Source organism: Salmo salar, chromosome 23 (genome assembly GCF_965601325.2).
Source record: "Salmo salar chromosome 23, fSalSal1, whole genome shotgun sequence".
In the NCBI taxonomy this organism is placed as follows: domain Eukaryota; kingdom Metazoa; phylum Chordata; class Actinopteri; order Salmoniformes; family Salmonidae; genus Salmo; species Salmo salar.
The window spans coordinates 48405658-48541913 of NC_138313.1; the positions used below are offsets into that span (position 1 = coordinate 48405658).

The window sequence follows — 136256 nt, forward strand, 5'->3', positions numbered from 1 at the left end:
AGGCGGACAATTGCATTGTCTTACTAAATGTTTCGGAACGAAAGGGTACCCACGGGCGCCCGCGTCATAGTAGTAAGGGCCCTCCCCCTATGACCACATTTCCAGGCCTCTCGTTTGGTCAGTTTTTACCGAAGAAGACTCAAACCACTTTGTAAAGACTGTTGACATCTAGTGGAAGCCTTAGGAAGTGCTAAATGAATCCTAACTCATGGTGTGTTTCATAGGCAAAGTGTTGAACGTGATTCCACAAATCAGATTTCCACTTCCTGCATGGAATCTTCTCAGGTTTTTGCCTGCCATATGAGTTCTGTTATACTCACAGACACCATTCAAACAGTTTTAGAAACTTTAGAGTGTTTTCCATCCAAATCTACTAATTATATGCATATTCTAGTTACTGGGCAGGAGTAGTAACCAGATTAAATCGGGTACGTTTTTTATCCGGCCGTGCAAATACTGCCCCCTAGCCCCAACAGGTTAAATACAACCATTTACATGCAAGTCCCATAGCTGAGGCTATTATATAAACCTTAGTATGGTAATATGGTACTATTGTCTCCAATGGGTATCACAAAATTGTACCAAGCGGACCAGTTCGTAGATGGATTCTTCACCGATCTTTTATACCTTCTCCAGAACATAAATGTCGTTCAGTTCCCCAATTCTGTGAGTTGGAAGAATTTCCTTTGTCTCTCTATGAAACCCCTCTCTGTCTCAACTGGGTCATGCGGCAGGACATTCTCCTTTAGAATTTTACGACCGCCTACACAGGGCCTGGGTAGGGAGAGGTAGGTAGGGGGATGGTGCAAGGGGGAGGGGGTCAACTGTGCTCCCTGTTCCCAGAGCGAGGGCAATGTCATGACACTGGGAACAATGGGTTAACTGCCTTGTTCAGGGGCAGAGCGACAGATTTTTACCTTGTCAGCTTGGGGATTCAATTCAGCAACCTTTCGGTTACTGGCCCAGCGCTCTAACCACTAGGCTACCTGCTGCCCGGCCCAATGCTCTAACCAGTAGGCTACCTGTCGCCCGGCCAAACGCTCTAACCACTAGACTACCTGCTGCCCTTTCACAGAGGTCTAGTTTACATTTACATGTGAGTCATTTAGCAGACACTCTTATCCAGAGCCACCAGGGTTAAGAGCCCAAATCTGCCAAAAAAGGCGTTTTACAGATTTTCACCTAGTCTGCTCGGGGATTCGAACCAGCCACCTTTCAGTTACTGCCCAACATTCTTAACCACTAGATTACAAACCACTAAATGTTAAACACAAAGTCAAATGGTCGTAGATAAATGGTAAGCTGGTTAAATAAAAGACTGCTGTTATAACTTTCAGACTGCCATTGTTTTGGGGAAATAGGGACATGTCTATTTCTCCAATTACCTCTAATAGATGTATTTATTTTAATGGTTTGTAGTTCTACACCATTTTAATCAGGATAACTTATTGTTTCTAATGATGTAAGTTTGAGCAGCTTAGTTATGGTATGTCTGTTTATTTCACTAAATATCTCACAATGTGTAAACTTAGATGTATTCATGTCTGACACCATTTTAATCAGGATAATCTTATCTTTCTAATGACATAAGGTTGGGCAGCGTCCTCTGCTGTCATCGATCGCTGACCAGAAATAGTCAGAAGTTGCCCGTTTTTTCCTACTTCCTGGTAATGCAGACATAAACACACTTGACACCATCGAGGTGCAGATGTTTACTTTCTATACCAGTTGTTATTTTTCAGTTTGGTCCTAAGAACAGGTTTTAGTGGTAAAATAAAGAGGTAGACATTTTTTGGTGCCATTTAGGTGAAATGGAATTGGGTTTGTGGCTGGATCAGCAGAACTTCATCATGTGGCCGGAGAGACTGAATACAGTAGGGATTTCTATGCTGCAGTACTGAGGGCCTGGCAGCTGCTGAGACCCACACAAGAGGGGGGTATGGGAAGAGCCCATCTTCCACAATCCACTGATCACTCGGGTTTGGTGGACCTGGAGAGCAGGGTGGCAGCGTTCTGACTCAAAGCAGCACAGCGGCTACTGTACCGTACGGAGGTGGGCTTAGCGGGAGTGAAGGGGCATCAGTGGCGGAGGGTTGTGGGGGCTGAGAGCATGGCAGGGTATAGGTGGAGGGTGCTCTATAAGCTCCCAGTGCTGGAAAGGTCAGGGGTCATCCAGTGGGGGTATTACATGGAGCCCTGGACACCAATAGCTGGTTGGCTCAGGTTGACCTGGGAGTTGGGGAGGGGTGTCCGTTTTCTACAATGACAGACTGTTCATCAGGTTTTTTCTGTGTTGCCAGGGTAATGCTATTACTGTTGACACCTTAGGGTTGCGTTTGAGTTTTACAAAATGATCAACATTGTAGAGATGTTTCAGGAGGTATGGGGGCTCAGGGGGGCTGTCTGTACGGCTGTAGAGGAGGGGCTGTCTGTACGGCTGGAGAGGAGGGGCTGTCTGTACGGCTTGAGAGGAGGGGCTGTCTGTACGGCTTGAGAGGAGGGGTTGGCTGTTCGGTTGGAATGTGGTGCTGGATGGTGTATTGTACTGTGATGTTGAGTACTGTATAATGTGATTGTGTGGAGGTTGTGGTGGCACCCAATGTGTTTTTAGGAGGGGGGGGGGGGGGTGTTAGTGTAATGAGGATGACAAGTAAGTGTCTCTGTCTCTCTCTCTCTGTGTCTCTCTCTCTATCTCTCTTAACAGCGCTCTGCACAGGCAGCAGTGGAGGACAGTGATCAGATCTTTACTGAGCTGATCCGCTCCATTGAGAGAAGGAGCTCTGAGGTGAAGGAGCTGATCAGAGCCCAAGAGAAGGCTCAAGTGAGTCAAGCTGAAGGACTCCTGGAGCAACTGAAGCAGGAGATGAGGAAGAGAAGCACTGAGCTGGAGCAGCTCTCACACACAGAGGATCACATCCATTTCCTCCAGGTAACTAAACTGCCTTGTTACATGTGATATGAAATTAACTTAATGTGAAACTATTTATCTGAATCATTATGTTGTCCTGTCTGTCTCTCTTTCCCTCTCTCCCTCTCTCTGTCTGCACCCTCTCTCTGTCCCTCTCTCTCCCTCTGTCCCTCTCTCTCTCTCTCTCTGTGTCCCTCTTTCTCTCTCTGTGTCCCTCTTTCTCTCTCTGTGTCCCTTTTTCTATCTCTGTCCCTCTCTCTCTCTGTCCCTCTCTCTGTCCCTCTCTCTCTCTGTCCCTCTCTCTCTCTGTCCCTCTCTCTCTCTGTCCCTCTCTCTCTGTCTCTCTCACACTCTCTCTCTCTCTGTCCCTCTCCCTCTCTCTCTCTCTCTCTCCAGAGTTATCAGTCTCTCTCCAGTATCAGTGTATCTTCAGACTTACCCAGCATCGTTGTCAGTCCTCTTCAGTACTTTGGAGATGTGAGTAAGACTGTGTCTGAACTGAGAGAGAAACTAGAAGACTTCCTTAAAGGAGAATGGACCAAGATCTCCACTACAGGTGTGTTGAAAACAATAAGAACATCAACTTTAGACCATTGAAAGTTCCCTACTAGTCATATACATGTGGAATATGGTATGATGATAACATTCCCTCTCTCTGTCAATGTGTTTGTGTGTCTGTAGTGAATATAGTGGATGTTTTACTGCCTCCAGAGCCCAAGACCAGAGAACAGTTGTTACAATGTGAGTCTCTTTATTGTGAAGTAACTAACAGTCTCTTTTTACTGACACTCCTAACAATCCCTCTAGAAATATATAGCATTAGTAGATCTAATCAAAGACCGGGTATCTCTCTGACTCCTCATATTTCGCTAATTTGATCTCTGCTGTGCTCTAATCAAAGACAGGGTAGATACAGTATCTGACTTAACTTATTGTGCTGACTCCCCTCATTGGTCTCTGCTCTGCTCTTCTCCCAGATTCCTGTCAGCTCACACTGGACCCAAACACAGCAAACACACTCCTCTCTCTGTCTGAAGGGAACAGAAAGGTGACCTGTACAGACAAAGACCGAACATATCCTGACCATGGAGACAGATTCACCAAACAGAGGCAGGTTCTGTGTAGAGAGGGTCTGTCTGGTCGCTGTTACTGGGAGGTGAAGTGGACTGGTGATGTTTATACAGCAGTCTCATATAAAGACATCAGCAGAACAGGGTCAGGTGGTGGATTTGGACACAATAACAAGTCCTGGAGTTTACAGTACGATAGAGGTAGTTATTGTTTCAGACACAATAATGTTTTGACTAAAGTATCAGGCCCTCAGTCCTCCAGAGTAGGAGTGTACCTGGATCACAAGGCAGGTACTCTGTCCTTCTACAGTGTCTCTGACACAATGACCCTCCTCCACAGTGTCCAGACCACATTCACTCAGCCCCTCTATCCTGGGTTTAGGCTCTATGGTACTGCTGAGCTGGTTAACCTCTTAGTGACCCCTTGGAGATAGTATCCCGTTAACGGACAAAATAGCAGGGCGAGGAATTCAAAACTACAAAAATCTCATAATTCAAATTTCTCACACATACAAGATTTATACACCATTTTAAAGATAAGATTCTCGTTAATCCAACCACAGTGTCTGATTTCAAAAAGGCTTTATGGCGAAAGCAAAACATTAGATTATGTTAGGACATCACCTTGACAAGAATAACCACACAGCCATTTTCCTAGCAAGGAGATGCGTCACAAATACATGATAGATAGCTAAAATTAGGCACTAACCTTTGACGATCTTCATCAGATGACACTCATAGGACATCATGTTACACAATACATGTATGTTTTGTTCGATCAAGTTCATATTTATATCTAAAAACCCCATTTTACATTGGCGCGTAATGTTCAGAAATATTTTGCCTCCAAAACTTCCGGTGAATGAGCACAATGAGCACACATATTACAGAAATACTCATCATAAACGTTGACAAAATATATAACAATTACTTAAAGAATTATAGATACACTTCTCCTTAATGCTACCGCTGTGTCAGATTTCAAAATAACTTTACGGAGAAAGCACATTGTTCAATATTCTGAGTACAGAGTTCAGCCATCAATGCAAGCTATACAGCTAGCCGCCAAGTCATGGCATCAACAAAACTCTAAATTAGTGTTATAAATCTTTCCTTACCTTTGCTGATCTTCGGCGGAATGCACTCGCAGGACTCCCACTTCCACAAGAAATGTTCATTTGTTCGATAAAGTCCCAAATTTATGTCCAAATACCTCAGTTTTATTGGCGCGTCCAGAACACTATTCCAAAGGCACTATGCGGGAGCGCCAAACAATAGACGAAAAGTCGAAAAGTTCCATTACCGTTTGTAGAAACATGTCAAACGATGTTTACAATCAATCCTTTTAACATACATAATCGATAATATTCCAACCGGACAATAGCGTATTCCTTACAGAAGAAAAAAAAAATGCTAGCCATGCGTGAATGCGCATGAAGTAACTACATGACCTGAGACAGTCCACTGCTTGAACCGGCTGTTATTACCTCAAAATTCACCATAGAATCCTCAAACAACTTTCTAAAGACTGTTGACATCTAGTGGAAGCCTTAGGAAGTGCAATATGACCAAGTTAACACTACAAATTCAATAATAAATCATTAAAAAAACTACAACCTCAGATTTCCCACTTCCTGGTTGGATTTGTCTCAGGTTTTTGCCTGCCATATGAGTTCTGTTATACTCACAGACATCATTCAAACAGTTTTAGAAACTTCAGAGTGTTTTCTATCCAAATCTACTAATAATATGCATATCCTACCTTCTGAGTCTGAGTAGGAGGCAGTTTAATTTGGGCACCGTTTTCATCCGAATGTGAAAATACTGCCCCCTATCCTTAACATGTTTTAAACTGCAGTAGGGTCCACATAGATACTAGTCATGCTGGTGTAGTCTATAGCTGAGCTGGTTAAACTGTAGTAGGGTCCACATAGATACTAGTCATGCTGGTGTAGTCTATAGCTGAGCTGGTTAAACTGTAGTAGGGTCCACATAGATACTAGTCATGCTGGTGTAGTCTATAGCTGAGCTGGTTAAACTGTAGTAGGATCCACATAGATACTAGTCATGCTGGTGTAGTCTATAGCTGAGCTGGTTAAACTGTAGTAGGGTCCACATAGATACTAGTCATGCTGGTGTAGTCTATAGCTGAGCTGGTTAAACTGTAGTAGGGTCCACATAGATACTAGTCATGCTGGTGTAGTCTATAGCTGAGCTGGTTAAACTGTAGTAGGGTCCACATAGATACTAGTCATGCTGGTGTAGACTATAGCTGAGCTGGTTAAACTGTAGTAGGGTCCACATAGATACTAGTCATGCTGGTGTAGTCTATAGCTGAGCTGGTTAAACTGTAGTAGGGTCCACATAGATACTAGTCATGCTGGTGTAGTCTATAGCTGATCTGGTTAAACTGTAGTAGGGTCCACATAGATACTAGTCATGCTGGTGTAGTCTATAGCTGAGCTGGTTAAACTGTAGTAGGGTCCACATAGATACTAGTCATGCTGGTGTAGTCTATAGCTGAGCTGGTTAAACTGTAGTAGGGTCCACATAGATACTAGTCATGCTGTGTAGTCTATAGCTGAGCTGGTTAAACTGTAGTAGGGTCCACATAGATACTAGTCATGCTGGTGTAGTCTATAGCTGAGCTGGTTAAACTGTAGTAGGGTCCACATAGATACTAGTCATGCTGGTGTAGTCTATAGCTGAGCTGGTTAAACTGTAGTAGGGTCCACATAGATACTAGTCATGCTGGTGTAGTCTATAGCTGAGCTGGTTAAACTGTAGTAGGGTCCACATAGATACTAGTCATGCTGGTGTAGTCTATAGCTGAGCTGGTTAAACTGTAGTAGGGTCCACATAGTTACTAGTCATGCTGGTGTAGTCTATAGCTGAGCTGGTTAAACTGTAGTAGGGTCCACATAGATACTAGTCATGCTGGTGTAGTCTATAGCTGATCTGGTTAAACTGTAGTAGGGTCCACATAGATACTAGTCATGCTGGTGTAGTCTATAGCTGAGCTGGTTAAACTGTAGTAGGGTCCACATAGATACTAGTCATGCTGGTGTAGTCTATAGCTGAGCTGGTTAAACTGTAGTAGGGTCCACATAGATACTAGTCATGCTGGTGGTGATGGTCCCCAGATGTGATGATTCATTCTACTCTGTTTTATGTACAATGATTTAACTGATTTGATCTTCAGATGTTCTGAATTAAAATAAACATTCAATGTATTCATATTTATTATAGTGCAATGTTTTAATCTTGTACATTTCCATGAATCATGATGTATGATGTTGATGTATATTGATTGTCATTCAGAACCATTGATATGTTTTCTCAATTGGTCAAGTTTTCCATAGTGGCGTTGAACAGATAGAAACTAAACTACATGGACTGGTTTCCTGGACATGGAACAGATAGTAACTAAACTATATGGACTGGTTTCCTGGACATGGATCAGATAGTAACTAAACTATATGGACTGGTTTCCTGGACATGGAACAGATAGTAACTAAACTATATGGACTGGTTTCCTGGACATGGATCAGATAGTAACTAAACTATATGGACTGGTTTCCTGGACATGGAACAGATAGTAACTAAACTATATGGACTGGTTTCCTGGACATGGAACAGATAGTAACTAAACTATATGGACTGGTTTCCTGGACATGGAACAGATAGTAACTAAACTATATGGACTGGTTTCCTGGACATGGAACAGATTAAGTGTGAAAAAAGAATGTTCAATGTAGATGTCCAGGAAACCGGCCCTAAATTTGTCATCTTTCATCCTCCCATACTGCTCAGTCCAGCACCATTAAACCTGTCCAGCAGGTGGTGCTATTGACCAAACAATAAAACCAGCAGATATCTTGACTTGCCACTCAGTATATCAGTAATGTTCAGAATAGTACTTTAATATCATTGGAGATTGATGGTCTTTTTAATCCACTATCCAGAGTCAGGAACAGATGAAGTTAGGTCTGCTACTGTTCAGTGATTAAATATGATTTATGGTGATGGGAAATAAAAAATCCAACACTAAACTTAATCTAGTAATAGTTTTCCTTTGTTATTTATTCCAAGGTGTGTCTTTAACTTGTAAACGGATTGTGTGGAGGTGAGCTAGTGGTGTGGCTGATAGAATAGAATTTAAAGGGAGGCGGGAGGAAGAGGGGAGGAGTGAAGGGCTGTTCAAGAAACCAGATGAGGAAGAGTAAGATGTTCAGCGGAATTACTGTCTCTGTTCCAAATGGTTCCCTATTCCCTACGTAGTACACTATGGTGCTTCTGACCAGATTTGACCTGATTTACCATTTCGGATAGTTTCTGGAACGCACGAACAAAACGCCGCTATTCGGATATAACGATGGATTATTTTGGACCAAACCAACATTTGTTATTGAAGTAGCAGTCCTGGGAGTGCATTCTGATGAAGACAACAAAAGGTAATCAAACTTTTATAATAGTAAATCTGATTTTGGTGAAGGCTAAACTTGCCGGGTGTCTAAATAGCTAGCCCGTGATGGCTGGGCTATGTACTTAGAATATTGCAAAATGTGGTTTCACCAAAAAGCTATTTTAAAATCGGACATATCGGGTGCATAGAGGAGTTCTGTATCTATAATTCTTAAAATAATTGTTATGCTTTTTGTGAACGTATATCGTGAGTAATTTAGTAAATTGTTAGTAAATTCCCCGGAAGTTTGCGGGGGTATGCTAGTTCTGAACGTCACATGCTAATGTAAAAAGCTGTTTTTTGATATAAATATGAACTGGATTGAACAAAACATGCATGTATTGTATAACATAATGTCCTAGGTGTGTCATCTGATGAAGATCATCAAAGGTTAGTGCTGCATTTAGCTGTCTTCTGGGTTTTTGTGACATTATATGCTAGCTTGAAAAATGGGTGTCTGATTATTTCTGGCTGGGTACTCTGCTGACATAATCTAATGTTTTGCTTTCGCTGTAAAGCCTTTTTGAAATCGGACAGTGTGGTTAGATTAACGAGAGTCTTGTCTTTAAAATGCTGTGAAATAGTCATATGTTTGAAAAATTGAAGTATTTCGCGCCACGCCCATCATTGGATATTGGAGCAGGTGTTCCGCTAGCGGAACGTCTAGATGTAGAGGTTAACTGAAGAGGAAACGTTTATATTAACTTGAATTATTATTCTAATAGTCTGTTGATCAAAACATCATGAACATCCTCTGTTGTCTGTCTAGAAACGGTGCTGTTAAAGATACTGCTTTGTGTTTTGTCATCAGAGAAAAGTTCAAACCAGGTTTATTCAGCCCACTGGATGCTGCATCTGCATAGCTTGTAAATAACCAATAAGCATTTATACAGTACCAGTCAAACGCTTGGACACAAGGAAATTCTAATCAAGTAAGGGAGAAGAGACTTTCAATTTCCTCAAACAATCAACCTTTAATATTGATTCATTATTGCAATAATGGAGCTGGTCAACGACCTCCCGTAGGTGATCATTGAGAGCCCAATAATACAGAAAATACAAAACAGCTTAGTCGTGGTTGGTTCCACCCTCCCCGGCAGATCGGAGCATCATGAGCTACGTTGTTTTCTTCTTGTGGTTATGTGTATCAGGTCTGTGAGGTCATAGCGCAAAAACAAGTGATAATGTCAGATCCGTTAGTCCTTTCTCTACCAAGCTAGCCTCTGTTCTCTTCATATCTCCACACAGATGTGCCACCTGTAAAATACGATAATAACAGGATGGGCTGAAGAACTGTGGTCACTCTCAGAGGCTCTTTGTCTTATGCAGTGTGACCAAGTTACTCAGAAGCAAACATGATTGAAAACAATACAGGTCTATTCTGTTCCTCAAGTTTATCTCTATTCGATGTACTTGACCACACGCCTAGACCAGCTCCGGGGAGTGAACGTGGAAGAGAGGAACCAACCCCAGTCGGGGGAAGTGGTTAAACTATAGTTTCACTCCTCCATATGTGCACAGCAATATGCCTTATTTATTCCTATAAGCAGAGATTTCTTTACCATCTCTAAGCCCCTATACTAAAGTCCTATTATCAAACTACACATAGTCTATAGCATCTAATAGATCAAGGCGTAGGGTGGCTACTTTGAAGAATCTAAAAGAAAGTTTGATTTGTTTAACACTTTTTTGGTTACTACATGATTCCATATGTGTTATTTCATTGTTTTGATGTCTTCACTATTATTCTACAATGTGGAAAACAGTTTTTTTTTAAAACTTGAATGAGTATGTGTTCAAACTTTTCACGGGTAGTGTACACTACTATCGTACACTACACTACCGTTCAAACGTTTGGGGTCACGTAGAAATGTCAAATTGGCCTTCTAGGCAGAGTTGCAAAGAAAAAGCCATATCTCAGACTGGCCAATAAAAAGAAAAGATTAAGATATGCAAAATAACACAGACACTGGACAGAGGAACTCTGTACCTTGACTAATCAAATTATTCCATGTATATAATTGTCTTTTTTTCCCCTTCTGTGTAGCCAGATGAAACTTCCTGCTGACCAACCAATCACATCAAAGCACTCCCTGCTGCCTGGTGTGCTCTCTCGGGAGACCATCCCTACGAGCAAAAGACGTTGAAAAAACACATCTTTGTTTACTTTGCTCAATGGGATCCTTCCAAATGTCCTTTTGTTGATCTTGAGTGAAGCCTGGGTGTCCAAGGCTACCGATGTGGAGCCTGGGTTGGTGGTGATCACAGGTCAAATCAAATCAAATCAAATCAAATCAAATGTATTTATATAGCCCTTCGTACATCAGCTGATATCTCAAAGTGCTGTACGGAAACCCAGCCTAAAACCCCAAACAGCAAGCAATGCATGTGAAAGAAGCACGGTGGCTAGGAAAAACTCCCTAGGAAAAACTCCCTAGAAAGGCAAAAACCTAAGAAGAAACCTAGAGAGGAACCAGGCTATGAGGGGTGGCCAGTCCTCTTCTGGCTGTGCCGGGTGGCTATTATAACAGAACATGGTCAAGATGTTAAAATGTTCATAAATGACCAGCATGGTCAAATAATAATACTCATAGTAGTTGTCGAGGGTGCAACAAGCACGTCCGGTGAACAGGTCAGGGTTCCATAGCCGAGGGCAGAACAGTTGAAACTGGAGCAGCAGCACGGCCAGGTGGACTGGGGACAGCAAGGAGTCATCATGCCAGGTAGTCCTGAGGCATGGTCCTAGGGCTCAGGTCCTCCGAGAGAAAGACAGAAAGAGAGAATCAGAGAGAGCATATTTAAATTCACACAGGACACCGGATAAGACAAGAGAAATACTCCAGATGTAACAGACTGACCCTAGCCCCCCGACACATAAACTACTGCAGCATAAATACTGGAGGCTGAGACAGGAGAGATCAGAAGACACTGTGGCCGCATCCGATGATACCCCCGGACAGGGCCAAACAGGCAGGATATAACCCCACCCACTTTGCCAAAGCACAGCCCCCACACCACTAGAGGGATGTCTACAACCACCAACTTACCGTCCTAGGACAAGGCCGAGTATAGCCCACAAAGATCTCCGCCATGGCACAACCCAAGGGGGGGCGCCAACCCAGACAGGAAGACCACGTCAGTGACTCAACCCACTCAAGTGACACACCCCTCCCATGGACGGCATGGAAGAACACCAGTAAGCCAGGTGAGTGCTGTTTCACAATGTTTCACAATGAGGTTGCAACAGGAAGCTGGATGGTACATCCTGAATAAAAGAGCTGCAGTTAGTTTCAGAGCGGGTGGCAAGGAATAAGTTAGTCCAAAATATTTCTAAAACTTAAAGCATTGTATTTGGGACAAATCATTCACTAAACCCTAAACCTCAACTAAATCTTGTAATAGATAATGTGGATATTGAACAAGTTGATCAACAAAGCAGGTCCTACAGGCTCTAGTTTTGTTGCACCTGGACTACTGTTCAGTCGTGTGGTCTGGTGCTACAAAGAGGGACTTAGGAAAATTACAATTGGCTCAGAACAGGGCAGCACGGCTGGCCCTTGGATGTACACAGAGACATAACATTAACTATATGCATGTCAATCTCTCTTGGCTCAAAGTGAAGGAGAGATTCACTTCATCACTACTTGTATTTATGAGAGGTATTGACATGTTGAATGCACCAAGCTGTCTGTATACCCCACAAGACATGTCACCAGTGGTCTCTTCACAGTCCCCAAGTCCATAACAGACTATGGGAAGCAACACAAACACATACACATGGATTTTGTGTTATAGATATATGGTAGTAGAGTAGAGGCCTGAGGGCACACACTTAATATGTTGTGAAATCTGTTGTGAATGTATTGCAATGTTTTTAAAATGTGTAACTGCCTTAATTTTGCTGGACCCCAGGAAGAGTGGCTGCTGCCTCGGCAGGAACTAATGGGGATCCATAATAATCCCCAGGAAGAGTAGCTGTTGCCTTGGCAGGAACTAATGGGGATCCATAATAAACCCCAGGAAGAGTAGCTGCAGCCTTGGCAGGAACTAATGGGGATCCTTAATAAACCCCAGGAAGAGTAGCTGCTGCCTTGGTAGGAACTAATGGGGATCCATAATAAACCCCAGGAAGAGTAGCTGTTGCCTTGGCAGGAACTAATGGGGATCCATAATAAACCCCAGGAAGAGTAGCTGCTGCCTTGGCAGGAACTAATGGGGATCCATAATAAACCCCAGGAAGAGTAGCTGCTGCCTTGGCAGGAACTAATGGGGATCCATAATAAACCCCAGGAAGAGAAAGATGTTCAGGGGAATTACTGTCTCTGTTCCAAATGCTTCCCTATTCCCTACGTAGTACACTATGGTGCTTCTGACCAGGTCTAAAGTAGTGTTCTACATAGGGAATAGAGTGTAGATGTATTACAATATCATGCTTTAGTGTTTGGCACAACAATACATTTGCTCTCCACCCTCCCACTTCATGTCTGTCATCCCCCAGTTCTGTTAAGACTTCCTCTCATTGAACTGGGCCTCGTTCTAAATGGTCACTTTGTATTGATAGTCCATAATGGGCTTTACTATGGTTCTACATACAGTATCTGTATAGATAGTCCATACTGGGCTTTACTATGGTTCTACGTACAGTATCTGTATTGATAGTCCATACTGGGCTTTACTATGGTTCTACATACAGTATCTGTATTGATAGTCCATACTGGGCTTTACTATGGTTCTACATACAGTATCTGTATTGATAGTCCATACTGGACTTTACTATGGTTCTACATACAGTATCTGTATTGATAGTCCATACTGGGCTTTACTATGGTTCTACATACAGTATCTGTATTGATAGTCCATACTGGGCTTTACTATGGTTCTACATACAGTATCTGTATTGATAGTCAATACTGGTCTTTACTATGGTTCTACATACAGTATCTGTATTGATAGTCCATACTTGTCTTTACTATGGTTCTTCATACAGTATCTGTGTTGATAGTCCATACTGGTCTTTACTATGGTTCTACATACAGTATCTGTATTGATAGTCCATACTGGACTTTACTATGGTTCTACATACAGTATCTGTATTGATAGTCCATACTGGGCTTTATTATGGTTCTACATACAGTATCTGTATTGATAGTCCATACTGGGCTTTACTATGGTTCTACATACAGTATCTGTACCTGGAGGGTTTCTGCTCACATATTCCTTTATCTCCACAACTTTATCTGATTCTCTCTCTCCCACTTCCCTTCATGTATTTAAAAGGAAATGACTGGTATATGTAAACTCCCTCTACTCCATGTCAACACCAATCCAATGCTTTTACATTTGTGAGGAGTAGAGAAGGAAATCTACACTTCAGGAGGAAGGAGAGATTATTGGGACGTCCCATGGAGAGATGATAGAGGGATGTGAAAGAGGAGAGAGGTAATGGTTGTACTCCCCCATGGAGAGATGATAGATGGATGTGAAAGAGGAGAGAGGTAATGGTTGTACTCCCCCATGGAGAGATGATAGAGGGATGTGAAAGAGGAGAGAGGTAATGGTTGTACTCCCCCATGGAGAGATGATAGAGGGATGTGAAAGAGGAGAGAGGTAATGGTTGTACTCCCTCATGGAGAGATCATAGAGGGATGTGAAAGAGGAGAGAGGTAATGGTTGTACTCCCCCATGGAGAGATGATAGAGGGATGTGAAAGAGGAGAGAGGTAATGGTTGTACTCCTCCATGGAGAGATGATAGAGGGATGTGAAAGAGGAGAGAGGTAATGGTTGTACTCCCTCATGGAGAGATGATAGAGGGATGTGAAAGAGGAGAGAGGTAATGGTTGTCTCACAGAGTCTATTCACTCCTTCCCATGATGGCCATTTCTATAGACCAGGAAGAGTTGTGTTAAGACAGTGAAATCAGAGCTACAAACAATATGGGATATAAACTATGAAGTGATTTGTAAACTTTCAATGTATTCCTCTGGGTGGCCTGTTGAGTTCTGTTGCTAGATGGAGTTCTATCAGCCTGGTGAGTTCTGTTCCTAGATGGAGTTCTATCAGCCTGGTGAGTTCTGTTGCTAGATGGAGTTCTATCAGCCTGGTGAGTTCTGTTCCTAGATGGAGTTCTATCAGCCTGGTGAGTTCTGTTCCTAGATGGAGTTCTATCAGCCTGGTGAGTTCTGTTCCTAGATGGAGTTCTATCAGCCTGGTGAGTTCTGTTCCTAGATGGAGTTCTATCAGCCTGGTGAGTTCTGTTCCTAGATGGAGTTCTATCAGCCTGGTGAGTTCTGTTCCTAGATGGAGTTCTATCAGCCTGTTGAGTTCTGTTCCTAGATGGAGTTCTATCAGCCTGGTGAGTTCTGTTCCTAGATGGAGTTCTATCAGCCTGGTGAGTTCTGTTGCTAGATGGAGTTCTATCAGCCTGGTGAGTTCTGTTGCTAGATGGAGTTCTATCAGCCTGGTGAGTTCTGTTCCTAGATGGAGTTCTATCAGCCTGGTGAGTTCTGTTCCTAGATGGAGTTCTATCAGCCTGGTGAGTTCTGTTGCTAGATGGAGTTCTATCAGCCTGGTGAGTTCTGTTCCTAGATGGAGTTCTATCAGCCTGGTGAGTTCTCTTCCTAGATGGAGTTCTATCAGAGTGGATGAACTCTGTATATGGGTCACAGTGAGGTCAATCACTTTGTACCTGAACACTTATAGCAACAACAACCACAGCAGAGAATTTGGCTGAGTCTACAGCTGTTGCAATAGGCAGGCAGGCAGGCAGGCAGATGTTGTTTACTATGACAGTAATAACCACACTGTAATGTAAAGTATTACCTCATTCTCAATGATCAGTCAATACATACAGTATTCATTTCAACTACAGAACATTGTATCACTATCAAATCAATAATTATAATATGTACTTCATAGAAACTGTTAACCTTTATATATTCTAACAACTCACATTTGTTAGATTTATTCCATATTAAGGGCCCTAACCTAGGAACTAAAATATTAGTCTCCTTCTCGATGTTGCATGCAGTTCTCTCTCTCCCTCCCTCTAACCCCTCCCTCTCTCACTCCCTTCCTCTAACCCCACCCCTCTGGCAGAACCAGGAAGTCCCTCCCCTTCGCAAACTATTTTCTGAGGAAACGAAACTGATCTGAGTCTCTGTGTTGTCTGTCTGTGTGAGAGTGAACAACTGTCCAAATGGCTCAGCAGGGAGTTCTGCAGGACCAGGACCAGTTCTGTTGTTCTGTCTGTCTGGATCTACTGAAGGAGCCGGTCACTACTGCCTGTGGACACAATTACTGTAGAATCTGTATTGAGGGCTGCTGGGATCAGGATGTTCTGAAAGGGGTCTATAGCTGTCCTCAGTGCAGAGAGACCTTCACTCCAAGGCCTAATCTGAGGAAAAATAACATGTTGGCTGATATGGTGGAGAAACTGAAGAAGACAGGACTCCAGGCTGCTCCCCCTCCTGCTCTATGCTATGCTGGACCTGGAGATGTGGCGTGTGATGTCTGTACTGGGACCAGAAAGCAGAAAGCCCTCATGTCCTGTCTGGCGTGTCTGGCCTCTTACTGTGAGACTCACCTCCAACCTCACTACGAATCTCCTGCTTTCAAGAAGCACAAGCTGGTCAAAGCCACCGCACAACTACAGGAGAAGATCTGCTCTCATCATGACAAACTGCTGGAGGTTTACTGTCGTACCGATCAGCAGTGTATCTGTTATCTGTGTACAATGGATGAACATAAAGGCCATGATACAGTATCAGCTGCAGCAGAGAGGACTGAGAAACAGGTAAGACCAGAACAACTTGTTTGTGACTGTCTGACAAAGAATTAAAGATACAGTAGGAACTAAGGCTGTTTGAATATGAGATCATTCAAATGAAATGGATCCACAAATATGAACACAAACCTTGAGTATATAGATATGTTAACCCAGATTCTCCAAATGTATCACCATTTTCTAATGTCAAACACTATTATCATTCTGAATCCTCTTTTATGAGTCCAAAGTTCAGTCTCAACCCCTTGATACATGTAGGCCTACCATAAAAATTATAATAATTCACATAGCAACATAATATAATATTGTAAAAGGACTTCCTCAGGATTGTAGACCTTCCTCTCTATGGGTCCTATATCACATTACTATACATTGATCTGCTGGACAAATAAAGCTTGATAGGTCATTGAAGAGTGATTCTCCACAGAGGCAGCTGGGGATGAGTCAGCAGAAGGTCCAGCAGAGATTCCAGAAGAGAGAGAAGGAGCTGAAGGAGCTCCAACAGGCTGTGGAGTCTCTCAAGGTGAGTATTGTTGACCAGAGGAGACACACCATTTCACATCTCTCCTCCAGTCAGAGAGAGGGAGAGAGGTAGAGAGGTCCCTATCCAATCCCACTGACCCCACCGTTGAGAACAGGCTGTCTTGACCCCTTTAAGAGAATAGACTGCTTAATGTAACTGACGGGATATGAACCCAGGTCTACCGTGGGATAAACCAACATCCTGACCATTACACCAAGAGGACATTCCCTATTGGGCCGACACTGATTTAGAAGTCGCAGGCGGGGCTACCTCATCACATAACCATGACTAACCATGACTGACTCATGTCCCCTATACATTAACATGGATCTCTCTCTCTCTCTCAATACAATTCAAAGGGCTTTATTGGCATGGGAAACATATGTTTACATATGAACAGAAATGAACAGTGAACATTACACTCACAAAAGTTTCAAAGGAAGAGACATTTCAAATGTTATAATTCAATTGGAAAACAGAGTTTTTTTGTGGTTTCACGGTGGGTGGGACTATCAATATTTGTTTGTGTTTCTTCTGACCAGAGAGAGTGGGCGCTCCGTGTCACGCAACTTGGGTCAAGATCTGTTTCTTGTTTTGCTCTTAGGAACAGGGCACCATTGAAAGGAGTGATTTCTGGGGTAGCGTTAGTGTGGAGGTGGAGCAATTGAAGTTGAAGGCTCTTGGTGTTTGTGATGCCCACCGTTTGGTGTGAAGCAGACCAGGTGGGGAGCGTGGTGAAACAGAGGAGTCACTGTCAGCGTTTGAGTCTTTACTCGACAAAGTCATGTTAGGATATATCAGTTATCCTGTTAGAGTCTTTGTGTTGAATCCACTGAGCTGTTTCAGGTGCAACGTTTATGGTCATGTTGCAGCACTTTGTAGGAGGGAGATTCCAGGATGTGGGAAGTGTGCAGGAGGTCATGGGATAGAGGACTGTGTAGTTTCGGTGGATAAAGTTGTGTCAACTGTAGGGGTACACATGTTGCTGGGGATCAGAGGTGTCTGGTGAGAGAGAGGCAGGTTGAGGTGGCTAGAGTCAGAGTAGTGCAGAAGGTGTCGTATGCTGAGGCAGTGAAGAAAGTAGAGGAGGATGGGTCAAGGGTGATGATCCTGAGAGGATCCCTGTGAGTAGTAGATCTGTTCCAGCACAGAGGAATTGGCCAACGAGTGATATATGCTTCAGTAAGGTTGGCTTCTTAGAGTTCAAAGCAATGGTTATCAACTGTACCTCAGAAATGGAATGTAAATCACAGACAATATATGTTGTGGTGGCAGCTGCAGAGAAGTATTTGGTCATATGAGATTTGACTTCAGAAGAGTTCCAGGGTGTGTTGAGTGGTGGTGTCCCGTCCTCCCAGGTAATTGGCATGGTGCAGGAGCAGATAGGGTCAAAGTAGTGGAATGGGGTAGTGGGTTTTTAATGAGTGTAGGGTTAGTTGGCATGGTGCAGGAGCAGATAGGGTCAAAGTAGTGGAATGGGGTAGTGGGTTTTTAATGAGTGTAGGGTTAGTTGGCATGGTGCAGGAGCAGATAGGGTCAAAGTAATGGAATGGGGTAGTGGGTTTTTAATGAGTGTAGGGTTAGTTGGCATGGTGCAGGAGCAGATAGGGTCAAAGTAGTGGAATGGGGTAGTGGGTTTTTAATGAGTGTAGGGTTAGTTGTCATGATGCAGGAGCGGATAGGGTCAAAGTAGTGGAATGGGGTAGTGGGTTTTTAATGAGTGTAGGGTTAGTTGGCATGGTGCAGGAGCAGATAGGGTCAAAGTAGTGGAATGGGGTAGTGGGTTTTTAATGAGTGTAGGGTTAGTTGGAAGGGTGTTGTTTTACTTGAAAAAATATGAAATGTTCCTTTTCCCATTTTGTATCACAAAGTAAAATAGATTTATATTATAGTCCAGTTGGGGGCGATAATACAACATATTGGATGCCAACCGCCGTTAAACTCCAAAGAAGAAGAAACGTTATATTATGTCTATGTACAGTGTTGTAACGATGTCTCTCTCTCTCATTCCATCACTTTCGTGGTAGTTGGTTGTGTGGGTCTCTGGTTATGAATGGGGTGCTGACAGACAATCGTTGATGGATATTTATTGAGCTCTGATCAGGACGACAATTGATTACGGGTGTATAGTTTATGGAACAGCGGCAAACACTTAAGCTGGACAGAATCCAGTATATAGCTTTAAGGATATGTATTGGTGCATTTAAATCAACATCTGTATGTGTCTTACTAGTGGAGGCAGGTGAGATGCCTTTGGGTATACGGCGTAATAAATTGTCATTAGCATCCCACTGCTACTGTTCTAGATGACTGTTGGGAATATACTAGTAGACAAGGCAGTGGTTTTGGTTGGACAGTTGTAGGTATCAATGTTATTATGGAGAAATGAGAGAATGGGTGTAGTAGTGCGATTCTTGCTGGGTCCCAGCACATTCAGGTGTGGAAGGGAATGAAATTGTAGACCAGTTAGCTAAAAGAGCTTTAAAACAAGATATAATATATATTAATGTTCCACAGGGTAGAGGTGAGGACAAATGTAAGATCAGAGACATTTTGATAGATGTGTGGCAGAAGAGATGGGACTCTGAGCACAAGGGACGGCATTTATATGTCCTCTAAAGGTTGGTGGACCAAGGTTCAAAGGTCAGATTAGGAAGGAAGAGGTGGTGTTTACTCAATTGTGTTTAGGACATTGTATATTGAACTGGTCCTTACATCTGGTTGGCAGCATGTGAATGGTTTGTGTCTGGAGGGTATTGTCAATGAAGAGGTGGAGCATGTGTTGTTATATTGTTGTAAGGATGTTGAAGAGAGGGAAAGATTGAAGTGTAGGGTCATTGAGGTTGGATGGGGTTGGGGGGTTTGGAAGGGATTTGGGGGATGGGGGAGGGTCTATTAGAAGTTAGTAGGACTCTTTTTTATTTTCTCAGAAGTACTGAGTTAGATAGGAGGATTTAGAAATGGTGTAAACCGTGATTGAACACACTCCAGCACAGTAGGTGGCGCCATGCACCTTTAACGTTGATTTGCGGACCGCCATTATATCATAGAAGAAGAAGGTGTTGTGGTTCCTGAGGAGGGCTACTATTCTTTTTGCGTATTTTCCAAATGTATTTTGTAGTTGTTAAGGGTTTATTTGTTAGTTTCCACTGTTTATCGGTTAGAGTTGAGGGGGGAGTAGGGTAGTTTGTTTGGGAGGTGTGATGTCCTCAACCGAGTGGAGAAGAAACGCTGTCTCTTCAGGTGCGTTCTGGAGAATGGTGTGGAGGAATTATTGATCATGGTCGGTGAACAGGTGGGAGAGGAACATATACACTCTGTATCCAGAATGAACAAGGCGGTGGTTGTGGTAATGTAAAAGGTGAGTCTTGTTGCCAGGCTAGTTACCAGTATGATTTATGTGAGGGGTGTGTTGGTGCTGATTTCAACAAGAGTAGTGGTGTCTAATCTGCCTCCGTTTATTACGGACGAACAGATCCGTAAAGAGTTGGTTCGTTTTGGTCCATTTCCAAGTGGTTTTCTGAACTAAATTCAAGGTTAAACAGGGGAGGGGTGGTACACAGGGTTTGTTAGCACAGATAGTGTGGACATTTTTTACAAATAATTTCTGATGAAACTATCCGCCAAGGAGCCCAGTGATATAATATTAGCATATGTCCCAGCTGTTTGCTGTGGTTTTGAAGTAATTCTCTTCCAGCCCACGTTAACCTTGTAGGTTTACCTCAGGTAACTTATTGTTAACTAGGTTACAGCTACTTGGTGAGGAAGCTCACTGTTCACCTGGTTACATGTTGTAGTGACCTACAGTGTTAGTGAGTAGAACAGATGGTTGGTGCAAAGACATCAAACGTTAAACATGTTTAAACAGATTTTATTTCAGAAAAAGGTTTAAAACCTAAACAAAACGTATGTCCCTGTCCTCTTTTTCAAGATGTGTCCGATTTAAACAGATTTGTTGTTTCTAAATGGCTGCTGGGTAATATGATAATCGTTGAAATCTGTTGGTTCGTAGGCATCAAATAGAGAGATTGCTGCGCAGGTTCACTGAGTTGTAAACCAAATGGATAGGTGGAGCTCATTGATTTGTAGCTCTGACTCAGTTGCTACCTCAGATTATGAGCCTATCAAGTGTGGTGAATGAGGTATGTAGTACCCACAGAAGACCACAGGGAGGAGCAAGAGAGATATAAACCCATACAGTTTTTCTCTTTAAATACCCTGAACCTAACAATCAATCAAATGTATTTATGAAGCCCTTTTTACATCAGCAGATGTCACAAAGTGCTGTACAGAAACTCTAACCCTACGTATAACCTATTTTAGCCTGAACCCTAATTCTAGGGTAGGGTAGCCTACAACTATTTTAGTAATAATATTATGTTAGTAAATACCGTTTTAGTACTAAATAACATTTGTTATTTTTTAAATAAAACCTATGTAAGCATTTGCTTTTTATTAGTTATTTTATTATATTTATTATTGCAAGGCAGAACACTTGATAAACAAGACTCATTTGTTTTATATGTTAAATGTGGTTTGAACTGGGTGACATAGTAACCTCTATGTGAAAGTCCAACAATTGGCGTGGGACAGGTGGGGCAGGTTTGAGACTGATCTCTCTAATTAAATACACTTTATTTCTCAGCTGCCTCACCAATGTCTTTACGTGAATTAATAACTTTTAATTGGTAAATATTTCCAATAGATGGCAGCATAAGACCACGTAGCATCAGTTATAGGCTACAAGGAGCAATATGATTGACATAAAATAGCATGCAACCAAAGACAATGTCCCATGATTTTCTAAAATGGTCACTCATTACTTTACAGTTAGCTATATATCTGTCTGTCTCTCGCTCTGTCTCTCTCTCTCTGTCTCGCTCTGTCTCTCTCTCTCTCTGTCTCTCTGTCTCTCTCTCTCTCTCTTAACAGCGCTCTGCACAGGCAGCAGTGGAGGACAGTGATCAGATCTTTACTGAGCTGATCCGCTCCATTGAGAGAAGGAGCTCTGAGGTGAAGGAGCTGATCAGAGCCCAAGAGAAGGCTCAAGTGAGTGAAGCTGAAGGACTCCTGGAGCAACTGAAGCAGGAGATAGCTGAGCTGAGGAAGAGAAGCACTGAGCTGGAGCAGCTCTCACACACAGAGGATCACATCCATTTCCTCCAGGTAACTAAACTGTCTTGTTACATGTGATATGAAATTAACTTAATGTGAAACTATTCATCTCAATCATTATGTTGTCCTGTCTGTCTCTCTGTCCCTCTCTCTTTCTGTCCCTCTTTGTCCCTCTGTCCCTCTCTCTCTCTGTCCCTCTCTCTCTCTGTCCCTCTCTCTCTCTGTCCCTCTCTCTCTCTGTCCCTCTCTCTCTCTGTCCCTCTCTGTCCCTCTGTCCCCTCTCTGTCTGTCCCTCTCTGTCTGTGTCCCTCTCTCTGTCTGTGTCCCTCTCTCTGTCTGTGTCCCTCTCTCTGTCTGTGTCCCTCTCTCTGTCTGTGTCCCTCTCTCTGTCTGTGTCCCTCTCTCTGTCTGTGTCCCTCTCTCTGTCTGTGTCCCTCTCTCTGTCTGTGTCCCTCTCTCTGTCTGTGTCCCTCTCTCTGTCTGTGTCCCTCGCTCTGTCTGTGTCCCTCGCTCTGTCTGTGTCCCTCGCTCTGTCTCTGTCCCTCACTCTGTCTCTGTCCCTTTCTGTCCCTCTTTGTCCCTCTTTGTCCGTCTCTCTCTTTGTCGCTCTTTGTCCCCTCTCTCTCTCTGTCCCTCTCTCTCTGTCCCCCTCTCTCTGTCCCTCTCTCTGTCCCTCTCTCTCTCTCTGTGTCCCCCTCTCTCTCTCTGTGTCCCCCTCTCTCTCTCTGTGTCCCCCTCTCTCTCTCTCTGTGTCCCCCTCTCTCTCTCTCTGTGTCCCCCTCTCTCTCTCTGTGTCCCCCTCTCTCTCTCTGTGTCCCCCTCTCTCTCTCTGTGTCCCCCTCTCTCTCTCTGTGTCCCCCTCTCTCTCTCTGTGTCCCCCCTCTCTCTCTCTGTGTCCCCCCTCTCTCTCTCTCTGTCCCTCTCTCTCTTTGTCCCTATTTGTCCCTCTCTTTGTCCCTCTTTGTCCCTCTCTCTGTGTCTCTCTGTGTCCCTCTCTCTGTGTCCCTCTCTCTGTGTCCCTCTCTCTGTGTCCCTCTCTCTGTGTCCCTCTCTCTCTGTCCCTCTCTCTCTGTCCCTCTTTGTCCCTCTCTCTCTTTGTCCCTCTTTGTCCCTCTCTCTCTTTGTCCCTCTTTGTCCCTCTCTCTCTTTGTCCATCTTTGTCCCTCTCTTTGTTTGTCCGTCTTTGTCCCTCTCTCTGTCCCTCTCTCTCTGTGTACCTGTCTCTGTCACCTCTCTTTGTGTCCCCCTGTCTCTCTGTGTCCCCCTGTCTCTCTGTGTCCCCCTCTCTCTCTGTGCCCCCCTCTCTCTCTGTCCCTCTCTCTGTCCCCATCTCTCTCCCTCTCTCTGTCCCCATCTCTGTCCCCATGTCTCTCCCTATCTCTGTCCCCATCTCTGTCCCCATGTCTCTCCCTATCTCTGTCCCCATGTCTCTCCCTATCTCTGTCCCCATGTCTCTCCCTATCTCTGTCCCCATCTCTCTCCCTCTCTCTGTCCCCATCTCTTCCCTCTCTGTCCCCATCTCTCTTTGTCCCTCTCTCTGTCCCCATCTCTCTCCCTCTCTCTGTCCCCATCTCTCCCTCTCTGTCCCTCTCCCTCTTTGTCCCTCTTTGTCCCTCCCTCTTTGTCCCTCTCTGTCTCTCTCCCTCTCTCTGTCCCCATCTCTCCCTCTCTGTCCCTCTCTCTCTTTGTCCCTCTCTCATTGTCCCTCTTTGTCTCTCTTTGTCCCTCTCTCATTGTCCCTCTTTGTCCCTCTCTCTCTTTGTCCCTCTCTCTCTTTGTCCCTCTCTCTCTTTGTCCCTCTTTGTCCCTCTCCCTCTGTCCCCCTCCGTGTCCCTTTCTCTCTGTGTCCCTCTCTGTCTCTCTCTGTCCCTTTCTCTCTCTCTGTGTCCCCCTCTCTCTCTGTGTCCCTCTCTGTCTCTCTCTCTCTCTCTCTCTCTGTGTCCCCCTCTCTCTCTGTGTCCCCCTCTCTCTCTGTGTCCCTCTCTGTCTCTCTCTCTGTGTCCCCCTCTCTCTCTGTCCCTCTCTTTCTGTGTCCCTCTCTCTCTCTGTGTCCCCCTCTCTCTCTGTGTCCCCCTCTCTCTCTGTGTCCCCTCTCTCTCTGTGTCCCCCTCTTTCTGTGTCCCTCTCTTTCTGTGTCCCTCTCTCTCTCTGTGTCCCCCTCTCTCTCTGTGTCCCCCTCTCTCTCTGTGTCTCCCCCTCTCTCTCTGTCCGTCCCTCTCGCTGTCCCTCTCGCTGTCCATCTCTCTTTTTGTCCCTCTTTGTCCCTCTCTCTCTCTCTCTCTCTCTCTCTCTCTCTCTTTCTCTCTCTCTCTCTCTCTCTGAAGAGTTATCAGTCTCTCTCCAGTATCAGTGTATCTTCAGACTTACCCAGCATCGTTGTCCGTCCTCTTCAGTATTTTGGAGATGTGAGTAAGACTGTGTCTGAACTGAGAGAGAAACTAGAAGACTTCCTTAAAGGAGAATGGACCAAGATCTCCACTACAGGTGTGTTGAAAACAATAAGAACATCAACTTTAGACCATTGAAAGTTCCCTACTAGTCATATACATGTGGAATATGGTATGATGATAACATTCCCTCTCTCTGTCAATGTGTTTGTGTGTCTGTAGTGAATATAGTGGATGTTGTACTGCCTCCAGAGCCCAAGACCAGAGAACAGTTGTTACAATGTGAGTCTCTTTATTGTGAAGTAACTAACAGTCTCTTTTTACTGACACTCCTAACAATCCCTCTAGAAATATATAGCAATAGTAGATCTAATCAAAGACTGGGTATCTATCTGACTCCTCATATTTCTCTGATTTGATCTCTGCTGTGCTCTAATCAAAGACAGGGTAGATACAGTATCTGACTTAACTTATTGTGCTGACTCCCCTCATTGGTCTCTGCTCTGCTCTTCTCCCAGATTCCTGTCAGCTCACACTGGACCCAAACACAGCACGCACACACCTCTCTCTGTCTAAGGGGAACAGAAAGGTGACCTATACACGCCAAGTCCAACCATATCCTGACCATCCAGACAGATTCACCAACTGGTACCAGGTTCTGTGTAGAGAGGGTCTGTCTGGACGCTGTTACTGGGAGGTGGAGTGGACTAGGGACAGGGTTGAAACAGCAGTCTCATATAAAGACATCAGCAGAACAGGGTCAGATAGTGCATTTGGAAACAATAACAAGTCCTGGAGTTTACAGTGCTCTAGAGGTGATTATTGTTTCATACACAATAATGTTGAGACTAAAGTATCAGGCCCTCAGTCCTCCAGAGTAGGAGTGTACCTGGATCACAAGGCAGGTACTCTGTCCTTCTACAGTGTCTCTGACACAATGACCCTCCTCCACAGAGTCCAGACCACATTCACTCAGCCCCTCTATCCTGGGTTTATCTCTGTATGGTACTGCTGAGCTGGTTAAACTGTAGTAGGGTCCACATAGATACTAGTCATGCTGGTGTAGTCTATAGCTGAGCTGGTTAAACTGTAGTAGGGTCCACATAGATACTAGTCATGCTGGTGTAGTCTATAGCTGAGCTGGTTAAACTGTAGTAGGGTCCACATAGATACTAGTCATGCTGGTGTAGTCTATAGCTGAGCTGGTTAAACTGTAGTAGGGTCCACATAGATACTAGTCATGCTGGTGTAGTCTATAGCTGAGCTGGTTAAACTGTAGTAGGGTCCACATAGATACTAGTCATGCTGGTGTAGTCTATAGCTGAGCTGGTTAAACTGTAGTAGGGTCCACATAGATACTAGTCATGCTGGTGTAGTCTATAGCTGAGCTGGTTAAACTGTAGTAGGGTCCACATAGATACTAGTCATGCTGGTGTAGTCTATAGCTGAGCTGGTTAAACTGTAGTAGGGTCCACATAGATACTAGTCATGCTGGTGTAGTCTATAGCTGAGCTGGTTAAACTGTAGTAGGGTCCACATAGATACTAGTCATGCTGGTGTAGTCTATAGCTGATCTGGTTAAACTGTAGTAGGGTCCACATAGATACTAGTCATGCTGGTGTAGTCTATAGCTGAGCTGGTTAAACTGTAGTAGGGTCCACATAGATACTAGTCATGCTGGTGTAGTCTATAGCTGAGCTGGTTAAACTGTAGTAGGGTCCACATAGATACTAGTCATGCTGGTGTAGTCTATAGCTGAGCTGGTTAAACTGTAGTAGGGTCCACATAGATACTAGTCATGCTGGTGTAGTCTATAGCTGAGCTGGTTAAACTGTAGTAGGGTCCACATAGATACTAGTCATGCTGGTGTAGTCTATAGCTGAGCTGGTTAAACTGTAGTAGGGTCCACATAGATACTAGTCATGCTGGTGTAGTCTATAGCTGAGCTGGTTAAACTGTAGTAGGGTCCACATAGATACTAGTCATGCTGGTGTAGTCTATAGCTGAGCTGGTTAAACTGTAGTAGGGTCCACATAGATACTAGTCATGCTGGTGTAGTCTATAGCTGAGCTGGTTAAACTGTAGTAGGGTCCACATAGATACTAGTCATGCTGGTGTAGTCTATAGCTGAGCTGGTTAAACTGTAGTAGGGTCCACATAGATACTAGTCATGCTGGTGTAGTCTATAGCTGAGCTGGTTAAACTGTAGTAGGGTCCACATAGATACTAGTCATGCTGGTGTAGTCTATAGCTGAGCTGGTTAAACTGTAGTAGGGTGCACATAGATACTAGTCATGCTGGTGTAGTCTATAGCTGAGCTGGTTAAACTGTAGTAGGGTCCACATAGATACTAGTCATGCTGGTGTAGTCTATAGCTGAGCTGGTTAAACTGTAGTAGGGTCCACATAGATACTAGTCATGCTGGTGTAGTCTATAGCTGAGCTGGTTAAACTGTAGTAGGGTCCACATAGATACTAGTCATGCAGGTGTAGTCTATAGCTGAGCTGGTTAAACTGTAGTAGGGTCCACATAGATACTAGTCATGCTGGTGTAGTCTATAGCTGAGCTGGTTAAACTGTAGTAGGGTCCACATAGATACTAGTCATGCTGGTGTAGTCTATAGCTGAGCTGGTTAAACTGTAGTAGGGTCCACATAGATACTAGTCATGCTGGTGTAGTCTATAGCTGAGCTGGTTAAACTGTAGTATGGTCCACATAGATACTAGTCATGCTGCTGTAGTCTATAGCTGAGCTGGTTAAACTGTAGTAGGGTCCACATAGATACTAGTCATGCTGGTGTAGTCTATAGCTGAGCTGGTTAAACTGTAGTAGGGTCCACATAGATACTAGTCATGCTGGTGTAGTCTATAGCTGAGCTGGTTAAACTGTAGTAGGGTCCACATAGATACTAGTCATGCTGGTGTAGTCTATAGCTGAGCTGGTTAAACTGTAGTAGGGTCCACATAGATACTAGTCATGCTGGTGTAGTCTATAGCTGAGCTGGTTAAACTGTAGTAGGGTCCACATAGATACTAGTCATGCTGGTGGTGATGGTCCCCAGATGTGATGATTCATTCTACTCTGTTTTATGTACAATAATTTAACTGATTTGATCTTCAGATGTTCTGAATTAAAATAAACATTAAAATTCAATGTATTCATATCTATTTAAATACAATGTTTTAATCTTGTACATTTCCATGAATCATGATGTATGGTGTTGATGTATATTGGTTGTCATTCAGAACCATTGATATGTTTTCTCAGTTGGTTCTCTGTCTCTATGTAATTCTCCTCAGTATCATTGATCAGCTTGTAGGCTCGGCCCTAATTGATGTGTTCTCTGTCACCTGGAGCTGCATGGAAAATGGTCCAGGAACAAAAGGACAATTCAGGACTAGTCAGCCCACTACAAGCTGGAATCTCTTACTTTCTACTAAAGTATATGGTCTGGTTTCCCAGACACAGATTAATCCTAGTCCTGGACTAAAAAGCATGTTCAATGTAGATGTCCAGGAAACCGGCCCTAAATGTGTCATCTTTCATCCTCCCATACTGCTCAGTCCAGCAACATTAAACCTGTCCAGCAGGTGGTGGTATTGACCAAACAATAAAACCAGCAGATATCTTGACTTGCCACTCAGTATATCAGTAATGTTCAGAATAGTACTTTAATATCATTGGAGATTGATGGTCTTTTTAATCCACTATCCAGAGTCAGGAACAGATGAAGTTAGGTCTGCTACTGTTCAGTGATTAAATATGATTTATGGTGATGGGAAATAAAAAATACAACACTAAACTTCATCTAGTAATAGTTTTCCTTTGTTATTTATTCCAAGGTGTGTCTTTAACTTGTAAATGGATTGTGTGGAGGTGAGCTAGTGGTGTGGCTGATAGCATAGAATGAAAAGGGAGGATGGGAGGAAGAGGGGAGGAGTGAAGGGCTGTTCAAGAAACCAGATGAGGAAGAGAAAGATGTTCAGGGGAATTACTGGCTCTGTTCCAAATGGTTCCCTATTCCCTACGTAGTGCACTACGGTGCTTCTGACCAGGTCTGAAGTAGTGTTCTACATAGGGAATAGGGTGTAGATTTATTACAATATCATGCTTTAGTGTTTGGCACCAAAAAATATTAGATCTCCACCCTCCCACTTCATGTCTGTCATCCCCCAGTTCTGTTAAGACTTCCTCTCATTGAACTGGGCCTCATTCTAAATGGTCACTTTGTATTGATAGTCTATACTGGGCTTTACTATGGTTCTATATACAGTATCTGTATTGATAGTCTATACTGGGCTTTACTATGGTTCTACATACAGTACCTGTATTGATAGTCCATACTGGGCTTTACTATGGTTCTACATACAGTATCTGTATTGATAGTCCATACTGGACTTTACTATGGTTCTACATACAGTATCTGTATTGATAGTCCATACTGGACTTTACTATGGTTCTACATACAGTATCTGTATTGATAGTCCATACTGGACTTTACTATGGTTCTACATACAGTACCTGTATTGATGGTCCATACTGGGCTTTACTATGGTTCTACATACAGTACCTGTATTGATAGTCCATACTGGGCTTTACTATGGTTCTACATACAGTATCTGTATTGATAGTCCATACTGGACTTTACTATGGTTCTACATACAGTACCTGTATTGATGGTCCATACTGGGCTTTACTATGGTTCTACATACAGTACCTGTATTGATAGTCCATACTGGGCTTTACTATGGTTCTACATACAGTATCTGTATTGATAGTCCATACTGGGCTTTACTATGGTTCTACATACAGTATCTGTATTGATAGTCCATACTGGGCTTTACTATGGTTCTACATACAGTATCTGTATTGATAGTCCATACTGGGCTTTACTACGGTTCTACATACAGTATCTGTATTGGTAGTCTATAACTAACTTGTCCACTTCACATGGGGTGTGTCCCAATTATATCTCCTTTCTAAGTGTGAACTTGTCCACTTCCCTTCATGGATTTAAAGGAAATGACTGGTATATGTAAACTCCCTCTACCCCATGCCAACACCAATCCAATGCTTTTACATTTGTGAGGAGTAGAGAAGGAAAGCTACACTTCAGGAGGAAGGAAAGATTATTGGGACGCCCCCATGGAGAGATGATAGAGGGATGTGAAATAGGACGAGAGGTAATGGTTGTACTCCCCCATGGAGAGATGATAGAGGGATGTGAAAGAGGAGAGAGGTAATGGTTGTACTCCCCCATGGAGAGATGATAGAGGGATGTGAAAGAGGAGAGAGGTAATGGTTGTACTCCCCCATGGAGAGATGATAGAGGGATGTGAAAGAGGAGAGAGGTAATGGTTGGACTCCCCAAGGAGAGATGATAGAGGGACGTGAAAGAGGAGAGAGGTAATGGTTGTACTCCCCCATGGAGAGATGATAGAGGGATGTGAAAGAGGAGAGAGGTAATGGTTGTACTCCCCCATGGAGAGATGATAGAGGGATGTGAAAGAGGAGAGAGGTAATGGTTGTACTCCCCCATGGAGAGATGATAGAGGGATGTGAAAGAGGAGAGAGGTAATGGTTGTACTCCCCCATGGAGAGATGATAGAGGGATGTGAAAGAGGAGAGAGGTAATGGTTGATCTCCCCCATGGAGAGATGATAGAGGGATGTGAAAGAGGAGAGAGGTAATGGTTGTACTCCCCCATGGAGAGATGATAGAGGGATGTGAAAGAGGAGAGAGGTAATGGTTGTACTCCCCCATGGAGAGATGATAGAGGGATGTGAAAGAGGAGAGAGGTAATGGTTGGACTCCCCCATGGAGAGATGATAGAGGGATGTGAAAGAGGAGAGAGGTAATGGTTGTACTCCCCCATGGAGAGATGATAGAGGGATGTGAAAGAGGAGAGAGGTAATGGTTGGACTCCCCCATGGAGAGATGATAGAGGGATGTGAAAGAGGAGAGAGGTAATGGTTGGACTGGACTTATTTATTCTCTCATTAATGACTTATTCTGTTTCAATAACATAATTACAATACACAAACTAATTACATTCAAGGAATGATGGATGAGATAGGACCCTGCCTTCACCTGGGGATATTTGTTGGACCCATCACAACAGGTGATGAGTACCTCATCCTTCAGCTGCACAAAGAAAGCCAGGGACTGCAGTGTGCTCCAGTCTCCAGCAGGGGGCAGTAAAACCCTATGGACCTGAAAGGGAAAGTGAGGAGTAAAAATCAAAGGTGAATTTACATTGATGTTTCCACAGAGATCTGAGTCATATTCACTAGGCACCAAACTGAAGAAAATCAACTGAAACAGGGAGGTACTAACTGAACTTAAGAAAATAAATGTTTTCGTTTTCTGTTGCTAAATATTTTTCTCTAACGAATCCTTTAGTCCTCCAGGTGGGAGGGGTTTGTTTGTACTTTTAAGATGTTTCTATTGGTTCCATTCCAACCAACTCAATCAACCACTGCTTATTAAGTATTCAACATTATTTTAAATAGTAATTGAACGCAGGTCTGTTTCCACATGCAATAAGCCTGTAACGTCTTGTACCATCTCAGGTAAAGGTGTTTCAAATGGAAGGGCAAGTCTCACCACTGAGAGGAAAACATCACTGGTCCACCTCTGCATCAGGTCAGCTATGTTGATCAGTACTGTCCCAGGGATGCTGGGAGCAGAGATGAACTCCCCTGACCTGGTACCACCTATGGAGTTGTCATTTTAATATCAGTTTAACCCCATTACTGCTATAACACACATCAACCATGATAATAGAATGAAATGGATCCAGGTTCCATTTATTCTACAATAGATTTCATCACAGGTCACTTGCTAAGTTTGTTAATATCTCCAAAGTGGTCTGAAATCAAGATGACTGCAGGTCTGAATCCCAAACTAATGGGGGGAAGTGGCTCCATCTAATAAGATGGTATTTAGAGGTATGAACCTTTGCTATTGGGGTGGACAATCTTTAACATAAAGTACTAGTCAAAAGTTTGGAAAACCTTTGAATGAGTAGGTGTTTTCGGAGAAACCACACGCTTGCTCTGTGAATGAGGAAATATATTACTATTTCTCCATCGAGTTTTGGGAGAAACCACACGCTTGCTCCGTAAATGCACGTGAGATCTATGCACATTTCTCTCAAACAATTTGAGAGAAATGGCACTCTTGCTCTTACATGTCAGGACTGTTTTCTTGGTACATATCCATGTCTCTGGACTTTACACATCTCCTGTAATATGTAGTGTTAAAGACTCTGGTGACTATGGATTGTCCTTCAAGTGCTGTCTGCAAATCCACATGTTGTAACCCCCGATCTAGACTGGCCATTATCTTGCTGCTTCTTTTGTCTGCAATCTGACCCAGGTCCTGACATTCTTCCCCCTGCCCAATTAAGTAGGCAAAGTGGCCTGAAGTTTCTGCATATGGATGTAAGAAGTCTTCTGCCGAAGCTTGATTTTGTGGATATATGGATAAAAACTGCAGACCCTGATGTATTTATGTTTTCTGAAACCTGGCTCAAAAAATCTATTACAGACAAAAATATTGTCATAAATGGTTAGAATGTTTTTATTGCAGATGGTAAATCCAAGGGTGGTGGTGTTGCTGTATACGTAAAACACAAATTCTCAGCGGTCATTCTGACTTCTACTAAACCTCAGCAATTTGAATATCTGTGTTTGAACCTAAACCTTGGCTCCTGTTTAAATATTGTTGTATCTTGTTGTTATAGACCATCTGCTACTGTTGGCTCTCTGGATTGTATTTTCAGATTGTTATCACAGCATGTCACCTCTGAGTTTGTCCTGATGGGTGATCTGAATCAGGATTGGTTAACATCTAACTCTGATCAACTCTAAATTCTATGCAATAACTATAATCTCACTCAGATTGTCAACAGTGTAACGGGGTTGAATATAAAGGATCCTCTGAAATCCTCTTTGATTGATTTGATCTTAACCAATACTCCTCATCGTTTTAATGCTTCTGGTGTTTTTGCAAATGACATAAGTGGTCACTGTACTATTGCCTGTGTGAGAGATGGTCAAATTCCTTAGCATTCTCCACGTGTCATTACGAAACGAAACCAGAAGCTGTTTGATATTCCAGGTTTTTTACATGATGTATCTAGCATTGAATGGAATAGAATGGAATGAATTACTGATGTTGAATTAGCCTTTTCTTACTTCCACAGTGCATTCCAGGATGTATGCAATAGGCCCCTTTAAATAAATTCAGGATTAAGGGCAGAGAGAACCCTTGGTTTACTGAGGAACGTACTAAAATCATAAGGGAACTAAATGCTATGTGGGCTAAAGCAAGAGGGTTCTGGTTCGGCGGATGATTGGATGGCTTTTAAATGTCTTCGAAATATGGGTGTGGCTATGATCCGAAAAGTGAAAGCAGACCACTACCTGAAATCTACTTCAGATCTTTTAAATAATTCCTCCACATTTTGACAAGTAGTGAAAGGTTTGGAGTGAAAAGAAGAATCACAGCTTCCCAAACTATTGTTTTTCGACACACAGGTAGTAATTGAGAGAACCTCCATTCTGAAAGCCTTGAATCAGAATTTTAGACGCAGGCAGTTTATGTGAAAAGGTCAAAAGGTCTAAATTATCCCCCTATGAATTTACCTGACACCCCTGTGCACTCCTTCACCAGGTTCTCCTTCTCATCCCTGACACCCCTGTGTACTCCTTCACCAGGTTCTCCTTCTCATCCCTGACACCCCTGTGCACTCCTTCACCAGGTTCTCCTTCTCATCCCTGACACCCCTGTGCACCTCTTCACCAGGTTCTCCTTCTCATCCTTCTCTGTTTCAGAAGTGAGTAAAGCCCTGAAAGAAATTGATAGAAAAAAATCCCCTGGCCCTGATGAACTAGACCCCTGCTTCCTACACCTAGCTGCTGACATCATTGCTCCCCCCCTATATTTGTAACCTCACGCTTGTCGTTAAGGAAATCCCCAAGTTAAACCTGTTTGGGAAAGGCGTTTCGCTAGAGGCACACCTGGCCAACATCCTGTGAAATTGCAGAGCGCCAAATTCAAAAACAGAAATACTCATAATAAAAATTCATAAAACATACAAGTGTTATACAGTGAGCAAAAAAAGTATTTGATCCCCTGCTGATTTTGTACGTTTGCCCACTGACAAAGAAATGATCAGTCTATAATTTTAATGGTAGGTTTATTTCAACAGTGAGAGACAGAATAACCAGAAAAAAATCCAGAAAAACGCATGTCAAAAATGTTATAAATTGATTTGCATTTTAATGAGCGAACAAAGTATTGGACCCCCTATTTAATCAGAAAGATTTCTGGCTCCCAGGTGTCTTTTATACAGGTAACGAGATGAGATTAGGAGCACACTCTTAAAGGGAGTGCTCCTAATCTCAACTTGTTACCTGTAAAAAAGACACCTGTCCACAGAAGCAATCAATCAATCAGATTCCAAACTCTCCACCATGGCCAAGATCAAAGAGCTCTCCAAGGATGTCAGGGACAAGATTGTAGACCTACACAAGGCTGGAATGGGCTACAAGACCATCGCCAAGCAGCTTGGTGAGAAGGTGACAACAGTTGTTGAGATTACTCGCAAATGGAAGAAACACAAAAGAACTGTCAATCTCCCTCGGCCTGGGGCTCCATGCAAGATCTCACCTCGTGGAGTTGCAATGATCATGAGAACGGTGAGGAATCAGCCCAGAACTACACAGGAGGATCTTGTCAATGATCTCAAGGCAGCTGGGACCATAGTCACCAAGAAAACAATTGGTAACACACTACGCCGTGAAGGACTGAAATCCTGCAGTGCCTGCAAGGTCCCCCTGCTCAAGAAAGCACATATACATGCCCGTCTGAAGTTTGCCAATGAACATCTGAATGATTCAGAGCACAACTGGGTGAAAGTGTTGTGGTCAGATGAGACCAAAATGGAGTTCTTTGGTATCAACTCAACTCGCCCTGTTTGGAGGAGGAGGAATGCTGCCTATGACCCCAAGAACACCATCCCCACCGTCAAACATGGAGGTGGAAACATTATGCTTTGGGGGTGTTTTTCTGCTAAGGGGACAGGACAACTTCATTGCACCAAAGGGACGATGCATGCCATGTACCGTCAAATATTGGGTGAGAACCTCCTTCCCTCAGCCAGGGCATTGAAAATGGGTCGTGGATGGGTATTCCAGCATGACAATGACCCAAAACACACGGCCAAGGCAACAAAGGAGTAGCTCAAGAAGAAGCACATTAACTTATTTCATGTAGGGGGCAGTATTTTCACTTCCGTATGAAATATGTGCCCATATTAAACTGCCTCCTACTCAAACCTAGAAGCTAGGATATGCATATTATTAGTAGGTTTGGATAGAAAACACTCTGAAGTTTCTAAAACTGTTTGAATGATGTCTGTGAGTATAACAGAACTCATATGGCAGGCACAAACCTGAGAAAAATCCAACCAGGCAGTGGAAATCTGATGTGTGGAATCTTTCCAAGTCATTGCCTATCTAACACACAGTGACTTAGGTTTCATTTAGCACTTCCTAAGGCTTCCACTAGATGTCAACAGTCTTTAGAACCTTGTTTCAGGCTTTTGCAGTGAACAGAGAGCGAACAAGAAGGTGGGGAAGTTGGTGACCCAGAAAATGACATGAGTTCATTGGCGCGCATTCACATGAGGAGGTAGCTGTGTTCCAAAATGTTTTTCAAAAAAGTTGTACGTTAAAAAGGCCCTAAAGATTGATGCTTTACAACGTTTGACATGTTTGAACGAACGTAAATAAAACTTTTTTTTAACTTTTTTCGTGAAATTTTCCACGTGCTTCCCACATTTGGAGTAGCTTACTGAACGCGCAAACAACAAGGAGGTATTTGGACATAAATGATGGACTTTATCGAACAAAAAAACATTTATTGTGGACCTGGGATTCCTGGAAGTGCCTTCTGATGAATATCATCAAAGGTAAGTGAATATTTCTAATGCTATTTATGATTTTAGATGACTCCAAAATGGCGGGTAACTGTATTGCCTAGTGTATTTTTCTGAGCGCCGTACTCAGATTATTGCAAAGTGTGCTTTCCCCGTGAAGCTTTTTGATATCTGTCACAGCGGTTGCATAAAGGAGATGTTTACTCTATAATTCTTTGAATAACAGTTTAATATTTTATCAACGTTTATGATGAGTATTTTTGTAAATTGTTGTGCTGGTTCACCAACAGTATTGGAGGGAAAATATTATCTGAACATCATGCGCCTATGTAAAAGGCTGTTTTTGGATATAAATATCAACTTGATCGAACAAAAAATGCATGTATTGTGTAACATGATGTCCTAGGAGTGTCATCTGATGAAGATCGTCAAAGTTTAGTGCATAGTTTTAGCTAGTTTTCTGTTTTTTGTGACACATCTCCTTGCTTGGAAAATGGCTGTGGTTATTTTTGTATATGTACTGTCCTAACATAGTCTAATGTTTTGCTTTCACTGTAAAGCCTTTTTTTTAAATCAAGGCTGTAAAGCCTTGATTTTTTACTGGCTATTGTCAAAGTCAATCCGTCGTAAGAAGTTTTTAAGGTCCTGGAGTGGCCTAGCCAGTCTCCAGACCTTAATCCCATAGAGAATCTGTGGAGGGAGCTGAAGGTTCGAGTTGCCAAATGTCAGCCTCGAAACCTTAACCTCTCTAGGGTAAAGGGCAGTATTTTCACGGCCGGATAAAAAACGTACCCGATTTAAACTGGTTACTACTCTTTTCCAGAAACGAGAATATGCATTTGATAGAAAACAATCTAAAGTTTATAAAACTGTTTGAATGGTGTCTGTGAGTATAACAGAACTCATATGGCAGGCCAAAACCTGAGAAGATTCCATACAGGAAGTGCCCTCTCTGAACATTGCTTGTGCTTCTGTGGCATCTCTGTCGAAAATACAGGATCTCTGCTGTAACGTGACAATTTCTAAGGCTCCCATGGGCTCTCTGAAGGCGACAGAAAGTGGAATGAGATCTCTGCTGTTTCTGGGCTAGGTACAGGGGCGCTGTTTGTGAGTGGTCAGGCTGGTGGCTCAGAGACAGGAGATGCGCGGCCCCGAGAAGTGGCCATGTTTCTCTTTCAGCCTTTGAACGAAAACAACGTTGCCCGTTTGGAATATTATCGCTATTTTACGAGAAAAATAGCATAAAAATTTATTTTAAACAGCGTTTGACATGCTTCTAAGTACGGTAATGGAATATTTAGAATTTGTTTGTCACGACATGTGTCCGCGCATCACCCTTCGGATAGGGACCTGAACGCACGAACAAAACGGAGGATATTTGAACATAACTTTGGATTATTTTGAACCAAAACAACATTTGTGGTTGAAGTAGAAGTCCTGGGAGTGCATTCTGATGAAGAACAGCAAAGGCAATCCAATTTTTCTACTAGTAATTCTGAGTTTACTGAGTCTCGACGTTGGCGAGTGTCTGTTTAGCTAGCCTTGATGGCCGAGCTATCTACTCAGAATATTGCAAAATGTGCTTTTGCCGAAAAGCTATTTTAAAATCTGACACACGATTGCATAAAGGAGATCTATATCTATAATTCTTTAAATAATTGTTGTGTATTTTGTAAACGATTATCAAGAGTTTTCGGTGTGTTTGCTAGTTCTGAACGTCACATGCTAATGTAAAAAGCTGTTTTTTGATATAAATATGAACTTGATTGAACAAAACATGCATGTATTGTATAACATAATGTCCTAGGCGTGTCATCTGATGAAGATCATCAAAGGTTAGTGCTGCATTTAGCTGTGGTTTTGGTTTTTGTGACATATATTTTAGCTTGAAAAATGACTGTGTGATTATTTCTGGCTGGGTACTCTCCTGACATAATCTAATGTTTTGCTTTCGCTGTAAAGCCTTTTTGAAATCGGACAATGTGGTTAGATTGACGAGAGTCTTGTCTTTAAAATGGTGTAAAATAGTCATATGTTTGAGAAATTGAAGTTATAGCATTTTTAAGGTTTTTGTATTTCGCGCCACTCGATTCCACTGGCTGTTGACTAGGTGGGACAATCCCACATACCCGAGAGAGGTTAATGACTTGGAGAAGATCTGCATAGAGGAGTGGGACAAATCCCTCCTGAGATGTGTGCAAACCTGGTGGCCAACTACAAGAAATGTCTGACCTCTGTGATTGCCAACAAGGGTTTTGCCACCAAGTATTAAGTCATGTTTTGCAGAGGGGTCAAATACTTATTTCCCTCATTAAAATGCAAATCAATTCATAAGATTTTTTACATGCGTTTTTCAGGATTTTTTTGTTGTTATTCTGTCTCTCACTGTTCAAATAAACCTACCATTAAAATTATAGACCGATAAATTCTTTGTCAGTGGGCAAACGTACAAAATCAGCAGGGGATCAAATACTTTTTTCCCTCAATGTATTGTATCTATGTATGTATTCTATGTATTTTAAAAGTTTAAAATTATGATGTGCCAAATGTTCATAATATCTGAAAGTTTTAGAATGAGTTGTTTTCTATCTGTCAGGTATCAGCCACAGATGTGGATCAATTCCCCTGAGGGGTGGCAGGTAGCCTAGTGGTTAGAGTGTAGATGTGGCAGGTAGCCTAGTGGTTAGAGTGTAGATGTGGCAGGTAGCCTAGTGGTTAGAGCCTTGGGTCAGTAACCTAAAAGGTTGCTCGATCGAATCCCCGAGCTGACAAGATGAAAATCTGTCGTTCTGCTCCTGAACAAGACAGTTAACCCACTGTTCCTAGACTGTCATTGTAAATAAGAATTTGTTCTTAACTGACTTGCCTAGTTAAATAAGAATAAAATAAATGAATGTCTGTACTCTGCTCAGGAAGATAATCGACTTAGAACAGCTATAGTCTAGTTCCTCCTGGACAGATGTTTATTTTAGTCAGATGTGACCTGATCGAGTAAGTTCGGTTTGTCACTGGGGTTGACTCTTGGTCTTCTTGAACCAAGAGGGTGCCCTGCAGGTAAACAAGACACCACTGAATCCTTCGGTCCTGCAGAACCAAGTGGGTGTCCTGCAGGTAAACAATTCAATTTGTTTTTGAGACCTGCAGTCATCTTGATTTCAGACCACTTTGGAGATATTAACAAACTTACCAAATGACCTGTGATGAAATCTATTGTAGAATAAATGGAACCTGGATCCATTTCATTCTATTAACATGGTTGATGTGTGTTATAGCAGTAATGGGGTTAAACTGATATTAAAATGACAACTCCATAGGTGGTACCAGGTCAGGGGAGTTCATCTCTGCACCCAGCATCCCTGGGACAGTACTGATCAACGTAGCTGACCTGATGCAGAGGTGGACCTGTGATGGTTTCCTCTCAGTGGTGAGACTTGCCCTTCCATTTGAAACACCTTTACCTGAGATGGTACAAGACGTTACAGGCTTATTGCATGTGGAAACAGACCTGCGTTCAATTACTATTTAAAATAATGTTGGAATACTTAATAAGCAGTGGTTGATTGAGATTATTGAAATGGAATCAATAGAAAAGTCCTAAAAGTACAAACATCAAAATAATTTCTTGCTCAGTTAGTACCTCCCTGTTTCAGGTGATTTTCTTCAGTTTGGTGCCTAGTGAATATGACTCAGGTCTCTGTGGAAACATCAATGTAAATTCACCTTTGATTTTTACTCCTCACTTTCCCTTTCAGGTCCATAGGGTTTTACTGCCCCCTGCTGGAGACTCGAGCACACTGCAGTCCCTGGCTTTCTTTGTGCAGATGGACGTTGAGGCCCTCATCACCTGTTGTGATGGGTCCAACAAATATCCCCAGGTGAAGGCAGGGTCCTATCTCATCCAACACGTCAATGACTTTTATAGGAGTGAGGGAGATTTACTTTAATACAATAATAATTCCTTGAATGTAACTATCATCTCTCCATGGGGGAGTACAACCATTACCTCTCTCCTCTTTCACATCCCTCTATCATCTCTCCATGGGGGAGTACAACCATTACCTCTCTCCTCTTTCACATCCCTCTATCATCTCCATTGGAGAGTACAACCATTACCTCTCTCCTCTTTCACATCCCTCTATCATCCCCCCAATGGCAGAGTACAACCATTACCTCTCTCCTCTTTCACATCCCTCTATCATCTCTCCATGGGGGCGTCCCAATAATCTCTCCTTCCTCCTGAAGTGTAGCTTTCCTTCTCTACTCCTCACAAATGTAAAATCATTGGATTGGTGTTGGCATGGGGTAGAGGGAGTTTATATACCAGTCATTTCCTTTGAATACATGAAGGGAAGTGGACAAGTTCACACTTAGAGAGAAAGGAGATAATTGTTACACACCCCATGTGTTCTGATAACTACAGGAATTAAACTATATTGAGTTTGTCTGCTTTCAATGCACACAGACAGACAGACAGACAGACAGACAGACAGACAGAGAACATCAGGTAAAGTTGTGGAGATGAGGGAATATGTGATCAGAACCCCTCCAGTCTGGTTAACCACAGTTAGGTCCAGTATGGACTATCAATACAAGTCACCATTTAGAATGTGACCCAGTTCAATGGGTCTGAACAGAACTGGGGGATGTCAGACATGAAGATGCCTAAACACAACTGGAATATTCACCCACACCACTAGCTCACCTCCACACAATCCATTTACAAGTTAAAGACACACCTTGGAATAAATACAAAGGAAAACTATTACTAGATGAAGTTTAGTGTTGTATTTTTTATTTCCCATCACCATAAATCATATTTAATCACTGAACAGTAGCAGACCTAACTTCATCTGTTCCTGACTCTGGATAGTGGATTAAAAAGACCATCAATCTCCAATGATATTAAAGTACTATTCTGAACATTACTGATATACTGAGTGGCAAGTCAAGATATCTGCTGGTTTTATTGTTTGGTCAATAGCACCTCCTGCTGGACAGGTTTAATGTTGCTGGACTGAGCAGTATGGGAGGATGAAAGATGACACATTTAGGGACGGTTTCCTGGACATCTACATTGAACATTGTTTTTTCACACTTAATCTGTTCCATGTCCAGGAAACCAGTCCATATAGTTTAGTTACTATCTGTTCCATGTCCAGGAAACCAGTCCATATAGTTTAGTTACTATCTGTTCCATGTCCAGGAAACCAGTCCATATAGTTTAGTTACTATCTGTTCCATGTCCAGGAAACCAGTCCATATAGTTTAGTTACTATCTGTTCCATGTCCAGGAAACCAGTCCACATAGTTTAGTTACTATCTGTTCCATGTCCAGGAAACCAGTCCATATAGTTTAGTTACTATGTGTTTAATGCCACTACGGAAAACTTGACCAATTGAGAAAATATATCAATGGTTCTGAATGACAACCAATATACATCCACACCATACATCATGATTCATGGAAACGTACAAGATTAAAACATTGTACTATAATAAATATGAATATATTGAATGTTTATTTTAATTCAGAACATCTGAAGATCAAATCAGTTAAATCATTGTACATAAAACAGAGAAGAATTAATCATCACATCTGGGGACCATCACCACCAGCATGACTAGTATCTATGTGGACCCTACTACAGTTTAACCAGCTCAGCTATAGACTACACCAGCATGACTAGTATCTATGTGGACCCTACTACAGTTTAACCAGCTCAGCTATAGACTACACCAGCATGACTAGTATCTATGTGGACCCTACTACAGTTTAACCAGCTCAGCTATAGACTACACCAGCATGACTAGTATCTATGTGGACCCTACTACAGTCTAACCAGCTCAGCAGTACCTCCTACATAGAGCCAAAACCCAGGATTGAGGGGCTGAGTGAATGTGGTCTGGACTCTGTGGAGGAGGGTCATTGTGTCAGAGACCCTGTAGAAGGACAGAGTACCTGCCTTGTGATCCAGGTACACTCCTACTCTGGAGGACTGAGGGCCTGATACTTTAGTCTCAACATTATTGTGTCTGAAACAATAACCACCTCTATAGCACAGTAAACTCCAGGACTTGTTATTGTATCCAAATACACCATCGGTTCCTCTCTCCGTTCTGCTGATGTCTTTATATGAGACTGCTGTTTCAACCCTGTCCCCACTCCACTCCACCTCCCAGTAACAGCGTCCAGACAGACCCTCTCTACACAGAACCTGACAGTAGTTGGATGGTCAGGATATGGTTGGACTTGGTCTGTATAGGTCACCTTTCTGTTCCCTTCAGACAGAGAGAGGAGTGTCTGTGCTGTGTTTGGGTCCAGTGTGAGCTGACAGGAATCTGGGAGAAGAGCAGAGCAGAGACCAATGAGGGGAGTCAGAACAATAAGTTATGTCAGATACTGTATCTACCCTGTCTTTGATTAGAGCACAGTAGAGATCAAATCAGAGAAATATGAGGAGTCAGATAGATACCCAGTCTTTGATTAGATCTACTATTGCTATATATTTCTAGAGGGATTGTTAGGAGTGTCAGTAAAAAGAGACTGTTAGTTACTTCACAATAAAGAGACTCACATTGTAACAACTGTTCTCTGGTCTTGGGCTCTGGAGGCAGTACAACATCCACTATATTCACTACAGACACACAAACACATTGACAGAGAGAGGGAATGTTATCATCATACCATATTCTACATGTATATGACTTGTAGGGAACTTTCAATGGTCTAAAGTTGATGTTCTTATTGTTTTCAACACACCTGTAGTGGAGATCTTGGTCCATTCTCCTTTAAGGAAGTCTTCTAGTTTCTCTCTCAGTTCAGACACAGTCTTACTCACATCTCCAAAGTACTGAAGAGGACGGACAACGATGCTGGGTAAGTCTGAAGATACACTGATACTGGAGAGAGACTGATACCTCTAGAGAAAGAGGGACAGAGAGGGAGAGAGAGAGAGAGAGAGAGAGAGTGAGAGACAGAGAGAGAGAGAGAAAGGGACAGAGAGGGACAGAGAGAGAGCGAGAGAGAGAAAGGGACAGAGAGAGAGAGAGAGAAAAAGAGAGGGACACAGAGAGAGAGGGACAAATAGGGACAAAGAGAGAGAGGGACAGAGAGGGAGAGGGACAGAGAGAGAGAGGGACAGAGAGAGAGAGGGACAGAGAGAGAGGGACAGAGAGAGAGAGAGAGGGACAGCGAGAGAGAGAGGGACAGAGAGAGAGAGAGAGAGACAGAGGGACAGAGAGAGAGAGAGGGACAGAGAGAGAGAGAGGGACAGAGAGAGAGAGAAGGACAGAGAGAGAGAGAGACAGAGAGGGACAGAGAGGGACAGAGAGAGAGAGAGAGGGACAGAGAGAGAGACAGAGAGGGACACAGAGAGAAAGGGACACAGAGAGAGAGGGACAAAGAGGGAAAAAGAGAGAAGGGGACAAAGAGGGACAAAGAGAAAGAGGGACAAAGAGGGACAAAGAGAGAGAGGGACAGAGAGGGACAGAGAGAGGGACAGCGAGAGGGAAAGAGAGAGGGACAGAGAGAGAGGGGTACACAGAGAGAGGAGGACACAGAGGGACAGAGCGAGAGAGCGAGAGGGACAGAGAGAGAGAGAGAGAGAAAGGGACAAAGAGAGAGAGAGAGAGAGAGACAGAGAGAAAGGGACAGAGAGAGAGAGAGAGAGAGACAGAGAGAAAGGGACACAGAGAGACAAAGAAATAGAGGGAGAAAGAGGGACAAAGAGAGTGAGGGACAAAGAGAGAGAGGGACAAAGAGGGACAAAGAGGGAGAGGGACAGAGAGGGAGAGAGGGACAGAGAGGGAGAGAGGGACAGAGAGAGAGAGAGGGACAGAAAGGGACAGCGAGAGAGGGAGGGACACAGAGAGAGAGGGGGACACACAGAGAGAGGGGGGGACACACAGAGAGAGGGGGGGACACAGAGAGAATGGCGGGACACACAGAGAGAGGGGGGACACACAGAGAGAGGGGGGGACACACAGAGAGAGGGGGGGACACACAGAGAGAGGGGGGGACACACAGAGACAGGGGGGACAACACACAGAGAGAGAGGGGGACACACAGAGAGAGAGGGGGACACACAGAGAGAGAGGGGGACACACAGAGAGAGAGGGGGACACACAGAGAGAGGGGGGACACACAGAGAGAGGGGGGGACACACACAGAGAGAGAGGGGGACACACAGAGAGAGAGGGGGACACACAGAGAGAGAGGGGGACACACAGAGAGAGAGGGGCACACACAGGGAGAGAGGGACAGAGGGAGAGAGAGGGGGACAGAGGGACACACAGAGAGAGAGGGGGACACACAGAGAGAGAGGGGGACACACAGAGAGATACGGGGGACACACAGAGAGAGAGGGACATAGGGAGAGAGAGGGGGACAGAGGGAGAGAGAGGGGGACAGAGGGAGAGAGAGGGGGACAGAGGGAGAGAGAGGGGGACAGAGGGAGAGAGAGGGGGACAGAGGGACACAGAGAGAGAGGGGGACACACAGAGAGAGAGGGGGACACACAGAGAAAGAGGGACAGAGGGAGAGAGAGGGGGGCACAGAGAGAGAGGGGGACACAGAGAGAGAGAGGGGGACACAGAGAGAGAGGGGGACACAGAGAGAAAGGGGGACACAGAGAGAGAGGGGGACACAGAGAGAGAGGGGGACACAGAGAGAGAGGGGGACACAGAGAGAGAGGGGGACACAGAGAGAAAGGGGGACACAGAGAGAGAGGGAGACACAGAGAGAGAGGGGGACACAGAGAGAGAGGGACATAGGGAGAGAGAGGGGGACAGAGGGAGAGAGAGGGGGACAGAGGGAGAGAGAGGGGGACAGAGGGAGAGAGAGGGGGACAGAGGGAGAGAGAGGGGGACAGAGGGAGAGAGAGGGGGACACAGAGAGAGAGGGGGAAACAGAGAGAGAGAGGGGGACACACAGAGAAAGAGGGACAGAGGGAGAGAGAGGGGGGCACAGAGAGAGAGGGGGACACAGAGAGAAAGGGGGACACAGAGAGAGAGGGGGACACAGAGAGAGAGGGGGACACAGAGAGAGAGGGGGACACAGAGAGAGAGGGGGACACAGAGAGAGAGGGGGACACAGAGAGAGAGGGGGACACAGAGAGAGAGGGGGACACAGAGTGAGGGGGGGACACAGAGAGAGGGGGGGACACAGAGAGAGGGGGGGACACAGAGAAAGGGGGGGACACAAAGAGAGGGGGGACACAAAGAGAGAGGGTGACAAAGAGGGACAAAGAGAGAGAGGGACAAAGAGAGAGGGACAAAGAGGGACAAAGAGAGAGAGGGACAAAGAGAGAGGGACAAAGAGAGAGAGGGACAAAGAGAGACAAAGAGAAAGAGGGACAGGGGGGGACACAGAGAGAGAGGGGGACACAGAGAGAGAGAGGGGGACACAGAGAGAGGGGGACAAAGAGAGAGGGGGACAAAGAGGGACAAAGAGAGAGGGGGACAAAGAGGGACAAAGAGAGAGAGGAACAAAGGGACAAAGAGAGAGAGGGACAAAGAGAGAGAGGGACAAAGAGAGAGAGGGACAGAGGGGGGGACACAGAGAGAGAGAGGGGGACACAAAGAGAGAGGCAAAAAGACAGACAAAGAGAGAGAGAGGGACAAAGAGGGACACAGAGAGAGGGACAAAGGGAGAGAGGGACAAAGAAGGACAGAGAGAGAGGGACAAAGGAGGACAAAGAGAGAGAGAGGAACAGAGAGAGGGACAGAAACAGAGAGAGGGACAGAAACAGAGAGAGGGACACAAAGAGAGAGAGGGACAAAGAGAGAGAGGGACAAAGAGAGACAAAGAGAGAGGGACAAAGAGAGAGGGACAAAGAGAGAGAGGGACAAAGAAGGACAGAGAGAGAGGGACAAAGAAGGACAAAGAGAGAGAGAGAGGGACAGCGAGAGGGACAGAGAGAGAGGGACAGAAACAGAGAGAGGGACAGAAACAGAGAGAGGGACAGAGGCAGAAGGAGGGACAGAGAGAGGGACAGAGGGACAGAAACAGAGAGAGGGACAGAAACAGAGAGAGGGACAAAGAGAGAGAGGGACAAAGAGGGACAAAGAGAGAGGGGGGGACACAGAGAGAGGGGGGGACACAGAGAGAGGGGGGACACAGAGAGAGGGGGGACACAGAGAGAGGGGGGACACAGAGAGAGGGGGGACACAGAGAGAGGGGTGGACACAGAGAGAGAGAGGGGGACACAGAGAGAGAGAGGGGGACACAGAGAGAGAGAGGGGGACACAGAGAGAGGGGGGAGACAGAGAGACAAAGAGAGAGAGGGACAAAGAGGGACAAAGAGAGAGAAGGCCAAAGAGGGACAAAGAGAGAGAGGGACAAAGAGGGACAAAGAGAGAGAGGGACAAAGAGGGACAAAGAGTGAGAGGGACAAAGAGGGACAAAGAGAGAGAGGGACAGAGGGGGGGACACAGAGAGAGAGGGGGACACAGAGAGAGAGAGGGGGACACAGAGAGAGAGAGGGGGACACAGAGAGAGAGAGGGGGACACAGAGAGAGAGAGGGGGACACAGAGAGAGAGGGGGACACAGAGAGAGAGTCAAAAAGACAGACAGAGAGCGAGAGGGACAAAGAGGGACAAAGAGAGAGGGACAAATAGAGGGACAGAGACAGAGAGAGGGACAGAAACAGAGAGAGGGACAGAAACAGAGAGAGGGACAGAAACAGAGAGAGGGACAAAGAGAGAGAGGGACAAAGAGAGAGAGGGACAAAGAGATAGGGACAAAGAAACAGAGAGAGGGACAGAAACAAAGAGAGGGACAGAAACAGAGAGAGGGACAAAGAGAGAGAGGGACAAAGAGAGAGAGGGACAAAGAGAGAGAGGGACAAAGAAGGACAAAGACAGAGAAAGGGACAAAGAGGGACAAAGAGAGAGGGACAAAGCGAGAGAGGGACAAAGAAGGACAGAGAGAGAGGGACAAAGAAGGACAAAGAGAGAGAGAGAGAGACAGAGGCAGAGAGAGGGACAGAGAGAGGGACATAGACAGAGAGAGGGACAGAGACAGAGAGAGGGACAGAAACAGAGAGAGGGACAGAAACAGAGAGAGGGACAAAGAGAGAGAGGGACAAAGAGAGAGAGGGACAAAGAGAGAGAGGGACAAAGAGAGACAAAGAGAGAGAGGGACAAAGAGAGAGAGGGACAAAGAAGGACAAAGACAGAGAGAGGGACAGAGACAGAGAGGGACAGAGACAGACAGAAACAGAGAGAGGGACAGAAACAGAGAGAGGGACAGAGAGAGAGAGAGAGGGACAAAGAGAGAGAGGGACAGAGAGAGAGAGAGAGGGACAGAGAGAGAGAGAGAGGGACAGAGAGGGACAGAGAGAGAGAGAGAGAGAGGGACACAGAGAGAGAGAGGGACACAGAGAGAGAGGGACACAGAGAGAGGGAGAGAGGGACACAGAGAGAGGGAGAGAGGGACACAAAGAGAGAGAGGGACACAAAGAGAGAGGGACACAAAGAGAGAGAGGGACACAAAGAGAGACAGGGACACAGAGAGAGACAGGGACACAGAGAGAGACAGGGACACAGAGAGAGACAGGGACACAGAGAGAGACAGGGACACAGAGAGAGACAGGGACACAGAGAGAGACAGGGACACAGAGAGAGAGAGGGACACAGAGAGAGGGGGACACACAGAGAGAGAGGGGGACACACAGAGAGAGAGGGGGACACAGAGAGAGAGGGGGACACACAGAGAGAGGGGGGACACACAGAGAGAGGGGGGGACACACACAGAGAGAGAGGGGACACACAGAGAGAGAGGGGGACACACAGAGAGAGAGGGGGACACACAGAGAGAGAGGGGGTCACACAGAGAGAGAGGGGCACACACAGGGAGAGAGGGACAGAGGGAGAGAGAGGGGGACAGAGGGAGAGAGAGGGGGACAGAGGGACACAGAGAGAGAGAGGGGGACACACAGAGAGAGAGGGGGACACACAGAGAGAGAGGGGGACACACAGAGAGAGAGGGACATAGGGAGAGAGAGGGGGACAGAGGGAGAGAGAGGGGGACAGAGGGAGAGAGATGGGGACAGAGGGAGAGAGAGGGGGACAGAGGGACACACAGAGAGAGAGGGGGACACACAGAGAGAGGGGGGGACACACAGAGAAAGAGGGACAGAGGGAGAGAGAGGGGGGCACAGAGAGAGAGGGGGACACAGAGAGAGAGGGGGACACAGAGAGAGAGGGGGACACAGAGAGAAAGGGGGACACAGAGAGAAAGGGGGACACAGAGAGAGAGGGGGACACAGAGAGAGAGGGGGACACAGAGAGAGAGGGGGACACAGAGAGAAAGGGGGACACAGAGAGAGAGGGGGACACAGAGAGAGAGGGGGACACAGAGAGAGAGGGGGACACCGAGAGAGGGGGGACACAGAGAGAGGGGGGGACAAAGAGGGACAAAGAGAGAGAGGGACAAAGAGGGACAAAGAGAGAGGGACAAAGAGGGACAAAGAGAGAGGGACAAAGAGGGACAAAGAGAGAGAGGGACAAAGAGAGAGGGACAAAGAGGGACAAAGAGAGAGAGGGACAAAGAGAGAGAGGGACAAAGAGAGACAAAGAGAGAGAGGGACAGAGGGGGGGACACAGAGAGAGAGGGGGACACAGAGAGAGAGAGGGGGACACAGAGAGAGAGAGGGGGACACAGAGAGAGAGAGGGGGACACAGAGAGAGGGGGACAAAGAGGGACAAAGAGAGAGAAGGACAAAGAGGGACAAAGAGAGACAAAGAGAGAGAGGGACAGAGGGGGGGACACAGAGAGAGAGAGGGGGACACCGAGAGAGAGAGGGGGACACAAAGAGAGAGGCAAAAAGACAGACAAAGAGAGAGAGAGGGACAAAGAGAGAGAGGGACAAAGAGGGACAAAGAGAGAGAGGGATAAAGAGAGAGAGGGACAAAGAAGGACAAAGACAGAGAGAGGGACAGAGACAGAGAGGGACAGAGACAGACAGAAACAGAGAGAGGGACAGAAACAGAGAGAGGGACAGAGAGAGAGAGAGGGACAAAGAGAGAGAGGGACAGAGAGAGAGAGAGAGGTACAGAGAGAGAGAGGGACAGAGAGAGAGAGAGAGGGACAGAGAGAGAGAGAGAGAGGGACACAGAGAGAGAGAGGGACACAGAGAGAGAGGGACACAGAGAGAGGGAGGGACACAGAGAGAGGGAGAGAGGGACACAGAGAGAGGGAGAGAGGGACACAAAGAGAGAGAGGGACACAAAGAGAGAGAGGGACACAAAGAGAGACAGGGACACAGAGAGAGACAGGGACACAGAGAGAGACAGGGACACAGAGAGAGACAGGGACACAGAGAGAGGGGGACACACAGAGAGAGAGGGGGACACACAGAGAGAGAGGGGGACACACAGAGAGAGGGGGACACACAGAGAGAGGGGGACACACAGAGAGAGAGGGGGACAAACAGAGAGAGAGGGGGACACACAGAGAGAGGGGGGGACACACAGAGAGAGGGGGGGACACACACAGAGAGAGAGGGGGACACACAGAGAGAGAGGGGGACACACAGAGAGAGAGGGGCACACAGAGGGAGAGAGAGGGGGACAGAGGGAGAGAGAGGGGGACAGAGGGAGAGAGAGGGGGACAGAGGGACACAGTGCGAGAGAGGGGGACACACAGAGAGAGAGGGGGACACACAGAGAGAGAGGGGGACACACAGAGAGAGAGGGACATAGGGAGAGAGAGGGGGACAGAGGGAGAGAGAGGGGGACAGAGGGAGAGAGATGAGGACAGAGGGAGAGAGAGGGGGACAGAGGGAGAGAGAGGGGGACAGAGGGACACACAGAGAGAGAGGGGGACACACAGAGAGAGAGGGGGACACACAGAGAAAGAGGGACAGAGGGAGAGAGAGGGGGGCACAGAGAGAGAGGGGGACACAGAGAGAGAGGGGGACACAGAGAGAGAGGGGGACACAGAGAGAAAGAGGGACACAGAGAGAGAGGGGGACACAGAGAGAGAGGGGGACACAGAGAGAGAGGGGGACACAGAGAGAGAGGGGGACACAGAGAGAGAGGGGGACACAGAGAGAGGGGGACACAGAGAGAGGGGGGGACACAGAGAGAGGGGGGCACACAGAGAGAGGGGGACAAAGAGGGACAAAGAGAGAGAGGGACAAAGAGGGACAAAGAGAGAGGGACAAAGAGGGACAAAGAGAGGGAGGGACAAAGAGAGAGGGATAAAGAGGGACAAAGAGAGAGAGGGACAAAGAGAGAGAGGGACAAAGAGAGACAAAGAGAGAGAGGGACAGAGGGGGGGACACAGAGAGAGAGAGGGGGGCACAGAGAGAGAGGGGGACACAGAGAGAGAGGGGGACACAGAGAGAGAGGGGGACACAGAGAGAAAGGGGGACACAGAGAGAGAGGGGGACACAGAGAGAGAGGTGGACACAGAGAGAGAGGGGGACACAGAGAGAGAGGGGGACACAGAGAGAGGGAGAGAGGGACACAGAGAGAGGGAGAGAGGGACACAGAGAGAGGGAGAGAGGGACACAAAGAGAGAGAGGGACACAAAGAGAGAGAGGGACACAAAGAGAGACAGGGACACAGAGAGAGACAGGGACACAGAGAGAGACAGGGACACAGAGAGAGACAGGGACACAGAGAGAGGGGGACACACAGAGAGACAGGGACACAGAGAGAGACAGGGACACAGAGAGAGAGAGGGGGACACACAGAGAGAGAGGGGGACACACAGAGAGAGAGGGGGACACACAGAGAGAGAGGGGGACACACAGAGAGAGAGGGGGACACACAGAGGGGGGGACACACAGAGAGAGGGGGGGACACACACAGAGAGAGAGGGGGACACACAGAGAGAGAAGGGGACACACAGAGAGAGAGGGGGACACACAGAGAGAGAGGGGCACACAGAGGGAGAGAGAGGGGGACAGAGGGAGAGAGAGGGGGACAGAGGGAGAGAGAGGGGGACAGAGGGAGAGAGAGGGGGACACACAGAGAGAGAGGGGGACACACAGAGAGAGAGGGGGACAGACAGAGAGAGAGAGGGACATAGGGAGAGAGAGGGGGACAGAGGGAGAGAGAGGGGGACAGAGGGAGAGAGATGAGGACAGAGGGAGAGAGAGTAGGACAGAGGGAGAGAGAGGGGGACAGAGGGACACACAGAGAGAGAGGGGGACACACAGAGAGAGAGGGGGACACACAGAGAAAGAGGGACAGAGGGAGAGAGAGGGGGGCACAGAGAGAGAGGGGGACACAGAGAGAGAGGGGGACACAGAGAGAAAGGGGGACACAGAGAGAGAGGGGGACACAGAGAGAGAGGGGGACACAGAGAGAGGGGGACACAGAGAGAGAGGGGGACACAGAGAGAGGGGGGACACAGAGAGAGGGGGGGACACAGAGAGAGGGGGGGACACAGAGAGAGGGGGGGACACAGAGAGAGGGGGGGACACAGAGAAAGGGGGGGACACAAAGAGAGGGGGGGACACAAAGAGAGAGAGGGACAAAGAGGGACAAAGAGAGAGGGACAAAGAGGGACAAAGAGAGAGGGACAAAGAGGGACAAAGAGAGAGAGGGACAAAGAGAGAGAGGGACAAAGAGAGACAAAGAGAGAGAGGGACAGAGGGGGGGACACAGAGAGAGAGAGGGGGACACAGAGAGAGAGAGGGGGACACAGAGAGAGAGAGGGGGACACAGAGAGAGAGAGGGGGACAAAGAGAGAGAGAGGGGGACAAAGAGGGACAAAGAGAGAGAGGAACAAAGAGGGACAAAGAGAGAGAAGGACAAAGAGGGACAAAGAGAGAGAGGGACAAAGAGAGAGAGGGACAGAGGGGGGGACACAGAGAGAGAGAGGGGGACACAGAGAGAGAGGGGGGACACAGAGAGAGAGAGGGGGACACAGAGAGAGAGGCAAAAAGACAGACAAAGGGAGAGAGAGGGACAAAGAGGGACACAGAGAGAGGGACAAAGAGAGAGAGGGACAAAGAAGGACAGAGAGAGAGGGACAAAGAAGGACAAAGAGAGAGAGAGAGGGACAGAAACAGAGAGAGGGACAGAAACAGAGAGAGGGACAGAAACAGAGAGAGGGACACAAAGAGAGAGAGGGACAAAGAGAGAGAGGGACAAAGAGAGAGAGGGACAAAGAGGGACAAAGAGAGAGGGACAAAGAGAGAGAGGGACAAAGAAGGACAGAGAGAGAGGGACAAAGAAGGACAAAGAGAGAGAGAGAGGGACAGAGAGAGAGTAAGGGACAGAAACAGAGAGAGGGACAGAAACAGAGAGAGGGACAGAGGCAGAGGGAGGGACAGAGAGAGGGACAGAGAGAGAGAGAGAGACAGAAACAGAGAGAGGGACAGAAACAGAGAGAGGGACAAAGAGAGAGAGGGACAAAGAGAGAGAGCGACAAAGAGGGACAAAGAGAGAGGGGGGGACACAGAGAGAGGGGGACACACAGAGAGACAAAGAGAGAGAGGGACAGAGGGGGGGACACAGAGAGAGAGAGGGGGACACAGAGAGAGAGAGGGGGACACAGAGAGAGAGAGGGGGACACAAAGAGAGAGGCAAAAAGACAGACAGAGAGAGAGGGACAAAGAGGGACACAGAGAGAGGGACAAAGAGAGAGAGGGACAAAGAAGGACAGAGAGAGAGGGACAAAGAAGGACAAAGAGAGAGAGAGAGGGACAGAGAGAGAGAGAGGAACAGAAACAGAGAGAGGGACAGAAACAAAGAGAGGGACAGAAACAAAGAGAGGGACAGAAACAGAGAGAGGGACACAAAGAGAGAGAGGGACAAAGAGAGAGAGGGACAAAGAGAGAGAGGGACAAAGAGGGACAAAGAGAGAGGGCCAAAGAGAGAGGGACAAAGAGAGAGAGAGGGACAGAGAGAGGGACAGAGAGAGAGAGAGGGACAGAAACAGAGATAGGGACAGAAACAGAGAGAGGGACAGAGGCAGAGGGAGGGACAGAGAGAGGGACAGAGAGAGAGAGAGGGACAGAAATAGAGAGAGGGACAGAAACAGAGAGAGGGACAAAGAGAGAGAGGGACAAAGAGAGAGAGCGACAAAGAGGGACAAAGAGAGAGGGGGGGACACAGAGAGAGGGGGGGACACAGAGAGAGGGGGGGACACAGAGAGAGGGGGGGACACAGAGAGAGGGGGGACACAGAGAGAGGGGGGACACAGAGAGAGGGGGGGACACAGAGAGAGGGGGGGACACAGAGAGAGGGGGACACAGAGAGAGGGGGACACAGAGAGAGGGGGACACAGAGAGAGGGGGACACAGAGAGAGAGAGGGGGACACAGAGAGAGAGAGGGGGACACAGAGAGAGAGAGGGGGACACAGAGAGAGGGGGGGAGACAGAGAGACAAAGAGAGAGAGGGACAAAGAGGGACAAAGAGAGAGAAGGACAAAGAGGGACAAAGAGAGATAGGGGCAAAGAGAGACAAAGAGAGAGAGGGACAAAGAGGGACAAAGAGTGAGAGGGACAAAGAGGGACAAAGAGAGAGAGGGACAAAGAGGGACAAAGAGAGAGAGGGACAGAGGGGGGGACACAGAGAGAGAGTGGGACACAGAGAGAGAGAGGGGGACACAGAGAGAGAGAGGGGGACACAGAGAGAGAGAGGGGGACAGAGAGAGAGAGAGGGGGACACAGAGAGAGAGAGGGGGACACAGAGAGAGAGAGGGGGACACAGAGAGAGAGAGGGGGACACAGAGAGGCAAAAAGTCAGACAAAGAGAGAGAGAGGGACAAAGAGTGACAAAGAGAGAGGGACAAAGAGAGAGAGGGACAAAGAAGGACAGAGAGAGAGGGACAAAGAAGGACAAAGAGAGAGAGAGAGGAACAGAGGCAGAGAGAGGGACAGAGAGAGGGACAGAGACAGAGAGAGGGACAGAAACAGAGAGAGGGACAGAAACAGAGAGAGGGACAGAAACAGAGAGAAGGACAGAAACAGAGAGAGGGACAAAGAGAGAGAGGGACAAAGAGAGAGAGGGACAAAGAAACAGAGAGAGGGACAGAAACAAAGAGAGGGACAGAAACAAAGAGAGGGACAGAAACAGAGAGAGGGACAAAGAGAGAGAGGGACAAAGAAGGACAAAGACAGAGAAAGGGACAAAGAGGGACAAAGAGAGAGGGACAAAGCGAGAGAGGGACAAAGAAGGACAGAGAGAGAGGGACAAAGAAGGACAAAGAGAGAGAGAGAGAGAGAGAGACAGAGGCAGAGAGAGGGACAGAGAGAGGGACAGAGACAGAGAGAGGGACAGAAACAGAGGGACAGAAACAGAGAGAGGGACAGAGAGAGAGAGGGACAGAGAGAGAGAGAGAGGGACAGAGAGTGACAGGGAGAGAGAGAGAGGGACACAGAGCGAGAGAGGGACACAGAGAGAGAGGGACACAAAGAGAGTGGGGGGCACAGAGAGAGGGAGGGACACAGAGAGAAGGAGAGAGGGACACAGAGAGAGAGAGAGAGGGACACAGAGCGAGAGGGGGACACAGAGAGAGGGGGACACAGAGAGAGGGGGACACAGAGAGAGAGAGGGGGACACAGAGAGAGAGAGGGGGACACAGAGAGAGGGGGGGAGACAGAGAGACAAAGAGAGAGAGGGACAAAGAGGGACAAAGAGAGAGAAGGACAAAGAGGGACAAAGAGAGATAGGGGCAAAGAGAGACAAAGAGAGAGAGGGACAAAGAGGGACAAAGAGTGAGAGGGACAAAGAGGGACAAAGAGAGAGAGGGACAAAGAGGGACAAAGAGAGAGAGGGACAGAGGGGGGGACACAGAGAGAGAGGGGGACACACAGAGAGAGAGAGGGGGACACAGAGAGAGAGAGGGGGACACAGAGAGGCAAAAAGTCAGACAAAGAGAGAGAGAGGGACAAAGAGTGACAAAGAGAGAGGGACAAAGAGAGAGAGGGACAAAGAAGGACAGAGAGAGAGGGACAAAGAAGGACAAAGAGAGAGAGAGAGGAACAGAGGCAGAGAGAGGGACAGAGAGAGGGACAGAGACAGAGAGAGGGACAGAAACAGAGAGAGGGACAGAAACAGAGAGAGGGACAGAAACAGAGAGAAGGACAGAAACAGAGAGAGGGACAAAGAGAGAGAGGGACAAAGAGAGAGAGGGACAAAGAAACAGAGAGAGGGACAGAAACAAAGAGAGGGACAGAAACAAAGAGAGGGACAGAAACAGAGAGAGGGACAAAGAGAGAGAGGGACAAAGAAGGACAAAGACAGAGAAAGGGACAAAGAGGGACAAAGAGAGAGGGACAAAGCGAGAGAGGGACAAAGAAGGACAGAGAGAGAGGGACAAAGAAGGACAAAGAGAGAGAGAGAGAGAGAGAGACAGAGGCAGAGAGAGGGACAGAGAGAGGGACAGAGACAGAGAGAGGGACAGAAACAGAGGGACAGAAACAGAGAGAGGGACAGAGAGAGAGAGGGACAGAGAGAGAGAGAGAGGGACAGAGAGTGACAGGGAGAGAGAGAGAGGGACACAGAGCGAGAGAGGGACACAGAGAGAGAGGGACACAAAGAGAGTGGGGGGGCACAGAGAGAGGGAGGGACACAGAGAGAAGGAGAGAGGGACACAGAGAGAGAGAGAGAGGGACACAGAGCGAGAGGGGGACACAGAGAGAGGGGGACACAGAGAGAGGGGGACACAGAGAGAGAGAGGGGGACACAGAGAGAGAGAGGGGGACACAGAGAGAGAGAGGGGGACACAGAGAGAGGGGGGGAGACAGAGAGACAAAGAGAGAGAGGGACAAAGAGGGACAAAGAGAGAGAAGGACAAAGAGGGACAAAGAGAGATAGGGGCAAAGAGAGACAAAGAGAGAGAGGGACAAAGAGGGACAAAGAGTGAGAGGGACAAAGAGGGACAAAGAGAGAGAGGGACAAAGAGGGACAAAGAGAGAGAGGGACAGAGGGGGGGACACAGAGAGAGAGGGGGACACAGAGAGAGAGAGGGGGACACAGAGAGAGAGAGGGGGACACAGAGAGGCAAAAAGTCAGACAAAGAGAGAGAGAGGGACAAAGAGTGACAAAGAGAGAGGGACAAAGAGAGAGAGGGACAAAGAAACAGAGAGAGGGACAGAAACAAAGAGAGGGACAGAAACAAAGAGAGGGACAGAAACAGAGAGAGGGACAAAGAGAGAGAGGGACAAAGAAGGACAAAGACAGAGAAAGGGACAAAGAGGGACAAAGAGAGAGGGACAAAGCGAGAGAGGGACAAAGAAGGACAGAGAGAGAGGGACAAAGAAGGACAAAGAGAGAGAGAGAGAGAGAGACAGAGGCAGAGAGAGGGACAGAGAGAGGGACAGAGACAGAGAGAGGGACAGAAACAGAGGGACAGAAACAGAGAGAGGGACAGAGAGAGAGAGAGAGAGGGACAGAGAGAGAGAGAGAGGGACAGAGAGTGACAGGGAGAGAGAGAGAGGGACACAGAGCGAGAGAGGGACACAGAGAGAGAGGGACACAAAGAGAGTGGGGGGGCACAGAGAGAGGGAGGGACACAGAGAGAGGGAGAGAGGGACACAGAGAGAGGGAGAGAGGGACACAAAGAGAGAGGGACACAAAGAGAGAGAGGGACACAAAGAGAGAGAGGGACAAAGAGAGAGAGGGACAAAGAAACAGAGAGAGGGACAGAAACAAAGAGAGGGACAGAAACAAAGAGAGGGACAGAAACAGAGAGAGGGACAAAGAGAGAGAGGGACAAAGAGGGACAAAGAGAGAGAGGGACAAAGAGAGAGAGGGACAAAGAAGGACAAAGACAGAGAAAGGGACAAAGAGAGAGGGACAAAGCGAGAGAGGGACAAAGAAGGACAGAGAGAGAGGGACAAAGAAGGACAAAGAGAGAGAGACAGAGAGGCAGAGAGAGGGACAGAGAGAGGGACAGAGACAGAGAGAGGGACAGAGACAGAGAGAGGGACAGAAACACAGGGACAGAAACAGAGAGAGGGACAGAAACAGAGAGAGGGACAGAAACAGAGAGAGGGACAAAGAGAGAGAGGGACAAAGAGAGAGAGGGACAAAGAGAGAGAGGGACAAAGAGAGAGAGGGACAAAGAAGGACAAAGACAGAGAGAGGGACAGAGACAGACAGAAACAGAGATAGGGACAGAAACAGAGAGAGGGACAGAGAGAGAGAGAGAGGGACAAAGAGAGAGAGGGACAGAGAGAGAGAGAGAGAGAGGGACACAGAGAGAGAGAGGGACACAGAGAGAGAGGGACACAAAGAGAGGGAGGGACACAGAGAGAGGGAGAGAGGGACACAAAGAGAGAGATGGACAAAAAGAGAGAGGGACACAAAGAGAGAGAGGGACACAAAGAGAGAGAGGGACACAAAGAGAGACAGGGACACAGAGAGACAGGGACACAGAGAGAGACAGGGACACAGAGAGAGACAGGGACACAGAGAGAGACAGGGACACAGAGAGAGAGAGGGACACAGAGAGAGAGGGACACAGAGAGAGAGGGACACAAAGAGAGAGCGAGAGAGACACAGAGAGGGACACAGACAGAGAGAGGGACACAGACAGAGAGAGGGACACAGACAGAGAGAGGGACACAGACAGAGAGCGGGACACAGACAGAGAGAGGGACACAGACAGAGAGCGGGACACAGACAGAGAGAGGGACACAGACAGAGAGAGGGACACAGACAGAGAGAGGGACAAAGAGAGAGAGGGACAAAGAGAGAGAGGGACAAAGAGAGAGGGACAAAGAGAGAGAGGGACAGGGACAGAGAGACAGACAGGACAACATAATGATTGAGATGAATAGTTTCACATTAAGTTAAATTCATATCACATGTAACAAGACAGTTTAGTTACCTGGAGGAAATGGATGTGATCCTCTGTGTGTGAGAGCTGCTCCAGCTCAGTGCTTCTCTTCCTCAGCTCAGCTATCTCCTGCTTCAGTTGCTCCAGGACTCCTTCAGCTTGACTCACTTGAGCCTTCTCTTGGGCTCTGATCAGCTCCTTCACCTCAGAGCTCCTTCTCTCAATGGAGCGGATCAGCTCAGTAAAGATCTGATCACTGTCCTCCACTGCTGCCTGTGCAGAGCGCTGTTAAGAGAGAGAGAGAGAGACAGAGAGGGAGACAGAGAGAGAGACAGAGAGAGATAGACAGAGAGAGAGAGACAGAGAGAGAGACAGTGAGAGAGAGACAGAGAGAGAGAGACAGAGAGAGAGACAGAGAGAGAGACAGATACAGAGAGAGACAGAGAGAGAGAGACAGAGACAGAGAGAGAGAGACAGTGAGAGAGAGACAGAGAGAGAGACAGAGAGAGAGACAGAGAGAGAGACAGAGAGACAGACAGCAGACGTGCAGCATTAAAATTGGTAAGAAAATAACAGAATTCTTTAACCAGGGGCGGGGCCTTCTTCAGGGTTGTAATCTGAGCCCTGCACTCTTCAATATTTACATCAACGAATTGGCCACTATTCTAGAAAAATCCTCAGCCCCTGGTGTTAGTCTCCACAATTCAGAAGTTAAATGCCTACTCTTCGCAGATGACCTATGCCTGCTGTCACCCACAGCACCTGGCCTACAGCAGAGCCTGGACCTGCTAGAGCAGTACTGTCAGACCTGGGCCCTGGCAGTAAACCCCAAAAAGACTAAAATAATGATTTTCCAGAGAAGATCCAGATCTCAGGGAATTAGACCAAAGTTCTCAATTGGTACAAAATATATAGAGTACTGTACACACTACAATTACTTAGGTTTAAAAATAAGCTCAACTGGACACCTTAATGAGGCAGTGAATGAACTGAGAGAGAAAGCACGCAGGGCATTCTACGCCATTAAAAAGCAAATTCTAATTGAAATACCTATTTAAATTTGGCTAAAACTAATTGGATATGTCATTGAACCAATTGCACTTTATGGCAGCGAGGTGTGGGGTCCACTTGCAAAACAAGATTTCATCAAATGGGACAAACACCCCATTGAAACCCACAATGCAGAGTTCTGTAAGATTCTCCTACGTGTCCAGAGGAAAACTACAAACAATGCATGCAGGGCAGAATTAGGCCAATATCCACTAATAATAAAAACTCAAAAAAGAGCAATTCAGTTTTGGAAACATCTAAAATACAGTGACCCCCTCTCATATCATTACCAAGCCCTGCAATGCCAAGAGCTGAGCAAAGAAAAGAGTCCCCTCATCCAGCTGGTCCTGGGGCTGAGTTCACCAACCTGTTCTACTAACACACTGAAGCCTCAGGACCCTCATCCAGCTGGTCCTGGGGGCTGAGTTCACAAACCTGTTCTACTAACACACTGAAGCCTCAGGACCCTCATCCAGCTGGTCCTCGGGCTGAGTTCACAAACCTGTTCTACTAACACACTGAAGCCTCAGGACCCTCATCCAGCTGGTCCTGGGACTGAGTTCACAAACCTGTTCTACTAACACACTGAAGCCTCAGGACCAGAACATCCAATCAATCAGAATAAACCAAATTACAACACAGTCAAAACAAAACTACATTGCTTATTGGGAAACACAAGCACAAACACAAAGCAAAATGCAGTGCTATCTGGCCCTAAATCGACAGTACACTATGGCTAAATATTTGACCATGGTTACTGATCAAAACCTTAGAAAAACCTTGACAAAGTACAGGCTCAGTGAGCACAGCCTTGGCATTGAGAAGGGTAGACACAGGAAAACCTAGCTCCCTGTAGAGAAAAGGCTGTGCAACCACTGCACAACAGCAGAACCTGAGACGGAGCTGCATTTCCTGACAAAATGTCAAAAATATAAAACAATTAGAGAGTGTCATTTCCCCAAATTTGAAACCCTTATTCAAGGTTTTAAAGACATCTCTGATGAGGATAGGCTACCCGTCCTGTTGGGGGAGGACGCAGACAGCTGTGTGTTGGCAGCGCACTACATTGCTGCCTGCCATAAGTTGAGGGACAGTGTCTGACAGACCAATAAACCTGCACATGTCCTCAACTGTATGATTATTGTTATTGTTGAATGTATGGTTATATTGACCGTTGGTTATTGTTGTTGCTGTTGTCCCTTTGACAATTTTTGATTCTCATTTTTATTTATTTTTATATTCTTAATATCCAAAGTAAGCTTTGGCAATATGTACATTGTTATGTCATGCCAATAAAGCGAATTGAATTGAATTGAATTGAATTGACAGAGACAGAGAGAGAGACAGAGAGAGAGACAGAGAGAGACAGAGAGAGAGAGAGAGAGAGAGAGAGAGAGAGACAGAGAGAGAGAGAGACAGACAGAGAGAGAGACAGACAGAGAGACAGACAGACAGTGAGAGAGAGACAGTGAGAGAGAGACAGAGAGAGAGACAGAGAGAGAGACAGAGAGAGAGAGAGAGAGAGACAGAGAGAGAGAGAGAGAGAGAGAGAGAGAGAGAGAGAGTAGGTACAGTAGCCTCTGCACCTCATTGAGTCAGAACGCTGCCACCCTGCTCTCCAGGTCCACCAGGCCTTGTCCCCCCTCCTGGACAGGCAGGTACAGAACACCACTTGGCCCTGCTCTACTCTCCTCCCTCCTGGTCCCCCCTCCAGTAGCCTGCCCCGTAGCAGAGCTAGACCCAGCCTCTGTCCCCTGAGTCCTAGTAGGCTGGACAATAGAACGAGTCATAACGGCCAAAGAACGTTGTCTGAGCTGGAACACTAGCGAGGCCATAGCAAATGAATTGAAACGAACCTTCACAGAGCCTCTTCTGACTGGAATGATCCTTAGAATTCCATTTCCCCAAAATGGCACCAAAAAATGTCTACCGTTTTATTTGACCACTAAAACCTGTTCTTAGGACCAAACTGAAAAATAACAACTGGTGTAGAAAGTGAACATCCGCACCTCGATGGTGGCAAGTGTGTTTATGTCTGCATTACCAGGAAGTAGGAAAAAACGGGCAACTTCTGACTATTTCTGGTCTAGTGATCGATGACAGCAGAGGACGCTGCCCATCCTTATGTCATTAGAAAGAGGAGATTCTCTTGATTAAAATGGTGTCTGACATGAATACATCTAAATTTACACATTGTGAGATATTTAGTGAAATAAACAGACATACCATAACTAAGCTGCTCAAACTTACATCATTAGAAATAATAGGTTATCCTGATTAAAATGGTGTAGAACTTCAAACCATTAAAATAAATACATCTATTACAGATAATTGGAGAAATAGACATGTCCCTATTTCCCCAAAACAATGGCAGTCTGAAAGTTATAACAGCAGTCTTATTTAACCAGCTTACCATTTATCTACCACCATTTGACTTTGTGTTTAACATTTAGTGGTTTGTAATCTAGTGGTTAAGAACGTTGGGCAGTAACTGAAAGGTGGCTGGTTCGAATCCCCGAGCAGACTAGGTGAAAAATCTGTAAATCACCTTTTTTAGGCAGATTTGGGCTCTTAACCCTAGTGGCTCTGGATAAGAGTGTCTGCTAAATGACTCACATGTAAACGTAAACTAGTCCTCTGTGAAAGGGCAGCAGGTAGTCTAGTGGTTAGAGTGTAGAGGTGGTAGGTAGTCTAGTGGTTAGAGTGTAGAGGTGGCAGGTAGTCTAGTGGTTAGAGTGTAGAGGTGGCAGGTAGTCTAGTGGTTAGAGTGTAGAGGTGGCAGGTAGTCTAGTGGTTAGAGTGTAGAGGTGGCAGGTAGTCTAGTGGTTAGAGTGTAGAGGTGGCAGGTAGTCTAGTGGTTAGAGTGTAGAGGTGACAGGTAGTCTAGTGGTTAGAGGGTAGAGGTGACAGGTAGTCTAGTGGTTAGAGTGTAGAGGTGACAGGTAGTCTAGTGGTTAGAGCGTTTGGCCGGACGACAGGCAGTCTAGGTGTTAGAGCTTTTGGCTGGGCAGCAGGTAGTCTAGTGGTTAGAGCGTTTGGCCGGACAGCAGGTAGTCTAGTGGTTAGTACATTTGGCTGGGCAGCAGGTAGTCTAGTGGTTAGAGTGTTTGGCCGGGCAGCAGGTAATCTAGTGGTTAGAGCGTTTGGCAGGGCAGCAGGTAGTCTAGTGGTTAGAGCGTTTGGCCGGGCAGCAGGTAGCCTAGTGGTTAGAGCGTTTGGCCGGGCAGCAGGTAGTCTAGTGGTTAGTACATTTGGCAGGGCAGCAGGTAGTCTAGTGGTTAGAGCGTTGGGCTGGGCAGCAGGTAGTCTAGTGGTTAGAGCGTTGGGCTGGGCAGCAGGTAGTCTAGTGGTCAGAGTAATTTGCTGTTTGTTGTTTTTTTCACCGGGGTTCAATACCTGCTATAGTTAATATTGTTTTGCTCTCCGAAAAGCAACACAGGACTAACAAGAGATATATAGCTAACTGTAAAGTAATGAGTGACCATTTTAGAAAATCATGGGACATATAGTCTTTGGTTGCATGCTATTTTATGTCAATCATATTGCTGCTTGTAGCCTATAACTGATGCTTCGTGGTCTTATGCTGCCATCTATTGGAAATATTTACCAAATAAAAGTTATTAATTAACATAAAGACATTGGTGAGGCAGCTGAGAAATAAAGTGTATTTAATTCGAGAGATCAGTCTCAAACCTGCCCCACCTATCCCACACCAATTGCTGGACTTTCACATAGAGGTTACTATGTCACCCAGGTCAAACCACATTTAACATATAAAACAAATGAGTCTTGTTTATCAAGTGTTCTGCCTTGCAATAATACATATAATAAAATAACTAGACAGTCATAACCAGAGAGAGACAGTAGGCAGTATAGGTTATACGTAGGGTTAGAGTTTCTGTACAGCACTTTGTGACATCTGCTGATGTTAAAAGGGCTTCATAAATACATTTGATTGATTGTTAGGTTCAGGGTATTTAAAGAGAAAAACTGTATGGGTTTATATCTCTCTTGCTCCTCCCTGTGGTCTTCTGTGGGTTCTACATACCTCATTCACCACACTTGATAGACTCATAATCTGAGGTAGCAACTGAGTCAGAGCTACAAATCAATGAGCTCCACCTATCCATTTGGTTTACAACTCAGTGAACCTGCGCAGCATTCTCTCTATTTGATGCCTACGAACCAACAGATTTCAACGATTATCATATTACCCAGCAGCCATTTAGAAACAACACATCTGTTTAAAATCGGCCACATCTTGAAAAAGAGGACAGGGACATACGTTTGCTAAATTACTCACGATAAACGTTCACAAAAAGCACAACAATTATTTTAAGAATTATAGATACATTACTCCTCTATGCACTCGATATGTCCGATTTTAAAATAGCTTTTCGGATGAAGCACATTTTGCAATATTCTAAGTACATAGCCCGGCATCACAGGGCTAGCTATTTAGACACCCGGCAAGTTTAGCACTCACCAATATCAGATTTACTATTATAAAAGTTTGATTACCTTTTGTTGTCTTCGTCAGAATGCACTCCCAGGACTTCTACTTCAATAACAAATGTTGGTTTGGTCCAAAATAATCCATCGTTATACCCGAATAGCGTCGTTTTGTTCGTGCGTTCCAGAAACTATCCGAAATGGTAAATAATGGTCGTGCGCATGGCGCATTTTGTGACAAAAAAATTCTAAATATTCCTTTACCGTACTTCGAAGCATGTCAACCGCTGTTTAACCTGTTAGGGCTAGGGGGCAGTATTGACACGGCTGGATAAAAAACATACCCGATTTAATCTGGTTACCACTCCTACCCAGTAACTAGAATATGCATATACTTATTACATATGGATAGAAAACACCCTAAAGTTTCTAAAACTGTTTGAATGGTGTCTGTGAGTATAACAGAACTCAAATGGCAGGTCAAAACCTGAGAGATTCCTTTATAGGAAGTGGCCTGTCTGACCATTTCTTGAACTTCTTTTCCATCTCTATCTTTTACTAAGGATCTCTGCTCTAACGTGACACTTCCCACGTCTTCCATAGGCTCTCAGAGCCCGGGAAAAAACAGAATGTCGTCATTCCAGCCCCAGGCTGAAACACATTATCGCCTTTCTCAAGTGGCCGATCAAGGGACTCTGGGCTTATGCGCGTGACCCGACCGCCCCCGCCTTTGTGATTTTTTCCTCTGTTTGCCGAAAAGGAGATTCCCTGTCAGAATATTATCGCTTTTCTACGAGACAAATGGCGTAAAAATTGATTTTAAACAGCGGCTGACATGCTTCGAAGTACGGTAATGGAATATTTAGAATTTTTTTGTCACGAATTGCGCCAAGCGCGCGACCCTTCTTTACCATTTCGGATAGTGTCTGGGACGCACGAACAAAACGCCGCTATTCGGATATAACGATGGATTATTTTGGACCAAACCAACATTTGTTATTGAAGTAGCAGTCCTGGGAGTGCATTCTGACGAAGACAACAAATGGTAATCAAACTTTTATAATAGTAAATATGATTATGGTGAGTGCTAAACTTGCCGGGTGTCTAAATAGCTAGCCCGTGATGCCTGGGCTATGTACTTAGAATATTGCAAAATGTGCTTTCACCAAAAAGCTATTTTAAAATCGGACATATCGAGTGCATAGAGGAGGTCTGTATCTATAATTCTTAAAATAATTGTTATGCTTTTTGTGAACGTTTATCGTGAGTAATTTAGTAAAATGTTAGCGAATTCCCCGGAAGTTTGCGGGGGGTATGCTAGTTCTGAACGTCACATGCTAATGTAAAAAGCTAGTTTTTGATATAAATATGAACTTGATTGAACAAAACATGCATGTATTGTATAACATAATGTCCTAGGGTTGTCATCTGATGAAGATCATCAAAGGTGAGTGTTGCATTTAGCTGTCTTCTGGGTTTTGGTGACATTATATGCTGGCTTGAAAAATGGGTGTCTGATTATTTCTGGCTTTGTACTCTGCTGACATAATCTAATGTTTTGCTTTCGTTGTAAAGCCTTTTTGAAATCGGACAGTGTGGTTAGATTAACGAGAGTCTTGTCTTTAAATAGCTTGAAAATAGTCATATGTTTGAGAAATTGAAGTAATAGGATTTTGAAGGTTTTGAAAATCGCGCCACAGGCTTAAAGTGGCTGTTACGTAGGTGGGACGAATTCGTCCCGCCTAACCCAGAGAGGTTAAAATCAATTTTTATGCCATTTTTCTCGTAGAAAAGCGATAATATTCCGACCGGGAATCTCCTTTTCGGCACACAGAGGAAAAAATCACAAAGACGGGGGCGACCAGGTCATGCGCCTAAGCCCAGAGTACCCTTGATCGGCCACTTGAGAAAGGCGATCAAATGCTTCAGCCTGGGGCTGGGATGACGACATTCTGTTTTTTCCCGGGCTCTGAGCGCCTATGGACGACGTAGGAAGTGTCACGTTAGAGCAGAGATCCCTTGTAAAAGATAGAGATGGCAAAGAAGTTCCAGAAATGGTCAGACAGGCCACTTACTGTAAAGGAATCTCTCAGGTTTTGACCTGCCATTTGAGTTCTGTTATACTCACAGACACCATTCAAACAGTTTTAGAAACTTTAGGGTGTTTTCTATCCATATATAATAAGTATATGCATATTCTAGTTACTGGGTAGGATTAGTAACCAGATTAAATCGGGTATGTTTTTTATCCAGCCGTGACAATACTGCCCCCTAGCCCCAACAGGTTAATAATAAGTTACCTGAGGTAAACCTACAAGGTTAAAACCTGTTGGGGCTCGGGGGCAGTATTTTCACAGCCGGATGAAAAACGTACCCAATTTCAACAGGTTACTACTCTGGCCCAGAAAATAGAATATGCATATTATTAGTGATTTTTGGATAGAAAACACTCTGAAGTTTCTAAAACTGTTTGAATGGTGTCTGTGAGTATAACATAACTCATATGGCAGGCAAAAACCTGAGAAGATTCCAAGCAGGAAATGAAAATCTGGTGCCTGTATTTTTTTCCAAGTCCTTGCCTTTCTGACACACAGTGAGTTAGGGTTCATTTTGCACTTCCTAAGGCTTCCACTAGATTTCAACAGTCTTTTTTTTTTGCCTTTTGCGGCAAACACAGACCGAACAAGAAGGCTGGGAAGAAGGTCACTGAGAAAACCACTTCAGTTCATTGCGCGCATTCACGTGAGAAGGGACCTATGTTCCAAAACTTTTTTCAAGACATAGCATGGGTCCGGTTGGAATATTACTGAAGTTTCATGTTCTAAAGGCCCTAAAGATTGATGCTATACAACGTTTGACATGTTTGAACGAACTTAAATACTTTTTTTTTTTACTTTTAGTCGTGACATTTTGGGCGCACTTCCTACATTTGGAGTAGCTTACTGAACGCGCGAACAACAAGGAGCTATTTGGACATAAATTATTAACTTTATCGAACAAAACAACATTTATTGTGGACCTGGGATTCCTGGAAGTGCCTTCTGATGAAGATTATCAAAGGTAAGTGAATATTTATAATGCTATTTATTCATTTAGATGACTCCAAAATGGCGGCTATCTGTATTGCGTAGTGTATTTTTCTGAGCACAGTACTCAGATTATTGCAAATTGTGCTTTCCCAGTAAAGTTATTTTGAAATCTGACATTGCGGTTGCATTCAGGAGATGTTAATCTATAATTCTTTGAATAACAGTTTAATATTTTATCAACGTTTATGACGAGTATTTTTGTAGATTGCTGTGCTGATTCACCGAGAGTTTTGGGGGAAATACATTTTCTGAATGTCACGCGCCACTGTAAAATGCTGTTTTTGGATATAAATATGAACTTGATAGAACAAAAAATGCATGTATTGTCTAACATAATGTCATAGGAGTGTCATCTGATGAAGATTGTCAAAGGTTAGTGCATAATTTTAGCTGGTTCTCTGCTTTTGGTGACGCTTGTCCTAGCATTGAAAATGGCTGTGTGTAATGTTTTGTCTATGTACTGTCCTAACATAATCTAACTTTATGCTTTCGCCGTAAAGCCTTTTTGAAATCGGACGTGGTTGGATTAAGGAGATGTTTATCTAAAAAATGGTGTAAAATAGTTGAATGTTTGAGAAAATTGAATTATGACATTTTGTTGTTTTCGAATTTGGCGCCCTGATGTTTCACTGGCTGTTGATAGTGTGTCCGAATGGTAAAGAAGGGTGACGCGCATGACGCATTTCGTGACAAAAAATTCTAAATATTCCATTACCGTACTTCGAAGCATGTCAACCGCTGTTTAAAATCAATTTTTATGCCATTTTTCTCGTAAAAAAGCGATAATATTCTGACCGGGAATCTGTGTTTAGGTTCAAAGACGAACGAAAATAAAAACATGGGGTCGACTCGTGGACGCGCCTCAGCCCATTGTCCTCTGATAGAGCACTTACCAAAGGCGCTACTGTTTTTCAGCCTGTGGCTGGAATTACATCATTCAGCTTTTTACGCCTTCTGAGAGCCTATGGGAGCCGTAGGAAGTGTCACGTTACAGCAAAGATCCTCAGTCTTCAATAAACAGAGTCAAGAAGCTCAAGGAATGGTCAGAGAGGGCGCTTCCTGTTTGGAATCTTCTCAGGTTTTTGCCTGCCATATGAGTTCTGTTATACTCACAGACACCATTCAAACAGTTTTAGAAACTTTAGGGTGTTTTCTATCCAAAGCCAATAATTATATGCATATTCTAGTTTCTGGGCAGTAGTAATAACCAGATTAAATCGGGTACGTTTTTTATCCGGCCGTGTAAATACTGCCCCCTACCCCCAACAGGTTAATGCGGGCTGGTCTCATTGATAACAATAGTGAAGCTGACATTGTGACGCAGAACAATGGACTGGGAATAGAACTTTCAGAAGGTGAGTTGGTGCAACAGTGTTCAATACAACTAATAGGAGCTGGCAGGGTGAAACATGACCTAAAATAAGACCTGTTTTTTCAATACAACTAATAGGAGCTGGCAGGGTGAAACATGAACTAAAATAAGACCTGTTTTTACAATACAACTAATAGGAGCTGGAAGGGTGAAACATGACCTAAAATAAGCCCCGCTTTTTCGCCGTTTAATTCAAAACTACAAAACAGCTGGGACACATGGTAATATTATATAACTGGGCTCCTTGGCGGATGCAGTGAACTAGATTTATCTGGCTGGACGCGCTTGTCTGCCCTAAACAAACCCTATGTACCACCCCTGCCACGTTTAACCTTGAATTCAGTTAAGAAACAAACACTTGCCTAAGAAAAGAGACCCAGCCGAGAGCCACGAAATGAAAACCACTTGTAAATTTACCAAAACCAACCAACTCTTTACGGATCTGTTCGTACGTAAGAAACGGTGGCAGATTAGACACCACTACTCTTGTCGAAATCAGCACCAACACACCCCTCACATAAATCATACTGGTAACTAATTGGGCAACAAGACTCACCTTTTACATTACCACAACCACCGCCTTGTTCATTCTGGATACAGAGTGTATATGTTCCTCTCCCACCTGTTCACTGACCATGATCAATAATTCCTCCACACCATTCTCCAGAACGCACCTGAAGAGACAGCTTTTCTTCTCCACTCGGTTGAGGACATCACACCTCCCTAACAAACTACCCTACTCCCCCCTCAACTCTAACCGATAAACAGTGGAAACTAATAAATAAACCCTTAACAACTGGAAAATACGCAAAAAGAATAGTAGCCCTCCTCAGGAACCACAAAACCCTCACACAACACCTTCTTCTTCTATGATATAATGGCGGTCCGCAAACCAACGTTAAAGGTGCATGGCGCCACCTACTGTGCTGGAGTGTGTTCAATCACGGTTTACACCATTTCTATATCCTCCTACCTAACTCAGTACTTCTGAGAAAATAAAAAAGAGTCCTACTAACTTCTAATAGACCCTCCCCCATCCCCCAAATCCCTTCCACCCCCCCAACCCCATCCAACCTCAATGACCCTACACTTCAATCTTTCCCTCTCTTCAACATCCTTACAACAATATAACAATACATGCTCCACCGTTTCATTGACAATACCCTCCAGACACAAACCATTCACATGCTGCCAACCAGATGTAAGGACCAGTTCAATGTACAATGTCCTAAGCACAATCGAGTAAACACCACCTCTTCCTTCCTAATCTGACCTTTGAATCTTGGTCCACCGACCTTTAGAGGACATATAAATGCCGTCCCTTGTGCTCAGAGTCCCATCTCTTCTGCCACACATCTATCAAAATGTCTCTGATCTTACATTTGTCCTAACCCTACACTCATTAAAAACCCACTACCCCATTCCACTACTTTGACCCTATCTGCTCCTGCACCATGCCAACTAACCCTACACTCATTAAAAACCCACTACCCCATTCCACTACTTTGACCCTATCTGCTCCTGCACCATGCTAACTAACCCTACACTCATTAAAAACCCACTACCCCATTCCACTACTTTGACCCTATCTGCTCCTGCACCATGCCAACGACCTGGGAGGACGGGACACCACCACTCAACACACCCTGGAACTCTTCTGAAGTCAAATCTCACATGACCAAATACTTCTCTGCAGCTGCCACCACAACATCTATTGTCTGTGATTTACGTTCCATTTCTGAGGTACAGTTGATAACCATTGCTTTGAACTCTAAGAAGCCAACCTTACTGAAGCATATATCACTCGTTGGCCAATTCCTCTGTGCTGGCACAGATCTACTACTCACAGGGATACTACTCACAGGGATCCTCTCAGGATCCCACACCCTTGACCCATCCTCCTCTACTTTCTTCACTGCCTCAGCATACGCTACCTTCTGCACTACTCTGACTCTAGCCACCTTAACCTGCCTCTCTCTCACTGGACACCTCTGATCCCCAGCAACATGGACACCCCTACAGTTGACACACACAACTTTATCCACCGAAATTACACAGTCCTCTATCCCATGACCTCCTGCACACTTCCCACATCGTGGAATCTCCCTCCTACAAACTGCTGCAACATGACCATAAACGTTGCACCTGAAACAGCTCAGTGGATTCAACACAAAGACTCTAACAGGATAACTGATATATCTCAACATAACTTTGTCGGGTAAAAACTCAAACGCTGACAGTGACTCCTCTGTTTCACCACGCTCACCACCTGGTCTGCTTCACACCAAGCGGCGGGCATCACAAACACCAAGAGCCTTCAACTTCAATTGCTCCACCTCCACACTAACGCTACCCCAGAAATCACTCCTTTCAATGGTGCCCTGTTCTTCAGAGCAAAACAAGAAACAGATCTTGACCCAAGTTGCGTGACACGGAGCGACCACTCTCTCTGGTCAGAAGAAACACAAACAAATATCGAAAGTCCCACCCACTGTGAAACCACAAAAAAACTCTGTTTTCCAATTGAATTATAACATTTGAAATGTCTCTATTCCTTTGAAACTTTTGTGAGTGTAATGTTCACTGTTCATTTCTGTTCATATGTAAACATATGTTTCCCATGCCAATAAAGCCCTTTGAATTGAATTGAGAGAGAGAGAGAGAGAGAGCTCCATGTTAATGTATAGGGGACATGAGTCAGCCATGGTTACTCATGGTAATGTGATGCGGTAGCCCCGCCTGCGACTTCTAAACCACTGTCGGCCCAATAGGGAATGTCCTCTTGGTGTAATGGTCAATATGTTGGTTTCTCCTGCAGTAGACCAGGGTTCATATCCCGTCAGTTACATTAAGCTGTCTATTCTCTTAAAGGGCTCAAGACAGCCTGTTCTCAACGGTGGGGTCAGTGGGATTGGAGAGGGCCCCCTCTACCTCTCTCTCTCTCTCTGATTGGAGGAGAGAAGTGAAATGGTGTGTCTCCTCTGGTCAACAATACTCACCTTGAGAGACTCCACAACCTTTTGGAGCTCCTTCAGCTCCTTCTCTCTCTCCTGGAATCTCTGCTGGACCTTCTGCTGACTCATCCCCAGCTGCCTCTGTGGAGAATCACTCTTCAATGAGCTATCAAACTTTATTAGTCCAGTAGATCAATAGTATAGTAATGTGACATAGGACCCATAGAAGATAAGGATCAAAATATTGAGGAAGTGTCTGTCTGAAAATATATCATTATGTAGTCATGTGAATGATTATAGTTTTAACAGGGAGTTGATTGGGGGTTTGATAATGAATGATAATGGTGTTTGAAAACGAATGATAATGATGTTTGATAAGTAATGATAATGATGTTTGACTTGTTGGATTCTAGCTAGAAATATACTTATTCATGTTACCATACTATATCGTATTGATGACTTTACATGTATAAGGAATGTATATGTTGGGGTCAATGAAGGGTGGATAGGAACTTGGTGTTGGAAAGTTACTGAGAGAGACAAGGGGAAGTGCTGAAATATTCTGTTCAAACATGTTATTGTTGAATATCACTGTTCCTAAAGAGGGAGGCAAAGGGCAACTATTTTCAGTCTCTGATAAGGCAGGCCAGCTGCAGAACTAGGGAGGAGCCAGGAATTCAACAGTCTAGTTTGTCTCTGATAAGGCAGGCCAGCTGCAGAACTAGAGAGGAGCCAGGAATTCAACAGTCTAGTTAGTCTCTGATAAGGCAGGCCAGCTGCAGAACTAGGGAGGAGCCAGGAATTCAACAGTCTAGTTTGTCTCTGATAAGGCAGGCCAGCTGCAGAACTAGGGTGGAGCTAGGAATTCAACAGTCTAGTTAGTCTCTGATAAGGCAGGCCAGCTGCAGAACTAGGGAGGAGACAGGAATTCAACAGTCTAGTTAGTCTCTGATAAGGCAGGCCAGCTGCAGAACTAGGGAGGAGCCAGGAATTCGGCTCGAGTTCAAGTCAACAGATGAAGTGAGAAGAAACCTCTCGGAGGGGGGCCAGAGAGGCCCACCCCAACGACCCTCCTACTACAGTCTTATCTCACACACATACACTTCCAAACCCACAAAGCTTTTAGCATCAGGCAGGGCCATGACTTCACCAGTGAGAGGAACCAATTCAGTTCCTGTCTAGCAACAGAGATGTATTGGCTGTCTACATGTGTAACAGTTGACCCCGCCTAGTATGAGGTTATAAATATATGTTCTTGTGTCATCAAACATTGTCTTTGCAGCTGTATGACCCAGTGGGTGAATAAACTTGGTTTGAGTTTTCACTCTGTGTGTTCAGAACCTAACAGACTTTAGAAAATGGTGATACATTTGAAGAATCTGGGTTAACATATCTATTTACTCAAGGTTGTGTTCATATTTATGGATCCATTTCATTTGAATGGTCTCATATTCAAACAGCCTCAGTTCGTACTGTATGTTTAACTCTTTGTTTATCAGACAGTCACCAACAAGTTGTTCTGGTCTTACCTGTTTCTCAGTCCTCTCTGCTGCAGCTGATACTGTATTATGGCCTTTATGTTCATCCATCACACACTGATAACAGATACCCTGCTGATCGGTACGACAGTAAACCTCCAGCAGTTTGTCATGATGAGAGCAGATCTTCTCCTGTAGTTGTGCGGTGGCTTTGACCAGCTTGTGCTTCTTCAAAGCAGGAGATTCATAGTGAGATAGGAGGTGAGTCTCACAGTAAGAGGCCAGACACGGCAGACAGGACATGAGGGCTTTCCGCTTTCTGGTCCCAGTGCAGACATCACACGCCACATCTCCAGGTCCAGCACAGCACAGAGCAGGAGGGGGAGCAGCCTGGAGTCCTGTCTTCTTCAGTTTCTCCACCATCTCAGCCAACATGTTATTTTTCCTCAGATTAGGCCTTGGAGTGAAGGTCTCTGTGCACTGAGGACAGCTATAGACCCCTTTCAGAACATCCTGATCCCAGCAGCCCTCAATACAGATTCTACAGTAACTGTGTCCACAGGGGATGGTGACCGGTTCCTTCAGTACATCCAGACAGACAGAACAACGGAACTGGTCCTGGTCCAGCAGAACTCCCTGCTGAGCCATTTGGACGGTTGTTCACTCTCACACAGACAGACGACACAGAGACTCAGATCAGTTTAGTTTTCACAGAAGAGAGTTTGTGGGAGGGGGAGGGATTTCCTTGTTCTGCCAGATGGCTGGGGTTAGAGGGAAGGAGGGGTTAGAGGGAAGGAGGGGTTAGAGGGAGGGAACAAGGGAAGGAGGGGTGCAGGGAGGGAGAGAGAGAGATCTGCATACAACATCTAGAGGGAGACAAATATTTTAGTTCCTAGTTTAGGACCCTTAATATGGAATACATCTAACAAAATGTGAGTTGTTAGAATATATAAAGGTTAACAGTTTCTATGAAGTACATATTATAATTATTTTAATGACCTTTATAATGCCTTATAATACACTTATGTGTTCTAACATTACAATGTGGTTATTACTGTTTGGTCTAGGATCAGGGTTAGAGGTACTACATTCAGCAGTAACCATAGACATATCTAGGACTAAAAAGAGAAGATGTTTTACAATCAGAGTTCTTTGTATCTCTTCTTAGTCATACAGATCCCCCCACATCTTATAGGTGGACGGGGTTATGAACATATCCTATACATTATTTCTGAAACCAGATGAAATTAAACTGTCTTAGAGTGACAAGTCTCTATACCTCTCAGTCTCTAAACCACTAGGATACCTGTCACCTTGACAGTATGTCTCTATACCTCTCAGTCTCTAGAGCAGCAGACTTAGGGGTCCGTCTCAGCAGAGGGAGAGAGTAGCAGACTGAGGGTCAGTCTCAGCAGAGGCAGAGAGCTGCAGACTGATGGTCCGTCTCAGCAGAGAGAGAGAGCAGCAGACTGAGGGTCAGTCTCAGCAGAGGGAGAGAGCAGCAGACTGAGGGTCCGTCTCAGCAGAGGGAGAGAGCAGCAGACTGAGGGTCAGTCTCAGCAGAGGGAGAGAGCAGCAGACTGAGGGTCAGTCTCAGCAGAGGGAGAGAGCAGCAGACTGAGGGTCAGTCTCAGCAGAGGGAGAGAGCAGCAGACTGAGGGTCCGTCTCTCAACATCCCTCCACTCTCTCTTTCCTCCACTGACACTGACCAAAAAGGGACACAGTCTTCCAGCTGATGGCGAAACTCGAGTCGCACCACATTACTTCTGCCTCATGGACAAATTCATGTTGTTACTCCTATGAACAGAGGAAGTGAAATATTCCTTGATATTAAAAAAGACCCAAGACGCTAATAATAATAACAACACAAACCTATGGAAACACTTTCCTCCTCATTCATTACTGCTGCACTGCTTGTTGTACATCACATACATAGTGTAGACAGATAATAGCAGGCTTCCCCCTCCATACATACATAGTATAGACAGATAATAGCAGGCTTCCCCCTCCATACATACATAGTGTAGACAGATAATAGCAGGCTTCCCCCTCCATACATACATAGTATAGACAGATAATAGCAGGCTTCCCCCTCCATACATACATAGTGTAGACAGATAATAGCAGGCTTCCCCCTCCATACATACATAGTATAGACAGATAATAGCAGGCTTCCCCCTCCATACATACATAGTATAGACAGATAATAGCAGGCTTTCCCTTCCATACATACATAGTTCCATTTACTGAGGAAGTAGGTTCAGCATACACACTGACATTCTGAAGTTTATAACGTATTCCCAGCTACATGTTAGGGTGGAATGTTCCATTTGTCAACAGTAAGATCAGAGTTATGTTATTGTAGACAGAGAGGTTATACTGACAAGCACTTTCCCCCAACTAGAGACCGGTTCCATTTGTCAACAGTAAGGTCAGAGATATGTTATTGTTGACAGAGAGGTTATACTGACAAGGAAGAGGGAACAAAATCAATAGATAACAGACAAAAGAAGCTATGGAAAGATAAAACATTGACATAATAGTGTGTTAAAGTAACCACTGTGAAATACACAGAACATAATAAAAAGTATTAAACAAAACACATATAGTATATACGGTGAGTGAAGTGAGAAGATAAAACATACGGATAAAGCACAAGCTGTGTAGAGAAAAACAGCCTCAGGCTACCCAGCCGTGAAATAGGAACTAGTGCTGAGGATAGAGTAAAATAGGACCAAAACAATCATTAACCAGAAGATAGGATATAGTGAGTAAATAAATAAACATAAGAAGGATAGACATCACAAAGAATTAAATCAAAAGGAAAAGAAGATAGCAAGGAGGATTTAATCAATTATAGCTAAGCTGTAGACAATCGATAAAATGAATACAACACCAGTAGAGATATTAGGGACTAGACACCCCCTAAGTAAAGAGGAGATAATAAAATCTCTATGAAATGGGAAAAACACACAAGAAAATTAAACACCAAATGGCCTGCAGTGGGAACATTGGATGTCTCTGTGTGTGAGGAAATGGAAACTCTGATAAAGAACTGTAAACCCAAGGACAAGAAACAAAAAAGGAAAAATAAATGAGAAAGAGAAAATGAAATACTGAAAATGTTTAATACATTTATTTGTTATACCACATTACCACCAGGTGGATACCACTGGAACGTCCTGCCCCAGAACTCACACGCGCCACATTCCAACCAAGTGCCCTGTTCGCAAACAGCGAGGTGGCCCCGTAATCATCTGGAAACCGATCTGGAAAGCTTTTAGCTCACTGCATTATAGACTACTGCTTACCCCGCTACATGTACAGTTCTGCCCTTGGCTCCCACAGCCTGGACGATTGCAAAGAGCACTTGCTCACCTCAATCACCTCAGTCAGACAGAGGTTGAAGAGGGCAACCATGGCTTTCAACTCGGTAATGAACAACTGTCCCGAACACATGATACCCGTCTGCGGTACTAGTGAGTTGGAGCACCTAAGGATAAACAGGGAAACGGTGGCGCATCTGCCCGGTGAGAAACTCGAGGTATGCAGCAATGTAATCACCAAGGACATATCCCTACAGCCCAGCGATGTCTACAGGAACCTAAGTGCCTCACTTGGGAAAAGGCTCACGGAAGCCATATCGGAAGGCATACTGTCCCTTGTCGACAACAACTCTTGCTCTGCCGCCTCCATCTTGCTGGTTTGGTCCAAAATAATCCATCGTTATATCCGAATAGCGGCGTTTTGTTCGTGCGTTCCAGACACTATCCGAAATGGTAAAGAAGTGTCGCGCGCATGGCGCAATTCATGACAATAAAATTCTAAATATTCCATTACCGTACTTCGAAGCATGTCAACTGCTGTTTAAAATCAATTTTTACGCCATTTTTCTCATGGAAAAGCGATAATATTCCGACAGGGAATCTCCTTTTCGGCAAACAGAGGAAAAAATCACAAAGGCGGGGGCGGTCGGGTCACGCGCATAAGCCCAGAGTCCCTTGATCGGCCACTTGAGAAAGGCGATAATGTGTTTCAGCCTGGGGCTGGAATGACGACATTCTGTTTTTTCCCGGGCTCTGAGCGCCTATGGACGACGTGGGAAGTGTCACGTTAGAGCAGAGATCCTTAGTAAAAGATAGAGATGGAAAAGAAGTTCAAGAAATGGTCAGACAGGCCACTTCCTGTAAAGGAATCTCTCAGGTTTTGACCTGCCATTTGAGTTCTGTTATACTCACAGACACCATTCAAACAGTTTTAGAAACTTTAGGGTGTTTTCTATCCATATGTAATAAGTATATGCATATTCTAGTTACTGGGTAGGAGTGGTAACCAGATTAAATCGGGTATGTTTTTTATCCAGCCGTGTCAATACTGCCCCCTAGCCCTAACAGGTTAAAGTAGAAACATGTAGATGACATGTATGATACATGGTAACATACATAATGAATACTGGTTATTGATCATTGATCCACATAGTGGATCCACAACAGGTCAGTGTTGTAGAACACGCTGTATTACTTCTACAACTAATAGAAGGACAGTAACCAAGGAGACGGGAGTAGAAACTAACGTGGCCATTGTTTCATCACAGGACAAAACATTCCAAGGATTCCAATGTACATAGGCAGGGGGGGCGTTACAGGTGCCCTAAAGGACAAACTACAATATCAATATACAGTCACCATATATAAGGGTTGTGCTCTTATTGTCTCTGTTGAGCAGTATCTGAGTATTCAATATATATATGTTGTGTATGTGATGTCAAAACCATTACATGTGACCATGTTGTCTGGACTGTCTGTGGATGGGCCGGACTGGGAACACGCACCACTGGCCAGGACGAGTGGCTAAACCGGCTTCACGCTTCAGTTCAGCAGTGCGTGTTCACAGTCCTGTCTGGCCCGTCCCTGCTCCCCGCACCAAGTCCACAGTGCATGTCCACAGTCCTGTCCGGCCAGTCCCTGCTCCCCGCACCAAGTCAGTGGTGCGTGTCCCCAGTCCGGCCCGGCCCGTTCCTGCTCCCCGCACCAAACCAGTGGTGCGTGTTCCCAGTCCGGCCCGGCCCATCCCTGCTCCCCGCACCAAGTCAGTGGTGCATGTCCCCAGTCTGGCCCGGCCCGTTCCTGCTCCCCGCACCAAGCCAGTGGTGCGTGTTCCCAGTCCGGCCTGGCCCGTCCCTGCTCCCCGCACCATGTCAGTGGTGCGTGTTCCCAGTCCGGCCCGGCCCGTCCCTGCTCCCCGCACCAAGTCAGTGGTGCGTGTCCCCAGTCCGGCCCGGCCCGTTCCTGCTCCCCGCACCAAGCCAGTGGTGCGTGTTCCCAGTCCGGCCCGGCCCGTCCCTGCTCCCCGCACCAAGCCCACGGTGCGTGTCCACAGTCCTGTCCGGCCCGTCCCTGCTCCCCGCACCAAGTTAGTGGTGCGTGTCCCCAGTCCGGCCCGGCCCGTTCCTGCTCCCCGCACCAAGCCAGTGGTGCGTGTTCCCAGTCCGGCCCGGCCCGTTCCTGCTGCCCGCACCAAGCCAGTGGTGCGTGTTCCCAGTCCGGCCCGGCCCGTTCCTGCTCCCCGCACCAAGCCAGTGGTGCGTGTTCCCAGTCCGGCCCGGCCCGTCCCTGCTCCCCGCACTAAAGTCAGCGGTGCGTGTCCCCAGTCCGGCCTGGCCAGTTCCTGCTCCTCGCACCAAGCCAGTGGTGCGTGTTCCCAGTCCGGCCCGGCCCGTCCCTGCTCCCCGCACCAGGTCAGTGGTGCGTGTCCCCAGTCCTGTCCGGCCCATCCCTGTTCCCCGCACCAAGCCCACGGTACGTGTCCATAGTCCTGTCCGGCCCGTTCCTGTTCCCCGCACCAAGCCCACGGTGCATGTCCACAGTCCTGTCCGGCCCATTCCTGTTCCCCGCACCAAGCCCACGGTGTGTGTCCACAGTCCTGTCCGGCCCGTCCCTGCTCCCCGCACCAAGTCAGTGGTGCGTGTCCCCAGTCCGGCCCGGCCCGTTCCTGCTCCCCGCACCAAGCCAGTGGTGCGTGTTCCCAGTCCGGCCCGGCCCGTTCCTGCTGCCCGCACCAAGCCAGTGGTGCGTGTTCCCAGTCCGGCCCGGCCCGTTCCTGCTCCCCGCACCAAGCCAGTGGTGCGTGTTCCCAGTCCGGCACGGCCCGTGTCCGGTCCACCGGTGTCCAATCTTGTTCCGGTCGACAGCTCCGCTCCAGAGCCTGAGCATGCCGCTCCACAGTGGTCCAGTCCGGGCCAGAGGGGTAGGGCTAAGGTGGAGGCGGGGGAAAGAACACGCCCGGGGCCAGAGCCTCCAACGAGGGTGAGGCGCCCACCCGGGTCCCCCCCCAATAGACTAAAGTTTGGTGCGCCGGGAGTACGCACCGTTGGGGGGGGGTACTGTCACGCCCTGACCAGGTGAACTCGGGTCAGGGTGTGTCATGTTGGGTATTTTTCCTTGGTTTGTTTTCTATGTTTGCGTTATAGCCTGGTGTTAGCTCTATGTGGTTTATTTCTATGTTGGGTTCTGTCGATTCCCAATCAGAGACAGCTGTCGCTAGTTTTCTCTGATTGGGATCACATTTAAGTTCCTTTTTCCCCCACGCTGTTTGTGGGGTGTTGCCTCTTTGTGTTTTGAGCAGTTAACGTATCGGCACACACCACAGTAATCAGATCATGGTGACCCCACAGTAATCAGATCACGGTGACCCCACAGTAATCAGATCACGGTGACCCCACAGTAATCAGATCATGGTGACCCCACAGTAATCAGATCATGGTGACCCCACAGTAATCAGATCATGGTGACCCCACAGTAATCAGATCATGGTGACCCCACAGTAATCAGATCATGGTGACCCCACAGTAATCAGATCCTGGTGACCCCACAGTAATCAGATCATGGTGACCCCACAGTAATCAGATCATGGTGACCCCACAGTAATCAGATCATGGTGACCCCACAGTAATCAGATCATGGTGACCCCACAGTAATCAGATCCCGTTAACCCCACAGTAATCAGATCCAGGTGACACAGTAACATGTTAGAACAAACCAAGACCCATCCTAAATCACCAGGTGACAAAATGTTTTGACAAATAATTTGACAAATATTCCCCCCAAAAAAGACACTAAGGTAATCAGAATGGAGAGAAGCCTTACTCCTGCTCTGATTGTGTAAAATGCTTCACAACATCAACTGACCTAAAAGTTCATCAGAGGACACACACGGGAGAGAAGCCTTACTCCTGCTCTGACTGTGGAAAGAGTTTCTCTCGACTGGCCCAGTTCAAGAGACACCAAGGGCCGGACTGGGGACACGCCTTATCACTGATCTGACTGTAGATTTTGTTTTTTATCAACAGCTGAGCTAAAAGGGTCATCAGAGAACACACAGAGGAGAGAAGCCTTACTTCTTCTCTTAATCTTCCCACAGGGGGCCTGCAAAAAAATGTATGAAATTGTATGAAATGTATGCATTCACTACTGTAAGTCGCTCTGGATAAGAGCGTCTGCTAAATGACTAAAATGTAAAATGTAAATGTTAATGTGGCAAGAGTTTCTCCCGATTGGGCAATGTAAAAACACACCAACGGATACGCACTTGAGAGAAGCCTCATCACTGCGCTGACTGTGAGAAGAGATTCTACAGATTGGTGTCTTTTTAAATGGCCCAATGTATACATAAAGGAGAGAAGTCTCATCAGTTTTCTCAGACCAGCTAAGATTAGTCACTCCACTTAATTCTCATCCCATAAAATAATTGTCAACTTTGAATTGGATCAAATGAAGAAAGCGTAGAACACTCTTGTAATCCTGTTGTTTTCACTGTGAGAACCGTGCAGAAAAAAGGGAGCATTCTAGAATGTTAGTCTCTCTTCTCTTTACTGATCAGCACCTTGTTGATATTGACATCTTGGATTTGCAATGATGGTTGAATATCCTCTGTGAGGCGTCTCACAATGGAGTCTGATGGTTGACTGGGTGGTACTGCTTCCCTCTGCAGTTTTCTGTGGGAATGAGCTTGTAGACACAACATATACTGAGTGTACAAAACATTAAGGACACCTGCTCTTTCCATAACATAGACTGTTTCTGTACAGCACTTTGTGACATCGGCTGATGTAAAACGGGCTTTAGAAATACATTTGATGATGATGATATTAGCAAACTTACCAAGTGACCTGTGATGAAATCTATTGTAAAATAAATGGAACCTGGATCCATTTCATTCTACTAACATGGTTGATGTGTGTTATAGCAGTAATGGGGTTAAACTGATATTAAAATGACAACTCCATAGGTGGTACCAGGTCAGGGGAGATCATCTCTGCTCCCAGCATCCCTGGGACAGTACTGATCAACATAGCTGACCTGATGCAAAGGTGGACCAGTGATGTTTTCCTCTCAGTGGTGAGACTTGCCCTTCCATTTGAAACACCTTTACCTGAGATCGTACAAGACGTTACAGGCTTATTGCGTGTGGAAACAGACCTGCGTTCAATTACTATTTAAAATAATGTTGAATACTTAATAAGCAGTGGTTGATTGAGTTTGTTGTAATGGAACCAATAGAAACATCTTAAAAGTACAAACAAACCCCTCCCACCTGGAGGACTAAAGGAAATGCTCAAAGTATTTGTAAGAATTCAAATTGTATTCGTTAGGGCACACTGTAGCAAAACATTTAGCAACAGAAAATGAAAACATTTATTTTCTTAAGTTCAGTTAGTCCCTCCCTGTTTGAGTTCAGTTTGGTGCCTAGTGAATATGACTCAGGTCTCTGTGGAAACATCAATATAAATTCACCTTTGATTTTTACTCCTCACTTTCCCTTTCAGGTCCATAGGGTTTTACTGCCCCCTGCTGGAGACTGGAGCACACTGCAGTCCCTGGCTTTGTGCAGCTGGACGAGGAGGCCTTCATCACCATTTCAGTGGCAGTTCTAGACCATTTCAGCTGGGGCCAGTTGTACTGTTAGAGCCCCCCCCCCCAGGACCGCTAGTGCACCTGTTGTGACGGGTCCAACAAATATTCCCCGGTGAAGGCAGGGTCCTATCTCATCCAACACTTCAATGACTCTTACAGGAGGAAGAGAGCCTTATCTATCTAACATGAATTATGTTGTGTAATTACTTCAGTGATAAAGAATGTCAGTAATGAGAGAATAAATAAGTAAAACCTTTTGATGTTACCATACTCTCTCTACGTTAACAAAGGGCTTTCCAAGAGTCCACTCTGTAGAGTGGAGAGAAAAGGGGGAAAGGTATTTATGGGGGGGTCATAAACCGCCCCCAACAGGGCAACTTCATGACAGTATACAGCAAGAAAGCTACATAGACATGCTTCATTGTTTTGGTTCCTGTCTGGCACCGTCTCCTATCTTATAGAACATGCTTCACAGGGTTGGTTCCTGTCTGGCACCGTCTCCTATCTTATAGAACATGCTTCACAGGGTTGGTTCCTGTCTGACACCGTCTCCTATCTTATAGAACATGCTTCACAGGGTTGGTTCCTGTCTGGCACCGTCTCCTATCTTATAGAACATGCTTCACAGGGTTGGTTCCTGTCTGGCACCGTCTCCTATCTTATAGAACATGCTTCACAGGGTTGGTTCCTGTCTGGCACCGTCTCCTATCTTATAGAACATGCTTCACAGGGTTGGTTCCTGTCTGGCACCGTCTCCTATCTTATAGAACATGCTTCACAGGGTTGGTTCCTGTCTGACACCGTCTCCTATCTTATAGAACATGCTTCACAGGGTTGGTTCCTGTCTGGCACCGTCTCCTATCTTATAGAACATGCTTCACAGGGTTGGTTCCTGTCTGGCACCGTCTCCTATCTTATAGAACATGCTTCACAGGGTTGGTTCCTGTCTGGCACCGTCTCCTATCTTATAGAACATGCTTCACAGGGTTGGTTTCTGTCTGACACCGTCTCCTATCTTAATTGAAGATATTCTGGGCGTTCTGCCAAAAGGTCTGAGGAGGAGGTCATGACCGTCTCCCCGTCATATCTCTACCCTGCACCTACAGGAACCAATGATTGTGTGAGACAAGTTGTACAATTAATGGCTATATATTCAGACAACAACATTTCTGTTACACTGTGAAAACTGTAAAACATGGATACTTCCTTGAATGAACTTATCTTGTAAACTGCAATTATGTTATTTAGATAGAAGAAGTCATTAATGAGAGAATAAATAAGTCCAGTCCAACCATTACCTCTCTCCTCTTTCACATCCCTCTATCATCTCTCCATGGGGGAGTACAACCATTACCTCTCTCCTCTTTCACATCCCTCTATCATCTCTCCATGGGGAGTACAACCATTACCTCTCTCCTCTTTCACATCCCTCTATCATCTCTCCATGGGGGAGTACAACCATTACCTCTCTCCTCTTTCACATCCCTCTATCATCTCTCCATGGGGAGTACAACCATTACCTCTCTCCTCTTTCACATCCCTCTATCATCTCTCCATGGGGGAGTACAACCATTACCTCTCTCCTCTTTCACATCCCTCTATCATCTCTCCATGGGGGAGTACAACCATTACCTCTCTCCTCTTTCACATCCCTCTATCATCTCTCCATGGGGGAGTACAACCATTACCTCTCTCCTCTTTCACATCCCTCTATCATCTCTCCATGGGGGAGTACAACCATTACCTCTCTCCTCTTTCACATCCCTCTATCATCTCTCCATGGGGAGTACAACCATTACCTCTCTCCTCTTTCACATCCCTCTATCATCTCTCCATGGGGGAGTACAACCATTACCTCTCTCCTCTTTCACATCCCTCTATCATCTCTCCATGGGGGAGTACAACCATTACCTCTCTCCTCTTTCACATCCCTCTATCATCTCTCCATGGGGGAGTACAACCATTACCTCTCTCCTCTTTCACATCCCTCTATCATCTCTCCATGGGGAGGACAACCATTACCTCTCTCCTCTTTCACATCCCTCTATCATCTCTCCATGGGGAGTACAACCATTACATCTCTCCTCTTTCACATCCCTCTATCATCTCTCCATGGGACGTCCCAATAATCTCTCCTTCCTCCTGAAGTGTAGCTTTCCTTCACTACTCCTCACAAATGTAAAAGCATTGGATTGGTGTTGACATGGGGTAGAGGGAGTTTACATATACCAGTCATTTCCTTTAAATCCATGAAGGGAAGTGGGAGAGAGAGAGAATCAGATAAAGTTGTGGAGATAAAGGAATATGTGAGCAGAAACCCTCCAGGTACAGATACTGTATGTAGAACCATAGTAAAGCCCAGTATGGACTATCAATACAGGTACTGTATGTAGAACCATAGTAAAGCCCAGTATGGACTATCAATACAGATACTGTATGTAGAACCATAGTAAAGCCCAGTATGGACTATCAATACAGATACTGTATGTAGAACCATAGTAAAGTCCAGTATGGACTATCAATACAGATACTGTATGTAGAACCATAGAAAAGCCCAGTATGGACTATCAATACAGGTACTGTATGTAGAACCATAGTAAAGCCCAGTATGGACTATCAATACAGATACTGTATGTAGAACCATAGTAAAGCCCAGTATGGACTATCAATACAGATACTGTATGTAGAACCATAGTAAAGCCCAGTATGGACTATCAATACAGGTACTGTATGTAGAACCATAGTAAAGCCCAGTATGGACTATCAATACAGATACTGTATGTAGAACCATAGTAAAGTCCAGTATGGACTATCAATACAGATACTGTATGTAGAACCATAGTAAAGCCCAGTATGGACTATCAATACAGGTACTGTATGTAGAACCATAGTAAAGCCCAGTATGGACTATCAATACAAAGTGACCATTTAGAATGAGGCCCAGTTCAATGAGAGGAAGTCTTAACAGAACTGGGGGATGACAGACATGAAGTGGGAGGGTAGAGATCTAATATTTTTTTGTGCCAAACACTAAAGCATGTTATTGTAATAAATCTACACCCTCTTCCCTATGTAGAACACTACTTTAGACCTGGTCAGAAGCACCGTAGTGCACTACGTAGGGAATAGGGAACTGTTACGGATACAGGCATCCTGTGTGTGTATTTCTTTTCTCTCCTTCTCCCCTCACAATAATCATTCCAATCAGTCACCAATCAGAAGACACCTGCTCCTTTTGACTTACCCTATCACAGCACCTTTCCCTTGGTTTAAAAACCCAGCCAGTTGTTTTCTCAACAATTCAATCTCTCTCTGGAGGCTCAAGCTCTCTGAACTCAAGCTTTCTCTCGCTCTTTCTTTCCGTATGCATTGATCTCTCTTTTGGTTTTAGGGCCTACATGTCACTTTGTCCCCACCTGAGTATTGTTGTTGTGCCTGAATGTTTGTTTGTTTGTGGGAAAAGGGGATAATAGACAAGTCGCCCATGGTCCTACATTACCCGGGAAAACTAAATAAATACACTAGTTAGAACTGGACCACCCACTGTATGTTTTTGGTTAGCTAGCTGTTTTTACAGCAGGCTAGACTAGCTTTGGGGTTGGTTTGGATACTGCAGGGCCAAAGGGATTCGTAACAGGAACCATTTGCAACAGAGACACTAACTCCTGTATGAAAATCTTTCTCTCCCTAATCTGTCTGATATATCTGCCCATTTCCCCTCCTATCCTCCCTTTTCATTCTATGCTATCAGCCACACCACTAGCTCACCTCCACACAATCCATTTACAAGTTAAAGACACACCTTGGAATAAATAACAAAGGAAAACTATTACTAGATGAAGTTTAGTGTTGTATTTTTTATTTCCCATCACCATAAATCATATTTAATCACTGAACAGTAGCAGACCTAACATCATCTGTTCCTGACTCTGGATAGTGGATTAAAAAGACCATCAATCTCCAATGATATTAAAGTATTATTCTGAACATTACTGATATACTGAGTGGCAAGTCAAGATATCTGCTGGTTTTATTGTTTGGTCAATACCACCACCTGCTGGACAGGTTTAATGTTGCTGGACTGAGCAGTATGGGAGGATGAAAGATGACACATTTAGGGCCGGTTTCCTGGACATCTACATTGAACATGCTTTTTAGTCCAGGACTAGGATTAATCTGTGTCTGGGAAACCAGACCATATACTTTAGTAGAAAGTAAGTGATTCCAGCTTGTAGTGGGCTGACTAGTCCTGAATTGTCCTTTTGTTCCTGGACCATTTTCCATGCAGCTCCAGGTGACAGAGAACACATCAATTAGGGCCGAGCCTACAAGCTGATCAATGATACTGAGGAGAATTACATAGAGACAGAGAACCAACTGAGAAAACATATCAATGGTTCTGAATGACAACCAATATACATCAACACCATACATCATGATTCATGGACATGTACAAGATTAAAACATTGTATCATATATGAACACCTTAAAATTCAAATCAGTCAGAAAAATCAAAGTGAAAATATATATGTACAATTCGAAATGAAAGTATTGAATTTTAATTCAGAACATCTGAAGATCAAATCAGTTATAGACTACACCAGCATGACTAGTATCTATGTGGACCCTACTACAGTTTAACCAGCTCAGCTATAGACTACACCAGCATGACTAGTATCTATGTGGACCCTACTACAGTTTAACCAGCTCAGCTATAGACTACACCAGCATGACTAGTATCTATGTGGACCCTACTACAGTTTAACCAGCTCAGCTATAGAATACACCAGCATGACTAGTATCTATGTGGACCCTACTACAGTTTAACCAGCTCAGCTATAGACTACACCAGCATGACTAGTATCTATGTGGACCCTACTACAGTTTAACCAGCTCAGCTATAGACTACACCAGCATGACTAGTATCTATGTGGACCCTACTACAGTTTAACCAGCTCAGCTATAGAATACACCAGCATGACTAGTATCTATGTGGACCCTACTACAGTTTAACCAGCTCAGCTATAGACTACACCAGCATGACTAGTATCTATGTGGACCCTACTACAGTTTAACCATCTCAGTTATAGACTACACCAGCATGACTAGTATCTATGTGGACCCTACTACAGTTTAACCAGCTCAGCTATAGACTACACCAGCATGACTAGTATCTATGTGGACCCTACTACAGTTTAACCAGCTCAGCTATAGACTACACCAGCATGACTAGTATCTATGTGGACCCTACTACAGTTTAACCAGCTTAGCTATAGACTACACCAGCATGACTAGTATCTATGTGGACCCTACTACAGTTTAACCAGCTCAGCTATAGACTACACCAGCATGACTAGTATCTATGTGGAACCTACTACAGTTTAACCAGCTCAGCTATAGACTACACCAGCATGACTAGTATCTATGTGGACACTACTACAGTTTAACCAGCTCAGCTATAGACTACACCAGCATGACTAGTATCTATGTGGACCCTACTACAGTTTAACCAGCTCAGCAGTACCATCGACATAAAACCCAGGATAGAGGGGCTGAGTGAATGTGGTCTGGACTCTGTGGAGGAGGGTCATTGTGTCAGAGACACTGTAGAAGGACAGAGTACCTGCCTTGTGATCCAGGTACACTCCTACTCTGGAGGACTGAGGGCCTGATACTTTAGTCCCAACATTATTGTGTCTGAACCAATAACCACCTCTATCGTAATATAAACTCCAGGACTTGTTATTGTCTCCAAATCCACCATCTGACCCTGTTCTGCTGATGTCTTTATATGAGAATGCTGTATCAACCCACTCCCCACTCCACTCCACCTCCCAGTAACAGCGTCCAGACAGACCCTCTCTACACAGAACCTGGTAATGGTTAGTGAATCTGTCTGGATGGTCAGGATATGGTTGGTCTTGGTCTGTACAGGTCACCTTTCTGTTCCCTTCAGACAGAGAGAGGTGTGTGTGTGCTGTGTTTGGGTCCAGTGTGAGCTGACAGGAATCTGGGAGCAGAGCAGAGCAGAGACCAATGAGGGGAGTCAGAACAATAAGTTAAGTCAGATACTGTATCTACCCTGTCTTTGATTAGAGCACAGCAGAGATCAAATCAGAGAAATATGAGGAGTCAGATAGATACCCAGTCTTTGATTAGATCTACTATTGCTATATATTTCTAGAGGGATTGTTAGGAGTGTCAGTAAAAATAGACTGTTAGTTACTTCACAATAAAGAGACTCACATTGTAACAACCGTTCTCTGGTCTTGGGCTCTGGAGGCAGTACAACCTCCACTAAATTCACTACAGACACACAAACACATTGACAGAGAGAGGGAATGTTATCATCATACCATATTCCACATGTATATGACTAGTAGGGAACTTTCAATGGTCTAAAGTTGATGTTCTTATTGTTTTCAACACACCTGTAGTGGAGATCTTGGTCCATTCTCCTTTAAGGAAGTCTTCTAGTTTCTCTCTCAGTTCAGACACAGTCTTACTCACATCTCCAAAGTACTGAAGAGGACGGACAACGATGCTGGGTAAGTCTGAAGATACACTGATACTGGAGAGAGACTGATAACTCTGGAGAGAGAGAGACAGAGAGAGAGAGAGAGAGCGAGAGAGAGAGAGAGAGAGAGAGAGAGAGAGAGACAGAGAGAGAGAGAGAGAGAGAGAGGGACGGACAGAGAGAGAGAGAGGGGGACCGAGAGAGAGACAGAGAGGGACACAGAGGGACAAAGAGAGAGAGATGGGGACAGAGAGAGGGACAGAGAGGGAGAGAGGGACAGAGAGGGAGAGACACAGAGAGAGAGAGAGGGAAACAGAGAGAGGGGGGACACAGAGACAGAGGGGGACACGGAGACAGAGGGGGACACAGAGACAGAGGGGGACACAGAGACAGAGGGACACACAGAGACAGAGGGACACACAGAGACAGAGGGACACAGAGAGAGAGAGGGACACAGAGACAGAGGGGGACACAGAGACAGAGGGGGACACAGAGACAGAGGGGGACACAGAGAGAGAGGGGGACACAGAGAGAGAGGGGGACACAGAGAGAGAGGGGGACACAGAGAGAGAGGGGGACACAGAGAGAGAGGGGGACACGGAGAGAGAGGGGGACACAGAGACAGAGGGGGACACAGAGACAGAGGGGGACACAGAGACAGAGGGGGACACAGAGACAGAGGGGGACACAGAGACAGAGGGGGACACAGAGACAGAGGGGGACACAGAGACAGAGGGGGACACAGAGACAGAGGGGGACACAGAGACAGAGGGGGACACAGAGACAGAGGGACACAGAGAGAGAGAGGGACACAGAGAGAGAGAGGGACACAGAAAGAGAGGGGGACACAGAAAGAGAGGGGGACACAGAGAGAGAGGGGGACACGGAGAGAGAGGGGGACACGGAGAGAGAGAGGGACACAGAAAGAGAGGGACACAGAGAGAGAGAGGGACACAGAGAGAGAGAGGGACACAGAAAGAGAGGGACACAGACGGACACAGAGAGAGAGGGACACAGACGGACAAAGAGAGAGAGGGACACAGACGGACAAAGAGAGAGAGGGACAAAGAGGGACAAAGAGAGAGAGGGACACAGAGAGAGACAGAGAGGGACACAGAGAGAGAGGGGGACAGAGAGGGACACAGAGAGAGAGGGGGACACAGAGAGAGAGAGAGGGGGACAGAGAGGGACACAGAGAGAGAGGGGGACACAGAGAGAGAGGGACAAAGAGAGAGAGGGACAAAGAGAGACAATGAGAGAGGGACAAAGAGAGAGAGGGACAAAGAGGGACAATGAGAGAGGGACAAAGAGAGAGAGGGACAAAGAGAGAGGGACAGAGAGGGAGAGGGACAGAGAGGGACAAAGAGGGAGGGACAAAGAGGGACAAAGAGGGAGAGGGACAGAGAGGGAGAGATGGGGACAGAGAGAGAGAGAGAGATGGGGACAGAGAGAGGGAGAGAGATGGGGACAGAGAGAGGGAGAGAGAGGGGGACACAGAGAGAGAGGGGGGCACAGAGAGAGAGGGGGACACAGAGAGACAGGGGGACACAGAGACAGGTACACAGAGAGAGAGGGACAGAGAGAGGGACAAAGACGGACAAACAAAGAGAGGGACAAAGATGGACAAAGAGAGAGAGGGACAAAGAGGGACAAAGAGAGAGAGGGACAAAGAGGGACAAAGAGAGAGAGGGACAAAGAGAGATAGGGACAAAAAAGGACAAAGAGAGAGAGAGGGACAGACAGAGAGGGACAGAGATATAGAGGGACAGAGAGAGAGAGGGGGACAGAGAGAGAGGGGGGGACACAGAGAGAGGGGGGGACACAGAGAGAGGGGGGGACACAGAGAGAGGGGGGGACACAGAGAGAGGGGGGGACACAGAGAGAGGGGGGACACAGAGAGAGGGGGGACACAGAGAGAGGGGGGGACACAGAGAGAGGGGGGACACAGAGAGAGGGGGGACACAGAGACAGAGGGGGACACAGAGACAGAGGGGGACACAGAGACAGAGGGGGACACAGAGACAGAGGGACACAGAGAGAGAGAGGGACACAGAGAGAGAGAGGGACACAGAAAGAGAGGGACACAAAGAGACACAGAGAGAGAGGGACACAGACGGACAAAGAGAGAGAGGGACACAGAGAGAGAGAGAGAGGGACAGAGATATAGAGGGACAGAGACAGAGGGACAAAGAGAGAGAGGGACAGAGAGAGAGAGGGGGACAAAAAGGGACAAAGAGAGAGAGGGACAGAGAGAGAGAGGGGGACAGAGAGAGAGAGGGGGACAGAGAGAGAGGGGGGGACACAGAGAGAGGGGGGGACACAGAGAGAGGGGGGGACACAGAGAGAGGGGGGGACACAGAGAGAGGGGGGGACACAGAGAGAGGGGGGGACACAGAGAGAGGGGGGACACAGAGAGAGGGGGGACACAGAGAGAGAGAGAGAGAGGGACAGAGAGAGAGGGGGACAGAGAGAGAGGGACAGAGAGAGAGAGGGACAAAGAGAGAGGGGGACAAAGAGAGAGGGGGACAGAGAGAGAGGGACAGAGAGAGAGAGGGACAAAGAGCGACAAAGAGAGAGACGGACAAAGAGGGACAGAGACAGAGAGGGAGAGGGATGGGGACAGAGATAGGGAGAGAGAGAGAGGGGGGCACAGAGAGAGAGGGGGACACAGAGAGACAGGGGGACACAGAGACAAGGACACAAAGAGAGGTGACAGAGACAGGTACACAGAGAGAGAGGGACAGAGAGAGGGACAAAGACGGACAAACAAAGAGAGGGACAAAGATGGACAAAGAGAGAGAGGGACAAAGAGGGACAAAGAGAGACAAAGAATGAGAGGGACAAAGAGGGACAAAGAGAGAGGGACAAAGAGGGACAAAGAGAGGGAGGGACAATGAGGGACAAAGAGAGAGAGGGACAGAGAGGGAGAGGGGGACAGAGAGAGGGGGGGGACACAGAGAGAGGGGGGGACACAGAGAGAGGGGGGGACACAGAGAGAGGGGGGGACACAGAGAGAGGGGGGGACACAGAGAGAGGGGGGGACACAGAGAGAGGGGGACACAGAGAGAGGGGGGACACAGAGAGAGGGGGGACACAGAGAGAGGGGGGACACAGAGAGAGGGACACAGAGAGAGGGACAAAGAGGGACAGAGAGAGAGCGAGGGGGACACAGAGAGAGAGAGGGGGACACAGAGAGAGAGAGGGGGACACAGAGAGAGAGAGGGGGACAGAGAGAGAGGGGGACAGAGAGAGAGGGACAGAGAGAGAGACGGACAAAGAGGGACAAAGACAGAGCGAGGGACACAGACAGAGCGAGGGACACAGACAGAGCGAGGGACACAGACAGAGAGAGGGACACAGACAGAGAGAGGGACACAGACAGAGAGAGGGACACAGACAGAGAGAGGGACACAGACAGAGAGAGGGACACAGACAGAGAGAGGGACACAGACAGAGAGAGGGACACAGACAGAGAGAGGGACACAGACAGAGAGAGGGACACAGACAGAGAGAGGGACAGAGAGAGAGAGGGACAGAGAGAGAGAGGGACAGAGAGAGAGAGGGACAGAGGGACAAAGAGGGACAGAAAGAGAGAGGGACAGGGAGAGAGAGAGAGAGGGACAGAGAGACAGACAGGACAACATAATGATTGAGATGAATAGTTTCACATTAAGTTAATTTCATATCACATGTAACAAGACAGTTTAGTTACCTGGAGGAAATGGATGTGATCCTCTGTGTGTGAGAGCTGCTCCAGCTCAGTGCTTCTCTTCCTCAGCTCAGCTATCTCCTGCTTCAGTTGCTCCAGGAGTCCTTCAGCTTGACTCACTTGAGCCTTCTCTTGGGCTCTGATCAGCTCCTTCACCTCAGAGCTCCTTCTCTCAATGGAGCGGATCAGCTCAGTAAAGATCTGATCACTGTCCTCCACTGCTGCCTGTGCAGAGCGCTGTTAAGAGAGAGACGAGAGAGAGAGAGAGAGAGACAGAGACAGAGAGAGAGAAACAGAGAGACAGAGACAGTAGGTAGTTACCATTTTAGAAAATCATGGGACATTGTCTTTGGTTGCATGCTATTTTATGTCAATCATATTGCTGCTTGTAGCCTATTACTGATGCTACGTGGTCTTATGCTGCCATCTATTGGAAATATTTACCAATTAAAAGTTATTAATTCACGTAAAGACATTGGTGAGGCAGCTGAGAAATAAAGTGTATTTAATTAGAGAGATCAGTCTCAAACCTGCCCCACCTGTCCCACGCCAATTGCTGGACTTTCACATAGAGGTTACTATGTCACCCAGTTCAAACCACATTTAACATATAAAACAAATGAGTCTTGTTTATCAAGTGTTCTGCCTTGCAATAATAAATATAATAAAATAACTAATAAAAAGCAAATGCTTACATAGGTTTTATTTAAAAAATAACAAATGTTATTTAGTACTAAAATTGTATTTACTAACATAATATTATTACTAAAATAGTTGTAGGCTACCCTACCCTAGAATTAGGGTTCAGGCTAAAATAGGTTATACGTAGGGTTCGAGTTTCTGTACAGCACTTTGTGACATCTGCTGATGTAAAAAGGGCTTCATAAATACATTTGATTGATTGTTAGGTTCAGGGTATTTAAAGAGAAAAACTGTATGGGTTTATATCTCTCTTGCTCCTCCCTGTGGTCTTCTGTGGGTACTACATACCTCATTCACCACACTTGATAGGCTCATAATCTGAGGTAGCAACTGAGTCAGAGCTACAAATCAATGAGCTCCACCTATCCATTTGGTTTACAACTCAGTGAACCTGCGCAGCATTCTCTCTATTTGATGCCTACGAACCAACAGATTTCAACGATTATCATATTACCCAGCAGCCATTTAGAAACAACAAATCTGTTTAAATCGGACACATCTTGAAAAAGAGGACAGGGACATACGTTTTGTTTAGGTTTTAAACCTTTTTCTGAAATAAAATATGTTTAAACATGTTTAACGTTTGATGTCTTTGCACCAACCATCTGTTCTACTCACTAACACTGTAGGTCACTACAACATGTAACCAGGTGAACAGTGAGCTTCCTCACCAAGTAGCTGTAACCTAGTTAACAATAAGTTACCTGAGGTAAACCTACAAGGTTAACGTGGGCTGGAAGAGAATTACTTCAAAACCACAGCAAACAGCTGGGACATATGCTAATATTATATCACTGGGCTCCTTGGCGGATAGTTTCATCAGAAAATATTTGTAAAAAATGTCCACACTATCTGTGCTAACAAACCCTGTGTACCACCCCTCCCCTGTTTAACCTTGAATTTAGTTCAGAAAACCACTTGGAAATGGACCAAAACGAACCAACTCTTTACGGATCTGTTCGTCCGTAATAAACGGAGGCAGATTAGACACCACTACTCTTGTTGAAATCAGCACCAACACCCCCTCACATAAATCATACTGGTAACTAGCCGGGCAACAAGACTCACCTTTTACATTACCACAACCACCGCCTTGTTCATTCTGGATACAGAGTGTATATGTTCCTCTCCCACCTGTTCACCGACCATGATCAATAATTCCTCCACACCATTCTCCAGAACGCACCTGAAGAGACAGCGTTTCTTCTCCACTCGGTTGAGGACATCACACCTCCCAAACAAACTACCCTACTCCCCCCTCAACTCTAACCGATAAACAGTGGAAACTAATAAATAAACCCTTAACAACTACAAAATACATTTGGAAAATACGCAAAAAGAATAGTAGCCCTCCTCAGGAACCACAACACCTTCTTCTTCTATGATATAATGGCGGTCCGCAAATCAACGTTAAAGGTGCATGGCGCCACCTACTGTGCTGGAGTGTGTTCAATCACGGTTTACACCATTTCTAAATCCTCCTACCTAACTCAGTACTTCTGAGAAAATAAAAAAGAGCCCTACTAACTTCTAATAGACCCTCCCCCATCCCCCAAATCCCTTCCAAACCCCCCAACCCCATCCAACCTCAATGACCCTACACTTCAATCTTTCCCTCTCTTCAACATCCTTACAACAATATAACAACACATGTTCCACCGTTTCATTGACAATACCCTCCAGACACAAACCATTCACATGCTGCCAACCAGATGTAAGGACCAGGTCAATGTACAATGTCCTAAACACAATCGAGTAAACACCACTTCTTCCTTCCTAATCTGACCTTTGAACCTTGGTCCACCGACCTTTAGAGGACATATAAATGCCGTCCCTTGTGCTCAGAGTCCCATCTCTTCTGCCACACATCTATCAAAATGTCTCTGATTTTACATTTGTCCTCACCTCTACCCAGTGGAACATGAATATATATTATATCTGGTTTTAAAGCTCTTTTAGATAACTGGTCTACAATTTCATTCCCTTCCACACCTGAATGTGCTGGGACCCAGCAGAATCTCACTACTACACCCATTCTCTCATTTCTCCATAATAACATTGATACCTACAACTGTCCAACCAAAACCACTGCCTTGTCTACTAGTATATTCCCAACAGTCATCTAGAACAGTAGCAGTGGGATGCTCAACCTCACAGCCTTGCAACCCAATAAGATAATGACAATTTATTACGCCGTATACCCAAAGGCATCTCACCTGCCTCCACTAGTAAGACACATACAGATGTTGATTTAAATGCACCAATACATATCCTTAAAGCTATATACTGGATTCTGTCCAGCTTAAGTCTTTGCTGCTGTTCCATAAACTATACACCTGTAATAAATTGTCGTATTGATCAGAGCTCTATAAATATCCATCAACGATTGTCTGTCAGCATCCCATTCACAGCCAGAGACCCACACAACCAACTACCACGAAAGTGATGGAATGAGAGAGAGACATTATTACAACACTGTACATAGACATAATATAACGTTTGTTCTTCTTTGGAGTTTAACGACGGTTGGCATCCAATATGTTGTATTACCACCCCCAACTGGACAATAATATAAATCTATTTTACTTTGTGATATAAATAATAAAACACCCTTCCAACTAATCCTATACTCATTAAAAACCCACTACCCCATTCCACTACTTTGACCCTATCTGCTCCTGCACCATGCCAACGACCTGGGAGGACGGGACACCACCACTCAACACACCCTGGAACTCTTCTGAAGTCAAATATCGTATGACCAAATACTTCTCTGCAGCTGCCACCACAACATCTATTGTCTTTGATTTACATTCCATTTCTGTGGTACAGTTGATAACCATTGCTTTGAACTCTAAGAAGCCAACCTTACTGAAGCATATTTCATTCGTTGGCCTATCCCTCTGTGCTGGCACAGATCTACTACTCACAGGGATCCTCTCAGGATCCCTCAGCCTTGACCCATCCTCCTCTACTTTCTTCACTGCCTCAGCATACGACACCTTCTGCACTACTCTGACTCTAGCCACCTTAACCTGCCTCTCTCTCACCAGACACCTCTTATCCCCAGCAACATGGACACCCCTACAGTTGACACAACTTTATCCACTGAAACTACATAATCCTCTATCCCATGACCTCCTGCACACTTCCCACATCTTGTAATATCCCTCCTCCAAACTGCTGCAACATGACCATAAACGTTGCACCTGAAACAGCTCAGTGGATTCAACACAAAGACTCTAACAGGATAACTGATATATCCCAACATGACTTTGTTGGGTAAAGACTCAAACGCTGACAGTGACTCCTCTGTTTCACCACGCTCACCACCTGGTCTGCTTCACACCAAACGGCGGGCATCACAAACACCAAGAGCCTTCAACTTCAATTGCTCCACCTCCACACTAACGCTACCCCAGAAATCACTCCTTTCAATGGTGCCCTGTTCCTAAGAGCAAAACAAGAATCAGATCTTGACCCAAGTTGCGTGACACGGAGCGCCCACTCTCTCTGGTCAGAAGAACCACAAACAAATATCACAAGTCCACTACAGGTTACCTTCACTGATTCAACTGCACCCAACTCCTTTCCCACCCACCCTGAAACCACAAATAATCTCTGTTTTCCAATTGAATTATAACATTTGAAATGTCTATTCCTTTGAAACTTTTGTGAGTGTAATGTTTACTGTTAATTTCTGATTGTTTAATTCACTTTTGTTTATTATCTATTTCACTTTCTTTGGCAATGTAAACATATGTTTCCCATGCCAATAAAGCCCTTTGAATTGAATTGAATTGAGAGAGAGAGCTCCATGTTAATGTATAGGGGACATGAGTCAGTCATGGTTACTCATGGTTATGTGATGAGGTATCCCCGCCTGCGACTTCTAAATCAGCATCGGCCCAATAGGGAATGTTCTCTTGATGTAGTGGTCAAGATGTTGGTTTATCCCACGGTAGACCTGGGTTCATATCCCGTTGGTTACATTAAGCAGTCAATTCTCTGAAAGGGGTCCAGACAGCCTGTTCTCAACAGTGGGGTCAGTGGGATTGGAGAGGAGCCTGTCTCTCCCTCTCTCTGACTGGAGGACAGAAGTGAAATGATGTGTCTCCTCTGGTCAACAATACTCACCTTGAGAGACTCCACAGCCTGTTGGAGCTTCTTCAGCTCCTTCTCTCTCTCCTGGAATCTCTGCTGGACCTTCTGCTGACTCATCCCCAGCTGCCTCTGTGGAGAATCACTCTTCAATGAGCTATCAAGCTTTATTTGTCCAGTAGATCAATAGTATAGTAATGTGACATAGGGCCCATAGAATATAAGGATACAAATATTGAGGAAGTGTCTGTGTGAAAATATATTATTATGTTGTCATGTGAATGATTATAGTTTTAACAGAACACAAATCAGGGCGCTGATTGGGTGTTTGATAACAAATGATAATGGTGTTTGAAAATGAATTATAATGAAGTTTGATAACAAATGATAATGAAGCTTGATAACAAATGATAAGCGTGTTTGACTTGTTGGATTCCAGCTAGAAATATACTTATTCATGTTACCGTACTATAACGTATTGATGACTTTACATGTATAAGGAATGTATATGTTGGGGTCAATGAACGGTGGATAGGAACTTGGTGTATGGAAAGTTACTGAGAGATACAAGGGGAAGTGCTGAAATATTCTGTTCAAACATGTTATTGTTGAATATAAATGTTCCTAAAGAGGGAGACAAAGGGCAACTAGTTTCAGTTTCTGATAAGGCAGGCCAGCTGCAGAACTAGAGAGGAGCCAGGAATTCAACAGTCTAGTTAGTCTCTGATAAGGCAGGCCAGCTGCAGAACTAGAGAGGAGCCAAGAATTCAACAGTCTAGTTAGTCTCTGATAAGGTAGGCCAGCTGCAGAACTAGGGAGGAGCCAGGAATTCAACAGTCTAGTTAGTCTCTGATAAGGCAGGCCAGCTGCAGAACTAGGGAGGAGCCAGGAATTCAACAGTCTAGTTAGTCTCTGATAAGGCAGGCCAGCTGCAGAACTAGGGAGGAGCCAGGATATCAACAGTCTAGTTAGTCTCTGATAAGGCAGGCCAGCTGTAGAACTTGGGAGGAGACAGGAATTCGTCTCAAGTTCAAGTCAATAGATGAAGTGAGAAGAAACCTCTGGGAGGGGGGCCAGAGAGGCCCACCCCAACGACCCTCCTACTACAGTCTTATCTCACACACACTTCCACACCCACCAAGGTTTTAGCATCAGGCAGGGCCATGACTACACCAGTGAGAGGAACCAGTTCAGTTCCTGTCTAGCAACACAGATGTATTGGCCGTCTAGATGTGTAAGGAGTTGATCTCGTCTTGTATGAGGTTATAAATATATGTTTTTGTCTTTGCAGCTGTATGACCCAGTGGGTGAATAAACTTGGTTTGTGTAACGGTTGTCGTCGGGAATAGAGGACCAAAACGCAGCAGGAATGTGGATGCTCATCTTGTTATTTATTTTAACTAAAGCGAACACCAAAATAACAAAAACGAAGAACTCACGAACAACAAAACAGTCTTGTCAGGATCACACACGCAAAACAAGAAACAATCTCCCACAAACACTACACCAAACAATTACCCATATATAGGACTCTCAATGAGAGGCAACGAGAAACACCTGCCTCCAATTGAGAGTCCAGCACCCAAACCTAAACATAGAAAACCTAAACTAGACAGAATGCAGAAATACAACCTAGAACATACTAACCTAGAACATACACCCAAAACCCAGGAACACATAAATCAAACACCCCTCTACAACACACACAAAACCCCCACCATACAAAACAAACATCCCTCTGCCACGTCCTGACCAAAATACTAAACAACTACTCCCTCTGCTGGTCAGGACGTGACAGTTTGAGTCTTTAAAAAAATGGTGATAAATATATTTTTTTGATATTTAACTAGGCAAGTCAGTTAAGAACAAATTCTTATTTTATTTTTTACCCCCTTTTTCTTCCCAATTTTATAGTATCCAATTAGTAGTAGTTACAGTCTTGTCGCTGCAACTCCCGTACGGACTCAGGAGAGGCGAAGGTCAAGAGCCATGCGTCCTCTGAAACACAACCAAGTCACACTGCTTCTTGACACAACGCACATCCAACCCGGAAGCCAGCTTCACCAATGTGGAAGCCAGGAATCACCGTGCAACATGGTCAGCATGTACTGCACCCAGCGCGCCACAGGAGTAGCTAGTGCACAGTGAGACAAGGATATCCCTGCCGGCCAAACTTTCCCTAACCCGAACGACGCTTGGGCAAATTGTGGGATTAGCTAATTTAGCCAGCTAAACTAAAGACCCTCAAGCCAACAACAGGTGCCTTTGTTCATGTCACGGATCGTTGGAAAGCTCTCTATCAACCAAATATGTGGATAAACGTTGGTCATTTGATTCGATGTAATGTTTACATGGGTAACGTTATATAGTAGTCGTTGGCTGAATATCAACGACATTTAATTTCACCTGTAAGGTAAACTAACAGTCAACTAGGGGTCTGTTCCTCGAAACATCACAGGAGTCGGAGGTTCACAACTTTTATGGGGGGGGCGATGACATGGTTAACTTGGCTATCTGAAGAAAAAAAAACATTATGGCGATGAACTAGCTTCACAGATGCAACAGAGCCTGGGTTCAAACCCAGAGTCTCTGGTGGCACAGCTAGCACTGCATTAGACCCCCTGTGCCACCAGGGAAGCAAGTCAGTTAAGAACAAATTCTTATTTTCAATGAAAGTCTTGGTCAGGGGCAGAACGACAGATTTGTACCTTGTCAGATCTTGCAACCTTTCGGTTACTAGTCCAACGCTGCCGCCCTGGAGTTTGTGATCATATTTGTTCTGCCCTGGATCGATTTCACTTGAATGATCTCATATTCAAACAGCCTTAGTTCCTACTGCTTCTTTAATTCTTTGTTTATCAGACAGTCACCAACACGTTGTTCTGGTCTTACCTGTTTATCATTCCTCTCTGCTGCAGCTGACACTGTATCATGGCCTTTATGTTCATCCATCACACACAGCAGACAGATACACTGCTGATCGGTACGACAGTAAACATCCAGCAGTTTGTCATGATGAGAGCAGATCTTCTCTTGTAGTTGTGCGGTGGCTTTGACCAGCTTGTGCTTCTTCAATGCAGGAAATTCATAGTGAGGTTGGAGGTGAGTCTCACAGTAAGAGGCCAGACACACCAAACAGGACATGAGGGCTTTCTGCTTTCTGGTCCCAGTGCAGAAATCACACACCACATCTCCAGGTCCAGCATAGCACAGAGCAGGAGGGGGAGCAGCCTGGAGTCTTGTCTTCTTCAGGTCCTCCACCATATCAGCCAACATGTTATTTTTCCTCAGATTAGGCCTTGGAATGAAGGTCTCTCTGCACTGAGGACAGCTATAGACCCCTTTCAGAACATCCTGATCCCAGCAGCGCTCAATACAGATTCTACAGTAATTGTGTCCACAGGCAGTAGTGACTGGCTCTTTCAGTAGATCCAGACAGACAGAACAACAGAACAAGCCCTGGTCCAGCAGAACTCCCTTCTGAGCCATTTTGATGGTTGTTCACTCTCACAAAGACAGACGACACAGAGACTCAGATACGTTTTGTTTCCACAGAAGGTATTTTTTGGGAGGTATGGACTTTCTGGTTCTGCCAGATAGGTGAGTTTAGAGGGAGGGAAGGAGGGAGGGGTTAGAGGAAGAGAGAGAGAGAACTGCATGCAACGTCGAGAAGGAGACAAATATTTTAGTTCCTAGGTTAGGACCCTTAATATTAAATAGAGTGGTTAGAATATATAAAGGGTAACAGTTTCTATGAAGTACATATTCTAACTATTTTAATGACCTTTAAAATGCCTTATAATACACTTATGTGTTATAACACTGATTTTAAGTGTCTATAATAATTCTTAAGTGGTTGTAATGAGGAGGGGACTTGATATTGATCCAATGTTCTGTAGTTGAAATTAATACTGTATGTATTGACTGATCATTGAGAATGGGGTAATACTTTACATTACAGTGTGTTTAGGGTTAGAGGTACTACATTCAGCAGTAACCCTAACCCTAGACATATCTAAGACTAAAAAGAGAAGACGTTTTACAATCAGAGTTCTTTGTATCTCTTCTTAGTCATACAGATCCCCCCCACATCTTATAGGTGGACGGGGTTATGAACATATCCAATACATTATTTCTGAAACCAGATGAAATGAAACTGTCTTTCAGCAGGAAAAGCTTCTCTAATAATCCTAACCATGGCTGGGTGTCTTCAGATGCTGAGAGGTATAGAGACACACTGTCAAGGTGGCAGGTAGCCTTGTGGTTTAGAGACTGAGAAGTGTAGAGACACACTGTCAAGGTGACAACTATCCTAGTGGTTTAGAGACTGAGAGGTATAGAGACACACTGTCAAGGTGGCAGGTAGCCAAGTGGTTTATAGCGTAGGGACAGTAACTGAAAGGTCGCTGGTTTGAATCTCTGAGCTGTCTATGTACCCTTGAGCAAGGCACTTAACCATAATGCTCCTCTAAGTTGCTCTGGATAAGAGCTTCTGCTAAAGGACTAAAACATCTGGCTGGGCTTTCATGTCAAAACTGTTATTCTATTCTAGTCATTATATTGTATTATATGATAATATTATCAGGTATGAAGGTAAGACCCAGATGCAGACAACGTCGAATTAACAATGTTTTAACCTGTTATGGCTAGGTGGCAGTATTTTCACGGCCGGATAAAAAACGTACCCGATTTAATCTGGTTATTACTCCTGAGCCTATGGGAGCATCAGAAAGTGTCACGTTACCGAAGAGATCCTTTGTTGTGGAAAGAGATGGCAAAGAAGGCCAAGAAATGGTCAGACAGGGCACTTCCTGTATGGAATCTTCTCAGGTTTTGGCCTGCCATATGAGTTCTGTTATACTCACAGACACCATTCAAAAAGTTTTAGAAACTTTTGAGTGTTTTCTATCCAAATCTACTAATTATATGCATATTCTTGTTTCTGGGCAGGAGTAGTAACCAGATTAAATCGGGCACGTTTTTTATCCGGTCGTGAAAATACTGCCCCCTATACCACAACAGGTTAAGTTATTACATTATAATGAGTTATTACACTAATTTTTGTTTATTACATTATAATTTGCAGTATGCCTGTCGGGCCCTTCACTCCAGCTGCCACTGACAAGGGGCCAATGTGTCACCAGAGGAAGGACTGATAAAAAACGAATGACTGTTTCATGTTGAAAGTCCAAGTCAGCATCATGCATTTGCTGCTCAAGTTATTCCATATACTTTGACTAGTCTAGTCATTCCATAAATGTTTTTGTGTATTGTACCTTGACTAATCAAATTCTTCCATGTATTAAAACAACAGTTTGGTGTGTTATTAATTGATCAATCAAGTCATTCTGTACATTTCACCTTTTTTTATTTACAGTTTTAACCTGACATCATTCCATAAAAAACGTTCTCTGTCAGATCCATCATCCCTTCTGTTTAGCCAGATAATACTTCCTGCTGACCAGCCAATCACATCAAAGTGCTGTTTGCTGCCTGGTGTGCTCTCTGGGGAGGCCATCCCTATGATCAAAAGACGTTGAAAATACATATATACAACAACAAAAAATGTCAATTTTGCTCACTGGGATCCTTCCAAATCTCCTTCAGTTGATCTTGAGCGAAGCCTGGACATCGAAGGATACCACTGTGGAGCCCTGGTTGGTGGTGATCACGGGTCAATGCTGTTTCACATTGACGTTAACACAGGATCCTGGATGGTAATTCCTGAATGAGAAGAATCAGAGGGGGTTGGTTACGTTGGAAATGTCATTACATGTTATCAGCTGTAACATTGTCTCAACAGTGATGAATACCAAGTGCTGTACAGGACTTACAACACATTGAGATAGTACTGAAGCTTTGTGATGGGAAGATGTGGCTGTTACTGCAGTGGTGTGGAGGCTGCATTGTGGGGCCTGCTGGACTGACAGAGTTGGTGGGATGAGATGGGGGAGTCTGGAGGTCAAAACATGATGAACAAACAAAACAAGAAAACATCAGAAAAACTGATTTAATACCAACTGTTAAAGTCTCAAATATATGTCAGGAAACTTTAGACACAGTTTGTAATGATAAAAAAAGATTTACAACAGGTAAAACTGGGATCAGCTGGATTAGACTGAAGAACAGTATGGTTGACACCAATGCAATTTGTTAAGCAGTTGTGTTCCTTGTTGGAAGTGGAAGCTGGAACACACATCACCCCAATCATAACACCTACAGAACATTCTGCTACTTGTAAATCAAGTTCCTCTAGATCTAGGATATGTGTTCAGTGTAGCAGAGGTAGTATCACGTTGGCATTGGTGTCACTGGAGAAGAATCTGTACTTACCTGCTCTGTGGCCCCGCCTGGTTCCTCCCAGAAGCGGAGGTGGAACAACGTGGGGGATAATGGGGGGGGGGTGATACCAGCCGCTCAACAACAGCCCAACAGGCAGTTCTGGGAAACAGATGAACATTTCTGAGTCACACCCTTAACTTGACATACTGTCTTTATGATTGATTGGTTATGTACAAGCTATGCTATGCAGATGCAGCATTCAGTGGGCTGAATAAATTTGGTTTGAGCTTTTCTCTGCATCCGTTTGAGTTCATACTCTGTTCACAACCTAACACCTTGCTTCAATGTATTTACTCTAATGCCTAAATGTTCTTATTCATCTTCAGAATTAGAATTACATGAACCTTGTTTTCACATTAAACTAACATAAAGAAAAGGGTGGTGACATGTTCTAATCTTCCCATGCAGTCACATGATGACCAACACAAGCAGTATCTGTAACAGCACCGTTTCTAGACAGACAACAGAGGATGTTCATGATGTTTTGATAAACAGACTATTAGAATTAGAATATATATTATAACAGAGCCTTTCATTAAAAAAAAATCTAAATGAGTTAGAAAGTAATCTTATCCCTATTTTATGCTCCACCTCCACAATTAAAAACACTTGATAAAATGTCAATGTGAACAGATTCAATTTGTGAAATGCACTCATTTGGGATCTGGTGTTACACTAAAAGGGCATTATCCTCTACGGGATCAGTATCCCCCCGTCAGACGGTTGAGCTAACGTAGGCTAATGTGATTAGCATGAAGTCTTATGACAATCAGAAATCAGACATTGCCAAATGGGAACTTTCCTACATCTGAATGCATTCTGGAGAGAGACGGACCATAACTTCACCCACTTCCCCTTCTTCTTGATTCAAAATGTTACATTATTCTCATGACACATTATCTTCACGCATCCTAACAGTGCACTGTGAACGCGCTATCTTTCCTTTCCATTTCGCAAGAAGCTGAAACCAGAGATCCGTATATAATGATGAGATGCTCATGTCTCCGCCCTAACAATGGGGGTCTTAGACTCTACACTGGTTATAAAGCGGATTCATGTGCTTCATTTGAAGGAGTCATTTGGCCACTTTAGTACAGGCCTTATCAAAACATATATGACTATGGGCTAGGCTACATGAGGTGTGATACTAACCTTATAAAAACATATAGGACTATAGGCTACTAACCTTATTAAAACATATAGGACTATGGGCTAGGCTACATGAGGTGTGATACTAACCTTATTAAAACATATAGGACTATGGGCTAGGCTACATGAGGTGTGATACTAACCTTATTAAAACATATAGGACTATGGGCTAGGCTACATGAGGTGTGCAACTGTGAATTGAAAAAGTCGCCAAAAAAAGGCATGCAGTGTTTCTTGCCTTACTGCACACAAGCTGGGCATCATTCACAAGTGGTATTCTAATATTGTCACCCATCAGACTAATCCAGTGGCTGAGGAGAGGAGTGAGGGGCAAATTAATCACTACACACGCACATCCTGTTTGATCACATGTGTCACGCCCTAACCATAGAGAGCCCTCTGGGTTCTCTATGGTGTATAGGTCAGAGCGTGACTAGGGGGGTTTCTAGCTTTTGTATTTCTATGTTGGTGGTTTGTATGGTTCAAAATTAGAGGCAGCTGGTAATCGTTGCCTCTAATTGGGGATCATATTTAGGTAGCCCTTTTTCCCACCTGTGTTTGTGGGATATTGTTTTGTGTGAGTGCATTCAGCACCACGTAGTTCACGTTCGTTGTATGTTTATTGTTTTTTGTTTAAGTTTTCACTGCAAATAAAGATGTGGAACTCAACACACGCTGCACCTTGGTTCGTCCATTATCACGACCGTGGCAACATGATTCATCTAATAAAGTCCCAACATCAGTTTAAAGTACATTTCACAATTTTTTGTCTGTTTATATTGACATCTTATAGAGCACAAAATGAGGGTATGATTATTTAAAACTCATTTCCAGCATTATTTTAGGAAAGTTAACTGAAGAGGCAATGTTTGTAAACCTATATTCTAATTATAATAGTCTGTTTATCAAAACATCATGAACATCCTCTGTTGTCTGTCTAGAAATGATGCAGTTTAAAATACTGCAAGAGAAAACATGGTATGTGTATTTAGACAATTGTATTCAAGACAGCTTCAGTTTCCACCGGAGTATACAGGTTCCAGTACTCTACTAACACTTCACACAACTAATTGTTGTCTAAATTAAAGACCATGATAATATGAATAAGATTTTGATGCTAGGCAGTAATATAACCTGTTAGGGCTAGGGGGCAGTATTGACACGGCTGGATAAAAAACATACCCGATTTAATCTGGTTACCACTCCTACCCAGTAACTAGAATATGCATATACTTATTACATATGGATAGAAAACACCCTAAAGTTTCTAAAACTGTTTGAATGGTGTCTGTGAGTATAACAGAACTCAAATGGCAGGTCAAAACCTGAGAGATTCCTTTACAGGAAGTGGCCTGTCTGACCATTTCTTGAACTTCTTTTCCATCTCTATCTTTTACTAAGGATCTCTGCTCTAATGTGACACTTCCCACGTCGTCCATAGGCGCTCAGAGCCCGGGAAAAAACAGAATGTCGTCATTCCAGCCCCAGGCTGAAACACATTATCGCCTTTCTCAAGTGGCCGATCAAGGGACTCTGGGCTTATGCGCGTGACCCGACCGCCCCCGCCTTTGTGATTTTTTCCTCTGTTTGCCGAAAAGGAGATTCCCTGTCGGAATATTATCGCTTTTCTACGAGAAAAATGTCGTAAAAATTGATTTTAAACAGCGGTTGACATGCTTCGAAGTACGGTAATGGAATATTTAGAATCTTATTGTCACGAATTGCGCCATGCGCGCGACACTTCTTTACCATTTCGGATAGTGTCTGGAACGCACGAACAAAACGCCGCTATTCGGATATAACGATGGATTATTTTGGACCAAACCAACATTTGTTATTGAAGTAGCAGTCCTGGGTGTGCATTCTGACGAAGACAACAAAAGGTAATGAAACTTTTATAATAGTAAATATGATTATGGTGAGTGCTAAACTTGCCGGGTGTCTAAATAGCGAGCCCGTGATGCCTGGGCTATGTACTTAGAATATTGCAAAATGTGCTTTCACCAAAAAGCTATTTTAAAATCGGACATATCGAGTGCATAGAGGAGGTCTGTATCTATAATTCTTAAAATAATTGTTATGCTTTTTGTGAACGTTTATCGTGAGTAATTTAGTAAAATGTTAGCGAATTCCCCGGAAGTTTGCGGGGGGTATGCTAGTTCTGAACGTCACATGCTAATGTAAAAAGCTGGTTTTTGATATAAATATGAACTTGATTGAACAAAACATGCATGTATTGTATAACATAATGTCCTAGGGTTGTCATCTGATGAAGATCATCAAAGGTGAGTGCTGCATTTAGCTGTCTTCTGGGTTTTGGTGACATTATATGCTGGCTTGAAAAATGGGTGTCTGATTATTTCTGGCTTGGTACTCTGCTGACATAATCTAATGTTTTGCTTTCGTTGTAAAGCCTTTTTGAAATCGGACAGTGTGGTTAGATTAACGAGAGTCTTGTCTTTAAATAGCTGTAAAATAGTCATATGTTTGAGAAATTGAAGTAATAGGATTTTTAAGGTTTTGAAAATCGCGCCACAGGCTGCAAGTGGCTGTTACGTAGGTGGGACGAATTCGTCCCGCCTAGCCCAGAGAGGATAAACATGCACACAGTCCAGTAAGTTTCCCAAAATCCCCAGTGTTCAAAAATCCTGGATGGAGGATTCCAGATTTCCTGCTTATTCCTTCCTGATACCGTGAATCAGATTTTTGCATCTACCTGGGACAGAACTCACCCATGTCTGTATTATAGAATGAGCTCCCTAAGTAACAATGAGATGACAACTGGGACCAACCGGCTCTATTCGACATAGCAAAATTAGAAATGGTGTATTTTACATTGAATAAAAGCAGAGACTCAGAGATAGAAAATGGTGTATCATACACTACAGTTGAGGAACAATGGGAAAGTAATTCTGCTCTGAAAGTTGATCAACTTGTAAACCCACTTTTATATAAATGGTCCTTGAATGTTTTGGTACACCTACACCTCATCTTTGTCTACTCTCATTCACACTCTTAAGCCTTAGACCCACCCATCTCTTTAAGGATTCACATGTGAGGCCATGTGCTAAACAGAGTGAGTACAGTAGTGTAGTAAACAGAGTGAGTACGGTAGTGTAGCAAACAGAGTGAGTACGGTAGTGTAGTAAACAGAGTGAGTACGGTAGTGTAGCAAACAGAGTGAGTACGGTAGTGTAGTAAACAGAGTGAGTACGGTAGTGTAGTAAACAGAGTGAGTACAGTAGTGTAGTAAACAGAGTGAGTACGGTAGTGTAGTAAACAGAGTGAGTACGGTAGTGTAGCAAACAGAGTGAGTACGGTAGTGTAGTAAACAGAGTGAGTACGGTAGTGTAGCAAACAGAGTGAGTACAGTAGTGTAGTAAACAGAGTGAGTACGGTAGTGTAGTAAACAGAGTGAGTACGGTAGTGTAGCAAACAGAGTGAGTACGGTAGTGTAGTAAACAGAGTGAGTATGGTAGTGTAGCAAACAGAGTGAGTACAGTAGTATAGTAAACAGAGTGAGTACGGTAGTGTAGCAAACAGAGTGAGTACGGTAGTGTAGTAAACAGAGTGAGTATGGTAGTGTAGCAAACAGAGTGAGTACAGTAGTATAGTAAACAGAGTGAGTACGGTAGTGTAGCAAACAGAGTGAGTACGGTAGTGTAGTAAACAGAGTGAGTACGGTAGTGTAGTAAACAGAGTGAGTACGGTAGTGTAGTAAACAGAGTGAGTACGGTAGTGTGGTAAACAGAGTGAGTACGGTAGTGTAGCAAACAGAGTGAGTACGGTAGTGTAGTAAACAGAGTGAGTACGGTAGTGTAGTAGACAGTGAGTAAACAATCAAAGATGACAAGACTACGTTTATCGACATGTCTGTAGACAGTCACATCATGAACATTCTATTGTAGTCTGACATTATGAACATTCTATTGTAGTCTGACATCATGAACATTCTATTGTAGTCTGACATTATGAACATTCTATTGTAGTCTGACATTATGAACATTCTATTGTTGTCTGACATCATGAACATTCTATTGTAGTCTGACATTATGAACATTCTATTGTAGTCTGACATTATGAACATTCTATTGTAGTCTGACACCATGAACATTCTATTGTAGTCTGACATTATGAACATTCTATTGTAGTCTGACATTATGAACATTCTATTGTTGTCTGACATCATGAACATTCTATTGTAGTCTGACATCAAATTTGTAGTTGTCATTATGAAAAAGTATAAAAACATAAACGACATACTGCATGACATCAGCAGCCTGGTGGTCCAAATTAGCATAACTGGTGTATATTTATATTTCCACACTAAAAAGTTGGAATAATACTGAGAAAATTTGAAAATGTTGATACCCTCTTAAGGATCGGACCCTTTTATTCAATGTTCGCCTAAAATGACATACCCAAATTTAACTGCCTGTAGCTCAGGACCTGAAGTAGAGATATGCATTTTCAAATCATTAGATATGGTAAGATGGCAGCAGTGTATGTGCAAAGTTTTAGACTGATTCAATGAACCATTCTGTTCAAAATGTTGTATCAGGTCTACCCAAATGTACCTAATTCGTTTATTAATACATTTTCAAGTTCATAATTGTGCACTCTGCTCAAACAATAGCATGGTATTATTTCACTGTAATAGCTACTGTAAATCAGACAGTACAGTTAGGTTAACAAGAATTTAAGCTTTCTGCCCATATCAGATATGTCTATGTCCTGGGAAATGTTTTTGTTACTTACAACCTCATGCTAATCACATTAGCCAATTTTATTTCAATCATAGTTAGTATAACGCAATCATTGTTAGTGTAGCTCAATCATCTTAGTGTAACACCAGATCGCAAATGAGTGCATTTCACAAATTTAATCTGTTCACAATGACAGCTTCTCAAGTGTTTTTAATACTTCATTTGTGGAGGTGAAGATTCTTTCAAAACCCATTTTGAGCATTTATTATGAAAGTTAACTGAAGAGGTAAAGTTTATGTTAACCTATATTCTAATTCTAATAGTCTGTTTATCAAAACATCATGAACATCCTCTGTTGTCTGTCTAGAAACGGTGCTGTTACAGATACTGCTTGTGTTTGTCATCATGTGACTGCATGGGAAGATTAGAACATGTCACCACCCTTTTCTTTATGTTAGTTTAATGTGAAAACAAGGTTAATGTAATTCTAATTCTGAAGATGAATAAGAACATTTAGGCATTAGAGTAAATACATTGAAGCAAGGTGTTAGGTTGTGAACAGAGTATGAACTCAAACGGATGCAGAGAAAAGCTCAAACCAAGTTTATTCAGCCCACTGAATGCTGCATCTGCATAGCATAGCTTGTACATAACCAATCAATCATTTATTACAGTATGTCAAGTTAAGGGTGTGACTTCTCAGAAATGTTCATCTGTTTCCCAGAACTGCCTGTTGGGCTGTTGTTGAGCGGCTGGTATCACCCTTCCCCCATTATCCCCCACGTTGTTCCACCTCCACTTCTGGGAGGAACCAGGCGGGGCCACAGAGCAGGTAAGTACAGATTCTTCTCCAGTGACACCAATGCCAACGTGATACTACCTCTGTTACACTGAACACATATCCTAGATCTAGAGGAACTTGATTTACAAGTAGCAGAATGTTCTGTAGGTGTTATGATTGGGGTGATGTGTGTTCCAACTTCCACTGCCAACAAGGAACACAACTGCTTAACAAATTGCATTGGTGTCAACCATACTGTTCTTCAGTCTAATCCAGCTGATCCCAGTTTTACCTGTTGTAAATCTTTTTTTATCGTAACAAACTGTTTAAAGTTTCCTGACATATATTTGAGACTTTAACAGTTGGTATTAAATCAGTATTTCTGATGTTTTTTTGTTTTGTTTGTTCATCATGTTTTGACCTCCAGACTCCCCCATCTCATCCCACCAACTCTGTCAGTCCAGCAGGCCCCACAATGCAGCCTCCACACCACTGCAGTAACAGCCACATCTTCCCATCACAAAGCTTCAGTACTATCTCAATGTGTTGTAAGTCCTGTACAGCACTTGGTATTCATCACTGTTGAGACAATGTTACAGCTGATAACATGTAATGACATTTCCAACCTAATCAACCCCCTCTGATTCTTCTCATTCAGGAATTACCATCCAGGATCCTGTGTTAACGTCAATGTGAAACAGCATTGACCCGTGATCACCACCAACCAGGGCTCCACAGTGGTATCCTTCGATGTCCAGGCTTCGCTCAAGATCAACTGAAGGAGATTTGGAAGGATCCCAGTGAGCAAAATTGACATTTTTTGTTGTTGTACATATGTATTTTCAATGTCTTTTGATCATAGGGATGGCCTCCCCAGAGAGCACACCAGGCAGCAAACAGCACTTTGATGTGATTGGCTGGTCAGCAGGAAGTATTATCTGGCTAAACAGAAGGGATGATGGATCTGACAGAGAATGTTTTTTATGGAATGATGTCAGGTTAAAATTGTCAATAAAACAAGGTGAAATGTACAGAATGACTTGATTGATCAATTAATAACACACCAAACTGTTGTTTTAATACATGGAAGAATTTGATTAGTCAAGGTACAATACACAAAAACATTTATGGAATGACTAGACTAGTCAAAGTATATGGAATAACTTGAGCAGCAAATGCATGATACTGACTTGGACATTCAACATCAGACAGTCATTAGTTTTTTATCAGTCTTTCCTCTAGTGACACATTGGCCCCTTGTCAGTGGCACTAGGAGCGAAGGGCCCGACAGGCATACTGCAAATTATAATGTAATAACCAAAAATTACTGTAATAACTCATTATAATGTAATAACTTAAGGTATAATGTAATTTCCCCCCCATTTTAATTAAGTATTCATTATTTTCAAATTTATTAAGCATTTGCCCCAATTTCAAGTGCAGAATGTTTTAAGGCCCAGGTAAATGTGATATTCCTGTGTTTTTATATATATTTTCACATTATGATGTTGTAATAATACTGTGAAATTGCGAAAAGGATAATGCCCTTTTAGTGTAACAGCTGTTTGAAAAGACCACTTGACATTTCAGCCTGTTTTGGTGGGATGGAGTTTTGGCCTGCAAAATGTGTTAATATACCAGTATCCCAGCTGAACACCAGATCCTGAATGAGTGCATTTCACAAATTTAATCTGTTCACTTTGATATGTTATCATTTCTGTTAAATACTTCAAATTGTGAAGGTGGAGCACCAAAAGGGGGTAAGATTCTTTTAAAACTCACTGTGAGCGTTTTTGATCAAATCAAATTTATTTATATAGCCCTTCGTACATCAGCTGATATCTCAAAGTGCTGTACAGAAACCCAGCCTAAAACCCCAAACAGCAAGCAATGCATGTGAAAGAAGCACGGTGGCTAGGAAAAACTCCCTAGGAAAAACTCCCTAGAAAGGCAAAAACCTAGGAAGAAACCTAGAGAGGAACCAGGCTATGAGGGGTGGCCTGTCTTCTTCTGGCTGTGCCGGGTGGATATTATAACAGAACATGGTCAAGATGTTAAAATGTTCATAAATGACCAGCATGGTCAAATAATAATAATCATAGTAGTTGTCGAGGGTGCAACAAGCACCTCCGGTGAACAGGTCAGGGTTCCATAGCCGCAGGCAGAACAGTTGAAACTGGAGCAGCAGCACGGCCAGGTGGACTGGGGACAGCAAGGAGTCATCATGCCAGGTAGTCCTGAGGCATGGTCCTAGGGCTCAGGTCCTCCGAGCGAAAGAAAGAAAGAGAGAAAGAGAGAATTAGAGAGAACATATTTAAATTCACACAGGACACCGGATAAGACAAGAGAAATACTCCAGATGTAACAGACTGACCCTAGCCCCCCGACACATAGACTACTGCAACATAAATACTGGAGGCTGAGACAGGAGGTATCAGAAGACACTGTGGCCCCATCCGATGATACCCCCGGACAGGGCCAAACAGGCAGGATATAACCCCACCCACTTTGCCAAAGCACAGCCCCCACACCACTAGAGGGATGTCTCCAACCACCAACTTACCGTCCCAAGACAAGGCCGAGTATAGCCCACAAAGATCTCCGCCACCGAACACTTCAAAGTTTCTAAAACTGTTTGAATGGTGTCTGTGAGTATAACAGAACTCAAATGGCAGGCCAAAACCTGAGAAGATTCTGTACAGGAAGTAGCCTGTCTGACCATTTCTTGGGCTACTTTGCCATCTCTTTCCACAACAAAGGATCTCTGCGGTAACGTGACACTTTCTGATGCTCCCATAGGCTCTCAGAAGGCGGCAGAACTTTGAATTATGACTGCTGTCTCTGGCTGAAAAACAGGAGCGCATTTTGTAAGTGGCCATCTGAGAGCAATGAGACTTGTGTGCGCGTGCCCGTGAAGAGTCCATTTTACTTCTTTCAGTCTTTGAATGAAAACAAACACTCCCTGTCGGAATATTATCGCTTTTTTACGAGAAAAATAGCATAAAAATTGAATTTAAACAGCGGTTGACATGCTTCAAAGTACGGTAATGGAATATTTAGAATTTTTTTGTCACGATATGCGTCGGGCGTGTAACCCTTCGTCACCCTTGGATAGTGTCTTGAACGCACAAACAAAACGCCGCTATTTGGATATAACTATGGATTATTTTGAACCAAACCAACATTTGTTGTTGAAGTAGAAGTCCTGGGAGTGCATTCTGACGAAGAACAGCAAAGGTAATCCAATTTTTCTTATAGTAAATCTGAGTTTGGTGAGTACCAAACTTGGTGGGTGTCAAAATAGCTAGCCTGTGATAGCCGGGCTAACTACTCAGAATATTGCAAAATGTGCTTTCACCGAAAAGCTATTTTAAAATCGGACACCTCGATTGCATAAAGGAGTTCTGTATCTATAATTCTTAAAATAATTGTTATGTTTTTTGTGAACGTTTATCGTGAGTAATTTAGTAAATTCACTGGAAGTGTTCGGTGGAAATGCTAGTTCTGAACGTCACATGCTAATGTAAAAAGCTGGTTTTTGATATAAATATGAACTTGATTGAACAAAACATGCATGTATTGTATAACATAATGTCCTAGGCGTGTCATCTGATGAAGATCATAAAAGGTTAGTGCTGCATTTAGCTGTGGTTTTGTTTTTTGTGACATTATATGCTAGCTTGAAAAATGGGTGTCTGATTATTTCTGGCTGGGTACTCTGCTGACATAATCTAATGTTTTGCTTTCGCTGTAAAGCCTTTTTGAAATCGGACAGTGTGGTTAGATAAAGGAGAGTCTTGTCTTTAAAATGGTGTAAAATAGTCATATTTTTGAAAAACTTCAGTTTTTGGATTTTTGAGGAATTTGTAATTCGCGCCACGCCTATCATTGTATATTGGAGTAGGTGTTCCGCTAGCGGAACGTCTAGATGTAATAGGTTAGCTAAAGTCTACTGTTAGCTAGCTAGCTAATGTTAGCTGGCTGGCTCCCTAGCTGACATCATTATTCGTATTCCAGAGCCATTTGCTTTTCTAGTTAGAGCCTAATGTTAGCAAGCTAACATTGCAGCTGGTTGGTTAGCTCCCGGCTCTGTGGCATTGTTGGCACTGTTCATTGTTCATTGTTTACCTAGCTAGCAAGCTATATGTCTCAAGCTAAAGTCTACTGTTAGCTAGCTAGCTAATGTTAGCTGGCTGGATCCCTAGCTGATGTCATTATTTGTATTCCAGAGTCATTTGCTTTTCTAGATAGAGCCTAACATTGAACCTGGTTCGTTAGTTCCCAGCACTGTGGCATTGATGGCACTGTTCATTGTTGTTTAACTAGCTAACGTTAGCTGGCTGGCTCATTAGCTAATCTTACGTGACATGTGTACCACAACCGTTAAATATGGTCGGGGCCAGTAAACGTCTGCAAAAAAGCATAACGAAATTGTTGCCAGCAGATGTTATCCATAGGTAAATAAATCATCGGCCAGAGCGTCAATTGTGCGCTCCGAGAACGAAACGAGATGGGTAGGGCTAAAGCGTAAGAGGGTGTGAACGATGCTGAATGGGTGTAGACAAAGAAGAGCTCTTCACTAGATACCAAAACATTCAAAGACCATTTTCTCAAAAGCGAGTTTACAAGTTGATCTACTTTCATAGCAGAATTACTTTCCCATTGTTGCTCAAATGCAGTGCATGATATACCATTTTGTAGCTCTGAGTCTCTGCTTTTATGCAATATAAAAAACACAATTTTAAATTTTGCTACATAAGACCGAATCCAGGTGGTGAGTCACATATGATAACAAACACAAGCAGTATCTTTAACCTGTTGGGGCTCGGGGGCAGTATTGAGACATTTTGAAAAAAATATGTGCCCATTTTTAACTGCCTCCTACACCAACTCAGAAGCTAGGATATGCATATTATTAACACATTCGGATAGAAAACACTCTGAATTTTCTAAAACAGTTTGAATGGTGTCTGTAAGTATAACAAAACTCATATTGCAGGCAAAAACCTGTGAAAAATAGATTTAAAAAAATGTGAATTTTGTGACTGTACTATTTAGTGTCATTGTTTTATAGATACCATAGTGAGAAAGGATTCATTTCGCAACACCTACGGCTTCCACTAGATGTCAACGATCTTTATAAAGTTGTTTGAAGCGTCTATGATAAACAGAGAGCAAATTAGAATCCAAGGAAGTTGACATGTCATCACTTCATTTTTTTGCGCCTGCGCATAAATCTGAGAAACGTGAGTTTTGTCTTCATTGTTTATCTCGACATAGGATAGGTTGTGTGAAAATATTACTGATGTTTAATGTTAAAAATGGACCAAAAGATTAATGCTAAACAACATTTGACATGTTTGAACGAACATAAATAGATTATTTACTAGGTTTTTTTAGCTTTTCGGCGTGATTTTACAGTCCCCCACCACGTTTTGTGGGAGCATAATGAACGCTAAGTACTTGGTGTTATTTGGACATAAATTATGAACTTTGTCAAAAGAAACCACATTTGTTCCGGACCTGTGATGCCTTCCGGACCTGGGATGCCAGTCTTCTGATGGAGATAATCAAAGGTAAGGGGATATTTACAATGTTATTATCGATTTTAGATGATGCTAACTGTATAGCATAGCCTGTTGTTCTTAGCATAGCACCTCGTTTATTGCAAAATGTGATTTCCCAGTAAAGTTATTTTGAGATCTGGCCATTCGGTAGCAATTACGAGATGATAATATATTATTCTTTGAATGACAATATTATAATTTACCAATGTTTTCGAATAGTAATTTTGTTATGTTCACCGGAAGCACTTCAGAGAAGAAAAAAATCTGAATTTCACGCTACTGTAAAATGCTGTTTTTGGATATAAATATGAACTTGATGCAACAAAAAATGCATGTATTGTATAACATAATGTCCTAGGAGTGTCATCTGATGGAGATTGACAAAAGTTAGTGCATAATTCAAGCTGGTTTCTGCTTTTGGTGACGCCTGACCTTGAATTGAAAATGGATGTTTGTACTTTTGTGGCTATGTACTGTCCTAACATAATCTAACTTTATGCTTTTGCCGTAAAGCCTCTTTGAAAATCGAACAATGTGGTTAGATTAAGGAGATGTTTATCATTTAAATTGTGTAAAATAGTTGATTGTTTGAGAAATTGAAATTATTAGATTTTTGATGTTTTGAATTTCCAGCCTTGTTAGCAATCCCGGCTCGGGGTTCATTGCAACCTGTAGCCCCAACAGAGAGCACCGTTTCTAGACAGACAACAGAGGATGTTCATGATGTTTTGATAAACAGACTATTAGAATTAGATTATATATTATAACAGAAACTTTACCTTTTCAGTTAACTTTCATAGAAAATTGTCAAAATGAGTTAGAAAATAAACTTACCCCAATTTTATGCTCCACCACAAATAAAAACACTTGATAAAATGTCAATGTGAACAGATCAAATTTGTGAAGTGCACTCATTTGGGATCTGGTGTTCACTTGTGAACCTCTTTCTTATTGGTCTATTAATAACGACGGGGAGTGCAGGTATTTAGCAGGCTGGAGAGAAGGACACTCTATGCTAGCTAGCACACGGTGTCCCTAACTAGCAAGCTAGCTAGCTAGTTAGCTAACATACAGTGTCGTTCCAGCCTCCCACTCTGCTGTGCTAGCGGGAGGTGGGGGCGATTGGTAGACAGTGCCCTTTGCCCCCGCCTGTTGGGCACGTTTTTTCCACGGGAAACAGCATTAGGGAGGCAGGGCGACACTATGTGCTTGCTCACTACAAAGCACAAGGTTTAACTAACTAGCAAGCTAGATAGTTAGATAGCACATGGTGTGAATCCCGGAACATATTCCAGTCAGTGCTAGCAAAACTGTCCTGTAGCTTAGAATCTGCTTCATCTGAACACATTTTTTATTGATCTAGTCACTGGTGTTTGCTGCTTTAATTTTTGCTTGTAAGCAGGAATCAGGAGGATAGAATAATGGTCAGATTTGCCAAATGGAGGGTGAGGGAGAGTTTGTACATGTCCCCAGCTACTAGGAGCGCCGCCTCTGGGTGAGCATTTTCTTGTTTGCTTATGGAGGAATACAGCTCATTCAATGTTGTGTTAGTGCCAGCCTCTGACTGTGGTGGTATGTAGACAACTTCAAAGAATACAGATGAAAACTCTCTAGGTAGATAGTTTGGTCTACAGCTTATCATGAGAAACTACCTCAGGCAAGCAATAGCTTCCTTAGATATCATGCACCAGCTGTTGTTTACAAAAATACATAGGCCGCCTCCCTTTGTCTTACCAGACACCGCTATTGTATACTGCCAGTACAGCGTGTAACCAGCCAGCTGTATGTTGATGTTGTCGTCGTTCAGCCACGATTCTGTGAAGCATAAGATATTGCAGTCGTGAAAGTCGTGAAAGGAAAAAGAGGATTCTGCTAGTCCGTGGTGAGAAATCGCAGTCCTGATGTCTAGAAGTTATTTTTGGTCATGAGAGACGGTAGCGGCAACATCATGTACAAAATAAGTAAAATAATAAGTTACAAACAACGCAAGTAAGCGAACAAAAAAACACAATTAGCCCGCTCATTTCAAACATAGGTTTTATGTCCCTGTATAAAAATAGCAGAAAAGTTTCAATGTTTGAGTGACAGGTTGGCGGCAAAAAATATGTATCTCTTCTGCACTGTGTCCTTGTGTATAGACAGTCTGGTCTCATAGACTAGATGTACTGAAGACAAATAATGTATACGAAACGCTTCAGTCTGGTTTAGACCCCATCATAGCACTGAGACTGCACTTGTGAAGGTGGTAAATGACCTTTTAATGGCGTCAGACCGAGGCTCTGCATCTGTCCTCATGCTCCGTGCTGCTTTTGCTACCATCGATCACCACATTCTTTTGGAGAGATTGGAAACCCAAATTGGTCTACACGGACAAGTTCTGGCCTGGTTTCGATCTTATCTGTCGGAAATATATCAGTTTGTCTCTGTGGATGTTTTGTCCTCTGACAAATCAACTGTAAATTTCGGTGTTCCTCAAGGCTCCGTTTTAGGACCACTATTGTTTTCACTATATTTTTTACCTCTTGGTGATGTCATTCAGAAACAATGTTAACTTTCACTGCTATGCGATGACACCCAGCTGTACATTTCTTTATTTAAAAAATAATAATAATTTTACCCCCTTTTTCTCGGTATCCAATTGTTAGTAGTTACTGTCTTGTCTCATCGCTGCAACTCCCGTACGGACTCAGGAGAGGCGAAGGTCAAGAGCCATGCGTCCTCCGAAACACAACCCAACCAAGCTGCACTGCTTCTTGACACAACGCACATCCAACTCAGAAAACAGCCACACCAATGTGTCAGAGGAAACACCGTACACCAAGCAACCTGCTCAGCGTGCACTGCGCCCAGCCCGCCACAGGAGTCGCTAGTGCGCAATGAGACAAGTATATCCCTGCCGGCCAAACCCTCCCTAACCCGGACGACGCTGGGCCAATTGTGAGCCGCCCCATGGGCATCCCGGTCACAGCCAGCTCGAACCCAGAGTCTCTGGTGGCACAGCTAGCACTGCGATATAGTGCCTTAGACCACTACACTACCCGGGAGGCACTCAGCTGTACATTTCGATGAAACATGGTGAAGCCCCGAAATTGCCCTCCCTCGAAGCCTGTGTTTCCGACATAAGGAAGTGGATGGCGGCAAATGTTCTACTTTCAAACTCGGACAAAACAGATGCTTGTTCTAGGTCCCAAGAAACAAAGAGATCTTCTGTTGAATCTGACAATTAATCTTGATGGTTGTACAGTCGTCTCAAATAAAAAACTGAAGGACCTCGGCGTTACTCTGGACTTTGATCTCTCTTGACGAACATATCAAGACTGTTTCAAGGACAGCTTTTTTCCCCATCTACGTAACATTGCAAAAATCAGAAACTTTCTGTCCAAAAATGAAACAGAAAGATTTATCCATGCTATTGTCACTTCTAGGTTAGACTATTGCAATGCTCTACTTTCCGGCTACACGGATAAAGCACTAAATAAACTTCAGTTAGTGCTAAACACGGCTGCTAGAATCTTGACTAGAACCAAAAAATGTGATCATATTTCTCCTGTGCTAGCGCCTCTACACTGGCTTCCTGTTAAGGCAAGGGCTGATTTCAAGGTTTGATTGTTAACCTGTTAGGGCTAGGGGGCAGCATTGACACGGCTGGATAAAAAACATACCCGATTTAATCTGGTTACCACTCCTACCCAGTAACTAGAATATGCATATACTTATTACATATGGATAGAAAACACCCTACATTTTCTAAAACTGTTTGAATGGTGTCTGTGAGTATAACAGAACTCAAATGGCAGGTCAAAACCTGAGAGATTCCTTTACAGGAAGTGGCCTGTCTGACCATTTCTTGAACTTCTTTTCCATCTCTATCATTTACTAAGGATCTCTGCTCTAACGTGACACTTCCCACGTCGTCCATAGGCGCTCAGAGCCCGGGAAAAAACAGAATGTCGTCATTCCAGCCCCAGGCTGACACATTATCGCCTTTCTCAAGTGGCCGATCAAGGGACACTAGCTTATGCGCGTGACCCCGACCGCCCCCGCCTTTGGGATTTTTTCCTCTGTTTGCCGAAAAGGAGATTCCCTGTCGGAATATTATCGCTTTTCTACGAGAAAAATGTCGTAAAAATTGATTTTAAACAGCGGTTGACATGCTTCGAAGTACGGTAATGGAATACTTAGAATTTTATTGTCACGAATTGCGCCATGCGCGCGACACTTCTTTACTATTTCGGATAGTGTCTGGAATGCACGAACAAAACGCCGCTATTCGGATATAACGATGGATTATTTTGGACCAAACCAACATTTGTTATTGAAGTAGCAGTCCTGCCAGCCTTTACAAAGTGTTAATCTAACGTGGTTAGATTAAGGAGATGTTTATCTTTCAAATGGTGTAAAATAGTTGTATTTTTGAAAAATTTGAATTTTGACATTTATTTGGATTCAAATTTGCCGCTCTTGAAATGCACCTGCTGTTGATGGAGTGCACCACGGGTGGCACGCTAGCGTCCCACCTAGCCCATAGAGGTTAAATCCGTTTTACCAAATTTCTATCAGCATGTTAAATGTGCAACCAGAGAAAAATAACTCTTGACCACCTATACTCCACACACAGAGACGCATACAAGGCTCTCCCTTGCCCTGCATTTGGGAAATCTGACCATTATTCTATCCTCCTGATTCCTGCTTACAAGCAAAAGTTAAAGCAGGAAGCACCAGTGACTAGATCAATAAAAATGTGTTCAGATGAAGCAGATTCTAAGCTACAGGACAGTTTTGTTAGCACTGACTGGAATATGTTCCGGGATTCACACCATGTGCTATCTAACTAACTAGCTTGCTAACTAGTTAAACCTTGTGCTAGCTCGCTAGTTAGCAAGCACATGGTGTCGCCCTGCCTCCCTAATGCTGTTTCCCGGGAAAAGAATGTGCCCAAAAGGCGGGGGCAAAGGACACTGTCTACCAATCACCCCCGCCTCCTGCTAGCACAGCAGAGTGGGAGGCTGGAACAGCAATGTGTGTTAGCTAACTACCTAGCTTGCTAGTTAGGGACACCGTGTGCTAGCTAGCATGCTAGTTAGCTGGCTAGCATAGAGTGTCCTTCTCTCCAGCCTGCCAAACACCTGCACTCTAACAGAACTGAGGGAAAACAGTGCCCGATAGGCGGGGAGAAGGACACTGTCTACCGGTGTACAACTAGCAAGCTACCGTTGTTGCCCCGTCTCTTCTTCTGTGGGGTTTATCAGCGACATGTCTTTAACCTGTTAGGGCTAGGGGGCAGCATTTGCACGTCTGGATAAAAAAAATGTACCCGATTTAATCTGGTTACTAATCCTACCCAGTAACTAGAATATGCATATACTTATTATATATGGATAGAAAACACTCTAAAGTTTCTAAAACTGTTTGAATGGTGTCTGTGAGTATAACAGAACTCATTTGGCAGGCAAAACCCTGAGACATTTTCTGACAGGAAGTGGATACCTGATGTGTTGTATTGACTTTAAACCTATCCCATTGAAAAACACAGGGGCTGAGGAATATTTTGGCACTTCCTATTGCTTCCACTAGATGTCACCAGCCTTTACAAAGTGTTTTGAGTCTTCTGGAGGAAGATCTGACCGAACAAGAGCCATGGAACGATGATGTCCCATTAGACACCTGGCGCGCGAGTTCATGTTGGGTACCCTCGTTCCAATACGTTATAAAAGAGTATGCATTCGTCCACCTTGAATATTATTCATGTTCTGGTTAAAAAAGGCCCTAATGATTTATGCTATACAACGTTTGACATGTTTGAACGGACGTAAATATATTTTTTCCCCTCGTTCATGACGAGAAGTCCGGCTGGCTTAGATCATGTGCTAACAAGACGGAGATTTTTGGACATAAATGATGAGCTTTTTTGAACAAAACTACATTCGTTATGGACCTGTGATACCTGGAAGTGACATCTGATGAAGAGAATCAAAGGTAATGGATTATTTACATAGTATTTTCGATTTTAGATCTCCCCAACATGACGTCTAGTCTGTATCGCAACGCGTATTTTTCTGGGCGCAGTGCTCAGATTATTGCAAAGTGTGATTTCCCAGTAAGGTTATTTTTAAATCTGGCAAGTTGATTGCGTTCAAGAGATGTAAATCTATAATTCTTTAAATGACAATATAATATTTTACCAATGTTTTCTAATTTTAATTATTTAATTTGTGACGCTGACTTGACTGCCGGTTATTGGAGGGAAACGATTTCCTCAACATCAATGCCATAGTAAAACGCTGTTTTTGGATATAAATATGAACTTGATAGAACTAAAAATGCATGCATTGTCTAACATAATGTCCTAGGAGTGTCATCTGATGGAGATTGTAAAAGGTTAGTGCATCATTTTAGCTGGTTTTATGGTTTTGGTGACCCTGTCTTTGACTTGACAAAACATTACACACAACTCTTGTAAATGTACTGTCCTAACATACTCTAAATTTATGCTTTCGCCGTAAAACCTTTTTGAAATCGTAAAACGTGGTTAGATTAAGGAGATGTTTATCTTTCAAAGGGTGTAAAATAGTTGTATGTTTGAAAAATTTGAATTTTGACATTTATTTGGATTCAAATTTGCCGCTCTTGAAATGCACCTGCTGTTGATGGAGTGCACCACGGGTGGCACGCTAGCGTCCCACCTAGCCCATAGAGGTTAAACTTCCCATGCAGTCATATGTGACCCGATTCAGGAAACTAGGCATATGTCGCAAGTCACGACTTCACAGGAGAGCCGATTGATAAAATAATTGTTTTACCTGGCTGGCTCATTAGCTAACATTACATGACGTGTGTGAACTTACTCTTTGTATACTGAGCTAGGTTCATTGTTTACCTAGCTAGCTAGCTATATGTCTTAATCTAAAGTCTACTGTTAGCTAGCTAGTTAATGTTAGCTGACGTCATTATTCGTATTCCAGAGCCATTTGCTTTTCTAGTTACAGCCTAATGTTTGCAAGCTAACATTGAACCTGGTTGGTTAGCTTCCGGCTCTGTGGCATTGTTGGCACTGTTAATTGTTGTTAAACTAGCTAACGTTACCTTCGCTGGCTAGTAAGCCAAAATTACGTGACGTGTGTGAACTTACACTTTGTTTACTGAGCTAGGTTCATTGTTTACCTAGCTAGCAAGCTATATGTCTCAAGCTAAAGTCTACTGTTAGCTAGCTAGCTAATGTTAGCTGGCTGGATCCCTATCTGACGTCGTTATTTGTATTCCAGAGTCATTTGCTTTTCTAGTTAGAGCCTAACATTGAACCTGGTTGGTTAGCTCCCAGCACTGTGGCATTGTTGGCACTGTTCATTGTTGTTTAACTAGCTAATGTTAGCTGGATGGCTCATTAGCTAACGTTACGTGACATGTGTACCACGACCGTTAAATATGGTCGGGGCTAGTAAACGTCTGCAAAAAAGCGTAATGAAATTGTTGCCATCAGATGTTATCCATAGGTAAATAAATCATCGGCCAGAGCGTCAATTGTGCGCTCCGAGAATGAAACGAGATGGGTAAGGCTAAAGCGTAAGAGGGTTTGAACGATGCTGAATGGGTGTAGACCAAAAAGAGCTCTTCACTAGATACCAAAACATTCAAAGGCCATTTTCTCAAAAGTGAGTTTACAAGTTGATCTACTTTCAAAGCAGAATTACTTTCCCATTGTTGCTCAAATGCAGTGCATGATATACCATTTTGTAGCTCTGAGTCTCTGCTTTTATGCAATATAAAAAGCACAATTTCAAATTTTGCTACGTAAGAACGAATCCAGGTGGTGAGTCACATATGATGACAAACACAAGCAGTATCTTTAACAGCACCGTTTCTAGACAGACAACAGAGGATGTTCATGATGTTTTGATAAACAGACTATTAGAATTAGATTATGAATTATAACAGAAACTTTACCTTTTCATTTACCTTTCATAAAAAATTGTCAAATTAGTTAGAAAATAATCTTACCCCCATTTTATGCTCCACCAAAATTAAAAACACTTGATAAAATGTCAATGTGAACAGATAAAATTTGTGAAATGCACTCATTTGGGATCTGGTGTTCACTTGGGAACCTCTTTCTTATTGGTCTATTAATTCATTTTGGAGGCCAAAACTCCATCTCAAAATTCAACCCCAAAACAGGCAGAAATTTCCAGAGGTCTTTTTTAAAAATTTTCTCCCCAATTACAATCTTGTCTCATCGCTCCAACTCCCCAACGGGTTCGGGAGGCAAAGGTCGAGTCATTAGTCCTCTGAAACTTGACCCGCCAAACCACGTTTCTTAACACAAACTTCACCTCTTCAGTTAACTTTCATAAAAAATGCTAAAAATGAGCTTTAAAAGTATGTTACCCCTATTTTGTGCTCCACCTCCACAATTATAAGTATTAAAAACACTAGATAAGATGTCAATGTGAACAGATGTGTGAAATGCAGTCATTTGGGATCTGGTGTTACCCTCAAAGGGCATTATCATCATTTACACAATTTCTCAGTATTATTATTCCAGTATTATTATTCCAGTATTATTCCAACCTCCTAGTGTTGAAACATATATACACCAGTTATGCTAATTTGGATCACCAATATGCATATACTTATTACATATGGATAGAAAACACCCTACATTTTCTAAAACTGTTTGAATGGTGTCTGTGAGTATAACAGAACTCAAATGGCAGGTCAAAACCTGAGAGATTCCTTTACAGGAAGTGGCCTGTCTGACCATTTGTTGAACTTCTTTTCCATCTCTATCATTTACTAAGGATCTCTGCTCTAACGTGACACTTCCCACGTCGTCCATAGGCGCTCAGAGCCCGGGAAAAAACAGAATGTCGTCATTCCAGCCCCAGGCTGAAACACATTATCGCCTTTCTCAAGTGGCCGATCAAGAGACACTAGCTTATGCGCGTGACCCCGACCGCCCCCGCCTTTGGGATTTTTTCCTCTGTTTGCCGAAAAGGAGATTCCCTGTCGGAATATTATCGCTTTTCTACGAGAAAAATGTCGTAAAAATTGATTTTAAACAGCGGTTGACATGCTTCGAAGTACGGTAATGGAATACTTAGAATTTTATTGTCACGAATTGCGCCATGCGCGTGACACTTCTTTACTATTTCGGATAGTGTCTGGAACGCACGAACAAAACGCCGCTATTCGGATATAACGATGGATTATTTTGGACCAAACCAACATTTGTTATTGAAGTAGCAGTCCTGGGTGTGTATTCTGACGAAGACAACAAAAGGTAATGAAACTTTTATAATAGTAAATATGATTATGGTGAGTGCTAAACTTGCCGGGTGTCTAAATAGCGAGCCCGTGATGCCTGGGCTATGTACTTAGAATATTGCAAAATGTGCTTTCACCAAAAAGCTATTTTAAAATCGGACATATCGAGTGCATAGAGGAGGTCTGTATCTATAATTCTTAAAATAATTGTTATGCTTTTTGTGAACGTTTATCGTGAGTAATTTAGTAAAATATTAGCGAATTCCCCGGAAGTTTGCGGGGGGTATGCTAGTTCTGAACGTCACATGCTAATGTAAAAAGCTGGTTTTTTATATAAATATGAACTTGATTGAACAAAACATGCATGTATTGTATAACATAATGTCCTAGGGTTGTCATCTGATGAAGATCATCAAAGGTGAGTGCTGCATTTAGCTGTCTTCTGGGTTTTGGTGACATTATATGCTGGCTTGAAAAATGGGTGTCTGATTATTTCTGGCTTGGTACTCTGCTGACATAATCTAATGTTTTGCTTTCGTTGTAAAGCCTTTTTGAAATCGGACAGTGTGGTTAGATTAACGAGAGTCTTGTCTTTAAATGGCTGTAAAATAGTCATATGTTTGAGAAATTGAAGTAATAGGATTTTTAAGGTTTTGAAAATCGCGCCACAGGATAGCAGTGGCTGTTACGTAGGTGGGACGAATTCGTCCCGCCTAGCCTAGAGAGGTTAACACCTGTCCTCACATGTGAATCCTTAAAGAGATGGGTGGGGTCGATACTGAATGGGTGCAGACAAAGAAGAGCTCTCCAGTAGGTGTACCAAAACATTCACGGCCCATTACCTCAAAAGTGGAGTTACAAGTTTATCAACATTCAAAGCAGAATTACTTTCCCATTCTTCTTCAACTGTAGTGTATGATATACTATTTTCTATCTCTGAGTCTCTACTTTTATTCAATGTAAAAAACACAATTAAAAATGTTGCTACATATGACCGTCTAGAGCCTGTCGGTCCCAGTTGTCATCTCATTGTTACTTAGGGAGCTCGCTATATTATACAGACAGTGGGTGAGTTCTGTCCCAGGTAGATGCAAAAATCGGTTAACTTTCCCAACATTCTTTGAAAACCCAGTTGGGAGATTCACGGTATCAGGAAGGAAGAAGCAGGAAATCTGGAATCCTCCATCCAGGATTTTTGAAAACTGGGGATTTTGGTAAACTTACTGGACTGTATGCGTGTTTATATTACTGCCTAGCACCAAAATCTTTTTCAAATAATTGTGGTCTTTAATTTAGACAACAATTAGTTGTGTGAAGTGTTAGTAGAGTACTGGAACCTGTATACTCCGTTGTAAACTGTAGCTGTCTTGACTACAATTGTCTAAATACACGTACCATGTTTTCTCTTGCTAATCCATGCAGGTCTGTCATCTGATTTCCAAGGAGTCTGGTGGAGATAGCTACAACCATACTCCAAGGCAGGACATTTCCCCACATCCAGGTTAAGGCCTGCTACCAGCAGGAACACGGAGCACCTCATATCTTTTAGCCTAGAAACATACAATATGTTTTTGCCTTACCTCTGCAATATGTCAAAAAAAATTGGGCAACCTGACCAAATCCACATAGTAACATTGAGTTATAGATCTTTAATTTCTAATTTAAAGCAAATCTAATCAGCTGTAGATGTGTTCTATATACACTTTTTCTATGTTTCTGTCACATCCTGACCAGCAGATGGAGCTGTTGTAGTAGTTTGGGGGTCTGGATGTGGCAGTCTTGTGTGTGTGTGTTTGATTGTTCTGTGTGTCTTGTGACTCCTGATCAGGAACAACTGGGGATCATTGTTCCTGATTGGGAGTCATATATATATAGGAGTATGTTTGTCACTGGGGTTTGTGGGTGGTTGTTTTGCACTGCGTTTTCAAGCCTGCAAACTGTTGCTGTCGTGTTTTTGTTTCCTGTGGATGCTTTACTCCTCTTCTTTTTGAATTAAAAGAAAATGAGTATCCACAACTCTGCTGCTTTTTGGTCCTCTCTACAACACCATGACATAATTTGTGATAGAACCACCCACCTCACCAGGACCAAGCAGCAGAGGAACGAGGAGTTTAGGGAACTCGAGAGGCCGCCCAAAGAATTGTTTTGGGGGGGGCACAAGGGGAGTTTTGCGGGGCAAGAATGGAGCCCCAGGCCAGCTCCCCGCACTAGCCTGGAGGTGCGTGTTCACAATCTGGTACGCCCAGTACCAGCACCACGCACCAGGCTTCAAGTGAGTGAACCCAGCCTCGCCAGTCAACAGTCACCAGAGCTGCCCGCCAGTCAACAGTCGTCAGAGCTGCCCGCCAGTCAACAGTCGTCAGAGCTGCCCGCCAGTCAACAGTCGTCAGAGCTGCCCGCCAGTCAACAGTCGTCAGAACTGCCGGAGTGGCCAGACTGCCCTGAACTGCCGGAGTGGCCAGACTGCCCTGAACTGCCGGAGTGGCCAGACTGCCCCGAACTGCCGGAGTGGCCAGACTGCCCCGAACTGCCGGAGTGGCCAGACTGCCCCGAACTGCCGGAGTGGCCAGACTGCCCCGAACTGCCGGAGTGGCCAGACTGCCCCGAACTGCCGGAGTGGCCAGACTGCCCCGAACTGCCGGAGTGGCCAGACTGCCCCGAACTGCCGGAGTGGCCAGACTGCCCCGAACTGCCGGAGCGGCCAGACTGCCCCGAACTGCCGGAGCGGCCAGACTGTCCCCGAGCGGCCAGACTGTCCCGACTGTCCCGAGCTGCCAGACTGTCCCGACTGTCCCGAGCTGCCAGACTGTCCCGACTGTCCCGAGCTGTCAGACTGCCCAGACTGTCCCGAGCTGCCAGACTGCCCAGACTGTCCCGAGCTGCCAGACTGCCCAGACTGTCCCGAGCTGCCAGACTGCCCAGACTGTCCCGAGCTGCCAGACTGCCCAGACTGTCCCGAGCTGCCAGACTGCACAGACTGTCCCGAGCTGCCAGACTGTCCCGAGCTGCCAGACTGCCCAGACTGTCCCGAGCTGCCAGACTGCCCAGACTGTCCCGAGCTGCCAGACTGCCCAGACTGTCCCGAGCTGCCAGACTGCCCAGACTGCCCCGAGCTGCCAGACTGCCCCGACAACCTGGAACGGCCAGAACCGGAGCCACCTCCAGAGATAGGTGGGTGGGGGAGGGGGGGTGTAGCACAGTGCCGTTGGTGACGGCAGCCACCCTCCCTTCCCTCCCTTATTGTTTAAGGGGTTAGTGTTTATGGGTTTTGTTGGGGATTTTGTTTGTTGGTGTTTTTTTTTTTGTTAGGTGCATTCCGGGGTCTGCACCTTGAGGGGGGGGTACTGTCACGTCCTGACCAGCAGATGGAGCTGTTGTAGTAGTTTGGGGGTCAGGACGTGGCAGTCTTGTGTGTGTGTGTTTGATTGTTCTGTGTGTCTTGTGACTCCTGATCAGGAACAGCTGGGGATCGTTGTTCCTGATTGGGAGTCATATATATATAGGAGTATGTTTGTCACTGGGGTTTGTGGGTGGTTGTTTTGCACTGCGTTTTCAAGCCTGCAAACTGTTGCTGTCGTGTTTTTGTTTCCTGTGGATGCTTTACTCCTCTTCTTTTTGAATTAAAAGAAAATGAGTATCCACAACTCTGCTGCTTTTTGGTCCTCTCTACAACACCATGACATAATTTGTGACAGTTTCCCGTTCTTAAGTTTCGTTTCTGCATCTTTTACTGTCATTTTGTACACCAGCTTCGAACAGTTGAAAATACAATATTTTTGGTTATGGAAAATATATTTCACAGCGGGTTCATGTGGTATAATGATTCTCTAAACAATTACTGCTTGTTTTGTAACAACCTGAAATTAGGCCTACCATTAGAATTTTAGCAACCAGCAAATGGCGGAGCAATTTCTGCATATTGCACATTTAAGTAACCTTCTGTCTTATCTAACCATACTAACATATCATACTAATCTATCTGAGTGTCCTGGATTTACATTTACTATGAGACCAGGCCGTCTATACACAGTGCCACAGTACATCTAGTCTATGAGACCAGGCTGTCAACACACAGTACATCTAGTCTATGAGACCAGGCTGTCTACACACAGTGACACAGTACATCTAGTCTATGAGACCAGGCTGTCTACACACAGTGACATAGTACATCTAGTCTATGAGACCAGGCTGTCTATTCACAGTGACACAGTACATCTAGTCTATGAGACCAGGCTGTCTACACACAGTACATCTAGTCTATGAGACCAGGCTGTCTACACACAGTGACACAGTACATCTAGTCTATGAGACCAGGCTGTCTACACACAGTGACACAGTGCATCTAGTCTATGAGACCAGGCTGTCTATACACAGTGACACAGTGCATCTAAATCAAATCAAATGTATTTATAAAGCCCTTCTTACATCAGCTGATGTCACAAAGTGCTGTACAGAAACCCAGCCTAAAACCCCAAACAGCAAGCAATGCAGGGGTAGAAGCACGGTGGCTAGGAAAAACTCCCTAGAAAGGCCAGAACCTAGGAGGAAACCTAGAGAGGAACCAGGCTATGGGGGGTGGCCAGTCCTCTTCTGGCTGTGCCGGTTGGAGATTATAACAGAACATGGCCAAGATGTTCAAATGTTCATAGATGACCAGCAACAGGTCAGTACCTCAGGAGTAAATGTCAGTTGGCTTTTCATAGGCGATCATTCAGAGTATCTCTACCGCTCCTGCGGTCTCTAGAGAGTTGAAAACAGCAGGTCTGGGACAGCTAGCACATCCGGTGAACAGGTCAGGGTTCCATAGCCGCAGGCAGAACAGTTGAAACTGAAGCAGCAGCACGGCCAGGTGGACTGCGGACAGCAAGGAGTCATCAGTCCAGGTAGTCCTGAGGCATGGTCCTAGGGCTCAGGTCCTCTGAGAGAGAGAAAGAAAGAGAGAAAGTGAGAATTAGACAATTAGAGAGAGCATACATAAATTCAAACAGGGCACCGGATAAGACAGGAGAAATACTCCAGATATAACAGACTGACCCAAGCCCCCCGACATATAAACTATTGCATAAATACTGGAGGCTGAGACAGGAGGGGTCGGGAGACACTGTGGCCCCGGACAGGGCCCCCGGACAGGGCCAAACAGGCAAGATATAATCCCACCCACTTTGTCAAAGCACAGCCCCCACACCCCTAGAGGGATATCTTCAACCACCAACTTACCATCCTGAGACAAGGTCGAGTATAGCCCACAAAGATCTCCGCCACGGTACAACCCAAGAGGGGTTGCCAACCCGGACAGGAAGATCACGTCAGTGACTCAACCCACTCAAGTGACGCAACCCTCCTAGGGACGGCATGGAAGAGCACCAGTAAGCCAGTGACTCAGCCCCTGTAATAGGGTTAGAGGCAGAGAATCCCAGTGGAGAGAGGGAAACCGGCCAGGCAGAGACAGCAAGGGTGGTTCGTTGCTCAAGTGCCTTTCCGTTCACCTTCACACTCCTGGGCCAGACTACAATCAATCATAGGACCTACTGAAGAGATAAGTCTTCAATAAAGACTTAAAGGTCGAGACTGAGTCTGCGTCTCTCACACGGACAGGCAGACCATTCCATAAAAATGGAGCTCTACAGGAGAAAGACCTGCCTCCAGCTGTTTGCTTAGAAATTCTAGGGACAGTAAGGAGGCCTGCGTCTTGTGACCGTAGCATACATGTAGGTATGTAGGTGTTACGTTCACCAGGTTCTTTGTATGTGTGTGTTTCAGGATGGCTTCCTGAGATTCTAAGGAGCTGATTGGTCGGCCCCATTGCCGATTGGAGCTCTGACCCCGCCCTCTCGTCAGGACATACAGCTGTCTGCAATTACCGACTCCTTAGGCAGCTTTAAAAGCAAGTGTTCCTTTGTTAGGAGAGAGCTTCTTGGTATGTCCTGTGTTTCGTTGTTGGTCTGTATGAATTTTTGTATAGTATTTTGTAGCCGGTCCTGCTGACGTTTGTTACTGTAATCAAAAACAGTGAAATTGTTCACTTTAGGTTTGTATTATTCTGTTTAATTTGTTCCCAGGGGGGAAGGGAAAGGCACCTTGGGATTGCTTAGGCAAGAGGCCTGCGGGCATACATATACCCGTAGTATTTACAATGTCTATGCATACTAGGTAAGACCTGGGCAGACCATCCCCTGTATTTTGGTTAGTGCGCCAGGTGGTGCTAGTTACATAAGTAGTGGTACGGTAGGAGAAGGGGCTCTTTATTTTTTACTTTCTTTGCTTTGGTTCTGTCCAGCCCCTTTTCCCCAAATTACCGTGTGAAGGAAATAAATCCCCTGTAAACGGTACTAATCTCTGCCTCTGTCATCCCGAACTGCACCTACAATCCGATACCGCTTTCCCTCCACGGGGAGTTGAGTTGTAGCAGGGTGTAGCGTTCCTTCTTCCAAGAAGCGTGCGTAACAGTACGGCAGGACCAAATCGGAAAGATAGGTAGGAGCAAGTCCATCTAATGCTTTGTAGGTTAGCCTCTCTAGGCTAGGCGGGACGAATTCGTCCCACCTACGTAACAGCCACTGCTATCCTGTGGCGCGATTTTCAAAACCTTAAAAATCCTATTACTTCAATTTCTCAAACATATGACTATTTTACAGCCATTTAAAGACAAGACTCTCGTTAATCTAACCACACTGTCCGATTTCAAAAAGGCTTTACAACGAAAGCAAAACATTAGATTATGTCAGCAGAGTAGCAAGGCAGAAATAATCAGACACCCATTTTTCAAGCTAGCATACAATGTCACATAAACCCAAAGCCACAGCTAAATGCAGCACTAACCTTTTATGATCTTCATCAGATGACACACCTAGGACATTATGTTATACAATACATGCATGTCTGTTCAATCAAGTTCATATTTATATCAAAAAACAGCTTTTTACATTAGCATGTGACGTTCAGAACTAGCATACCCCCCGCAAACTTCCGGTGAATTTACTAACAATTTTACCAAATTACTCACGATAAACGTTCACAAAAAGCATAACAATTATTTTAAGAATTATAGATACATTACTCCTCTATGCACTCGATATGTCCGATTTTAAAATAGCTTTTCGGATGAAGCACATTTTGCAATATTCTAAGTACATAGCCCAGGCATCAAGGGCTAGCTATTTAGACACCCAGCACGTTTAGCCTTCACCAATATCAGATTTACTATTATAAAAGTTTGATTACCTTTTGTTGTCTTCGTCAGAATGCACTCCCAGGACTTCTACTTCAATAACAAATGTAGGTTTGGTCCCAAATAATCCATCTTTATATCCAAATAGCGTCGTTTTGTTCGTGCGTTCTAGACACTATCAGAATGGTAATCCAGGGTCGCGCGCATGGCGCAGAACGTGACAAAAAATGTCTAAATATTCCATTACCGTACTTCGAAGCATGTCAACCGCTGTTTAAAATCAATTTTTATGCAATTTATCTCGTAGAAAAGCGATAATATTCCGACCGGGAATCTGCAATAAGCTAAACAGCCTAATGAATATACTCCACGGGGGCTAATCGCGCACGCGCCTCATTCAATGGTCCTCTGATCGGCCACTTGGATAAGGTGATAATCTGTTTCAGCCTGAGGCTGCCTCGTCATCCTTCAGGATTTTCCCGGCTTCTGAGAGCCTATTGGAGCCCTGGGAATTGTCACGTTACAGCTAAGATCCTTACTCTTCAATAAACAGATGCAAGACGCACGACTCCTTGTCAGACAGGCCACTTCCTGCATGAAACCTTGTCAGGTTTTTGCCTGCCATAGGAGTTCTGTTATACTCACAGACACCATTCAAACAGTTTTAGAAACTTTAGGGTGTTTTCTATCCAAACCTGAACAATAATATGCATATTCTAGCTTCTGAGTTGGTGTAGGAGGCAGTTAAAAATGGGCACATATTTTTTCCAAAATTCTCAATACTGCCCCCTAGCCCAAACAGGTTAACCCATACGGCATGACGAGGTACTCATAATGGCCAGATGTGGTACTAAATGCAGTTACCCACTACCTCTCATCGCCTCGGCGATGGAGTCATTTCACGGGGCGCGCTACTTCACGAAATTGGATCTCAGGAGCGCATATAATCTGGTGCGTATCCGAGAAGGGGACGAGTGGAAAACTGCACGTCCCCCACCTTGGTGAGGGACGTGAGGCACTATGTCTCATCCTGTTCGGTGTGCGCTCAGAGTAAGGCTCCCAGGCACCTGCCTAGAGGGAAATTACATCCCTCCCGGTTCCACAACGACCATGGTCCCACCTGGCGGTGGATTTCTTGACTGATCTCCCGCCGTCTCAGGGCAACACTACGATCCTGGTCGTTGTGGACTGGTTTTCTAAGTCCTGCCGTCTGCTTCCGTTACCCGGTCTTCCTACGGCCCTGCAGACCGCGGAAGCCTTATTCACCCACGTCTTCCGGCACTACGGGGTGCCCGAGGATATCGTCTCAGATCGAGGCCCCCAGTTCACGTCCCGAGTGTGGCGGGCGTTTATGGAGCGACTGGGGGTTTCGGTCAGTCTGACCTCGGGGTTTCACCCCGAAAGTAATGGGCAGGTGGAAAGGGTAAACCAGGAGGTGGGCAGGTTCCTGCGGTCCTACTGCCAGGACCGGCCAGGGGAGTGGGCAAGGTTCGTGCCATGGGCCGAAATGGCTCAGAACTCTTTGCGCCACTCCTCCACCAACATGTCACCATTCCAATGTGTGTTGGGTTATCAGCCGGTCCTGGGGCCATAAGTGAGACAACCACATGTCACAGTCATAGTGTCTTCAGATAGCTAGGTGAGACAACCACATGTCACAGTCATAGTGTCTTCAGATAGCTAGGTGAGACAACCACATGTCACAGTCATAGTGTCTTCAGATAGCTAGGTGAGACAACCACAGTCATAGTCATAGTATCTTCAGATAGCTAGGTGAGACAACCACAGTCATAGTATCTTCAGATAGCTAGGTGAGACAACCACAGTCATAGTATCTTCAGATAGCTAGGTGAGACAACCACATGTCACAGTTGTAGTGTCTTCAGATAGCTAGGTGAGACAACCACATGTCACAGTCATAGTGTCTTCAGATAGCTAGGTGAGACAACCACAGTCATAGTGTCTTCAGATAGCTAGGTGAGACAACGACAGTCATAGTATCTTCAGATAGCTAGGTGAGACAACCACAGTCATAGTATCTTCAGATAGCTAGGTGAGACAACCACAGTCATAGTATCTTCAGATAGCTAGGTGAGACAACCACAGTCATAGTGTCTTCAGATAGCTAGGTGAGACGACCACAGTCATAGTACCTTCAGATAGCTAGGTGAGACAACCACATGTCACAGTCATAGTATCTTCAGATAGCTAGGTGAGACAACCACATGTCACAGTCATAGTATCTTCAGATAGCTAGGTGAGACAACCACAGTCATAGTGTCTTCAGATAGCTAGGTGAGACAACCACAGTCATAGTATCTTCAGATAGCTAGGTGAGACAACCACAGTCATAGTATCTTCAGATAGCTAGGTGAGACAACCACATGTCACAGTCATAGTGTCTTCAGATAGCTAGGTGAGACAACCACAGTCCTAGTATCTTCAGATAGCTAGGTGAGACAACCACAGTCATAGTGTCTTCAGATAGCTAGGTGAGACAACCACATGTCACAGTTGTAGTGTCTTCAGATAGCTAGGTGAGAAAACCACAGTCATAGTATCTTCAGATAGCTAGGTGAGACAACCACAGTCATAGTGTCTTCAGATAGCTAGGTGAGACAACCACAGTCATAGTGTCTTCAGATAGCTAGGTGAGACAACCACGTCACAGTCATAGTGTCTTCAGATAGCTAGGTGAGACAACCACATACCACAGTCATAGTATCTTCAGATAGCTAGGTGAGACAACCACATACCACAGTCATAGTATCTTCAGATAGCTAGGTGAGACAACCACAGTCATAGTGTCTTCAGATAGCTAGGTGAGACAACCACAGTCATAGTGTCTTCAGATAGCTAGGTGAGACAACCACAGTCATAGTGTCTTCAGATAGCTAGGTGAGACAACCACATACCACAGTCATAGTATCTTCAGATAGCTAGGTGAGACAACCACTGTCATAGTATCTTCAGATAGCTAGGTGAGACAACCACAGTCATAGTATCTTCAGATAGCTAGGTGAGACAACCACAGTCATAGTGTCTTCAGATAGCTAGGTGAGACAACCACACGTCACAGTCGTAGTAAGTTATCAGTACTAGTAGGACAAGACAGGTGCAAATTTGTTAATATTTTTTTTTTGCTTGATGACATACACCGCGTTCATCAGAAGGGATAAATGCTTTTTAAGAACATTCAGATAGCTAGGTGAGACAACCACAGTCATAGTATCTTCAGATAGCTAGGTGAGACAACCACATGTCACAGTCATAGTGTCTTCAGATAGCTAGGTGAGACAACCACAGTCATAGTGTCTTCAGATAGCTAGGTGAGACAACCACATACCACAGTCATAGTATCTTCAGATAGCTAGGTGAGACAACCACATACCACAGTCATAGTATCTTCAGATAGCTAGGTGAGACAACCACAGTCATAGTGTCTTCAGATAGCTAGGTGAGACAACCACATGTCACAGTTGTAGTGTCTTCAGATAGCTAGGTGAGACAACCACAGTCATAGTGTCTTCAGATAGCTAGGTGAGACAACCACATACCACAGTCATAGTGTCTTCATATAGCTAGGTGAGACAACCACAGTCATAGTGTCTTCAGATAGCTAGGTGAGACAACCACATGTCAAAGTTGTAGTGTCTTCAGATAGCTAGGTGAGAAAACCACAGTCATATTATCTTCAGATAGCTAGGTGAGACAACCACATGTCACAGTCATAGTGTCTTCAGATAGCTAGGTGAGACAACCACATACCACAGTCATAGTATCTTCAGATAGCTAGGTGAGACAACCACAGTCATAGTATCTTCAGATAGCTAGGTGAGACAACCACAGTCATAGTATCTTCAGATAGCTAGGTGAGACAACCACAGTCATAGTATCTTCAGATAGCTAGGTGAGACAACCACAGTCATAGTGTCTTCAGATAGCTAGGTGAGACAACCACACGTCACAGTCGTAGTAAGTTATCAGTACTAGTAGGACAAGACAGGTGCAAATTTGTTAATATTTTTTTTTGCTTGATAACATACACCGCGTTCATCAGTAGGGATAAATGCTTTTTAAGAACATTTGACCTCTAGATTCTCTCTCCCTCTGCCTCTGCCTCTCTCTCTCTTTCCTCTCCTCTCTCTTCCCCCTCTCTCTCCCTTTCTCCCTCTCACTCTCTCTTCTCTCCTTTCCTCTCCTCTCTCCTCCCTCTCTCCCTTTCTCCCTCTCCCTCTCTCTCACCCTCTCCTCTCTTTCTCGCCCTCTCCTCTCTCTCTCTCTCCCTCCTTCTCTCTGGTCCTCTCCTCTTCTCTCCTCTCCCCCCCATGCTGTTATTCCCTCCCCCCAGCCTACTTTAATCCAGTAGACTGCTCCAAGCTCCTGACCACCTCCCTCTCTCTCTCTCTCTCTCTCTCTCTCTCTCTCTCTCTCTCTCTCCCCCCCCCCCCCCCCATGCTGTTATTCCCTCCCCCCAGCCTACTTTAATCCAGTGGACTGCTCCAAGCTCCTGACCACCTCTCCCTCCCTCCGCTCAGCCTACTTTAATCCAGTGGACTGCTCCAAGCTCCTGACCACCTCTCCCTCTCTGTCTCCCCCCCCCCCATGCTGTTATTCCCTCCCCCCAGCCTACTTTAATCCAGCTGACTGCTCCAAGCTCCTGACCACCTCTCCTCTCCCTCCCCCCATTCTACTTTAATCCAGTGGACTGCTCCAAGCTCCTGACCACCTCTCCTCTCTCTGTCTCTCTCCCCCCCATGCTGTTATTCCCTCCCCCCAGCCTACTTTAATCCAGTGGACTGCTCCAAGCTCCTGACCACCTCTCCCTCCCTCCGCTCAGCCTACTTTAATCCAGTGGACTGCTCCAAGCTCCTGACCACCTCTCCCTCTCTGTCTCTCCCCCCCCCATGCTGTTATTCCCTCCCCCCAGCCTACTTTAATCCAGTGGACTGCTCCAAGCTCCTGACCACGGACCAGTATGACCAGATCAGGGTGTACTCTGATTGGTCAACTCCTCAGCAGATTATCCAGCGCCTCACACCTATCAAGGTGAGGCATTGTGGGTGGGTGGGTTTATGTGTGTGTCTCTCTCTCTCTCGTTGACTCAAAAGCTTCATCTTCAATCTTTGTTTGTGTCTCCAGGTGCCCTGAGGACCATCGATATCTACGATGCCAACACAGGAGAGCTGGCATGCCAACTACTGGACCCCAACGCCCCTGGCATCATATCTGTGAGTACACATTAGAAATGTAGCCTTAGTTTAATGTCATTGTTAGCCTGTAGCCTTAGTTTAATGTCATTGTTAGCCTGTAGCCTTAGTTTAATGCTAGTGTTAGCCTGTAGCCTTAGTTTAATGCTAGTGTTAGCCTGTAGCCTTAGTTTAATGTCAGTGTTAGCCTGTAGCCTTAGTTTAATGTCATTGTTAGCCTGTAGCCTTAGTTTAATGTCATTGTTAGCCTGTAGCCTTAGTTTAATGTCAGTGTTAGCCTGTAGCCTTAGATTAATGTCATTGTTAGCCTGTAGCCTTAGTTTAATGTCATTGTTAGCCTGTAGCCTTAGTTTAATGTCAGTGTTAGCCTGTAGCCTTAGTTTAATGTCAGTGTTAGCCTGTAGCCTTAGTTTAATGTCAGTGTTAGCCTGTAGCCTTAGTTTAATGTCAGTGTTAGCCTGTAGCCTTAGTTTAATGTCAGTGTTAGCTTGTAGCCTTAGTTTAATGTCAGTGTTAGCCTGTAGCCTTAGTTTAATGTCAGTGTTAGCCTGTAGCCTTAGTTTAATGTCAGTGTTAGCTTGTAGCCTTAGTTTAATGTCAGTGTTAGCCTGTAGCCTTAGTTTAATGTCAATGTTAGCTTGTAGCCTTAGTTTAATGTCAGTGTTAGCCTGTAGCCTTAGTTTAATGTCAATGTTAGCCTGTAGCCTTAGTTTAATGTCAGTGTTAGCCTGTAGCCTTAGTTTAATGCCAGTGTTAGCCTGTAGCCTTAGTTTAATGTCAGTGTT

The 136256-nt window shown here is 44.7% G+C and overlaps 4 protein-coding genes across 8 annotated transcripts in view; 2 read left to right on the top strand and 2 right to left on the bottom strand.

The window, feature by feature from the left end:
• The window catches only part of LOC106591377 (tripartite motif-containing protein 16), a 12344-nt gene extending 4314 nt beyond the window's left edge, over positions 1 to 8030 (top strand). The window contains exons 3-6 of the mRNA XM_045706319.2: positions 2705 to 2929; positions 3305 to 3464; positions 3590 to 3649; positions 3886 to 8030. Of these exons, the coding sequence (XP_045562275.1) occupies positions 2705 to 2929; positions 3305 to 3464; positions 3590 to 3649; positions 3886 to 4412 (972 nt within the window). The 3' untranslated portion in view covers positions 4413 to 8030. The remainder of the gene's footprint in view (positions 1 to 2704; positions 2930 to 3304; positions 3465 to 3589; positions 3650 to 3885) is intronic.
• Positions 8031 to 14924: 6894 nt separating this feature from the next.
• On the top strand, positions 14925 to 80293 carry LOC123729857 (E3 ubiquitin/ISG15 ligase TRIM25). Of its 3 annotated transcripts, XM_045706323.2 has the most exons (6): positions 14925 to 16236; positions 16655 to 16750; positions 21683 to 21916; positions 24190 to 24349; positions 24475 to 24534; positions 24771 to 25389. In XM_045706323.2, the coding sequence occupies exons 1-6, from the start codon at positions 15640 to 15642 to the stop codon at positions 25265 to 25267; spliced, it is 1644 nt and encodes a 547-aa protein (XP_045562279.2). In that variant the 5' UTR covers positions 14925 to 15639; the 3' UTR covers positions 25268 to 25389. The 3 variants fall into 3 exon arrangements, with proteins under 3 accessions (XP_045562279.2, XP_082824396.1, XP_082824397.1); XM_082968270.1 differs by lacking the exon at positions 21683 to 21916 and having other exon boundaries at positions 14926 to 16236; XM_082968271.1 differs by lacking the exons at positions 24190 to 24349; positions 24475 to 24534; positions 24771 to 25389 and adding an exon at positions 80171 to 80293 and having other exon boundaries at positions 14938 to 16236.
• On the bottom strand, positions 29649 to 72685 carry LOC123731781 (E3 ubiquitin-protein ligase TRIM47-like). Of its 3 annotated transcripts, XM_082968272.1 has the most exons (6): positions 71397 to 72374; positions 69913 to 70008; positions 57002 to 57235; positions 41961 to 42120; positions 41776 to 41835; positions 39976 to 41539 (listed from the first exon to the last, which is right to left on the bottom strand). In XM_082968272.1, exons 1-6 carry the CDS (start codon positions 71991 to 71993, stop codon positions 41184 to 41186), a joined length of 1503 nt encoding a protein of 500 aa, XP_082824398.1. In that variant the 5' UTR covers positions 71994 to 72374; the 3' UTR covers positions 39976 to 41183. The 3 variants fall into 3 exon arrangements, 2 of the variants coding, with proteins under 2 accessions (XP_082824399.1, XP_082824398.1); XM_082968273.1 differs by lacking the exons at positions 39976 to 41539; positions 41776 to 41835; positions 41961 to 42120 and adding an exon at positions 29649 to 30465 and having other exon boundaries at positions 71397 to 72685; XR_014382386.1 differs by lacking the exons at positions 57002 to 57235; positions 69913 to 70008; positions 71397 to 72374 and having other exon boundaries at positions 41451 to 41539; positions 41961 to 43972.
• A 3977-nt stretch (positions 80294 to 84270) lies between the features above and the next one.
• Positions 84271 to 98828, bottom strand: LOC106591184 (tripartite motif-containing protein 16). The gene is made up of 6 exons (XM_045711720.2): positions 98180 to 98828; positions 95324 to 95419; positions 90488 to 90721; positions 86690 to 86849; positions 86505 to 86564; positions 84271 to 86268 (listed from the first exon to the last, which is right to left on the bottom strand). The coding sequence occupies exons 1-6, from the start codon at positions 98774 to 98776 to the stop codon at positions 85757 to 85759; spliced, it is 1659 nt and encodes a 552-aa protein (XP_045567676.2). The 5' UTR covers positions 98777 to 98828; the 3' UTR covers positions 84271 to 85756.
• Positions 98829 to 136256: the final 37428 nt, after the last annotated feature.

Bases quoted from the DNA above. Each gene is read 5' to 3' on its own strand.
- LOC123729857 (XM_045706323.2), top strand. From the start codon at position 15,640: ATGGCTCAGCAGGGAGTTCTGCAGGACCAGGACCAGTTCTGTTGTTCT. The intron at 16,237-16,654 runs GTAAGACCAGAA...GATTCTCCACAG, and splicing joins CAGAGAGGACTGAGAAACAG to AGGCAGCTGGGGATGAGTCA. The intron at 21,917-24,189 runs GTAACTAAACTG...CTCTCTCTGAAG, and splicing joins ATCACATCCATTTCCTCCAG to AGTTATCAGTCTCTCTCCAG.
- LOC123731781 (XM_082968272.1), bottom strand. From the start codon at position 71,993: ATGGCTCAGCAGGGAGTTCTGCTGGACCAGGACCAGTTCCGTTGTTCT. The intron at 42,121-57,001 runs GTAACTAAACTG...CTCTTTCTCTAG, and splicing joins ATCACATCCATTTCCTCCAG to AGGTATCAGTCTCTCTCCAG. The intron at 41,540-41,775 runs GTGAGTCTCTTT...CTCTTCTCCCAG, and splicing joins CAGAGAACAGTTGTTACAAT to ATTCCTGTCAGCTCACACTG.
- LOC106591184 (XM_045711720.2), bottom strand. From the start codon at position 98,776: ATGGCTCAGAAGGGAGTTCTGCTGGACCAGGGCTTGTTCTGTTGTTCT. The intron at 86,565-86,689 runs GTGTGTTGAAAA...GTGTGTCTGTAG, and splicing joins GACCAAGATCTCCACTACAG to TGAATTTAGTGGAGGTTGTA. The intron at 86,269-86,504 runs GTGAGTCTCTTT...CTCTGCTCCCAG, and splicing joins CAGAGAACGGTTGTTACAAT to ATTCCTGTCAGCTCACACTG.